We start from the raw sequence: 144179 nt of genomic DNA on the forward strand, positions 1-144179 counted from the left end.
TCGAGAGAGAGCACGAGCATCATATGAATAGCAATAGAGGATTCAAGAGATCACCTCTCCAATGCAAGTAGAGATTAGCCATGGCAAGACTAACTCTAAACCTACTCTAATCACTAATCAATCAACTCCTACACACATCAAGTCCACCTAAGTCCAACTTGCCATAGACTAGATGTAACATTTAATGATCTATAAAGCTTGTAAATAGCGGAAAATAACTTAACATAGTGAGCATTTCATTAAGAGCAAGTTCCTAATGAGCATAAAAGAGTGTTTGGTTGGAGATAACAACATTAGCATAACACCTGATTAGTTTGTCATAACAATACTTGAAGAAGGACAGAAATAGAACAATTGACAACTATTGAGGACTAGATTTACATGGGCCGGTCCCCCCTCCATTAGGCATTTGTATTATAGATTCTCCCATTAAGAGATACTTTGTACAATACAATTTTTTGTGTTCCTTGGTAAAAACTCATTGGTGCTATGAAGATGGAACCTTCATGCACCAAACTTACACGTGATAACACATAACATCAATTCCTCGTTGGTCTCAAACCCAAGACCTCACACACCTTTGAAGATGGTGAGAGCTAGCGGGGTATGAGAGTAGATCTAGAGGAAGAAGGAGTATTCTTACGAGAAAGAAGTATTTCCTCACTTAATTACTCTTGTAGCTTAGCTTAGCTTAGTAATTAGGTAATAGAGGAGAGAAGCATGGCATTGAAGCTTGTCTCTTGGTTGTATTTGCATTCCATATCCAAGAGTTGTTGGTGTAGGCCTCTATTCTCAAATCTTGGAGAAGAAGATGAGCTTTCCATTAAAGCTTGGAAAAGGAGATGACTTTCTTGCTCTACCCATGAGTTGTGTGAATGTGTGTGGAATTATGCCTTTACAAATCAGCCCCCTCTCTCATCTTGGTTGACCCCTCTTGCAATTTACTCATGTTGGCTTCCTATTGGCCCTTGAAAAGCTTAGCCAATAGCATTTGAGCAAGCTTTTTACTCATGTTGGCTTCCTATTGGCCGGTGAAAAGATTAGCCAATAGCATTTGAGAGGCCCAATCAAGAGCCTTGTGACAAGTGTCCACCCCTTTCCTCTTTTGTAAAAGCTCAGATAATTAATTTAATTATCTAAATTGTTATTGGACCTTTTAGTCTTCTGGCCAATAGGAATTAAGCAAATTTGTGGGCTGTTTATTTCTCATTGGACCTTTTGATTGTCCAATAGTCTTTTTGGAAAATTAATTCTCATTGGTTCTTTTATCAAGCATTTCTAAAATAAGAAATTGAATTTACACTAGCTCAATCCTCATTGGTCCACCTCTTTGTCCATCCAATAGGATTCAGACAAGAATTGGGGGTTTCTTTGCATGCCTGACATGTGTCCTATTTACTTTGTGGAAAGGGTAAGCTTAGGTGTATAGTGTGTGTGTGTGTGTGTGTGTGTGTGTGTGTGTGTGTGTGTGTGTCTCCAGTCACTTCACAAGCTCTGTCATCTTCCCAGCTTGCCCTCTAATTTGTCCTCTAGCTGTTTGGACTTTTGTACACACACAAAGCATCCAATTCCATTAACATTTGACCATTGGACTTACACTTTGAAATTTTGGAACTTAACCTTTTGGAAGTCTTAATGGGCTGAACCCTAAGGTCTTTGGAGCACAATTCATTGCACATTGCACATTGCACATTGCTCTTCTACAGATGGTACCCCTTTGGATCCCTATTGTGGGCCCCCTACTGTGACCAGTCTGCTAGCCTTACTAATAATTTAGCCTTTTCTCCCCTAGTACTTCCCCATATTAAATGATCAATTTAACATGAGAAAATCATTTAGAAGAATTAGATATTTGTTATTATGACACTAGAATACCCAAGCACACTAACGATAAGCGCACACTTATTACCACTTGTCAATCACGACACTTCATCAATAGCTACGCACACGAGGTGAATGGTGCTAGAGCTTCATAAAACCTATCTACACACAAGCAAACAACAGGGCACACACACTAATTACAATATTAAGACCAGCTTGATCAACCTAATTAGTGATGCTAAATATCACAAATCGAATGCTTATGGAAGAATAGGAGTGGTTAATAGCAAGAAGTACATACATCTCTCAAATTTAGAATAATGAAAGTGTAATACTTCTTCATGACAAGATGAAATGTAGAGAAGAAGTAGACTAATGAGAAAATAGGAATTAGATTAATCAAGAAGAGCTTATTCTAATTACAATGGTTAGCACTAGCCTCTTAAGCATAAACATTAAGCTCAAGGCTAGGCGAGTGAACACTCAAGAGAGAGGGAGCTCTCAAAAGTGGATCCTCAAGAGTGGATACTCAAAAATGAAGCCTCCTTGCATAAAGGCTTCCTTCTAAGGGCTTTCACCACAATCCCTTCTACTATGGGTTTAAGCTTGAGCCCTCAAACTACCATATAGAACATTGGAACTCCAAGTGAGCCCAAGACTTATACAAAGTGTGTTGGAAATATTATGCACAACCACAAAATATCTCCCGCTTGATGCATGTTTGGTGTAGCCTGTGTTAGCCGTTGTTAACATCTTACAAGGAATGAAGTATGCTTGTTTGGAAAAACGGTCAATGATAGTCCAAATTATATCATGCTTGTGAACAGTGAGTGAAAATCCAGTGACAAAATCCATTGAAATATGTTTCCAAGGTTTTTCAAGAATAGGGAGAGGGTGTAAAAGTCCCAATTTCTTACATGTTACAGCTTTGACCTTTTGAAAAATTAAACAAGTTGAAACATACTATTTAACATCAGTTTTCATAGTAGGCCAAAAGAAATCACAACATAAGTTTTGAAAAGTAGGAGCAAATCCTCTATGTCCATCATAAAGTGGTTTGTGCAACTCTTCAATGATCAATGTACAAAAAGGTTTAGTTACACACAGTTTTTGTTTGAAATAAAGAAAGTTTTCTTGAAGAGTGTATTCCAAAAATGTGTGCACAAAGTTCTCAATCATATGCAACCATGTGGTTTTGAAATCATCATCTTGTGCATAAGTGTCAGGCATTAAATCAAATGAAGTACCCGTAATGGTTGATCGATTATTAAGAGAGGGTCTTCAACTCAAAGCATCAGCTACAACATTCTCTTTACCAGGTTGGTATTGAATGTTGGATTGAAAACTTTGAATGAAGGCAGTCCACTTAATATTTCTATCATCTATTAAGGGTTGAGACAGTAAATACTTGATACTTTGTTGATCAATTTTGATGATCAAATCAGCACCAATTAAATAGCGTTTCCAAATTTCCAAAGCATGTACAATAGCAATCAACTCTTTGTCATATGTACTGAATTTTTCTTCAGATGGTTTAAACTTACGACTTTCAAATGCGAGTGGGTGGTTATCTTGCATAAGGACTGCACCGATACCTTTTCCACTAGCATCAGTAACAACGACAAAGACTGGTCTATCAAATCAAGCAATTGCAGTACTAGTGCATTTGTCAAAGCATTCTTGAGTGCATTAAAGGAACTTTTTTGCAAATCAATCCATACATAAGAAGAATTTTTCTTTAATAGGAGAGTGAGGTAATGAGATTTGTAAGCAAAGTTACGTACAAACTTCCTGTAATAACTGCATTAACCAATAAAAGAACGACGTTCATGCAAATTTTTGGGTCTAGGCCATGATTGAATGGCTTCAATTTTCTTAGGGTCTACATGGATTTCCTTGCCCGATAATGTGTCCCAAATATTCAATTTTAGATTGGAAAAATGAACCCTTTTTGGGATTCAAATACAAGTGGTTGTGTGCAAGCAGTGCAAATACACGTATTAAATGCTCTTTGTGTTCTTGTTATGATTTACTGAATACAATCACAAAATCTTGATGGTTAATGAAAATTATGTTCATCATGCGTGTGAATGTGGCTGGTGCATTTGTCAAATCAAATGGCATGACAAGAAATTCATCGTGTCCCGTTTGTGTTCTGAAAGCAGTTTTGTAGACATCTTGATCAAACATTTTGACTTGGTGATACCTTGGTTTGAGATTAGTTTTGCTAAAGATGTTTTCCCCTTTTAGTTTGTCTAATAGATCATCCACACTAGGAATAAGAAACTTATTCTTGATGGTGATCTTGTTTAAAGCCCTGTAGTCAATACACACACGAAAAGTCCAATTTTTCTTCTTAACAAGAAGTATTGGAGCTTTGTATGGTGAAATCCTAGGTATGATAAGTCCTCGATCAAGCAAGTCAGTGATTTGAGTTTGTATCTCCCTATGCGCAGTTGAATTTACACGTTAAGGTGCTCTACAAGGAGGTTCATTACCCGGTATAATATCTATTTTGTGGTCTTCTGGGTGTGAAGGTGGTATTCCAGGTGGTAGATCATGCATGAAACAATTCTGAAATTGTGAGAGAAAATCATCTTGTGAAGAGTTATGTGAGGTTTCGATTTCAACCAAAATTTGATTTACTAACACTAGATATGTTTTCCCTTGTTTTCAAATGGCTCTTTTGGCTTGAGTGTGAGAAAGGAGTGGAAATTTTTGGTGTGCTAGTGTTGCTTGGATGGGAAAAAAATCTTATGATGAGTGAGAGACATGGTACGTGTTTTATAATTAATCAATGAATCAAATTCATGACAAAATGGAATTCCCAAGATCATATCAAAACCATGTAATGATGCTACCAAAAATGTACGTGCTTGTGTAAATTCACCAATGCAAACTTCAACATTGACTTGGGTTTTTCAATTAAAATGTTGATTATTAAAATCATTTTTGACTTTGTGAGGTGAAGAAATTTCAGAGAGAGATAGTTGTTGTGCCAACCATGCAGAAATAAAATGATGACTACTACCATCATCTAAAAGAATGGTGACACTTTCACCCTTGACTCTGCCTTGCACTTTAAACAAAGTGTGAGGAGATATAGGAGTACCTGAAGATGGGTTGTCATCGTGATCATACTCAGGATCATATTCCACTTCATTGTCGTCGAGATTAGCATCTTCAATGAGGTTAACAGTAGCACCATTGGGGCGATTGTTGTTGAAGGGTTTTTGGCTTGGATTTTGATTGACTCCATTGGATTGTCCATTGCTTTTAGCAAGACCTTTTGGGCACTTATTTGCATAGTGACCATATTGAAAACATTTGAAACACTTCACCTTTTTATTACCATTAGAGTTTTGAGCAGGACATTGGTTGAAAGAAGTTTGGTTGCCTCATTGATGTGTGTTTTTGTTGTTTTTGCTATGAGGTTTGAGAATTTGTAGCAGAGTTGTGAAATCCGCGTCTCTTGAAAAGGGTACGGCTTTGATGTTTGTTCGTGTCAAAGTTAGGAGAGAAAGAAGCTCTCTTGTTCCGGTTAGTATTAGCAGTTTGTTCGATGTAAGAGGGTTGTCCACCTTTCTTCTTCTCCGTATTAAGGGACATATTAATAGCTTTTAATAGTGAATCCGGTTCAAACATATCTACCTCAGCACCAATTTGTAGTGCTAAGCCAGAGATATATTTACGCTTTAATTTTCAACTGACATGTGCAATATCTTGCAAATGAATTAAATAGTTCCAAAAATCATCATTATAGCCTTGGACATCTTCATTTTGACACAGTCGAATTAAATCCCACTGGCATCGTGCTTTAGATTTATACTGTGTGGGAAAAAATTGAGGTAAAAATTTCTTTTTGAATGCATGTCAGGTATTTGGTGGCGTTCCACCACAATGCAGCGCTACTGTTGAGATGATTTGATGTACATTTTACCATTTCACGTTCCGAAAAGTCTTCATCATGAAAATAGTCATCTAATTGACTAATCCATGCTAGAACCATGCTAGCATCTTTAGTGCCATCAAAATCCTTGAAAGTGAAGGTTTTTATGCTAATTTTGTTTTGCTTGGGTGTCGATGTAGATTCTATATGTGCAAAATGCACTAATTTATCTTCAAGCTCTTGCCTTCGCATGCGTTCATACGTGAGAGATTGTTGCAGATTGGCAAGCTGCTCAACAATTGTGAGTGCTTGTGGAAGGTGTGCCATGATTGCTTGCTTTTTTTTTCTTAATGTGTGTTTTGAAATTTAAAATGGCTATATGGAGATTTTTACAGATGCAATATGCAAAATAAGTGAGAGAGACTAAAAGAAATGACAGGAATAAAATGTACTTAGCTTAAGATTGTGTATGCGCCCAGTCTAGAATGGCGATGTGCAAGGAAATTGCCAAAAAATTGAGCGGTCATCAGATGGTTGGTCTCTGAGTCGGTCGAGTTCACGGCGTCCAATCTCCCATATCCCAAAAATAATAGCAATACAATCGGCAATTTATGTTACCGTTCACCGCAAAATTGAATTGGCAGGAATGGTGGTAGTTGCCAATGGCGTAGCTCGAGCAAACTTGGACAAACGAGGTTGTAAGAGCTCCAATGAGAATGATATATATTTTATTATTATTATTATTATTTGTGCTTTTGTGGTGTAGTAGTTAGCACTTTGGACTTTGAATACAATGATCTGGGTTCGGATCCTAGTGAGACCTTCCTGTTGGAGTGGGTAAGGAAGTTGTTCCAAGACTAATCTTGCCAAGGTGAGAGTTCGAACCCTTATCCTTCTTTAAGGCCCGGAAGGGATTCCTTTGAAATGGTATGGAGGTTAAAGGGTGGCCGAAGGTTGAGGCTAAGGAGCCACAAGGAATAACCCAGCCAGTTTGATTTTCTCTCCTACGAGAACTACTAGTGTTCGACTCGCACAAGGGGCTTTAGGAGAGAAAGGTGTGAATGGTTGTTAATAGGTTTTTGGTTTTAACCATTGGACAATGGGCGACCGGCCATTATTCTTTTTTTTTAAGCCTCACCTTTTAAATCGAAAGGTATGAAAGCAAGGCATGCAGCGAACAGGGACGACAAAGACAGCACCGAGCACGATTCTGGGGAGGTGGTAGCCACTGTGAAGGTTCTCAGCATGCATGCCTGAAGGCAAACTCACTCCCAATGCCACGGCGACCACTATGATGCTGGTTTTGCTTGTTTTTGCAGTGGTCGATAGTGAAGCTTTTTTTTTGACAGGGGTTTGCTCCCACGCCCACTCAAATAGAGGTACTTTTCAAGGGCTTAGAGCGTGTGTGTGTAGGCGGGTCTTCTCACGGTCATGGAGATCCAACAGTCGCAATTTTGATTAGCCCTTGGGTCGATTTCCTCTTCAAGACTCTTTCCTTGGAATCCAATGTCGGTGCCGGATCATAAAATTCCTCAAAAGCTCTTCAATCATCGCCTTCTTCTTGATTCCTCACCTGCATGTCTTCAAATCCACCTTCTTCTTGATTCCTCACCCGCGTGTCTTCACAAATCCACCTTCTTCTTGACTCCTCGCCCGCATGTCTTCACAAATCCGCCAGATTCAGCAGTTATCTCCAAGTGAATATTGCATATACCCGATTATGTTGCCGATAAGCAAAAAATTGTGGAATAAGTTTGTCAATTAGTCTGCCAACTCGAGGATCCTCTTCAAATTGAAAATTCCGTGTCGATAACTCAAACCAAATCGGTGATACCACTATTGGGAGAAAGGAGGGAGACCGGTTGCTTAGAACACTTCAACACTTGCTCACATACATCACCATCAACCTGTCAACCTCTTTCCCCAATTTCCAAGCACACACGGACACAACTAGACTATGACACACACACACAAACCATAGAATTGACAGAGACAAGTTGTAAGAGGATGTAAGAACATGGAAGAGAAGATGTAGAGTTAATTAAGGAGTACACAACGAACATAGAATAGCTTAAGAGAGGGGAGATGGAAATTTGAGAGCATTTAAACAAGAAAGGCCTAAAATCATAGCCCCAAACTCCACAGCACCTCTCTTGTGGAGTTGGTATTTTATATTTTATTTTATTATTGGTGCCAAAATTGGAGGCCCCTCTTTTACACTTTAGTTCCACTTTAGTTATGAGTGGTACACACTAGTTATTGCATGACCCTCTTAGGGTGGGTTCTCTTTGTCCTATTTACAAAGGACGAATAATGGTTTATTTCTAAAATATTGTGCTAGGATAAAATGATTGAGAGAATTATTATTTTCCAGTGCCTCCTCGTCAACTCCCAGAGTTCTAATCTACAAACCATCATGCACTCATTGTTAGTAAAATTCAAATAGATATCACATAATTAACCATTAAGCCAACTATCCCAATTGCAGTTAACCACATGCAACAAGAGGGTACTCAGTCTCGTAATAGTTCTTTGAGAGAATTTATCTATGAAGCGTCCATAGTATGCACACATATCAATAAAGCTTCTGAGCTCATATAGATTCCTTGGATCATGCCATGCTTTTATAACCTCCAACTTTGATGGATCCATACGGATACCATCTTGAGAGATAATATGACCTAAGTATTGAATCTCTTGAAGGAAAAAATTGATCTTCTCTTGATTGATAAAAAGCTTGTTCTCCCTCAAAGCTTGAAAAATTACCTGTCTGGAGATGTTGCTTGTGCTCCTCCAAGGACTTGGTGTAGATGATGATATCATCAAAGAACACTCTGGTGAATTTGCGGTACAGTCTAAAGATTTTCTCCATTAAACGATTGAACATGGCTGGAGCATTTGTCAAACCAAAAGGCATGACACAATATTCATAAAGACCAAACATTGTACGAAATGCAGTCTTTATGATATCCTCATTCACTATCCTTATTTGATGATATTTACTTTTAAGGTCAATCCTACTGAAGTAGTAGCTTAGATCTTTGACCCGTGGTACGAGAAATCTGTTTTTGATAGTGAGATGGTTTGGTGCTCGATAGTCCACACATGCGATATGTACCATCCTTCTTTTTGCACTAAAGGACTAGAGAACAAAAAGAAGAGGATCTAGGCCTCACCATCCCTTTGTCTACCAGTTCATGCACTTGCCTCATAATCTCCTCTTGTTGAGCTTGAGAAACTCTATAAGGAGGCTTGTTAGGCGGTGAGCTTCTTGGTAGGACCTCAATTCAATGGTGATCATCCCCTCGGCTTGGAGGCAAGTCCATAGGAATATCATCGATAAAAACATCTTGGAATCCATTTAGAAAAGTAGACAAGTCTAACTCTTCTTAATTCATACCATTTTCATTTGATAAAACGTTAGCGTCATTAGTGGATTCTTTGACATAAATCATGTACGCAGAAACTGAGCTTTTCATTGACTTATCAAAAGCATGTGAATTTACAAGTGGTATAGTACGACCAAACTTATTAGCATCTATATACATGCTCTTTTCCATGTTGGTGAAGTAGATTCTCCTTTCAGGGAACTTTATATTGATAGCCATGCGGTTGAACCATGGTACCCCTAGGATAGCATCCTCATGGTGGAGAGGAGGGATGAAAACTTCTTCTTTGTCGATGTAGCTTTGGACATGTAGCCTCAACTTCCCAATCAAGGGGGTACTTGGAGGCTTTTTATCCCTTGAAAGCTCCATCGGTAGTTATAGTATCTTCCATCTCGAAAGCTTGAATGCCCAACTTAATGGCCAACTTCGTTGATATGAAGTTGTGAGTAGAGCAAGGGTCAAACAAGATGAAGGCATCATGCTCCCTTACCTTTCCACAAGCATAGGAGAGAGGTGATCCTTTGCAATGAGCATCCTGTTTTGGATTTTAGATCGTTGAAGCTCTAGGAGTCTCATGGCGGGCATTTCTTTTGGGGCAAGAACGGTAGCCATGTCCTTGCTCCCCATATTTGAAGCATTTGTGGTCCTTACAAAAAGCTTCTAGCTCTTCAGGAGAGAGTTTATTTTTACCTTTGTAAACTCCCTTCTCCTTGGACCGATTGTTGTTGGAATTGCCTTGGAAAGAATTTTGGGCATTGCTTTTCCCCTTTGCATCAATTTTGTCTTTGCTTTCCATGGGCTTAGCATTCCTTCTATCCCCTTGTTGAAAATTGATGCGCGAAGCAACCATAGTGTGGTGGATTACTTTGGCAATAGAACTAGGCCATTGAGAGTTGACATACTCGGCCATTTCTTTAGGTAATCCCACATAGAATTGTTGCTTCTGCTCAATGAATTCTATCTTTTGAAAGACAATAGCCTTGAGATTAAATTCCAAAACTTGTCCACATATTTGTGGATAGACTCGTTGGAGAGCAGCTTCAAACTCTGCCATTCGGTAAGCACTTTGTCCTTTGCATCGCTTGCAAGGAATTTCTTCATGATGGAAACTTGTAGAGTTTTTCGTGTCTTTGGGACTTTGCCGTTTCCACAAACGCTAGCCCACCATTGACGAGTAGATTTCTGGAAGTGCATAGCTACATGGCGTAGCTTGGAGGACTCCGTGAAGCCCTCGTCTCCAAAGGCCGCATCAAATTATTGGATGAAGGTCAATACTTTTTCGGTGGCACCAAAGGTTCCATCATAGGTAAGAAAAGAGATACTCTTTCCTCCATCTTTGAACTTCTTGAGCTTTTGGGACCTTCACCATGCAGGGTAATATTTGCGATGTCCTCTCCTCTTGTATTCTCTAGGAGAATAACTATTGCTTTTGTCGGAAGAGAAGGAAGGTAAAGAAGAAGGGGAAGAGGGTGACCTATTTCTTTCCTTTTTCTTCCTTTGTTTCCTCTCTTCCCCTTCAGAGTAACGAGGAGAAGGAGTATGGGTTGAACGTTTCTCTTGGGAGGAGTTAGAGACCGTCTAGACCACTGTCTCCGTGGAGCCACATCTTCAAAGGAACTTAGGGATTCGCTTCTTTCTCGTTCTTTGGATTCCTCCTCTCTTATGGGAGAGAGTCTTCTTTTGGGAGTCTCATCAAGAGGCCTCCTAAGCTCTCTCTCCTCTTAGAGAGGAAGGGAAATCCCATAAGCACGGAGTTGTTGGGTAGCTTCAGCTTGCAAATCAGGGTTGCTTGTAGCTGGATGCAACCTAGTAACAAGATAATTAACAAACATGGGAGCATTATCATGAGCACCTCCATGTGCAAAATCAAAGTTATCAATGTTCATTCTACTCTCTTGGTTATTGTCAGCCATGTTAATTAAACTTATGTATATAATTACTTTGTGCTTTGGTACGCTCAAAAACCTTAGTTGATACTCATCTTTACCTTTGAAACTTAGTTCTCAAGCAGTCACACCATTGGTTTAGAGTCTGTTGATTGCAAAGACTAGTGGAGAGGGTCTTAACATTTCTCAGTTGATTATGGTTCTTGTTGAGCTTGCTCGTAGCTCAATAATAGTTAAGTCAAAGGCAAGCCTCGAGAGACTCTATTATTAAGACTATAATTCCCAACGGTGTACCTCAGCTAAGTCCTTCTCGACCAAGATAATAGATCCTTGTCCCACTTACCCTATTACAATGAACATGTCCAACCTTTCATGGACAACTTAAGGACCTCTCTTCTTAAGTAAGAAAAGAGAAACCAATAGCTCTGATACCAATGTAATGGAAATGGCCTATGAACTTTGAGAATAGTGGAGTTAAGAGAATTAGAGAGAGCATTTTTGTGAGACTACTTGGAGAACATAGAGGGTGAACTTAATTAGCGGTAGCAACATAACCATAGTACTTAATTAACTTGGCATGAACAATACTTTTACAAGAGAGAGAGAGTTTAGAGAACTTGACAACATTTGAGGACCGAATCTATGTGGAACCCATCCCCCCTCCAATAGACTTTTGTATTATAGATTCTCCCATAAAGAGACTTGGTACAATACAATCTTTGTGTTCCTTGTGACCTTGGTGATGCTATGAAGATGGAAAGTTTCATGCATCACGAGCATAACATAAACTTTGTAAAAGCATTAACCATCCCCGGCCTCACTCTCAAGGCCTCAAACACTTCAAAGGTGAAGAGAGCTAGCGAGGAATGAGGGTAAGGAAGAGGAAGAAGAAGCATTCAATAGGATAAAGAAATAGTTCCTCACTTATCATCACTCTTCTTGCTTAGCATATAATAATAGCATAGTAATGAAGATGAAGAAGATGACAAGCTTAAGCATTGAAGCATGGCTCTTGGTTGGATTTGCATTCCATAGCCAAGAGTGTTGGTGTAGGCTCTCAACTTCTCAACAAGCTTGGAGAAAGAGATGGAGCTCTTGCACTTTGCACTTCACACAATGAGAGAGAGAGAGAGAGAGAGAGAGAGAGAGAGTATAAGGATGCCCAAAGCCGCCCCCCCCCCCCCCTCTCATGCTCGGTCAACCTCTCTCTCTCTCTCTCTCTCTCTCTCTCTCTCTCTCTCTCTCTCTCTCTCTCTCTCGTATTATTTAATTAAATCATTTGGACAAGTATCCTATTTTCCCTCTTTGAGAGAAAGAGATTAACTATCCAATACAATTCGAGCACATCATGAAGGCAAAATGGGGAGGATCTTGACATGTGTCTTTTATGCTTCTTAAGAGATCATGTTTGAATTGAACACTTCAAGCACCTTAGTCATTTAAGCATGACAAGCACCTCAAGCTTGGGCAAGGTTCCCACAAACACCTTAAGCACCTTAGTCAGCAAGCATGACAATCACCTCAAGCTTGGGTAGGGTTCCCACCTCAAGGTCAGCCCCAGCTTGCTTAAGGTCCTAGGTCTAAGGACTTTTAACACTAACATTTGGAGGTCTTTAATGAAGCTAACCCTAAGGTATTTAAGCTCCATTAGGTAGCATTGCTCTTTGACAGACCAGCTCTCATTTGGACCCTTTTACCTTGGCCCCGTGGTGTTGAGATAGATCCATAAGCACATGTCTATATCCTAACCCTTATTCCCGTTTATTCTCCCACATTAAATGATCAGTTCAATATGAGAAAATCATTTGGGTTGGTTAGATATTAGTTTTTATGAAATTGGAAATTGATGGTAGCTCATGTGTATCATGGGTTAAGAAAAATAGCAGATAGACAAGAAAGAAAAGGGGTTGTGTTGAGGTTGAAGATAGAGGGAAAAAGTGGAGTTCTAGAGGAGGGGTGATAAGAGTTTGGCAAGGCACAGAGAGAGAGAGAGAGAGAGAGAGAGAGAGAGAGAGAGAGAGAGAGAGAGAGAGAGAGAGTTTCAACTGCTCCTTATGAGGGTTCAGACCAAAAAATTGTCAAAATAAGGGAAGGGGGAAAAAAATGAGTGATTGGCATTGAGGGTAGGTGTGTGTGTGTGTGTGTGTGTGTGTGTGTGTGTGTGTGTGTGTGTGTGTGTGTGTGTGTGTGTGTGTGTGTGTGTGTGTGTGTGTGTGTGTGTGTGTGTGGAGAACAAGGAAGGGAGGGAGAGAGAGAGATAGTGCTGAAGATTTCATTCGTGTGGCACCTTGCATGGCGGCTACTTGAGATTATTATTATTAAACTACTACTAGCTAATGCTTTTACAAGTATTCCCACTCCTCACACACATGTACACGCCATGACCAGAATCAGGGATTTGAGATAGTGTGTGTAGTTTGGGGGTTGGCTACATGGTGGTGCCCATTGGGATCCATGTGTGGCCCCTCAACTAAGGGCAGTTAGTCAGGGGGGGTGACTATAAAGCAATATGGTAATGGCAGAGGCAACCACTCAACAAATGTGAGGTGTGCTATCAACGTGCACGTTTGCAGACGCTGGCAAAACTACTCATGGCCATGGATTTATTTATCATTATTAGTTACTTTTTACTTATTGGCTTTTTGTGGGCCTTTCCCATGTGCCACCTCAATTGTTGATGCTTTGCGGTTCATTGATTTTTGCCAGATGTACTTGGGTGTTAGGCCAGAGTGGTTGATTAAATGAACAGGACACATAATAGTGAGTTGGGAAAGCTATGCATGGTCCAAGAGTCCGCATAAGCAGATGGCATTGTGGTCGTAAGTGTTGGCTCTACTGTTGCTCCTCTTTAGGTGCTCTAGGTTTGATAGAGTTGGTGATGGCATGCTCTATGAGTTACTAATGGTCGTTTGTATGCTTCAAAATTTTGAGGCTCAGTTACATTGAGTTGAAGTAGAACCATCTAAACAGGGAAGGCCTCTTGATTCGTTTTCTATTGTATTATTTAAGTTTGGTTACATATCCTCCTCCCTTTGCGTGTATATTGTAAACACGGTGTAGCCTCACCGAGCTGCTTCCCAGAACAAGATAGATAAATGAAATAATATGTAATGGAAATGGCCTATGAACGTTGAGAGTTGCAAAATTAGAAAATTAGATGAAGCACTTTTGTGCGATTACTTTGTGAGCATAGCGGGTGTACTTAATTGATGGTAGCAACATAAACATGGTACTTAGTTAAGTTGGCATGAACAATACTTTTGCAAGATAGAGAGTTTAGAGAACACGAGAATAGTTGAGAACCGGATTCATATGGAGCCGGTCCCCCCTCCAATAGGCATTTGTATTATAGTTTCTCCCATCAAGAGAGACTTGACACGTTACAATCTTTGTATTCCTTGTGACCTAGGTGATGCAATGAAGATGGAAAGCTTCATGCATCACAAGCATAACATAAACTTTGTAGAAAGCATTAACTATCCCAAGCCTTAGTCCCAAGGCCTCAAACACCTTCGAAGGTGGAAAGAGCTAGCGGGGAATAGGGTAGGCAAGAGGAAGAAGAAACATTCCATAGGAGAAAGAAATAGTTTCTCACTTATCATCACTCTTCTTGCTAGCATACATAATAGCATAGTAATGAATATGGAGAAGATGGCAAGATTAAGCATTGAAGAATGGCTCTTGGTTGTATTTGCATTCCATAGCCAAGAGTGTTGGTGTAGGCTCTCACTTCTCACAAGCTTGGAGAAGGAGGTGGAGCTCCTCAACTTTCACAAAGTGAGAATGAATCCACAAAAATGAGTGTGTGTGTGTGTGTGTGTGTGTGTGTGTGTGTGTGTGTGTGTGTGTGTGTGTGTGTGTCCCCCCAGCACCCCCCTTGCTTGCTTGGGGCGAGTTGTAGCTTTTACACATGTTTCAAGCTCATTGGACCCCTCTCCCCCCTAGACAATCACATGCAGCATGCATTCAAGTACATGGGTAGTCTTTGGACAAGTGTCCTCCTTACCCCTTAGAGAGAGAGAGAGCTTGAAAATATCTAGATATTTGTTGGATGGAACTAGAAGCTCATTGGACCCCTCTTTAGCTCAACCAATAGCATTCAAGCACACCATGTGGTTAAGCATAGGGAGACTTTGACATGTGTCCCATGTGGCCTTTGAGAAAAGAGGTGCCCTTTGGGTGAGTGGAAGGTTAAGTCAAAGATTCCCCTAACTTTGGGACTTTCATGCATAGGAAGCTTCTCAAGCACCTTCCTCATTAAGTTTGTAGGGTCTCTTTTTGACTCAAGCACCTTACCCCTCAAGCATGGGAAGCTTCTCAAGCACCTTCCTCATTAAGTATGACAAGCACCTCAAGTACCTTAGTCATCAAACATGACAAGCACCTCAAGCACCTTAGTCATCAAGCATGCACCTTATCAAGCATGACAAGAACCTCAAGCACCTTAGTCATCAAGCACGACAAAGCACCTCAAGCTTAGGCCAGGTTCCAACCTCAAGCTTAGGTCGGGTTTCCACCTCAAGCTCAGTCCTAGCTTGCCTAAGGTCAAAGGACTTTTAACACTGACCATTGGAGGCCTTTAATAAATCTAACCCTAAGGTATTTTAAGATCCATTAGATGCACCTTGCTCTTTGATAGGCTACCTCCTTTTGGACCCCTATTGAGATGTAACCATCTCTCTTGTTGGTCCCCTGCTGAGGTAAGTCTAGAAGCACTTATTGCACATTGCTCTTTGATAGACCGTCTCCTTTTGGACCCCTATTGAGATGCAACCATCTCTCCTTTTGGTCCTGTGTTGAGAATCCCAATGTAATGGAAATGGCCTATGAACTTTGAGAGTAACGGAATTAGGAAATTAGGTGAAGCACTTTTGTGAGATTACTTTGTGAGCATAGCGGGTGAACTTAATTGATGGTAGCAACATAAAAATGGTACTTAGTTAACGTGGCATGAACAATACTTTTGCAAGAGAGAGACTTTAGAGAATGTGACAATAGTTGAGAACCGAATTCATACGGAGCCAGTCCCCCCTCCAATAGGCATTCGTATTATAGTTTCTCCCATCCAGAGAGACTTGGTACAATACAATCTTTGTGTTCCTTGTGACCTAGGTGATGCAATGAAGATGGAAAGCTTCATGCATCACAAGCATAACATAAACTTTGTAGAAAGCATTAACTATCCCAAGCCTCAATCCCAAGGCCTCAAACACCTTCGAAGGTGGAGAGACCTAGCGGGGAATGAGGATAGGGAAGAGCAGGAAGAAACATTCCATAGGAGAAAGATCACTCTTCTTGCTAGCATATATAATAGCATAGTAATGAATATGAAGAAGATGGCAAGCTTAAGCATTGAAGCATGGCTCTTGGTTGGATTTGCATTCCATAGCCAAGAGTGTTGGTGTAGGCTCTCACTTCTCACAAGCTTGGAGAAGGAGGTGGAGTTCCTCAACTTTCACCAAGTGAGAATGAATCCACAAAATGAGTGTGTGTGTGTGTGTGTGTGTGTGTGTGTGTGTGTGTGTGTGTGTGTGTGTGTGTGTGTGTGTGGTGTATACCCCCCCAGCACCCCCCTTGCTTGCTTGGGGCGAGTTTTAGCTTTTACACATGTTTCAAGCTCATTGGACCCCTCTCCCCCCTAGCCAATCACATGCAACATGCATTCAAGTACATGGGTAGTCTTTGGACAAGTATCCTCCTTACCCCTTAAAGAGAGAGATCTTGAAAATATCTAGATATTTGTTGGATGGAACTAGAAGCTCATTGGACCCGTCTTTAGCCCAACCAATAGCATTCAAGCACACCATGTGGTTAAGCATATGGAGAGTCTGACATGTATCCCATGTGCCTTTTGAGAAAAGGGGTGCCCTTTGGGTAAGTGGAAGGTTAAGTCAAAGATTCCCCTAACTTTGGGACTTTCATGCATAGGAAGCTTCTCAAGCACCTTCCTCATTAAGTTTGTAGGGTCTCTTTTTGACTCAAGCACCTTACCCCCCCATGCATGGGAAGCTTCTCAAGCACCTTCTTCATTAAGTTTGTAGGGTCTCTTTTTGACTCAAACACCTTACCCCCTATGCATGGGAAGCTTCTCAAGCACCTTCCTCATTAAGTATGACAAACACCTCAAGTACCTTAGTCAACAAGCATGACAAGCACCTTTGTCATCAAGCACGCACCTTACTCATCAAGCATGACAAGCATCTCAAGCACCTTAGTCATCAAGCAGGACAAGCACCTCAAGCACCTTAGTCATCAAGCACGACAAGCACCTCAAGCTTAGGTCGGGTTTCCACCTCAAGCTCAGCCCTATCTTTGACTAAGGTCAAAGGACTTTTAATACTAACCATTGGAGGTCTTTAATGAAGCTAACCCTAAGGTCTTTTGAGCTCCATTAGATGCACATTGCTCTTTGATAGACTACCTCCTTTTGGACCCCTATTGAGATGTAACCATCTCTCCTCTTGGTCCCCCACTGAGGTAAGTCTAGAAGCACTTATTACACATTGCTCTTTGATAGACCATCTCCTTTTGGACCCCTATTGAGATGCAACCATCTTTCCTTTTGGTCCCGGGTTGAGATAGGTCCAGAAGCACATGTCTCTGTTCTAACTCTTGTTCCCGTTTATTCTCCCACATTAAATGATCATTTTAATATGAGAAAATCATTTGGTAAAGTTAGATATTATATTTTATGACATTACCTGTCATAAAATCTAATATCTAACCAACCCAAATGATTTTCTCATATTAAATTGATCACTTAATGTGGGAGAATAAATGGGAACAAGTGTTAAGATATAGATATGTGCTTATAGATCTATCTCAACACGGGGCCAATAGTAAAGGGGCCCAAATGGGAGATGGTCTATCAAGAGCAAGGCTAACCAATGGAGCATAAGACCTTAGGGTTAGCTTCATTGAAGACCTCCAATAATGTGTGTAAAAGTCCTTTGACCTTAGGTAAGCTAGGGCTGAGCTTGAGGTGGGAACCCGGCCCAAGCTCAAGGTGCTTGTCATGCTTGAGGTGCTTGATTAAGATGCTTGAGGTGCTTGACTGGCTCCATGCTTGAGGTGCTTGACTTGGTGCATGATTAAGGTGCTTGAAGTGCCTTGAGAAGCTTGCCTGAGATGCTTGTGGGAACACCCCTACTTCAAGTGCTTAGTCATGCTTGATGACTAAGGGGCTTGCTCATCCAAAGTCAAAAATATCCCTACAAGGAGGGGGGCGAGCCTACAAGGGGGGGGGGGGGGATGAGAGAGAACACACACACACACACACACACACACACACACACACACAAGGGAAGCCCCAGCTTGAAGAGGCAGCAAGGACACTTGTCAAGTTCCTTCCCATGTTGCCCTCATGGTGTGCCTGAAGCCTATTGGTTGGCCACCCAAGGGGTCCAATGATAATTTAGGATATTTAATTAATTGATTTTGCATTTATCAAGTCCTCTCTCTCAAAGGGGAAAGGGGGACACTTGTCCCAAGGCTACCCATGTTGCTTGTAATGGCTCCTGCTTGTGATTGGCTAGGCCTGGAGGGGTCCAATGAGCTTCAAGCATGAGCTACAAGGGGGGGTCGACCCAAGCAAGCTAGGGGGGTGCTTAGGGGGTATACTCACCCACACACACTCACAAACACTCTCATTGTGTACTATGCAAAGTGCAAGAACTCCCTCTCCTTCTCGAAGCAAGTAGAGGTTGAGAGCCTACACCAACACTCTTGGCTATGGAGTGCAAATCCATCCAAGAGCCATGCTTCAATGCTTGAGCTTGCCATCTATTTCTTCTTCATTACTATGCTATTATGTATGCTAGCACAAGAGTTATGATAAGTGAGGAACTAGCTCTTTCTCGTATGAAATGTTTCTTCTTCCTCTTCCCTACCCTCATTCCCTGCTAGCTCTCTCCACCTTCGAAGGTGTTTGAGGTCTTGGGACTGAGGCTTGGTATAGTTAAAGCTTTCTTCAAGTTTAGGTTATGCTATGATGGTGATGCATGAAGCTTTCCATCTTCATTGCGTCACCTAGGTCACAAGGAACACAAAGAATGTATTGTAACAAGTCTCCCTTTATGGGAGAAATCATAATACAAATGCCTATTCGAGGGGGGACCGGCTCCACATAAATCCGGTCCTCAACTGTTGTCATGTTCTCTAAATTCTCTCTCTTGCAAAAGTATTGTCTATGCCAAGTTAACTAATTGCTATAATTATGTTGCTATCTTCAATTATGTCTACCCGCTATGCTCACAAAATCATTTCTTGAAAGTACTCTCATTAAATTCCGCTACTCTCAAATTGAATAGGCAAATTCCATTACATTACCTCTCTCTTGAAATCATAGTCGTCCTCGACTATGAGGTAGAGAAGATAAAGCCTAATCATTAGTCCATGTTTTTTAGCGGGTAGAGGATCCCTTTTTACCCTGCGACATCATTCCGAGATGGATGACTAGTCTATTTGGTGCTTGGTAGACGTAGCTGCCCCGCAAGCATGTCTGCTGTTTAGTCTATATCATACTTCTAAAGTAGAGTGACAAGTTCTACTTGGTGTTTGGGAGATGTCGTCACCACAAACATGATTAAGCATGCATACTATTTAAATTTGTGCACAATAAAAAGAGAACTAGTCTTATAAGACAAAAATATTTTTCATTTAAAATGCATTTTCATTTGCTTACTCTATTGTAGCATTGCAAGCATTGAAAAGGTTCATATTATCCTGAAGCTAGGTTCCTTGCAGTCATCTAGCTAGCATATTTAAAAGGATAATCGTTAACTTAATAAGATATGGTGAGATAATCTTATTGTTTCTTAATACCTTGTCTTCATGTCATAGGATGGACTCAAATTGAAGTACTTCTTCTTGATCTTCGATTTTGGGAGGGTCTAGAACTATTGCTTCTTTTAACGACGCTTCTTTGTAAGGCTTACGTAGACTCTTATGAAAAACATGGTGCATGAGCCAATGGTTGCGAAACTTGAATTGATAAGCCATCTCATTGATTGGCTTAAGAATTTAAAAAGAAACATAGTATCTTTTTGTTAGTTTAGCATAATACTCTTGGTGGCCCATAGGATTATTGCCCGTAGTATGCCTCAGACGAGCCTTGAGAAACTTTAGCAAGACCCAATCATTTTCCTTAAAGGCTAAGGCTCTTTTGTGCTTATTAGCAGCGGCCCTTTTTGCCTTTTTTGTGAGATGGATATAACCCCTTTAATATTTGGAAAAGATTCTTGTGATTCTCGGCTATATTCATCAATAGGCAAAGATCTTCCCATGTACTTTAAGTAGTAAGGGACTTTTGGATCTTCTTGCTTTAACCTCGAAAGGTGCTTTCCCCATAGAAGTATGTACAATGCCATTGTACGCATACTCTACAAGAGGTAGGTACTTCTATCATTGAGAATGTTGATCTACATCCATGACATAGGCTTTTAGTAGATTCAAGAATCATTAGATTAGTTATTTCACTTTGGTCATCCGTTTGTGGACGCCGAAAGAGAAATTTAATCTACTTCCTAGATTCTCAAAGAGATCCTTCTAAAAATTATTGGTCATTCTAGGATTTTTGTCCAACACTGTTGGAAAGCCATGATACTTGAAAATTTGATATCTAAAGAGGGTTGCCATTTCATGTGCCTTAACAGTCTTTTTGACAGGCATAGAGTGTGTCTTCTTATTAAGCATGTCGACTGAAACAATCCAAGTTGCTTCCCTCGATCAAATTTCAACTACCACGTATTTTGAAACATGCTCTTGTATGTTTACTTTTCATGGTAGACCAACAGAAATACATTTCTACTCCTTGAAGAGTAGATTATGGATTCTCTCTTTGCCCCGTATAAGGAGAAGTATGGGATTCATACATGACTTTCGTATTGTATGGGTGAGTAACACATAGCCTATTGTCGTTTGGAAGATAACCATCCTTCAAGGTGAATGGTTCTTTTTTCTTCCCTAATGCAAAGGCTGTAATTACATACTTAAAGTCTCGGTCAGTAGCATACTCATCTATCGTAAAAGATAGATCATTGTGAGTTGCTATAGACACCACATTTACCCTTGGTCGTTGTGAAAGTGCATCGACCACTTGATTGTGCTTGCCAACAATGTGAGCAATATGAAATTTAAATTGCAAAAGAAAATTTTCCCACCTCATTTGTTTGTCGAAGAGCTTGGTTTGCGTCATGAAGTTCTTGAGGCTTTGTGATCCATGAATGGAGTCCCCAAGAGATAGTGTTTCCACGTGTTTAGGGCATATAGAATAGCTAGTAGCTCTTTTTCATATTGCCCAATACTCACTTATCGAAGTTGAGTCTTTGACTCTCATATGCTATGGCATGCTCTTCTTGAAGCAAAATAGCTCCAAGGCAATTACCACAAGCATCACATTGGATCTCAAATGGTTTTGAGAGATCTAGTAATGTGAGCACATATTGAGAGATAAGATTCTCCTTAAGTTTCTCTAAAAGCTTCTTGCACTTTTACAGTCCATGAATACTTTGTTAAGTCATGTAATGGGCTTGCTATTAGCGAGATTTTTTTTAAAAATTGAAGCATGTATAATATGCACACATACCTATGAAGCTTTGTACCTCCTATAGATTCCTTGGATTAGGCCATCCTTTTACTATCTCTCTCTAGCTTTGTTGGATCCATAAGGGTGCCATCTTTAGAGATAATGTGACCTAAATATTGAATCTCTTATAGGAAAAATTCACTTTTCTTTTGATTAATGAAAAGCTTATTCTCTCTCACAACTTGAAAGATTACCTGGAGGTGTTGCTTGTACTCCTCAAGAGAATTTGAATGGCCTGAGGATTTTTGTCTACCATGAGTTTGAATGCGTCTCGAGCATTTTGCTCAGGCCAAAACTTGTAAATTATCAAATAGATCTTCTACCCGCGGCATGGGAAATCTATTTTTGATAGTAATCTTATTTAGTGCTCTATAGTCGACATACATGTGATATGTGTCATCCTTCTTTTGCACTAAAAGAAATGGTGAACAAAATGAAGAGGAGCTAGACCTCACCATCCCTTTTTCCACCAATTCATGCACTTGCCTCATGATCTCCTCTTGTTGAGCTTGTGAAACTCGATAAGGAGGCTTGTTAGGCAGTGAGCTTCCTGGTAGGAGCTCAATTGCATGGTCATCATCCCTCATTTTAGAGGTAGCTCACTAGGTATGTCATCAATGAACCTAGGGATCCATTTAGGAAATTAGACAACTCTAATTCCTATTGATATGGTGTTCCTCGAGTCATTAGTATCTATGTACATGCTCTTTTCCTTGTAGGTGAACTAGATTCTCCTTTCAAGGAACTTCATGTTGGAAGCCATGCGGTTAAACCATGGTGTCCCAACGATAAAATTCTAATGTTTGAGAGGGGAGATGAAGAAATCCTTTTTGTCCACATAGCTTTGGACATGAAGCCTTAATTTTCCAATTAAAGGAGTAACTGAGACGTCTTGTCCCTTGATAGCTTCATTGGCTTTCAATGCATCTCCCATCTCCTGGGCTTGTATGCCTAGCTTAGTGGTCAATTCCGTGGATATGAAGTTGTGAGTTGAACCAGGGTCAAACAAAATAAAGGCATCATGCTCTTGTATCTTCCCCCAAGCATAGGAAAGGAAAAATCCTTGGCAATGCGCATCCTCTTTTGGAGCTTCAAACATAGAGGCTCTAGGAGTCTCATTGCAGGCAATTCTCTTGGGGCAAGGACGATAACCATGGCCTTGCTCCCCGCACTTAAAACATTTGTAGTCCTTATGAAAAGCTTCTAGCTCTTTAGGAGAGAGTTTATATTTACCTTTGTAAAGTCCCAAGCTTCTAGCTCTTTAGGAGAGAGTTTATGTTTACCTTTTTAAAGTCCCTTCTCCTTGGTTCGATTGTTGTTGTAATTGTTGGAATAGCCTTGGTAAGAATTTTGGGCATTGGTTTTCCTCTTGTCATCAATTTTGTCTTTATTTTCCATGGGCTTGACATTCCATCTAGCCCCTTGTTGGAAATTGATGCGTGAAGCAATCAGGGTGTGGTGGATTACTTTGGTGATAGAACCAGGTCATTGAGAGTTGACATACTCGGCCATCTCTTTGGGTAATCTCACACAGGATTGTTGCTTTCGCTCGGCGAAGTCTATCTTTTGAAAGACAATAGCCTTGAGATATAAATCCCAAAACTTGTCCACATATTTGTGGATAGACTTATGAGAGAGAAGCTTCTAACACTGCCATTCGGTAAGCACTTTGTCCTTTGCATCACTTGCAAGGAATTGCTTCATGATGGAAACTTGTAGAGTTTTCCATATCTTTGGGGCTTCATCGTTGTCACGAAGGCTAGCCCACCATTGACGAGCCAATTTTTTGGAAGTGCATAGCTACATGGCATAGCTTGGAGGACTCCGTGAAGCCCTCGTCTTCAAAGGCCGCATCAAATTGCTGGATGAAGGCCAATACATTGTCGGTAGCACCAAAGTGCCATCATAGGTAAGGAAAGAGATACTCTTTCCTCCCTCTTTGACCTTCTTGAGCTTTTGGGACCTTCGCCATGGAGAGTAAGATTTTTGATGTCCTCCCCTCTTGTATTCTCTAGGAGAATAACCATAGATTTCATTGGTAGAGGAGGAAGGTGAAGAAGAAGGAGAAGAGGGTGACCTATTTCTTGCCCTTTTCTTCCTTTTTTTACTCTCTTCCTTTTTGAAGTGACGAGGAGAAGGACTATGGGTTAACCGTTTCCTCTTGAGAGGAGATGGTGATCGTTTAGTCCGCCTTCTTCATGGAGCCACATCTTCGAAGGAATTTAGGGAGTTATTACTTTCTTGATCTTTGGATTCCTCCTCTCGTATGGGAGAGAGTTTTCTTTTAGGGGTCTCATCAAGAGGCCTCCTAAGCTCTCTCTCCTCTTGGAGAGGAAAGGAAATCCCATAAGCACGAAGTTGTTGAGTAACTTTGGCTTGCAAAGCGGGGTTGCCCATAGCTTGTTGCAACCTAGTAACAAGATAATTAACAAACATGGGGGCATCATCATTAGCACCTTCATGTGCAAAATCAAAGTTATCAATGTTCATTTTACTCTCTTGGTTATTGTCAGCCATGTTAATTAAACTTATGTGTTTACTTAGTGTATGTTTTGGCAATTCAAAACCTTAGTTGCTACTCCTCTTAGCCTTTGAAAATAGGCACTTAAGTATCTACACCCACGGCTTGGATTGGTTAATTATAGAGAGTAGTGGACTGAGTCTAACATAGTGAAGTTGCCGATGGATAGCTCCTTTCGGACTTCTTATGGCTCAATAATGGTAAAGATGTAGGCAAGTCTAAAAAGACTCCATTATTAAGAATAAAGCTCCCGAGGTGTGCACATAGTGGGCTCAACAAAACCGATAATAGATCCACAGTCCCACTTACCCTAATATAATTAACAAAATCAACCATTAATAGGCTACTTAAGGACCTCTCTTCTTAAGCAAGAAAAGAGAAACCAAATGCTCTGATACCAATGTAACGGAAATGGCCTATGAACTTTGAGAGTAGTGGAATTAGAAAATTAGATGAAGCACTTTTGTGAGATTACTTTGTGAGCATAGCGGGTGAACTTAATTGATGGTAGCAACATAAACATGGTACTTAGTGAAGTTGGCATGAACAATACTTTTGCAAGAGAGAGAGTTTAAAGAACATGATCATAGTTGAGGACCAGATTCATACGGAGTCGGTCCCCCCTCCAATAGGCATTTGTATTATAGTTTCTCCCATCAAGAGAGACTTGACACGTTACAATCTTTGTATTCCTTGTGACCTAGGTGATGCAATGAAGATGGAAAGCTTCATGCATCACAAGCATAACATAAACTTTTAGAAAGCATTAACTATCCCAAGCCTTAGTCCCAAGGCCTCAAACACCTTTGAAGGTGGCAAGAGCTAGCGGGGAATGAGGGTAGGGAAGAGGAAGAAGAAACATTCCATAGGAGAAAGAAATTGTTCCGCACTTATCATCACTCTTCTTGCTAGCATACATAATAGCATAGTAATGAAGATGGAGAAGATGGCAAGCTTAAGCATTGAAGCATGGCTCTTGGTTGGATTTGCATTCCATAGCCAAGAGCGTTGGTGTAGACTCTCACTTCTCACAAGCTTGGAGAAGGAGGTGGAGTTCCTCAACTTTCACCAAGTGAGAATGAATCCACAAAATGTGTGTGTGTGTGTGTGTGTGTGTGTGTATCCCCCCAGCACCCCCCTTGCTTGCTTGGGGCAAGTTGTAGCTTTTACACATGTTTCAAGCTCATTGGACCCCTCTCCCCCTAGCCAATCACATTCAGCATGCATTCAAGTACATGATTAGTCTTTGGACAAGTGTCCTCCTTACCCCTTAGAGAGAGAGAGAGCTCGAAAATATCTAGATATTTGTTGGATGAAACTAGAAGTTCATTGGACCCCTCTTTAGCTCAACCAATAGCATTCAAGCACACCATGTATTTAAGCATAGGGAGAGTCTGACATGTGTCCCATGTGCCCTTTGAGAAAAGGGGTGCCCTTTGGGTGAGTGGAAGGTTAAGTCAAAGATTCCCCTAACTTTAGGACTTTCATGCATAGGAAGCTTCTCAAGCACCTTCCTCATTAAGTTTGTAGGGTCTCTTTTTGACTCAAGCACCTTACCCCCCAAGCATGGGAAGCTTCTCAAGCACCTTCCTCATTAAGTTTGTAGGGTCTCTTTTTGACTCAAGCACCTTACCCCCCAAGCATCGGAAGCTTCTCAAGCACCTTCCTCCTTAAGTATGACAAGCACCTCAAGTACCTTAGTCATCAAGCATGACAAGCACCTCAAGCACCTTAGTCATCAAGCACGCACCTTTTAACACTAACCATTGGAGGTCTTTAATGAAGCTAACCCTAAGGTCTTTTAAGCTCCATTAGATGCACTTTGCTCTTTGATAGACTACCTCCTTTTGGACCCCTATTGAGATGTAACCATCTCTCCTCTTGGTCCCTTGCTGAGGTAAGTCTAGAAGCACTTATTGCACATTGCTCTTTGATAGACCATCTCCTTTTGGACCCCTATTGAGATGCAACCATCTCTCCTGTTGCTCCCGTGTTGAGATAGCTCTAGAAGCACATGTCTCTATTCTAACTCTTGTTCCCGTTTATTCCCCCATATTAAATGATCAGTTTAATATGAGAAAATCATTTGGTAAAGTTAGATATTATATTTTATGACATAATAATAATAATATAAAAAAATTTGCTTGTTCTTCTCCTTCTTCTAGCATGTTTTATTAAAATTCAAACTATCATACGAGCGATCACCCATGCATGTATGTGATACTAGCATATATACAATTTATATCAGTTTGATCTCATGTTGATTTGCCTACATACTTAGATTACTCTTGCTTGCTCTCCTATTTCCTATTATCACAAAGTAAACAAATTGCAAGACTTAGCTTTGATTGTGATGATGTTGAAAGCCGTCAACTCAGAGCATAGCCTTGAACTTCATGATAGGAAAAAGTTTTCCTCATTGATTAAGCCAATAATGTCCACCTCCATCTCATGGATGGAACATCTCCCAAGAGCATACACTTGGCTCTGATACCACAACTACAATCGGGAGCCCAGAGGGCCTGCAAATATACAATAATAGCATACCACTAATGACAAAATCAACAGATTTTCATACCTTCAAATGACAAAATCAAGAGATTTGCATACCACCTGTCAGCTATAATAAATAAATATTTTCCTATTTCCACTACGTGGCTACTTTGCACACTACATGCATAAGCTCATTTGTTATTTAGAGGTCTGAGAAGAGATGCTTCATCATGGTAGTTTGCGCTCTTTAGAAGGACATAAGTTTCACTGCAAAGGTATATAGAGTATATGCGGCTCAATGCCACACCCACAATTCTATGACATGGGGTGCCTGATCTTAGAAATTGGTATAAAGAGACACAAAGAGCAATATCATAGATGGCTCACTAATGCCACACCCGCAATTCCGTGACATGAGGTGCTTAAGCTCAGACGTTGATATAAAGAGACACAAAGAGCATAGGCGGCTCACTAATGCCACACCCATAGTTCTATGACATGGGGTGCCTAAGCTCAAATGTTGATACAAAGGGACACAAAGAGCAATAACAAGTTCTCAAGAAGATATGCTAGTAGAAGTGTAAGTGTCACCCATGGTTGTCAGGGACTTACAAAACACTAAGAAAGACAAGCTACCAACCTAAAAAGATCATGTGACCCACATAACCTCCTTACATGCCATACTACCCAAGGGATGATCAAGAGGACGTGACAGAGCAACAATACCCACAAAGGCAACCTCCTCCAACTAAAAAAATGAAAGAAGACACTTCCAAGTAACACACATGCATTCTTTGATCTCTTCGTGTATGTCCTAAGCATAGCCTATAAGCCTTGTTAGGCTTCTATTTGCTACTAGCGAACAACCATCAAGCCTCTAATTGAAGCCTAGAAGATACCCTCTCCCCTCTTATTCTTGCAAAAATCTTCTTGCGACTCTGTAGTAAAATCCCTGTATAAGAAATTCGGATGGATTTACTACCTCAATTCCACCTCTTGTACTCATCTACTAGTGAATGACCACTTTTCATGTATAAAGTCCATGATCGAGTATGAACCCTAGTGGGGGGTTTATGTATGTATGAAAGTGAAAATTTCATTAGTCTTTTCAAGGTGCAAACTTTGAGGAAAGAGGAGAACATTTGAGGTGGAGCTTAAGTTTCTCTATGCACGCACGCTAAGAGCTTCTTTGCACTCATGCCTCCTCCAAGATTTTTGGCTTTCTAAAGAAACCCTTAGTGTTGTGTTGGGTTAGGGAGACTTTTCAGTGCATGATGGAGACTTACCTTTTATTTCACATATGACATGTCTTTACTTTTCTTGCATTCTATTGTTTTAGAATGCTAAAATAAAGCTTCACCTTGCATAATTTTAGTAAATTTTACACACACACACACACACACACACACACACGTGTTTTTGTTTGCATTCTATTGTTTTAGAATGCTAAAGTGAAGCTTCACCTTGCATAATTCTAATAAATTCTATATACACACATGTATTAATTAGTTCTTTTTATTTCACCTTTCATTTCACAACTTCACATGGTTTTACATTTCTTGCAGTCAGTGTTAACGTTCGAGAAAGTCTCTTTCATTAAGTGGCTGCTGGTTGAATTTTCTCCTTACAAAGAAGAAGACCGAAAATACTATCAATTTTTTTGAAATTTGTAGAATTTTTGGACGACTTTCTCACATATTTCATCAATTTTTCTTCCGTTTACCATGGTTTGCAACTAGCTAGTCTCGATTTTCAATCTGCTCAAGACTAAGCTGAGGCAATCCTTTCCCAAACACTGATACCAGTTTAATTTAACTTAACAATTTTATCACTTTCTTATTGTTTTTGAAAGCCGTCGTGACTCTTTCACTTGTTATGCTTGTAAGGTGGTGGCTTCTAAATACAAAGGTATTTATTTCTCTTTTCCTTATTTTCTCAATCTTCTCTCATGAAGAGTTCATGCTTGGTGCTTCAATAATTTGCTTAAGTTTTGTAGATAGACTGAGCAATCTTTGTGCTCAATGTTTAAGTTGCCTTAATGATTTTCTCATCTACATATTGTCAGTTTAATTCTTAAGTGTGTAGAGTGCATCTCTTGGCTTGAGTTGGTGCTATAGCACCTTGCCGAAGTTGGGATTGAAGCTACCTTGGATTTTTCAATCCAAGGATTTGTGTGATACCAATGAGAGCTATGCTACTTGTGTGGCAACACCCCTCAGAGAGAGAGAGAGAGAGAGAGAGAGAGAGAGAGAGAGAGAGAGAGCACCTTTGGAAGATCTCGTTCATATTGACCATATTATCATAATCACAATAAGAGAAGAATCCCAAATCTTGAGAAGATTTTCCAAGCGATTTGATATCGAGCAAAACAATGCAAGGTGAACTATCAAAAGAAATAAACCAATAAAGGCATCTATATTTGATTTAAGCACCACAACACTAGATCCAACCTTGATTACATTGGGGTTGACTCTAGGGTCATCGTGCGTTCAAGAGGTATTTTTAAAAAACCTTAACACACGCTCTCTCTTCACCCTTTTTTGTTCATAAACCTATAACTTTTTTCAAAAGTATTATTTTTAAATACCTCAAGTAAGTGGAATTTTGTAACTCTTTGAAATTCAAAAAACGATCCTCTTAACTCACATGGTACACTACACATATTGAGGAGAATGCCCCCGGAGTAAGTGTTGTGAAAAACTTTGGACACTATATTTCTACCATTCTCTTTGGACACTATATTTCTGCCATTCTTGAGCTCAAATATTGCTTCATCAAAATTAATGATTGTGTAAGCATAGTGGATACCACTCTCCTATTACTACCTTCTTCTTCACATGACCTCACAAAGGTTGCTATTAACTAGGGTATTTCCACAATGGACGCCCAATATCGAACTCAGTTGTGCTACATTGTAAAATGTCCCCATTCCCCTTCCTTCTCTAAGAACTTGACCACCAAGTTTTGGATGGCCCTCAACCTCTGCCCATATGCAAAGAGCACACTGGACTTAGTACCTATGTTTGCGATAGGTTGCTACCTGATATTTGTGATTAAATAGTAGCATATTATACAAACTCTAATCTCAAGCTTGCTACCATGTGGTATCTACCAGGTCAGAAAATAGGTAGCCAGTGTACCACCCATTTATAGTTTTACCCAGTAAGATTCAAAAAACCTCTCTTATGAGCCTCTATGAGCATCGCTGGAAAAACAATTTGGCTTGAAATTTCTTGCTCGGTGTTTGGTAGGAATCCAATAAGACAAGGATGCCTATTATGACATTGTTGCATTCTTTTTTAAAGCTCATCTTTACCCTCTTGAGTATATTAACTAAGAGATTTTACAAACTATGCACCCAGATTTCACGCTTATCAGCTAACCGGACGTCATGTAGAGGTTAAATATTGACACAAAAAAGGGGGTCACCCATGTCTCGATGGCCTCAAACCCTCTCCCAAAAGTGAATGCAACATCCATTCAATTTGAACCCTAGGTCCATCAAAACAATTCAAAACTTCAACCAATGGGACAACCGTGAAAAGGGCACACAACAATTTTATTAACGTGCTAGTGGATAGTGTTTTGATGTGTGAGCACCCTAAGGAGTGAGTCACAATACCACAAAAACAACCAACCCACAAAACCGCCTCCAAGACTAGCACTATAGATGTAGGGTGATTCCTCTTGATATTCAAATGTCATGGGCTTCCCTCCCCTTTAAGTGCCATGGGGTGCAAAGCATGGGATCCATGGCCCGTATTCAAATGGGTGCCACCAACGAATCTCGATCGTCGATCTGCCCAAACTAAGCTCGAGACGAGATTAGTTTTGGTAGATTGATGCACTTTATGCAAATCAAAAAAGGGGAAAAGTTTGTTGAAGTGGGAGAAGGGCTCATGCGCGCGATCAAGGAGAGGGAGGGGGATTGTCTGCAGTAGAACAAGTTCATGAGGATGAGAGAGTGGGAGAGTGGAAGGAGCTCTTCAATCATGGTGCGTACGCAATTGGCAAATGGTAGCTCAATAAGGAGAAGGCCAACGAGAGGAACACAAGTAGTAGATATTCCAGGAGCAAAGAGGCCTTCAAATATGATGGAGATGCAAGAGGATGAGGAGGTTCCTTCATCATTGCATGCAACCTCATGTGTGTGTGTGTGTGTGTGTGTGTGTGTGTGTGTGTGTGTGTGTGAGAGAGAGAGAGAGAGAGAGAGAGAGAGAGAGAGAGAGAGAGAGAGAGAGAGAGCAACCTCACATGTGTGTGTGTGTGTGTGTTTGTGTGAGAGAGAGTGAGATTTTGGGAGAGGTTAGTTTTTAAAGTTACTGTTTAAATAATTGATGGAAGCTTTGTAAAAGAAACTCATATGGTTCTATATGATGTAGGCCCTCAACAACCAAATGGTCATGATTGTGGATGGTATGTCATGACTTATATGAGAAAGATGATTGATGAAGGATTGGTTGGTTGCCCACCACGAGCTTGGGTAAGCTTATTATCTTTATGAGATATATGTGCATTTTTGGGAAGTGGACAACTTCTAACTACAAAATTTGTGTCATTGAAAGATGTCTAAGAAGTGGTTTACATATGATGATGTGAAGGATTTGAAAATCTTCCTTCATGAATGGGTGACATCTACAATTTATGTTGTGTCGATAGAAACAAATTAGCCGTGTGGTTTTCACATAAATCTCAAAGTAGTTTTGGACGTTTGACGCCAATGCGATTATGCTTTTCAAAACTGTGGTGTGCTTTTATGGATTTTGGAACAGAGTGTAGTTGTGGTTATGGTTGTCTAGTCGTGGTTTCGATTACAGTTATGTTTATGGTTTTTGTAATTGAGATGTGTTTTCTTTGTAGGTTTTTGGAAAACGTTTATTGTATGGTCATGGTTATGCAAAAATGCATCCATGGTCATGGTTGTGGTATTTCAGAAATAATTGTCATATAGCTATTGTTATGCAAAAATGCGGTCATGGTTACGCTTTCACATTTTCACAAGACGCAGTTATGGTTTTTGTAAACGTGTTGTGCTCTTAGGTTTTTTGGAAAATGGATCGTTGTATGGTTATTATTTGAAGCCAATGCAATCATGATTTTTGGAACATGGTGATGTCTTTCATTTTCGTAAATGTGGTTTGCTTCTATGGTTTTTTGAAAAATGATTATTGTATTGTTATGCTTATGTAAAAATGCACTTGTGGCCAATGCGATTGTGGTATGGTTATTGTTATGTGGAGACTTGGTCATGGTTATGATTTCTAGTTTGCAAAAATGCGGTTATACTTACAATTTTTATAAATGCAGCGTGCTCTTAGGTTCTTCGAAAAATGGATCATTGTGTGGCTATGTTTTGAAACAAAACATGATTAAGGTTTTGGTTTTTGTCGCGGCTGTTGTCTTTATTCGTAAATGAGGTGGACTTTTGAAAGGCTTGATTGGTGGACTCTTGAGTTAGATATTGCAATCAAAAATATGAGACATAGACATATGTCTTTGTTGAGTGCACTCGTAGTAACCATGCCTTGTACTCGATCATTATGCTCTTTAGTTGCTCCTCCACATTAGCTATGGTTGTAGTGAGAGTAATCGAGGGCTCCTTTTTGAGATCCATATTATGATGCCATGATTGTGGAAGAACATGGCCCGCATGTATTGGCAAAGTCTCTAATGTAAGTTATTGGAATACCATGCTTTTGAATACCAATGTACCATTTCGACTTCACCTCATCTATTCTGTCATTGACACCATGATGTGTGTTGAGATCTGTACCGAAATTAGCTCCTTGATCGATGCAATCCATAGATTCGGTTTTGCCTTGAGAACAAGGCAAAGACTGTTGTCTTCTTTCTTTCCAATCCTCAAGTCATCTTTCAATCTTTGCCACCTCTTCAAACCCACCAATTGGCCACATCTTTTGAGACATCCCAATGTTACTTCTACATCTTGTTGCAAAGATTTTATCGAAGTAGAAATAGACGAGTGATACATACAAAAATGGATCAATAATCATTTGTGAACTAATTGATCACCAGCTTCTCCACTTAGAAAAAGGTGAGGATCATAGGAGTGCAACTGCTCATCACTTGACGTTTTAATGGAGCCATCACTAGAATAGGAGAACAAATGGTCGCTAGCTTCTCCCGTATAAGGGGTTCCATTGTTATGGTAGATCAAAGCACAAGAATACCTAATGATGGTAGCCACAAAGCCTTTGCATCTCAGCTCATTTGTGCACTCAAACATGAGCCCATGTCCAACAAGAACTGAAAGCTCTTCACTCATCCCACCACTGTAAAATCTAATCTTGTGATCTCGAGATTAGTTAGTAGTCTCAACATCCCGAGATTACTTGGGAAGTTGGTGCTATCACATTTATGATGGCATTAAATTCAAATATGTAACTGAATGTGAAGCTTCTATACAGCTGCAACCCCCGTACAAATTAATCTAAGGATTTTCACAGATCAACGATCTAGATCCAATGACGACCCCAATTCAAACATGGGCCGCGTGGCGGGCCGGGGGTACAACCCTCCAGACTATCTCGCACGGGCAGCTTCAAATGGGATCTACGGTTGAGGTGATTCGGACCGTAAGATGCACATTTGTAAATTCGGGACATTTGATAAATTCGGGGAGAAAAGTAATTCGGGTAGGCTTGTAAATTTGGGGCAGTCCACACCCCACGTCTTGAACCCGCGACCTTCCCACAACGAGCCATGTGCACTAACCACTACGCTCACATGGTTCGTTGAAATATAGGAGATTCGAGTATCTCATATTGTAAATGTGGGCCGATTAGTAAATTCGGATAGATTAGTAAATTTGGGGCGATTGTCAAATCTGACGATCCATGATAGGCGTGCCCCGCATTTTCCTCCTCTATGGACCACCATTGATCCCATTTGACCATGCCCGTGTGATATAGTGATGAGGGTGTACAACCATTGCTGCTTCCAATAGGCTGTGGGCCAGTAGTCACTTTTGAAGTTTGAACACTTGTTGAGTATGTACGTGACGCCTGTAGCAGTGTAGGAGAGAAGGGCACGTGCGCGAGTTTCAGAGTTTTGCGAGATCAACAAGTCTGCTGCACAAGGAAACGAGACAGGAAAATGTTGCAATTGAGGCTGAGCCAGCAGACCTGCGGGAGGCCATCACCATCGCTGTACCCTTCTGGAATCTCCTCTGCGTATATTCCATGCAGTAGAAAGAGCAGTTGTTGCCCTCCTTCCTGGCATTTTTTTACTGATTCTGCGCAGCTTCGAACCCTCCTACCCCTTTCACGTGGTCCTGTTCTTTCATGCACCTCGACCCGCATTGCTTCTGCAGAAACCCGCACCGTTGGTGAAGAGGAGATCAGGCGGTCTCAGGTATGCATGCATCCTATTCCTTTAGTCTGTGATAACGGTAAGTTAATGCAACAGCAGAAATATATTCGCTCCTAGGATTTCAGTGGGACCATCATGCGAGATTAATGAAGTTTTTGATTTGAAGATTTTATCTTTGGAAATGAAAACGAAATGGAATGGAAGGGATATGAATTTGCGATCTTCCAATGAAATAGAATCATGTAAGTTATTGAATATTCTTGTAGAACAACATGGGCTTTGACAATTGATATCAGAGCCACATGAGCTTATCACCGCTTTGTGCCTAAATGGGTATGATGTAGTTGAGGTGCATGCATAGCGCAGTATGGATGTGTGAAGCAGGCATATCTTAAGTCACCAACAACATTTTAAAGAGAGAGCCACAAGATTGTAGGTCTTTTATGGATGTAGTCTCCTTGTGCGAAAGCTCTTTCATTCCAAAACATCAAGACGGGTGCGTTTAATCATGGGGAGAAAGTGAAGACTAGTTAGTCCTATAATTCCAACTCATGCGCTCATTTTTGTCAATCGTTTTATGATCCCCACACTTGGACACTAGACTCAAGGCATCTCTATCCATCTATGTTAGAGTTATGGCTAGTTGGTCTTGGTTTCTCCCAGGGACAAGTGACAGGAAGTGGGGGCTGTTTTGTGGCTGTGTCCGGCCATAGTGAGGTAGTTTTTTGATGTCGGGATTTTCCAGCCATGTTCAGCTCGTGGTTTTGGCTTGGTTCCATGGCCATGTAGCCTCCTATAGGCTTGGGATATTTTATCCCAACCTCTCCTATTTTTTCCCTTAAGCCCTATGGACATCTGGTGTTCTTTCCCTTGAATTTCAATTTTCCTCTTATTTTCTTCATTTTCTAGGTCGTGGGGTGTAGAGGAGTGGGTCAGACACCTTCATGGAGACCCTATATAGGGAAGCGGGGTACCTCTGAGTTACACAACAGATGAGCCGAGTAGGGAGGCGCCCTATTGGGGCAACTCCTCAGGTGTAGATCAGGCTAGGGTTGGCAGGCAGTGTAGGACCTCTTCCTAGTGTTTTTACTCGGCTTCTTTGGCATTTTTCTGATAAGCCCTAGGGTTTTTGTTGGACAGCAGTGCCAGTATGAGGAGACCCTCTTATGGTGCAGTTCCCTCCTTAGGGCAGCCTTACACAGGCTTTGTGATAATGCAGTGGTAGAGTTTCTCATCCGAGATCTAGATCCAGATCCAGATCTCGCCAAGAGGGTATGCACCATATCTATGCTCTCAGAGTGTTATAAAGTGTTATCCATGTGGAGACCGTGTCAGTGGTCTCGTGTGTAGGAGCACATGGCAATAGAAGTCACAGTTGTGTGCACCTTAGGTCTATCCATTGAGGCGTGTCAATTCTATGCCGGACCACCCTTGGTCATTTGTTTTGGGAGTTTGTTATCAACATGGAGAGCCTTACAGCTGCCTTATTCATGCATGTGGCATTGCAAGTATTCTCTAGTGTCAGAGGAAGTCGAGCCAGATCGGATCCTGAATTTGGGCCACTTGTCAAGTCACTGACAACTTTATAAGTTGGTAGGGGCTATGAAATTAAACCAAAATGGGCAAATTGCACACATGGGAGTAGGAGAGCAACCTGCAAGTCAACACACACTCCAGAAGCTCTTCCCAAGAAAGAGTGGAGGCTCATTATGAACTACAGAGTGTGTGAGTAGTGGGCACAAGTGATCACAACTTTAATGGAAAGCTTGGCAGCTAGAGTGCTACCAAGCAGATAGCGACACCCTATAGGGCCCAAAGATTGGTGTCTCTTTCGGTATTTCTTTATTATTATAAAACTTGGGAGAAAACCTGCAAGTTCCTACGAGCTGTCGTGCTTTTACTGGGCTGAAAATGGCCTATTCTAGCCCAATTTGGGCAACATAACCGCAGTAGAAGGCTTCACAAACAAAAATCCCCATGCCAAAGGTAGACTTTCCCGGCGCATATGGACACTTTCCCAACCCTGGCGAGAATCTGCAACGCACTGAATTCTCTGTTTTCTGCCCTGAAAATGCACTAGATCACCCGTACAGTGATCCCAACGCTTCCCCGAAGCTCCTGGGGGTATTAGGGATCAATTAGGGTCAAAACCCTAAACCTGCAGAAATACACAGCAGGCTGTATTTTTCTGTTTTGGGCTCCATTTCGCGTGCCGGTCATATCCGTAGCAAGCCCTCGAGCTCCCGCATGTGTAGGGCTACTTGCCCTTTGAATCGGATGAGATTTCCCGTGTGAAATCTCTCTGAATTCACTTGTACCTGCAGGAGATTCGAAACTAGCTAATCTAGTACCTGTGCAAGAGGATCTTGCCTCGGCAATCGCGCATGAACACACAACTGTACATACAGATGAAAAGCCCTTGAGTGGGGCATCACGTTTATGTATTCGAAGGGGGAGAGGTGTGCACGAGAGCGGAATCATCGTGCTACATAAGATAAGGGAGAATGCAAGCTTTTCGTTAAAGCTGTGATCACCTGCACCCACTACTCACACACATAGTAGTTCACTTATGAGCCAAAATCAGCCCTTCTCTCAAACTGAGCGCCCCCTCTTCATGCGGGACTGGGAAATTGCATCTACAACTGCCAATTGTCCACTTTGCCTCTTTTGAGTTAATTCCTAGTACTCAAGTGTAGCGAGGGGCCTAAATGACTTTGAACATATGTGGCACTAGACCTGCCGTGGGTTTAGGCTTCTTGCCTTTCCTGTCCTCGTTGTCCTCTGAGTCAGCTGGCCTCCTCCTTTGGGGATAATCTGCAACAAAATGGCCAAGGCTGTTCGCATATAAAGCATTTGTTCTCAGCCATTAAAGCCTTGTTCTCCTAAAAGGCTTCCTTTCCTTTTTCTTGGCCTGACCTTCAGACGTCTCGGCTAAGTCCTTGCCTTTGTTTGCCTTTCTGACCCCTGGGACGCTTCAGGAGTCACTTTCACAATGGGCTTCCTTGCTGAATTTTTCTTTTGCTGACCCCCTTTCACGTTGCCTTGAAACCCACTGTCCTCTCCCTTCAACACGGCAAGACCAGTGTTGGCAACTTCCATAAGCTGAGTGAGGGTAGCCACTTTGTTCGTTGTACAGTAATCTTGACGCCCTCTAGGCAACCCACAACAATACTTTTCAATCTGCTCTGTCAGTGGCAGAAACCTGTAGGAGGTTACTGAGAGCAACGCTTTACAAAACCTCTGATTGTACTCCCGTAGGCTCTTGCAAGTAGCCGCAGTGAGTTGGTGCCAATCCGTCATGACATCTGCTTCAAATCATTTGATAGCCACACAGATGCAAACATTTGCTTGAAGTATACCCATGTGGCAGGTGCGTGTCCTTCATAGTAACACGGAACGGGGGTAAATCGTACCGAAACGGCGTTCTGGCCGGTTCAGTGCGTCGAAACGATGCCGGGAACGGAAAAGTGTTCCGGATCTGGAACGTAACAAGGGAACGGGCAGCCAGAATGGGCGGAACGGCCGGAACGGCATCCGGAACGGCCTGGCGGAACAGGCAGCAAAATTGACAAAAAAAAGAGAGGGACAAAGAGAGAGTGAGAGAGGTGGCAGTTTGGGGGAGATTTCAAGCCTCTCAAGACTAACACAAGGGAGGGGCGTTCTTTCTTTAAAAGCTATCAATATGGCTCAAGTGGAACGGGCAATCATCAATATAGCTCAAGCCTCAAGGCTCATGCGCCATCAATATGGCACAACTTACAAGCTTCATTGGGGGGGGGGGGGGGAAGGTGGGTATCCTTCCCATCCTCTCCTAGATAATCCAAACCCTCAAGCTCTCAAGAGTCAAAAACAGGTCCCCCCCCATGGCATATTTTAGGTTCACCGTTCCGGCCCCTGTTCCCCTTCCGCTGCCCCCCCCCCCCCCCCCCCCCCCCCAAAATTTCGGGAACAGGGGCCTTGCATCAACAGTGTCGTCCACCATGTAAGCGCATTGCCTTTCAAGAAAGTGGCAGCTTTCCTGACCTTAGAGACCTCTGTAAAATTCCGCGCTGCATAAGCTTTATCAAACTGTGAAAGTAAGAGCCTTTGCCTTATCCTCAAAGCTGTTGAAAGTATCAAACTTTACAGTTGCACCACCTTCTTTGTATGCTTTTGGCTTTTCCAATGCTCCTAAATTGTCATAGGGAATTGTTTGCAACATGGGCGGCCCTTGGCCATTGACATTTTGCGTCATTGGTGTCATATGTGGCTGTTGGTTGAAAAAAATAGCCATGCCAAAATTGCCTTGTGGCACCCCAAACTAGCCTTGGTTGCATGCCAATATTACCATACATGGGTTTGGTAGCATGTCCTGCATACCCCCAAACATTGTTCTTGGTAAATATGAAACTAGGTGCATAACCATCCATGCTCTGAAACACCGATTGTTACTAAATTGGCTTTATCTGACATAAAAATAATTCTAAATGAATTATTGGATTCATAAGTGAGAGGGTTTTCTCGCTTGGAACACCAGGAAAAATAATCCTTAATGAATTATTGGAAATTTAAGTGAGAGGGTCTTTCTCAATGGAGACATCCGAGTACAGAGGATTCCTAGTGCGTCATTCATAGTAATGACGGGAGCAATGTGAAGGGAAATATCTGTAAGTCCATCAGGTGTAACTATGTCAGACTTTGTAAATAATTAATTTATTTACGAGAAAAGTATTATCTAATTAGTTGTGTGCACATCAGAATAGATCTAGCAGTTTCTGGGGCCTCAGGTGCGCCCAAGTTTGGGCCAGAGTACCTCAGGGAGATCCTAGCAGAAAAATACCCTGAAGCCCTAGTGATTGGGAAATCGGGTCTTCAATGAAGGGATAGATAGTAGCCTCAGATTTCAGGCTCAGAAAATTACGCGCGCTAGTGCAAGCATAGGAATGAGATTGGGTCCTTAGAATAATAACCCTAAGGCCTGAATCATTTTACGGCCTTAGGATAAGTCAGTTAATGTATTTTTAAATTGTCTATGCCTGACCAAATAACCGGACAAGTGCGAATAGGTAATGCCAGAGCAGTGTCGGTACGGCATTGCGTTGGGGAGCAGCTAACAATTTCATTAGTAGCATCTGTGTGTGCAATTGTGAGTTAATTTGCACATTTCATTAATAGCCTAGGGATTTTTAAAAGTGAAAGTTGAAGGGTTTTTAAAGTTGTTAAGTAAGTGTGCCAAGTGGCACACCTACCAATGCAAACTCTCTCTCTCTCACTCTCACCCTCTCTCTCTTCCTAGCTCCCCCTCTCCCTGATGGCTGTTTAGGAGCCCCCCCCTCCCCCATTTTCAGTGTTGGCAGTGCTCCTACCCCCCCTATTGTGAGTATGCTCTACGCATTGCAGCCCTCCATGGAAGCTTGAGAGCAGCCCCTTGCGACATATGTGGTGGCCTCGTGCTCCCATTGTCTAGAACAAGGGTTCTCATAGCCATAGCCAGCTTTTGGTGAAGTTTCATTGTTAGGTGCAACGGAATGATTGTTGCGTTTTGCTCAAGATGAGTGCTCCGAATTGTGCTCAAGGTTCCTTTTAGTTCTTATGGAAGGGAGAGCCTTCCGTTCTTAATGGAAAGTGCTATGATCACGAACAAAGTGAATGGACAATGTGCGTGCAAGTGTATGAGACTGAGAGATAGAGAGAGAAGAGAGATACGACACCAGAGACGTTGTAAAACCCTCCTCCGAAGGCCCCCCTCTCATCGGCGAGTGGTCTACTTTTTGATTGCACAAAGTGGTACAATGCGTATGCAATGGACTGATGCAACTTGGACTATGCCGATGACGACGACGGTGATGACGATGACGACTTGATGGCTGAAATATGAGATCTTCTAACTGCTGAATTTCGGGACTGTTTCGGTGGCTGAAAATGACTGTTTTGGCTGCGTTTTTATGGCTGAAATTGAGGGAACTTCTGCAACCAACTTGGGGCTGATCTGCTTCTGTCACTTAGGGCTGAAAACGCTGTGGTTCCGATGCGGGTTGGGCTGAAAACCAAAAATGCTGAGGCACTCTTGCTGCTAGCCAAAACACTAGGCTGATCTGGGCCGGAAAGTCAAAAACGCTGACGGGGCTGATTTGGGAAAACGCTAGCAAACTCGAACTTGATGGCGATGATGGGGATCTGTAGTCGCTAGGCAATGCTGGGAGGCTGGCGATCAAGTACTGTTGGAAAACGCAAGGTCTTGGAGGGTAGGCGAGGATGGGTAAATCCAAAAACGCCATAGTGCTGAGGGGGTACTACTGAGAAGTTGCCTGTTGAGCGGGAAGCTCTTGCTGCCTCTTCTGCCAGAAAGTGCTAACTTGGGTTTGCTTATATATTAACTTAGCAAAATTGCCCTACCTACTTTTGTTGGAAAGTCACTTAAAAATAATAAGTGAAAATAACCAAAAATAGGGAAAATAGGCTAAATGCACTGGAAAATTCCCCTGACTGAATCTGATGGATTCTGAAGGGAATACTGATGATCATGCTGTGTGCAACAAGAGGATATGTATCTACACTAAGTGATTGAGCATGCAGGTTTACGAATAGACTCACAAAAATGCCAGATCACTGCTAATGTAGACTTGACTGGACTGACTGAACCCTACTGTGGTGTAGCTTGTTCACGAACACATAGGGTTGGGATGTGTCACGTGACATCCCCTCCTTTTCAAAGTGAGGTACTGGTACCGAACTGTATGGCGTCGAGGGAGATCGCCAACAACATTCGGAATCCTGGAAGGGACTCTTGGGCGGACCACTCTGATGTGTGGGTCGTGCGGTACTTGAACTTCATAAAGGTCTGCAACGCTTGCTTCTTTGGCTGCGCCGAAAGCGACACAAAATCTTTTGAATCTCCTTCCTTGCGTCAACTTCGTCTAGAGTCCTGCTTCTTCCGTCTTCAAGAATCTCCATGGCTGAAAATTCCTGAAACCATCTCCAACACAAAACCGTGAACATACCCATTCCATGTAAAGTGAAGGAAAAAAATCTTGTCTTCTCTAAAGACTGTGTATGCAATGTCGATGAACATAGAGACGGAATGACAACCCGTTCATCAAACACATGAAAACAATGAGATCGAATCGTGTCATTCTGATCTAAATCAATCAACTGTGGCAATTCACAACGGAAATGCCCATGCTTTGTGCTCATACTTTCATGTGCTCGTTTGGAAACTGTGTCATGCCAAGGAAGAGACATGGAATGTGACTTCCTTACATACATACTTTTTAGCTTTTCACGAAAAATCCGCATACATTCGTGCTCATCCATGAGAGAAACGTGCTCAACATACAGTATGTCATGCCTAGGAAAAGGGATCACATAACGATGTTGACTAAAATACAGGAAACCGTCACGAATGAAACACTCGAACAATGCGTGCGTATCAATCATGCGAACACATAATACTTCCTGTAAGGGTTCTTTGGACCTAGGCTCGAGAGCCAAGATCGGTTCTTCCTGAATGATCGAATCGTCCTGTGGGGGTTCTTTGGACCTCGACTCGAAAGCCAAGATCGGTTCTTCGTGATTGATCGAATCTACAACGAGGTTAGCTTCGCTAGAAAAAGCATCCACTAACACATCATCTGAAACCGGCCTGTTCAATCCAAAAAGGGCGGTAGACTTTACTTCAAACCTTGATTTAGCTTTCACCCATTATTAGCCGTCTATTCTACCTGTACTTTCAAGACACAACACGGGGGAAAGGGATACAGGCTGCTAGAATGCACGTATGAAAAGACCGACATGAGATTGGCCCCTAACTGAGGCGCCCCTTTCGGTATTTCTTTATTGTTTAAAAGAGGGAATAAACGTCGTGGTTCCCTCCAAGCTGCCCCGCACAAGCTTGGCTGAATTTCAACTGTTCCGGCCCGATTTCGGCAGCATAACTGTACTAGGACCCTTCACAGTCAGTATTCCCACGCATTGAATGACTTTCCGGATGCATACGGGCACTTTGCAAAACCTGGCGAGAATCTGCAGCATGCTGAATTCTCTGTTTTTAGCCCCGAAAATGTGCCAGATCACCTGTACAGCGCTCCCCTTGCGTCCCCGAACCTCTTGGGGGTATTAGGCACCGTTTAGGGCCAAAACCCTAAACCTGCAAAAATACACAGCAAGCTGTAATTTACTGTTTCGGGCTCCGTTTCGCGTGCTGGTCGCATCCGAAGCAAGTCCTCGAGCTCTCGCACCTGTAGGGCTACTTGCCCTTTGAATCGGACCAGATTTCTGGTAACCTCTCCGAATTCACCTGTACCTGCGGGGGATTAGCCGCTAGCTAATCCAGTACCTGTGCAAGAGGCTCTTGCCTCGGCAATCGCGCATGAACCCACACAATTGTACATTGGTCAATTGAAAAGCCCACTAGTGGGGCATAACATACTGCTTGTAGGGGAGAGAGAGGGCAGTGCGTAGCATGCAGGGCATCACTCCTGGCACCGCACTGTACATAAGAGGGAAAGCAAGCACTCCATAGCTCAATCTGTGACAAAACTGAAAATGAGCCTCTCCTAGCTTAAAATTCAGCGCCACCTTCTCTTGCATGAGGAAAGTGCACCAGAATGTGCCACTTGGCGCATTTACAAGCATTTTCCCATTTCGGGGTTGCCGCCTAAAAATCTCCCAACCGGTTGCCGAGTTGACTTCACGGCAGAGTAAGAAAATGTTCTCCTTGTCATTCCGGAGGTAATGATGCGAACACATTTTCAGTTTCCAAAATAGCAGTTCCCTAAATTTTAGGAGATGCTGCCATTGTATCTTTCTAGGTCATTTGACCCCCTTTGTACACTGCAGCCACACCCAGAACTGAAATGTAGCCTCTGTAGCAAAGGATTCCACTTTGGCTAGTCAATGACCCCACCTTGGCTAACCATAGTCTTTGTCCAACCTTAGTGCTCTCTTGCCCTCAGGCCTGGACTCCCTCTGGATAGTTCCACACTAGCTATGCAATGCAGGGCAGTTAGATTTCCCGAGGGGTGTTTCAAAAAAGTGAAAGTAAATAAATAATAAGAAAGAAATCAACAAAAAGGATAGATAGTAGTCACACGCTGGTGACATACCCCCCTCTTGAAATCTCAAACGTCCTCGTTTGCATCTATGTCGTACATGCTCACAGTCAACACTGATGTATTCAACACCTGTCGACACATATACGACACATACATGCTCATTGTCAATTCTCGTGTATTCAACACCTCGTCGACACATGTATTGCCTGTGTGTGAACCATGTCCCAATGACATAGTGGGAGCTTCGCACTCTGCCATTGCTTTGAGTCACTAACTTTCCAATGACAAAATGGTAGCCATGCATTTTGCCACTGTCTTATAGTACACATTGGGCCCAGTAATACTCTCGAGCATACCCAAACCGACAGTTCAAGAATGCAGTTACACATGTATCTTTAATAGAAGCGATTACTGTATCCTTGACAAACTGACAAGAAACACTCACTTCTATAGCACTAACCATACTTTTGGACATTCCATAAGAGCAATTGCCAAATTGACAATCTGTACAGTTGTAACATTCATGTAACAGGTATTTCATTTGAGCTCACTTTAAATACCATGTATATCATTTGTTTCAGAAGCCATTGTAACACTGACAATCCATGTAGCTTTGAAAGTCAAGGGGTCAAGGTAGGTTGCAAATCGAAGGCTTCAAGGTAAAGTGATAACACAGTGGGTGACTCTGTAAGTTCACCTTCTTCTATCCACCTAGCATCCATTGGTGGATAGTTTCTGAACTTTACCAAGTAACGCCTAGCAACCTTGCCTTTCACTTTTCTTTCCTTATGTGCCAAAATCTGTTCCAACTTCCGGGACCAAGATCTCGTCAAGTTCCTCGAGTTCTGGCTGATCTTCAGCTGGCATATCCTATGGCACCTCACCCACATATGGTCTGAGAAGACTCACATGAAACGCATTGTGAATCTTTCAACTGTCAGGCAATTTTAGCCTATATGCAACATCACTGATTATGTCGCACACTTGAAAAGGCCCATAGTAATGCATGCTGAGCTTTGGAAACAGTCTTTCCTTGCCCTTCATCTTCGTTAACCTTGCCTTTTCAAAGCGTAAAAGCACCCAATCACCAAGTGAATATACCACTTCACAACGGTGACGATCAGCTCCTTTCTTTTGCTTTGCCTGAGTCTTTTCTAAAGCCACTTTGACCTTCTTGTACATTTCATCCATGTCCTGAACATACCTATCTGCTTCAAATATCTTGTCCTTTGTATGCAGTATGGGAGGAACTTTCTTGCCACCTTCAACTATCTCAAAAGGTGCCTTGCCAGTTGATGAATGCACTGTATTATTGTATGCATACTCCACCAATGGCAAATACTGCTCCCACTTTCCTTTATGCTCTGACACGTAGCACTTCAGCAGATCTAGGACAATAGAATTTGCCTCTTATGACTGCCCATCTGTTTGAGGATGAAATGACGAAGAGAATTTGAGCGTTGTGTCCATATTCTCAAACAAGTCTCTCCAGAACAAACTTGTCATGCGTGGATCACGGTCGCTAACAATCGACTGTGGCATGCCATGATACTTGAAAATATTGCTCATAAAGAAATCGTCTTCCTGACAGGAATAAAATGAGCCTGCTTGCTGAATCTGCAAATGATGGTCCAAATACCATCGTTTCCTGTCTGTGTTCTCGGAAGATCAAAGATAAAATCCAGAACAATACTTTCCCATGGTTTATCTGGAATAGGTAGTGGTTGCAATAACCCTGGTGCCTTTTGCCTGTCAAACTTGACGTTCTGGCAAATTAGGCATTCTCGCACAAAGGCATCCACATCTCTTGTCAATGTAGGCCAATAGAAGAATGTCTCAACCGCTTTAACTGTAGCATCGATGCCACGATGCCCTGCATACGGTGGGACATGAGTCTGTTCTATAACTTTGCGTCGCAATGGCTTTGTGACACATAATCTGCCATGCATCATCATGAACCCATCTTTGAGAAGATAGTGTTCATGACGTTGTCCATCTATTAGTTGCTCGAAGACCCTTGCAAAATCTTTATCATTTGCATATTGTTCTCTCATATCATCAAGTTCATGATGATAAGGAATTGACATAGCTGAAATTTGTGGCTTCCTTGACAAGGCATCAGCCACAACGTTCTTCTTGCCTTCCACATGCACAATCTGAAAGTGGAACATGGACAAGATATTTGCCCATCGCATATGCTTCTCAGATAACTTTGCCTGTGTCAAGAAGTATCGCAAGGTCTGATGGTCCGTTTGGACAACAAAGTCTGCACCTAGCAGGTAGTGTTTCCAACTTAAGAGCGCATGAATAACAACCAGTAACTCTTTCTCATAGACCTGCATGGTCACCTCTGGCCCTTGCAAAATTGTGCTCTCATAGGCTACTACCCTGCCATCTTGCATTAGCACTGCACCAATGCTACTACCACAGGCGTCACACTGGACCACAAATGACTTCCTAAGATGTGGCAACACAATAACTGGATCTGAAGTCATCTTTTCCTTTAAGAGATTAAAAGCTGAAATCTCTTTTTGTGTCCATCTAAAGGTGACTTCCTTCTTTTGAAGAGCATGTAAAGGTGAAGCAATCTCAGCAAAATTTCGGATAAACCTTCTGTAATAGGAGCATAGTCCCAAGAAACTTCGGACATGGTGCACCGTCTTCAAATCTGGCCATTGACTTGATCGCTTCAACTTTTGCAGGATCCATTCTGACTTAATCCTTTGATACAATGTGTCCCAGAAAGTGGATCTCTTCCAGAAAAAATTCACTTTTCTATGCATTGATGAGCAACCTATGACTGCGTAGCTCTTCGAACACAATGGCCAAGTGATGCCTATGCTCCTCTTCATTCTTTGAGTAGACTATCATGTTATCAAAGAATGTACCAACAAATTGTTGGTGTGGACGGAAAATTCTGTCCATCATCCTATTGAACGTAGCAGGAGCATTTGTGAGACCAAAGGGCATCACTAAAAATTCATAAAGGCCAAACGTCGTTCTAAAAGCAGTCTTGTGCACATCCTCTGATTTAATGCGGATCTAATGGTACCCACTCTATAGATCTATCCTGCTAAACATAGCTGCTCCTTCTAATTTGTCCAGAATATCATCGATTCTAGGTATAGGGAACCTATTCTTGATGGTATTCTTGTTCAGTGCACGGTAGTCGATGCACATACGCCATGAGCCATCCTTTTTCTGCACCAACAACACTGGAGAACAGAATAGGGATGAACTGGGCTGAATCAGCCCCTTTTCTAACAGCTCCTGTACTTGGCCCATTATCTCTTTTTGCTGAGCCGCACTAACCTTGTTCGGAGGCTTATTTGGTGGGCTATTGCCTGGCACCAAATCTATCGCATGGTCCTCGGGTCTCTCTGGCGGTAATTGAGACGGTAATGAATCGGAAAAACAGTCACTCTATTGTTGTAAAAACATTGACCTTTCTTTATCTAGCACAGATAAATTTGATTCATCACAATCTGACACTTCACGTGCAAAAACCAAGTACGCAGAAAGATGTTTTTTCATTACAAAAGTAATAGCAGAAGCTGATACAGTGGGAATAGACTCCCCTTTAAGCTTTACATCCAGAATGTGAGTCTTTTCCCTGCTCTGTACAGTGATCTTTTTGTTGTAGGCATCCATGATTCCATGTACACGAAACAACCAAGGAATACCTAACAACACATCACATCCGTCCAATGGCATGATGTAAAATTCTTTAGCATCTACATAGGACTGGATATGTAGACGGAACTTTCCAATGATGGGTGTCACAGCCTCTGTATGGCCAGGACATGCCAAACCTGCCTCTGCTGTATACCCCATCTCTTCAGGTCTGATTTCCAACTTTGAAGCCAATTCTGGGGAAATAAAGTTGGCTTTGGCACTGTTTGATCCCTGACCTTTCCCCATGCTCTGCAAAGCTCACTTGCATTTGAATTTGGCTTGTCGCCCACCGTATCTGGCACTAGACCAGCCTTGGGCTTCTTCCCTTTCCTGTCCTCCTTGTCTTCGGAATTAGCTGGCCTTTTCTTTGTAGGACGGTTGTAAGCAATTTGGCCAGGCTGCTCACAGATAAAGCATTTGTTCTCTGACCTTAGGACCTTCTTTTGCTGTTCCGACTTGCGAGGAAAATGTCTTTTCCATTTCTTCGCTGGTCCCTTTTCTGATTCAGCCGTAGCTTTGTCTTTCCCTGCGTTGGCTGGCTCTTGAGTCACTTTCGGAGCCTCCTTGGGAACATACTTCTTCGCTGAATTTTTCTTGGCCCATCCTTCCTTGACGCCAGTATTGAATTCACAATCTTCTCCCTTGAGCAAACCATTGCCAGTGTTTGCTACCTCGATGAGCTGCGTCAAAGTAGTGACTTTGGTCTTCGTGCAGTACCTTCTCAATCCTTTGGGTAGGCCACAACAGTATTTTTCAATTTGTTCTGTCAATGGCACAAACCTATAGGAAGTTACTGGAAGTAGAGCTTTGCAAAAGTTCCGATTGTAATCATCCAGATTCTTGCAAGTGGCAGCATTAAGCTGGTGCCATTCGGTCATGACATCTGCTTCAAAGTCATCAAATAACCATGCTGCTGCAAAAATCTGCTTGAAGTAAATTCATGTGGACGGAGCTTGCCCTTGAAGCAATGAAGTTGTCCACCATTGTCCCGCATTCCCTATCAAGAAAGTGGCTGCCTTGCGAACCTTTGAAGCCTCTGTAAAGTTTCCCCTGCATAGGCCTCGTCAAACTGCTGGAGGAATGAGAGCCTTCTTCCTGTCATCAAACCCTGTAAAGGTCGTGAAAGTCGCACCTTTGCCACCTTCTTTGTACGGAGTTGGCCTCTCCAGCGGCGTCAAATCGTCATATGGAAGTGACTGAAACATGGGAACACTGTTAGGGTTCATTTGTGTTCCCTGACTGCAATTATGTTGACCTGGAAATGCCATATTTGGCTGCTGATTTGTAATTCCAGCCATACCAAAATTTCCCTGTGGCATCTAAAATTGGCCCTGAGTGCTTTGAAACGCTGGTAGCATGCCCATGACACTTTACATGGGGTTAGGCATCATCATTTGAGCACCTCCGAACACTGTTCCTGGCGTGTAAAACTGATTTCCAGGTGCATGACCAGCCATGCTTTGGAATACCGATCCACCTCCAAAATAGCCAGGGTGTACTGAAGGTGGTGAAAAGACTTGTTGCATAGCCTGTAGGTTGCTTCCCTGTCCATCATAACCAGCTATAGGCTGTTGAAAAGTGGCTGGCTGAACTCGTATAGCTTGAAAGACTGGCATCTCAGCCACTTGTTCTTGCACCTTAGGCACAGGTTGTGGAGACTGTATGTTCTCCGTAAAGTGTACAGGTGTTTCCATTGACTTTGCAGTATGAATCACGTGTGCTCGAGCCTTAAGAGTCTTTTGAATATGATCCAGTGACCCAACTTGCTGAGACGGAAGAGAAGGTTGCAGAAAAGCTAAAAACCTCGGGTTCTGCATTACTTGTGTGAACATAGCCACAACAATAGCCAACTAGGTCCTGAATATATCATCATCCGTCTGTGGTGGTCTTGAAGACTCACCCACTTCATGTGTCTGTTGACCTTGCGAAGAGGAAACCTCTTCAGTCACATCATCTAGTTTGTCAGCCATAATTGCAATTTCCTGTGTCTGGTCGATGATCCTCTGTGTCTTCAAGCCCAACCTGCTGACCAAGGCTCACTTCTATGGGAAAAAGTGATTTAATCCCGTCGATGGAACCATGAAACCGGCTTGTTCAATCCAAAAAGGACGGTAGACTTTACTTCAAACCTTGATTTAGCTTTCACCCATTATTAGTCGTGTATTCTACTTGTACTTTAAAGACACAACACGGGGGAAAGGGATACACGCTGTTAGAATGCATGTGTATGAGAAGACCGACACGAGATTGGCCCCTAACTTAGGTGACCCTTTCGGTATTTCTTTATTGTTTAAAGGAGGGAATAAACGCTATGGTTCCCTACAAGCTGCCCCGCACAAGCTTGGCTGAATTTCAACTGTTCTGGCCCGATTTCGGCAGCATAACTGTACTAGGACCCTTCACAGTCAGTATTCCCACGCATTGAATGACTTTCCCGACGCATACGGGCACTTTGCAAAACCTGGTGAGAATCTACAGCATGCTGAATTCTCTGTTTTTAGCCCCGAAAATGCGCCAGTCACCTAGACAACGGTCCCCTCGCGTCCCCGAACCTCCTGGGGGTATTAGGGACCATTTAGGGCCAAAACCCTAAACCTGCAAAAATACACAGCAGGCTGTAATTTACTGTTTCGGGCTCTGTTTCGCGTGCCGGTCGCATCCGTAGCAAGTCCTCAAGCTCCCGCACCTGTAGGGCTACTTGCCCTTTCAATCGGACGAGATTTCTGGTGTGAAACCTCTCCGAATTCACCTGTACCTGCGGGGGATTAACCGCTAGCTAATCCAGTACCTTTGCAAGAGGCTCTTGCCTCGGCAATCGCGCATGAACCCACACAACTGTACATTGGTTAATTGAAAAGCCCACTAGAGGGGCGTAACATACTGCCATAGAGGAGAGAGAGGGCAGTGCGTAGCGTGCAGGGCATCACTCGTGGCACTGTACTGTACATAAGAGGGAAGCAAGCACTCCATAGCTCTTAACCTATGACAAAATCTGAAAATGAGCCTCTCCTAGCTTAAAATTCAGCGCCACCTCCTCTTGCATGAGGAAAGTGCACCTGAATGTGCCACTTGGCGCATTTACAAGCATTTTCCCGTTTCGGGGTTGCCGCCTAAAAATCTTGCAACCGGTTGCCCAGTTGACTTTACGGCAGAGTAACAAAATGTTTTCCTTGTCATTCCGGAGGTAATGACGCAAACACATTTTGAGGTCCCAAAATAGCAGTTCCCTAAATTTTAGGAGATGCTGCCATTGTATCTTTCTAGGTCATCTGACCCCCTTTGTACACTGCAGCCACACCCAAAACTGAAATGTAGCCTCTGTAGCAATGGATTCCACTTTGGCTAGTCAATGACCCCACTTTGGCTAACCATAGTCTTTGTCCAACCTTAGTGCTCTCTTGCCCTCAGGCTTGGACTCCCTCTGGACAGTTCCACACTAGCTATGCAATGCAGGGCAGTTAGATTTCCCGAGGGGTGTTTCCAAAAAGTGAAAGTAAATAAATAATAAGAAAGAAATCAACAAAAAGGATAGATAGTAGTCACACGCTGGTTACATCATCCTTGTGAACAATCACATCTTCGTCATGCAACTCATCATGCTTGTGAGAAATTACATCTTGATCATGCAAATCATCATGCTTGTGAGTGTCATTCAAATCATCATGCTTATCATTGTCAATCAAATCATCATCATGCTTCTCACAATCATCCAAAACATCATTGGTAGGTGCAACGGAATGAATGTTGTATTTTCTCAAGATTAGTGATCTTTATTGCTCAAGGTTCCTTTTAGTTCTTAAGGAAAGAGAGCTTTCCGTCTTATGGAGAGTGCTATGATCATGAACAAAGTGAGTGGATATTGTGCGTGTAAGTGAATGAGACTGAGAGAAGGAGAGAGAAGAGATACGACACCCGAGAGGTTGTAAAACCCTCCTCCGAAGGCCCCACTCTCGTCGGCGAGAGTGGTCTACTTTGATTGCACAAAGGTGTACAATGCGAATGCAATGGACTGATGCAATGTGACTATGCCGATGACGACGACGGTGGTGACGACGACGACGACTTGATGGCTGAAATCTGTGATCTTCTAATCGCTGAATTCGGGGACTGTTTCAGTGGCTCAAAATGACTGTTTTGGCTGTGTTTTTATGGCTGAAAATTGGGGGAGCATCTGCAACCAACCTGGGGCTGATCTGCTGCTATTCCATAGGCTGAAAATCTGCGTTTCTGACTGCTGCAGATCTGCCTTTTAGGGCTGATAACTGAGGTTCTTCATGGCTGAAAACTGATGATCTTTACGGGGCTGAATCTGCTACTTCTTGTGGTCTGAATCTGCTACTTTTTCTATTGCTGAAATCCAAAACGCTAGAGACTGAGGTTGACCAAAAACGCTAGCTGATCTTGCATTTCCAAAAACGCTGGGCATGTGAAAAACGCCAGGCATGTGATGGTCTTTCCTGCGACGATTTGATGCAAAAACGCCAAGGGCTTGGCTTTCCGACGATGAATGCTGTTGAAAGCGCTAGGGATAGGAATCTGCTTCTTGGAGAAAACGCCAAGGCTTGGGATCTTGCTTGGAGGGAATCCACCAAGGTTCTCCTGAGAAGTTGCCTGTTGAGCAAGGTGCTCCTGCTGCCTCTTCTGCCAGAAAGTGTGAACTTTGGTTTGTTATATTAACTTAGCAAAATTGCCCTACCTACTTTTGTTGGAAAGTCACTTAAAAATAATAATTGAAAATAACCAATAAATAGGAAAATAGGCTAAATGCACTGGAAAATTCCCCTAACTGATGCTAATGGATTCTGATGGGAATTTGAATGATCATGCTGTGTGCAACCGGAGGATATGCATCTATGCTAAGTGACTGGGCATGCACCGTCTACGAATAGACTCGCAAAAGTGCCAGATCACTGCTAATCTAAACTTGACTGATCTGACGGGAACCTTGCTATGGTGAAACCGGCCTGTTAACTTCAAAAAGGGCAGTAGACTCTACTTCAAACCTTGATTTAGCTTTCACCCATTATTAGTCGTCTATTCTACCTCTACATTCAAGACACAATAAAGGGGAAAGGGATACAAGATGCTAGATTGCACCTGTATGAGTAGACCGACACGAGATTGGCCCCTAACTTAGGCGCCCCTTTCGGTATTTCTTTATTGTTTATAAGAGGGAATAAACGCTGTGGTTCCCTACAAGCTGCCCCGCACAAGCTTGGCTGAATTTCAACTATTCCGGCCCGATTTCGGTAGCATAACTGTACTAGGACCCTTCACAGTCAGTATTCCCACGCATTGAATGACTTTCCCGACGCATACAAGCACATTGCAAGACCTGGCGAGAATCTGCAGCACGCTGTTTTCAGCCCCGAAAATGCGCCAGATCACCTGTACAGCGCTCCCCTCGCGTCCCCGAACCTCTTGGGGGTATTAGGGACCGTTTAGGGGCAGAACCCTAAACCTGCAAAAATACACAGCAGGCTGTAATTTACTGTTTCGGGCTCCGTTTCGCGTGCCGGTCGCATCCGTAGCAATTCCTCGAGCTCCCGCACCTGTAGGGCTACTTGCCCTTTGAATCGGACGAGATTTCTGGCGTGAAACCTCTCCGAATTCACCTGTACCTGCGGGGGATTAGCCGCTAGCTAATCCTGTACCTATGCAAGAGGCTCTTGCCTCGGCAATCGCGCATGAACCCACACAACTGTACATTGGTCAATTGAAAAGCCCACTAGAGGGGCATAACATACTGCCATAGAGGAGTGAGAGGGTAGTACGTAGCGTGCAGGGCATCTCTCCTGGCACCGCACTGTACATAGGAGGGAAAGGAAGCACTCCATAGCTCTTAACGTGTGACAAAATCTGAAAATGAGCCTCTCCCAGCTTAAAATTCAGCGCCACCTTCTCTTGCATGAGGAAAGTGCACCAGAATGTGCCACTTGGCGCATTTACAAGCATTTTCCCATTTTGGGGTTGCCGCCTCAAAATATCCCAACCGGTTGCCCAGTTGACTTCACGGCAGAGCAAGAAAATGTTCTGCTTGTCATTCCGGAGGTAATGACACAAACACATTTTCAGGTCCCAAAATAGCAGTTCCCTAAATTTTAGGAGATGTTGCCATTGTATCTTTCTAGGTCATCTGACCCCCTTTACCCAAAATTGAAATGTAACCTCTGTAGCAAGGGATTCCACTTTGGCTAGTCAATGACCCCACTTTGGCTAACCATAGTCCTTGTCCAACCTTAGTGCTCTCTTGCCCTCAGGCATGGACTCCCTCTGGACAGTTCCACACTAGCTATGCAATGCAGGGCAGTTAGATTTCCCGAGGGGTGTTTCCAAAAAGTGAAAGTAAATAAATAATAAGAAAGAAATCAACAAAAAGGATAGATAGTAGTCACACGCTGGTGACATACCCCCCTCTTGAAATCTCAAACGTCCTTGTTTGCATCTATGTCGTACATGCTCATAGTCAACACTGATGTATTCAACACCTCTCGATACATGTACGACACATACATGCTCATTGTCAATTCTCGTGTATTCAACACCTCGTCGACACATGTATTGCCTGTGTGTGAACCATGTCCCAATGACATAGTGGGAGCTTCGCACTCTGCCATTGCTTTGAGTCACTAACTTTCCAATGACAAAATGGTAGCCATGCATTTTGCCACTGTCTTATAGTACACATTGGGCTCAGTAACACTCTCGAGCATACCCAAACCGACAGTTCAAGAATGCAGTTACACATGTACCCTTTAATAGAAGCGATTACTGTATCCTTGACAAACTGACAAGAAACACTCACTTCTATAGCACTAACCATACTTTTGGACATTCCATAAGAGCAATTGCCAAATTGACAATCTGTACAGTTGTAACATTCATGTAACAGGTATTTCATTTGAGCTCACTTTAAATACCATGTATATCATTTGTTTCAGAAGCCATTGTAACACTGACAATCCATGTAGCTTTGAAAGTCAAGGGGTCAAGGTAGGTTGCAAATCGAAGGCTTCAAGGTAAAGTGATAACACAGTGGGTGACTCTGTAAGTTCACCTTCTTCCATCCACCTAGCATCCATTGGTGGATAGTTTCTGAACTTTACCAAGTAACGCCTAGCAACCTTGCCTTTCACTTTTCTTTCCTTATGTGCCAAAATCTGTTCCAACTTCCGGGACCAAGATCTCGTCAAGTTCCTCGAGTTCTGGCTGATCTTCAGCTCGCATATCCTTTGGCACCTCACCCACATATGGTCTGAGAAGACTCACATGAAACGCATTGTGAATCTTTCAACTGTCAGGCAATTTTAGCCTATATGCAACATCACTGATTATGTCGCACACTTGAAAAGGCCCATAGTAATGCATGCTGAGCTTTGGAAACAGTCTTTCCTTGCCCTTCATCTTCGTTAACCTTGCCTTTTCAAAGCGTAAAAGCACCCAATCACCAAGTGAATATACCACTTCACGACGGTGACGATCAGCTCCTTTCTTTTGCTTTGCCTGAGTCTTTTCTAAAGCCACTTTGACCTTCTTGTACATTTCATCCATGTCCTGAACATACCTATCTGCTTCAAATATCTTGTCCTTTGTATGCAGTATGGGAGGAACTTTCTTGCCACCTTCAACTATCTCAAAAGTTGCCTTGCCAATTGATGAATGCACTGTATTATTGTATGCATACTCCACCAATGGCAAATATTGCTCCCACTTTCCTTTATGCTCTGACACGTAGCACTTCAGCAGATCTAGGACAATAGAATTTGCCTCTTATGATTGCCCATCTGTTTGAGGATGAAATGACGAAGAGAATTTGAGCGTTGTGTCCATATTCTCAAACAAGTCTCTCCAGAACAAACTTGTCATGCGTGGATCACGGTCGCTAACAATCGACTGTGGCATGCCATGATACTTGAAAATATTGCTCATAAAGAAATCGTCTTCCTGACAGGAATAAAATGAGCCTGCTTGCTGAATCTGCAAATGATGGTCCAAATACCATCGTTTCCTGTCTGCGTTCTCGGAAGATCAAAGATAAAATCCAGAACAATACTTTCCCATGGTTTATCTGGAATAGGTAGTGGTTGCAATAACCCTGGTGCCTTTTGCCTGTCAAACTTGACGTTCTGGCAAATTAGGCATTCTCGCACAAAGGCATCCACATCTCTTGTCAATGTAGGCCAATAGAAGAATGTCTCAACCGCTTTAACTGTAGCATCGATGCCACGATGCCCTGCATACGGTGGGACATGAGTCTGTTCTATAACTTTGCGTCGCAATGGCTTTGTGACACACAATCTGCCATGCATCATCATGAACCCATCTTTGAGAAGATAGTGTTCATGACGTTGTCCATCTATTAGTTGCTCGAAGACCCTTGCAAAATCTTTATCATTTGCATATTGTTCTCTCATATCATCAAGTTCATGATGATAAGGAATTGACATAGCTGAAATTTGTGGCTTCCTTGACAAGGCATCAGCCACAACGTTCTTCTTGCCTTCCACATGCACAATCTGAAAGTGGAACATGGACAAGATATTTGCCCATCGCATATGCTTCTCAGATAACTTTGCCTGTGTCAAGAAGTATCGCAAGGTCTGATGGTCCGTTTGGACAACAAAGTCTGCACCTAGCAGGTAGTGTTTCCAACTTAAGAGCGCATGAATAACAACCAGTAACTCTTTCTCATAGACCTGCATGGTCATCTCTGGCCCTTGCAAAATTGTGCTCTCATAGGCTACTACCCTGCCATCTTGCATTAGCACTGCACCAATGCTACTACCACAGGCGTCACACTGGACCACAAATGACTTCCTAAGATGTGGCAACACAATGACTGGATCTGAAGTCATCTTTTCCTTTAAGAGATTAAAAGTTGAAATCTCTTTTTGTGTCCATCTAAAGGTGACTTCCTTCTTTTGAAGAGCATGTAAAGGTGAAGCAATCTCAGCAAAATTTCGGATAAACCTTCTGTAATAGGAGCATAGTCCCAAGAAACTTCGGACATGGTGCACCGTCTTCAAATCTGGCCATTGACTTGATCGCTTCAACTTTTACAGGATCCATTCTGACTTAATCCTTTGAGACAATGTGTCCCAGAAAGTGGATCTCTTCTAGAAAAAATTCACTTTTCTATGCATTGATGAGCAACCTATGACTGCGTAGCTCTTCGAACACAATGGCCAAGTGATGCCTATGCTCCTCTTCATTCTTTGAGTAGACTATCATGTCATCAAAGAATGTACCAACAAACTGCTGGTGTGGACGGAAAATTCTGTCCATCATCCTATTGAACGTAGCAGGAGCATTTGTGAGACCAAAGGGCATCACTAAAAATTCATAAAGGCCAAACGTCGTTCTAAAAGCAGTCTTGTGCACATCCTCTGATCTAATGCGGATCTAATGGTACCCACTCTATAGATCTATCCTGCTAAACATAGCTGCTCCTTCTAATTTGTCCAAAATATCATCGATTCTAGGTATAGGGAACCTATTCTTGATGGTATTCTTGTTCAGTGCACGGTAGTCGATGCACATACGCCATGAGCCATCCTTTTTCTGCACCAACAACACTGGAGAACAGAATGGGGATGAACTGGGCTGAATCAGCCCCTTTTCTAACAGCTCCTGTACTTGGCCCATTATCTCTTTTTGCTGAGGCGCACTAACCCTGTTCGGAGGCTTATTTGGTGGGCTATTGCCTGGCACCAAATCTATCCCATGGTCCTCGAGTCTCTTTGGCGGTAATTGAGACGGTAATGAATCGGAAAAACAGTCACTCTACTGTTGTAAAAACATTGACCTTTCTTTATCTAGCACAGATAAATTTGATTCATCACAATCTGACACTTCACGTGCAAAAACCAAGTACGCAGAAAGATGTTTTTTCATTACAAAAGTAATAGCAGAAGCTGATACAGTGGGAATAGACTCCCCTTTAATCTTTACATCCAGAATGTGAGTCTTTTCCCTGCTCTGTACAGTGATCTTTTTGTTGTAGGCATCCATGATTCCATGTACACGAAACAACCAAGGAATACCTAACAACACATCACATCCGTCCAATGGCATGATGTAAAATTCTTTAGCATCTACATAGGACTGGATATGTAGACGGAACTTTCCAATGATGGGTGTCACAGCCTCTGTATGGTCAGGACATGCCAAACCTGCCTCTGCTGTATACCCCATCTCTTCAGGTCTGATTTCCAACTTTGAAGCCAATTCTGGGGAAATAAAGTTGGCTTTGGCACTTGGATCAAAGAAGATAAGCACTGTTTGATCCCTGACCTTTCCCCATGCTCTGCAAAGCTCACTTGCATCTGAATTTGGCTTGTCGCCCACCATATTTGGCACTAGACCAGCCTTGGGCTTCTTCCCTTTCCTGTCCTCCTTGTCTTCGGAATTAGCTGGCCTTTTCTTTGTAGGACGGTTGTAAGCAATTTGGCCAGGCTGCTCACAGATAAAGCATTTGTTCTCTGACCTTAGGACCTTCTTTTGCTGTTCCGACTTGCGAGGAAAATGTCTTTTCCATTTCTTCGCTGGTCCCTTTTCTGATTCAGCCGTAGCTTTGTCTTTCCCTGCGTTGGCTGGCTCCTGAGTCACTTTCGGAGCCTCCTTGGGAACATACTTCTTCGCTGAATTTTTCTTGGCCCATCCTTCCTTGACGCCAGTATTGAATTCACAATCTTCTCCCTTGAGCAAACCATTGCCAGTGTTTGCTACCTCGATGAGCTGCGTCAAAGTAGTGACTTTGGTCTTCGTGCAGTACTTTCTCAATCCTTTGGGTAGGCCACAACAATATTTTTCAATCTGTTTTGTCAATGGCACAAACCTATAGGAAGTTACTGGAATTAGAGCTTTCCAAAACTTCCGATTATAGTCATCCAGATTTCTGCAAGTGGCAGCATTAAGCTGGTGCCATTCTGTCATGACATCTACTTCAAAGTCATCAGATAACCATGCTGCTGCAAAAATCTGCTTGAAGTAAATCCATTTGGACGGAGCTTCCCCTTGAAGCAATAAAGTTGTCCACCATTGTCCCGCATTCCCTGTCAAAAAAGTGGCTGCCTTGCGGACCTTTGAAGCCTCTGTAAAGTTTCCCTCTGCATAGGCCTTGTCAAACTGCTGGAGGTATGAGAGAGCCTTCTTCCTGTCATCAAACCTTGTAAAGGTCGTGAATGTCACACCTTTGCCACCTTCTTTGTATGGAGTTGGCCTGTCCAACGGCGTCAAATGGTCATATGGAAGTGACTGAAACATGGGAACACTGTTAGGGTTCATTTGTGTTCCCTGACCGCTATTAAGTTGACCTGGAAATGCCATATTTGGCTGCTGATTTGTAATTCCAGCCATACCAAAATTTCCCTGTGGCATCTAAAATTGGCCCTGAGTGCTCTGAAACGCTGGTAGCATGCCCGATACACCATACATGGTGTTAGGCATCATCGTTTGAGCACCCCCAAACACTGTTCCTGGCGTGTAAAACCGATTTCCAGGTGCATGACCAGCCATGCTTTGGAATACCGATCCACCTCCAAAATAGCCAGGGTGTACTGAAGGTGGTGGGAAGACTTGTTGCATAGCCGTTAGGTTGGTTCCCTACCCATTAGAACCAGCTATAGGCTGCTAAAAAGTGGCTGGCTGAACTGGTATAGCTTGAAAGACTGGCATCTCAGCCACTTGTTCTTGCACCTTAGGCACAGGTTGTGGAGACTGCATGTTCTCTGCAAGTGTACAGGGGTTTCCATTAACTGTGCAGTATGAATCACCTGTGCTCGAGCCTTAACAGTCTTTTGAATATGATCCAGTGACCCAACTTGCTGAGACGGAAGAGGAGGTTGCAGAAAGGCTAAAAACCTCGGGTTCTGCATTACTTGTGTGAACATAGCCACAACAGTAGCCAACTGGGTCCTGAATATATCATCATCCGTTTGTGGTGGTCTTGAAGACTCACTCACTTTATGTGTCTGTTGACCTTGTGAAGAGGAAACCTCTTCAGTCACATCATCTGGTCTGTCAGCCATAATTGCAATTTCCTGTGTCTGGTCCATGATCCCCTGTGTCTTCAAGCCCAACCTGACCAAGGCTCACTTCTATGGGAAAAAGTGATTTAATCCCGTCGATGGAACCATGAAACCGGCCTGTTAACTTCAAAAAGGGCGGTAGACTCTACTTCAAACCTTGATTTAGCTTTCACCCATTATTAGTCGTCTATTCTACCTGTACTTTCAAGACACAACAAAGGGGAAAGGTGCTAGATTGCACCTGTATGAGTAGACCGACACTAGATTGGCCCCTAACTTAGGCGGCCCTTTCGGTATTTCTTTATTGTTTAAAAGAGAGAATAAACGTTGTGGTTCCCTACAAGCTGGCCTGCACAAGCCTGGCTGAATTTCAACTGTTCCGGCCCGATTTCGGCAGCATAACTGTACTAGGACCCTTCACAGTCAGTATTCCCACGCATTGAATGACTTTCCCGACGCATACAGGCACTTTGCAAGACCTGGCGAGAATCTGCAGCATGCTGAATTCTCTGTTTTCAGCCCCGAAAATGCGGCAGATCACCTGTACAACGGTCCCCTCGTGTCCGCGAACCTCCTGGGGGTATTAGGGACCGTTTAGGGGCAAAACCCTAAACCTGCAAAAATACACAGCAGGCTGTAATTTACTGTTTCGGGCTTCGTTTCGCGTGCTGGTCGCATCCGTAGCAAGTCCTCGAGCTCCCGCACTTGTAGGGCTACTTGCCCTTTGAATCGGACGAGATTTCTGGCATGACACCTCTCCGAATTCACCTGTACCTGTGGGGGATTAGCCGCTAGCTAATCCAGTACCTTTACAAGAGGCTCTTGCCTCGGCAATCGCGCATGAACCCACACAACTGTACATTGGTTAATTGAAAAGCCCACTAGAGGGGCGTAACATACTGCCATAGAGGAGAGAGAGGGCAGTGCGTAGCGTGCAGGGCATCACTCGTGGCACTGTACTGTACATAAGAGGGAAAGCAAGCACTCCATAGCTCTTAACCTATGACAAAATCTGAAAATGAGCCTCTCCTAGCTTAAAATTCAGCGCCACCTCCTCTTGCATGAGGAAAGTGCACCTGAATGTGCCACTTGGCGCATTTACAAGCATTTTCCCGTTTCGGGGTTGCCGCCTAAAAATCTTGCAACCGGTTGCCCAGTTGACTTTACGGCAGAGTAACAAAATGTTTTCCTTGTCATTCCGGAGGTAATGACGCAAACACATTTTGAGGTCCCAAAATAGCAGTTCCCTAAATTTTAGGAGATGCTGCCATTGTATCTTTCTAGGTCATCTGACCCCCTTTGTACACTGCAGCCACACCCAAAATTGAAATGTAGCCTCTGTAGCAAAGGATTCCACTTTGGCTAGTCAATGACCCCACTTTGGCTAACCATAGTCCTTGTCCAACCTTAGTGCTCTCTTGCTCTCAGGCGTGGACTCCCTCTAGACAGTTCCACACTAGCTATGCAATGCAGGGCAGTTAGATTTCCTGAGGGGTATTTCCAAAAAGTGAAAGTAAATAAATAATAAGAAAGAAATCAACAAAAAGGATAGATAGTAGTCACACGTTGGTGACATATGGTGGAGCTTGTCCACGGACACATAGGGTTGGCATGTGTCACGTGACATCCCCTCCTTTTCAAAGTGAGGTACTGGTACTGAATTGTATGGCGTCGAGGGAGATCGCCAACAGCATCCGGAAATCTGGAAGGGACTCTTCGTCGGCCCACTCTGATGTGTGGGTCGTGCGGTACTTAAACTTCATAAAGGTCTGCAACGCTTGCTTCTTTGGGCCGCGCCGAAAGCGACACAAAGTCTTCATAATCTCCTTTCTTGCGTCAACTTCGGCTAGAGTCCTACTTCTTTCGTCTTCAAGAATCTCCATGGCTGAAAATTCCTGAAACCATCTTCAACACAAAACCATGAACATACCCATTCCATGTAAAGTGAAGGAAAAAAATCTTGCCTTCGCTACAGACTGTGTATGTAATGTAGATGAACATAGAGACGGAGTGACAACCCGTTCATCAAACACATGCAAACAATGAGATCGAATCTTTTCTGTTTGATCAAAATCAATCAACTGTGGCAAATCACAATGGAAATGCCCATGCTTGGTGCTCATACTATCATGTGCTCTTTCGGAAATTGTGTCGTGCCAAGGAAGAGACATGGAATGTGACTTCCTTACATACAAACTTTTCAACTTTTCACGAAAAATCCGCATACATTCGTGCTCATCCATGAGAGAAACGTGCTCAACATACAATATGTCATGCCTAGGAAAAGGGATCACATAACAATGCTGACTAAAATACAGGAAACCTTCATGAATGAAACACTCGAACAATGCGTGCGTATCAATCATGCGAACACATAATACTTCCTGTGATGGTTCTTTGGACCAAGGCTCGAGAGCCAAGATCGCTTCTTCGAGATCTATCGAATCGTCGTGTGGGGGATCTGTGGACCTCGACTCGAAAGCCAAGATCAATTCTTGGTGATTGATCGAATCTACAACGAGGTTAGCTTCGCTAGGAACAACATCAACTAACACATCATCAATCACATCATCTTCGTGCAAGTCATCATGCTCGTGAGAAATCACACCTTGATCATGCAAATCATCATGCTTGTGAGAAATCACATCTTGATCATGCAAATCATCATGCTTGTCATTGTCATCCAAATCATTATGCAAATCATTGGCATCCAAATCATCATGCTTATGATTGTCATTCAAATCATCATGCTTAGCAATATCATTCAAATCATCATCATGCTTCAAACAATCATGCAAATCTTGTGTATCCTGCTTTGGAGAAGAAGAGACTGAGACAGTCTCCTTTCCGTGATTCTTTGCAAAGTTCGCTTGTACTTGAGAAAAAAGTCGCAAGAACTCGTTGTTTTGTCGGTCGCTCTGTTCTTGTAGTGCTTTGGTCTCACGCGCTATGGCTGCCATTCTGTCTTGGTACTTACGCTCGATGGCTGCCGTATCTTCTTCGTAGGCTTTTCTTTCTGCTTCTCTTTCTTGGTCCAACTCCTCCATAGGAGTTAGTGCAATCTTTGTCGTAGATGGAAAAGGGGGAGGGTCGGGAAAACCTCCTGGTGGGGAAAATTCTTCTTCGCCTCTCTTGTGCTCATCACCTCCAAGCGAAGTATCCATTCCGCTTCGAGTGATGACCATTCTGCAATGGTGGGTTCTTGTGGGTTCTTGTGTTCTGAAGTCCACGAGGGACTTGGGTTCTTGGGGGTCTTGAGTTCTTAAGTTCACGAGGATCTTGGGTTCTTGAGGGTCTTGGGGTTCTTGAAGTCCTTGACTCGTTAGAATCTTGGGTTCGTGAGGTTCTTGAGGTTTTCTTTCGCTTGCAAATCGCGTTGGAGAAGGATCTTCTCTTCACCCGAGTTCTACCCTTTTCTGCGGGCGCACCCCTTATTTCTAGGGATCCCAATCCATCACACACTGAGTTCATACTGAACATAGTGGTTCAATCATTTAGTTCTAGCTGTGTGGCGACAGTTTCATTGAATCATTCGTAATTCAAAATTCATGATTTATCAGGTTCATTCGGGAGCTATCACTGCTTCAAAATCATCATCATCTCATTCTTAATCCTGTTATCTGCTCACAGATAGTAGGTTCTTTCATAAAACATTAGTTTCATATATCAAAGTTAACTTTAATTAGTCCTAATTCATTCATTCATAAAGTAAAATAATGCTAGTTCATCCATAATTTTCTATCTAATATCTGTTCTGGAATGAGTATCTCCTCACCCCGTTCTAGTTTCAATCTGTCAACCATTTTCATTCTTGTGCATTCTTGGAACACCGTGCAAAAATATGTCCTTGTTCTCCACATTCAAAACACTTTCCCACTTTAAAATATTCGTCTCTCTGTTCTTCTGGCAGTGGAGATGAGGTATCTCTCTGTTGTCTTCTTTTGTTATGACTTGTTGAAGGTTCATCTGGTGGGTAAGTCAAGTTACCCGAATGTATGGCAAATCCCCGCTTTGCATGTCCCATCAACAATTGTATGGACTTAAACTTCTTTTCAAGACAGTGGTCTCGAATCTCTCTTTAGGAAGTCCACATCAAAAGCGCTCAATTTGCTCTTTGAAACTGATCTTCTTAAAGCATGAAGCAAGTAGGAATACTTCCCAAAATCTTTCACAGTAAGTATCCAAAGGTTCTGTTTTGACCATCCGAATTCGTATTCTTGTGTGAGCCATGAAGAAATAAAGAGTTCCTTAAATTTTAGCCACTTTGTCGGTGCTTCTTTTCTTAACAAAAGAGTGGACCACCATGTCTGTGCATTGCCTTTCAAAAAGGGATGCTGCCCGTCTAATCTTGTATAGCGGCCTCCAGAAAATGCTATGTCAAACTGTTCGATAAAGGCTAAAGCCTCGGAAGCATCTCGAAACCCTGAAAAATATTCACCATGTCTGTGCATTGCCTTTCAAAAAGAGATGCTGCCCGTCTAATCTTGGAGTGCTCTGTATAGCGGCCTCCAAAAAATGCTATGTCAAACTGTTGGATAAAGGCTAAAGCCTCAGGAGCATCTCGAAACCTTGAAAAATATTCAAATTTTATTGCCTATCCACCCTCTTTGAATTCCTTGGCCTTTTTGCCCTTGTCGTCAAGGAAATCATACTGATTGGCTGTCACAAACTGCTTACGTGTCAAAGCCGTGAAGAAGAGAGCCAACTTGCAGATGCCGGCCGACGGGCCTAAACCCTAAGAACAACAATTAACAGAAGAAGAAGTCCTACCAACTTATGGGGACCCCGTCCGATGGGGCCCCAATAGACATAAAGGATTAAAATAAAGCAGGACCCACACACACAGAGAAAGACTTGCACCAATACTGATGACGTGGCAACTGTACGGTCAAAACCCAAAAATTGCGTTGACAAGATGACGTGGTAGGCTGTACGGATTTCCATGTTTTGCGTTGGCTGATGCCGTGGCAGCTGTACGGATTTCCGTTAGTTACACTGGCAGCTTTTTGGCATTGCTTTTGGACCAGATGCTTTTGAGTTTGAAGGCTTTTCGTTGTAAACTGCTTTTGGGGCTTAGGGCCTTTAAATATGTGCTAAGGGCTCATTCTCTGGCATGCTTCCTGGAGAAGATGCAGAGTCTCGAGTACCGGCTTGTACTGTGCTGATGCAATATAAAGAAATACGGAAAGGGGTGCCAAGGTTTGGGGCCAATACTCTCTGGGGGGGAATTCTGCCTCTCCGTGTCGCGTGCCATCTCTCTTTCAGTTCAGCTGTTATTGAAGTGCTAAAAGTATGTTCTATTCTATTGGCACGTGGTTCCCGTCTTGTGACAATGGTATCAGAGCATCAGGCGTGTGCTTTTCCGAAAGCATACCAGTCCTACAATAGAGCAGACACAGCTATTGGAATTTTATATGAAGAGCCTTCGTGCTCCGACCCCGGACTTATTAGCCACTTCCACCCTTCATCGCGCATCGGGTGCGCTCCCGTCTTCATCGCTCTGTCTTGCAGGGCATGAGCCATCAAGAACCCAAGACTTGGAATTCATGGATTCAACAGAATATTTGCAGTTTCTGCTCAACGAACTCCACGACATTCTTTCGCGGCATCCTCAGCAGAATCTTTCGATGCAGCAAAGTTTTCAACAATTTTTGAACTACATGGTACCCCCTCTGATGCCTCAGGTTGTACCTCCTCCGACATCAGGAAGTACGAGAGCTTCCAACTGGCAAACTTCTCACCGTCTTTTCCGATTGGGAGAGTTTTTAGGAATATGGTGCAGCCATCTGACCCTGATCCAATGCAACTGCCTTTGCCACCGCCATTGCCCCCACCTATACCACAACCACCGCCACCAGGCTACAATGGTTGGAGCCCATATGGATACCCTTATTATCCATGTCACCAGCATGTGACTACTATCTATCCTTTTTGTTGATTTCTTTCTTATTATTTATTTATTTTCACTTTTTGGAAACACTCCTCTAGAAATCTAACTGCCCTGCATTTCATAGCCAGTGTGGAATTGTTCAGAGGGAGTCTAGGCCTGAGGGCAAGAGAGCACTAAGGTTGGACAAGGACTATGGTTAGCCAAAGTGGGGTCATTGACTAGCCAAAGTGGAATCCTTTGCTACAGAGGCTACATTTCAGTTCTTGGTGTGGCTGCAGTGTACAAAGAGGGTCAGATGACCTAGAAAGATACAATGGCAGCATCTCCTAAAATTTAGGGAACTGCTATTTTGGACCTAAAAATGTGTTCGCGTCATTACCTCCGGAATGACAAGGGGAACATTTTATTACTCTGCCGCGAAGTCAACTGGGCAACCGGTCGGGAGATTTTTAGGTGGCAACCCCGAAACGGGAAATGGCCTGTAAATGCTCCAAGTGGCACATTTCTGTGCACTTTCCTCATGCATGAAGAAGTGGCGCTGAATTTAGAGAGGGAAGGCTCATTTTTCAGCTCCTCTCACAGGTTGAGAGCTATGGAGTGCTTCCTTTCCCTCTTATGTACAGTGCGGTGCCAGGAGTGATGCCCTGCACGCTACGCATTGCTCTCTCTCTCTCTCTCTCTCTCTCTCTCTCTCTCTCTCTCCCCCCTATGAGCAGTATGTTATGCCCCACTAGTGGGCTTTTCATTTGACCAATGTACAGTTATGTGGATTCATGCGCGATTGCCGAGGCAAGAGCCTCTTGCACAGGTACTGGATTAGCTAGCGGCTACTCCCCTGCAGGTATAGGTGAATTTGAAGAGGTTTCACGTCAGAAATCTCGTCCGATTCAAAGGGCAAGTAGCCCTACAGGTGAGGGAGCTGGAGGGCTCGCTACGGATGCGACCGGCACGCGAAACGGAGCCCAAAACAGTGAATTACAGCCTGCTGTGTATTTTTGCAGGTTTACGGTTTCGGCCCTAGACGGACCCTAAAAAACCCAAGTGGTTCGGGGACGCGAGGGGACAGCTGTACAGGTGATCTGGCGCATTTTCGGGGCAGAAAACAGAGAATTCAGCATGCTGCATATTCTCGCCAGGTTTTGCAAAGTGTCCGTATGCGTCGGGAAAATCATCTAATGCGTGGGGATACTGACCGTGAAGGATCCTAGTATAATTATGCTGCCGAAATTGGGCCAGAACAGAAGAATATCAGCCCAGATTGTGCGGGGCAGCTTGTAGGGAACCACAACTTTTATTCCCTCTTTTAAAGAATAAAGAAATACCGAAAGGGGCGCTTATTTAGGGGCCAATTTGGTGTCGGTTTTCTCATATAGGTGCAATCTAGCCACCTGTATCCCTTTCCCCTTTGTTGTGTCTTGAAAGTACAGGTAAAGTGGGCGACAAATTAAATGGGTGAAAGAAAATAAAGTTTAAATCTAAGGTCTACCGCCCTTTTTGGATTAAACAAGCCGGTTTCATGGTTCCATCGCCGGGATTAAATCACTTTTTCGCATAGAAGTGAGCCTGGGTCAGTTTGGGCTTGAAGACACAAGGGATCATAGACCAGACACAGGGCATTGCAATTATGGCTGACAGACCACATGATGTGACTGAAGAGGTTTCCTCTTCACAGGGTCAACAGACACATGAAGTGGGTGAGTCTTCAAGACCACCACAGACGGATGATGATATATTCAGGACCCAGTTGGCTACTGCTGTGGCTATGTTCACACAGGTAATGCAGAACCGGAGGTTTTTAGTTTTTCTGCAACCTCCTCTTCCGTCTCAGCAAGTCGGGTCACTGGATCATATTCAAAAGCCTGTTAAGGCTCAAGCACAGGTGATTCATGCTACAGAATCAATGGAAACACCTGTACACTTGACGGAGACCATGTTGTCTCCAAAACCTGTGCCTAAGGTGAAAGAACAGGTGGCTGAAACGCCAGTCTTTCAAGCTGTACCAGTTAAGCCAGCCACCTTTCAGCAGCCTATAGCTGGTTCTAATGGGCAGGGAAGCAACCTACAGGCTACGCAACAAGTCTTCCCACCACCTTCAGTACACCCTGTCTATTTTGGACGTGGATCAGTATTCCAGAGCATGGCTGGTCATGCACCTGGAAATCAGTTTTACACGCCAGGAACAGTGTTCAGGGGTGCTTAAACGATGATGCCTAGCCCCATGTATGGTGTCATGGGCATGCAACCAAGGTTTCAAAGCACTCAGGGCCAATTTGGGATGCCACAAGCAAATTTTGGTATGGCTGAAATTACAAATCAACAACCAAATATGGCATCTCTAGGTCAACTTAATAGCGGCCAAGGAACACAAATGAATCCTAACATTGTTCCCATGTTTCAGTCACTTCCGTATGACAACTTAATGCCGCTGGAGAAGCCAATTCCGTACAAAGAAGGTGGCAAAGGTGTGACATTCACGACCTGTACAGGGTTTGATGACACGAAGAAGGCTCTCTCATTCCTCCAGCAATTTGACAAGGCCTATGCAGGAGGAAACTTTACAGAGGCTTCAAAGGTCCGCAAGGCAGCCACTTTCTTGACAGGGAATGCGGAACAATGGTGGACAACTTTATTGCTTCAGTGGCAAGCTCCGTCCACATGGATTTACTTCAAGCAGATTTTTGCATCAACATGGTTATCTGATGACTTTGAAGCAGACGTCATGACAGAATGGCACCAGCTTAATGCTGCTACTTGCAAGAATCTGGATGACTTCAATCGGAAGTTTTGGAAAGCTCTACTTCCAGTAACATCCTATAGGTTTGTGCCATTGACAGAACAGATTGAAAAATATTGTTGTGGCCTACCCAAAGGATTGAGAAAGTATTGCACGAAGATCAAAGTCACTACTTTGACGTAGCTCATCGAGGTAGCAAACACTGGCAATGGTTTGCTCAAGGGAGAATATTGTGAATTCAATACTGGCGTCAAGGAAGGATCACCCAAGAAAAATTCAGCGAAGAAGTACGTTCTCAATGAGGTTCCTAGAGCGACTCAGGAGCCAGCCAAAGCATGGAAAGGCAAAGCCACGGCTGAACCAGCAAAGAAATGGAAAAGACCTTTTCCTCGCAAGTCGGAAGAGCAAAGGAAGGTCCTAAGGTCAGAGAACAAATGCTTTATTTGTGAGCAGCCTGGCCACATTGCTCAGAATTGTCCTCAAAAGAAAAGGCCAGCTGATTCTGAAGACAAGGAGGACAGGAAAGGAAAGAGGCCCATGGCTGGTCTAGTGTCAGATATGGTGGGCGACATGCCAAATTCAGATGCGAGCTTTGCAGAGTATGGGGAAGGTCAGGGATCAAACGGTGCTTATCTTCTTTGATCCAGGAGCCAAAGCCAACTTCATTTCCCCAGAATTGGCTTCAAAGTTGGGAATCAGACTTGAAGAGATGGGGTATATAGCAGAGGCAGGTTTGGCATGTCCTGGCGATACATAGGCTGTGACACCCATCGTCGGAAAGTTGCGCCTACATATCCAGTCCTATGTAGATGCTGAGGAATTTTACATCATGCCACTGGATGGATGTGATGTGTTGTTAGGCATTCCTTGGTTGTTTCGTGTACAGGGAATCATGGATGCCTACAACAAAAAGATCACTGTACAGAGCAGGAAAAAGACTCACATTCTGGATGTAAAGCTTAAAGGGAAGTCTATTCCGACTGTATCAGCTTCTGCTATTACTTCTGTAATGAAAAAGCATCTTTCTGCGTACTTGATTTTTGCAAATGAAGTGTCAGATTGTGATGGATCAAATATATCTGTGTTAGATAAAGAAAGGTCAATGTTTTTACAGCAGTATAGCGACTGTTTTTCCGATTCATTACCGTCTCAATTACCGCCAGAGAGACTCGAGGACCATGCGATAGATTTGATGCCAGGCAGTAGCCCACCAAATAGGCCTCCGTACAGGGTTAGTGCGGCTCAGCAGAAAAAGATAATGAGCCAAGTACAGGAGCTGTTAGAAAAGGGGCTGATTCAGCCCAGTTCTCCATTTTGTTCTCCAGTGTTGTTGGTGCAGAAAAAGGATGGCTCATGGCGTATGTGCATCGACTACCGTGCACTGAACAAGAATACCATCAAGAATAGGTTCCCTATACCTAGAATTATGATATTCTGGACAAATTAGATGGAGCAGCTATGTTTAGCAGGATAGATCTAAAGAGTGGGTACCATCAGATCCGCATTAGATCAGAGGATGTGCACAAGACTGCTTTTAGAACGACGTTTGGCCTTTACGAATTTTTAGTGATGCCCTTTGGTCTCACAAATGCTCCTGCTATGTTCAATAGGATGATGGACAAAATTTTCCGTCCACACCCACAGTTTGTTGGTACATTCTTTGACGACATGATAGTCCACTCAAAGAATGAAGAGGAGCATAGGCATCACTTTGCCATTGTGTTCAAAGAGCTACGCAGCCATAGGTTGCTCATGAATGCAAAGAAAAGTGAATTTTTTCTGGAAGAGATTCACTTTCTGGGACACATTGTCTCAAAGGATGGTGTCAGAATGGATCCTGCTAAAGTTGAAGCGATCAAGTCATGGCCAGATTTGAAGACGGTGCATGATGTCCGAAGCTTCTTGGGACTATGCTCCTATTACAGAAGGTTTATCCGAAATTTCGCTGAGATTGCTTCACCTTTACATGCTCTTCAGAAGAAGGCATTCACCTTCAGATGGACACAAAAAGAGATTTCAGCTTTTAATCTCTTAAAGGAAAAGATGACTTCAGATCCAGTCATTGTGTTGCCAGATCTTAGGAAGTCATTTGTGGTCCAGTGTGATGCCTGCGGTAGTAGCATTGGTGCAGTGATAGTGCAGGATGGCAGGGTAGTAGCCTATGAGAGTAGAATCTTGCAAGGGCCAGAAAAGACTATGCAAGTCTATGAAAAAGAATTGCAGGCCGTGATTCATGCGCTCTTATGTTGGAAACACTACGTGCTAGGTGCAGATTTCGTTGTCCAAATGGATCATCTAACCTTGCGATACTTCTTGACACAGGCAAAGCTATCTGAGAAGCATATGCGATGGGCAAATTTCTTGTCCATGTTCCATTTTCGGATTGTACATGTGGAAGGCAATAAGAACGTTGGGGACTGATGCCTTGTCAAGGAAGCCACAAATTTCAGCTGTGTCAATTCCTTATCATCATGAGCTGGATGATATGAGGGAACAATATGCTAATGATGAAGATTTTGCAAAAAGGCAAGGTTAAAGAAGATGAAGGGCAAAGAAAGACTGTTTCCAAAGCTTAGCATGCGTTACTATGGGCCTTTTCAAGTATGCGACATAATCAGTGCTGTTGCATATAGGCTGAAATTGCCTGAGAGTTGGAAGATTCACAATGCGTTTCTTGTGAGTCTTCTCAGACCCTATGTGGGTGATGTGCCAGAAGATATGCCAGTTGAAGATCAGCCGGAAGTCGAGGAACTTGACGAGATCTTGGTCCCGGAACAGATTTTGGCACATAAGGAAAGAAAAGTGAAAGGCAAGGTTGCTAGGCGTTACTTGGTGAAGTTCAGAAACTATCCACCAATGGATGCGAAGTGGATGGAAGAAGGTGAACTTGCAGAGTCACCAACTGTGTTATCACTTTACCTTGAAGCCTTCGATTTGCAACCTACCTTGACCCCTTGAGTTTCAGAGCTACATGGATTGTCAGTGTGACAATGGCTTTTGAAAGAAATGATGTACATGTGATTTAAAGTGAGCTCAAATGAAGTAGATGTTACATGAATGTTAGAGCTGTACAGATTGTTAGTTTGGCAATTGCTCTTACGGAATGTCCAAAAGTTTGGTTAGTGCTATAGAAGTGAGTATTTCTTGTCAGTTTGTCAAGGATACAGTAATTGCTTCTATTAAAGAGTACATATGTAATCGCATTCTTAACTTGTCGGTTTGGGTATGCTCAAAAGTGTTACTGGATCCAACATGTACTAAAAGACAGTGGCTGTCACGAGGACGTGGCAGTTATTAACCATGTCACAAAGATGTGGCAACTGCTAACCTTGGTTGTTGGTTTCTTTCCAATGGGGTTTATTTTATTTTGTTTGAGACCCTCTTTTAGAAGTAGCAAACGGTCGGACATTGCATGGCCAAACGGTAGTTTCATCCGCAGATGGGTAGTGGTCAGCACTGGAATTCGTATGGTAAGAGGATGTCTAGGCTCAGAGCAAGATCATATAGGCCCCCCCGTGGCACTAAGCAAGTTGGTGGATACTAGGAAATGAACTCAATAAAGGCATAAAGTCAAGGAGGGATCACCAACAAAAAGTATGCGACAGTTGGGCCACATTGCACTTTTGGATGCGGTCCCAATGAGGATAGATGGTCAGAAGACCAGTGGGACCCCAACGGAAGCATCTCCTAAAATTTAGGGAACTGCTATTTTGGGCCGAGAAATGTGTTCGCGTCATTACCTCTGGTATGACTAGGGGAACATTTTACAACTCTGCCGCGAAGTCAACTGGGCAACCCGTCAGGATATTTTTAAGCGGCGAAACCGAAACGGGAAAATGCTTGTAAATGCGCCAAGTGGCACATTTCTGTGCACTTTCCAATGCAAGTAAAAATGGGCGCTGAATTTTAAGCTGAGAGGAGCCTCATTCACTCTCTGTCATAGGTTAAGAGCTATGGAGTGCTTCCTTTCCCTCTTATGTACAGTGCGGTGCCAGGAGTGATGCCCTGCACGCTACGCACTGCCCTCTCTCTCCCCTACGAGCAGTATGTTATGCCCCACTAGTGGGCTTTTCATTTGACCAATGTACAGTTATGTGGGTTCATGCGCGATTGTCGAGGCAAGAGCCTCTTGCAGAGGTACTGGATTAGCTAGCGGCTAATCCCCCGCAGGTACAGGTGAATTCGGAGAGGTTTCATGCCAGAAATCTCGTCCGATTCAAAGGGCAAGTAGCCCTATAGGTGCGGGAGCTCGAGGTCTTGCTACAGATGCGACCGGCACGCGAAACGGAGCCCAAAACAGGGAATTACAGCCTGCTGTGTATTTTTGCAGGTTTAGGGTTTCGGCCCTAAACGGACCCTAATACCCCCAGGAGGGTCGGGGACGCAAGGGGACCGCTGTACAGGTGAACTGGCCCATTTTCGGGGCAGAAAACAGAGAATTCAGCGTGCTGCAGATTCTCGCCAGGTTTTGCAAATTGTCCGTATGCGTCGGGAAAGTCACCTATTGCGTGGGGATACTGACTGTGAAGCGTCCTAGTTCAGTTATGTTGCCGAAATCGGGCCAGAACAGGTGTTTCTTAGCTTAGATTGTGCGGGGCAGCTTGTGGGAGATCACAGGTTTTATTCCCTTTGATAAAGAATAAAGAAATACCGAAAGGGGCGCCAATTTTGGGGCCTACAGGTTGTCGGTGTTTGCTCGGAGCATTTTAGCTTCCGAGCCGTGTGTGTGATTAAGTGTTAATTCCCGTTACAAGTCTCCTTTGCAAAGTGCTCTGTGTGTGTGTGTCTAAAGTAAAGAATTTCGGGTGAAAGCCAACGCCTACCGCCCCACGGGCCGGTTTCATGGTTCCATTGCCGGGACATCAATCACTTTTTCCTTAAAGAGTGAGCCTGGATTGTTTTGGGATAAAGACACAGAGTGCAGGAACGCGGAGATTACACTATGGCCGACAAGGGGAAGGGAATTATGGAAGAGGGTTCCTCTTCAAGGGACAGGTAGGAGATTCCTATGGTTTTTGAGATTGGCGAGAGCTCACGGCCGCGTCAGTTTGTACTTCCTATCAACGTGAATGTCCCTCCAATAGTACAGGGCTTTATGACTGGGCAACTTGAGGATGATGCGTTCAAGACTCAGTTAGTTGCCGCGGTGAATGTCTTTTCGCAGCTGGTGCAGAATTCGAGGTTTATGGAATTCTTGCAAGCGCCATCAGTGCAACAACAAAATAGGCCACTTACGCCGTGTACAGAGCTTGTTGATGCTCAAGCCCAAGTACTTTATGTGGCGCAGGAGGAAAGGGAACACTCGCATGTTGCGGAGTCGGGGGCTCCAAAGCAGGTTCCTTCCGTGCTTGAACAGGTGGCTAGAACGCCTATTCCACAGGTTATGCCAGTTCAGCCCGCCACCTATCAGAGCCAGCATGCTGTCTTGAATGGACAGGGAGCTGGATACTAGGCTATGCATTCACTTTTTCCACCACCCACGGTACATCCTGGGTATTTCGGGGGTGGATCAGCGTTCCAAAGTATGGCTGGTTATGCGCTTGGAAGTCAGCCGTACATGCTAGGAACAGTGTTCGGGGGTATGCAAGGCATCATGCCAAACCCCATGTATGGTAGTATTGGCATGCAGCAAGGTTTCCACTGCAACCAGGGCCAGTTTGGGGTGCCACAGGGTCATTTTTGCATGGCTGTTTTTTCTGGACAGCAGCCAGATATCGCACCTCTGACGCAAAATGTGAATGGCCAACACGTGCCGATCATGCCTACTAAAGTGCCCATGTTGCAGACCATTCCGTATGACAACTTGGGGGCACTAGAGAAGCCGAAGGCTTACAAAGAAGGTGGTGCAGCGGTAAAGTTTAGTACCTTCAGTGGTTTCGAGGATAAGACAAAGCCCCTCACTTTCCTTGAGCAGTTTGATACAGCTTATGCGGGAGGGAATTTTACAGAGGCCTTGAAGGTCAGGAAAGCTGCCACTTTCTTAAAGGACAATGCGCTTACATGGTGGACGACATTGTTAATGCAAGGACAGGCACCCGCCACTTGGGTTTACTTCAAGCAAATGTTTGCATCTGCTTGGCTGTCAAATGAATTTGAAGCCGACGTCATGACAGATTGGCACCAGCTTACTTCAGCTTCGTGCAAGAGCTTGCTGGAGTACAATAGGAGGTTTTGTAAAGCGTTACTCTCAGTGACCTCCTACAGATTTGTGCCATTGATAGAGTAGATAGAGAAGTACTGTTGTGGGCTGCCTAAAGGGCTTCGCGATTACTGTACAAAGAACAGAGTGGCTACCCTTACTCAGCTTATGGAAGTTGCGAACACTGGTCTTGCCTTGTTGAAAGGAGAGGACAGTGGATTTCCGAGCAGTGACAAAGGAGGGCAGCAAAAGAAAAATTCAGCGAAGAAGCCCTTTGTGAAAACGGCTCTTGATGCGTCACAGGGGTCAGAAAAGGCCACCAAAGACAAGGATTCAGTCGGGACTTCTGGAGCGCAGACAAAGAAACAGAAAAGAAAGCCTTTTGTGCGCAAGTCGCTCGAGGAAAAGAAGGTCCTAATGGCTGAGAACAAATGCTTTATATGCGAGCAGCCTGGTCACTTTTCTATCAATTGTCCACAAAGGGAAAGGCCACGTGACTCAGAGGATAAAGAAGACCAGAAAGGCAAGAAGCCAAAACCCACGGCAGGTTTAGTGCCAGACATGGTGGGTGACAGGCCCAACACAGATGCCAGTGAGTTATGCAGGGCATGGGGTAAAGTTAGGGATCAGACGGCACTCATCTTCTTTGATCCAAGTGCCAAAGCCAACTTTATCTCACGAGAGTTAGCTATGAAACTGGGCATCAGAGCTAAAGAGATGGGGTACACAGCAGAGGCAGGGTTGGCATGTCCTGACCACTCAGAGTGTGTTACTCCCATCATTGGAAAACTGCGTCTGCATATTCAGTCGTATGTGGACACTGAAGAGTTTTACATCATGCCGCTAGAAGGTTGTGACGCCTTGTTGGGGGTCCCGTGGATGTTCCGAGTGCATGGAGTCTTGGATGCCTACAACAAAAAGATCACTGTACAACATAGGGGCAAAACTCACATCTTGGATGTAAAGCTTAAAGGAGAGTCGGTCCCTATTGTATCTACTTTTGTAATAAAGAATCATCTTTCTGTGTACTTGATTTTTGCACGTAATGTCTCAGATAGTGATCAGTCAAATTTATCTGTGTTAGATAAAGAAAGGTCAGCATTTTTGCAAAAGTTTAGTGACTGTTTTTCTGATTCATTACCGTCGCAATTGCCGCCAGAAAGACCTGAGGACCATCGGATAGATTTGGTGCCAGGGTGTAGCCCACCAAATAGACCTCCCTACAGGGTTAGTGCGGCGCAGCAGAAAGAGATTATGGGCCAGGTTGAGGAGTTATTAGAGAAGGGGCTGATTCAGCCTAGTTCTTCACCCTTTTGCTCCCCAGTGCTCCTAGTGCAGAAGAAGGATGGCTCATGGCCCATGTGTATTGATTACCGTGTGTTGAATAAGAATACCATCAAGAATAGGTTCCCTATTCCTAGAATTGATGATATTCTTGATCGTTTAGAGGGTGCTGCAATTTTCAGCAGGATAGACTTTAAGAGTGGGTACCATCAGATTCGTATAAGGCCAGAGGATGTGCACAAGACTGCGTTTAGAACGACATTTGGTCTTTGTGAGTTTCTAGTGATGCTGTTTGGGCTAACAAATGCTCCTGCCACGTTCAACAGAATGATGGACCTGATTTTCCGCTCGCATCAACAGTTTGTTGGAACGTTCTTCGATGACATGATAGTGTATTCGAAGAATGAAGAGGAGCATAGGCGTCACTTGACCATTGTGTTCGAAGAGCTGCGCAGTCACAGGTTACTTGTCAATCCTAAGAAAAGTGAATTCTTCCTCGAAGAGATCCACTTTCTGGGCCACATAGTCTCAAAGGATGGTGTTAGAATGGATCCCGCAAAGGTCGAAGCTATCAAGACATGGCCAGACTTGAAGACTGTGCACGATGTCAGAAGCTTCTTGGGATTGTGTTCCTACTATAGAAGGTTTATCAGAAATTTTGCAGAGATAGCATCGCCTCTTCACGCTTTGCAAAAGAAAGAGGTCACGTTCAGATGGACCCAAAAAGAGATTTCAGCTTTTAGTCTCTTAAAGGAAAAGTTGACTTCAGATCCAGTTATTGTTTTGCTAGATCTCAGGAAGTCATCTGTGGTCCAGTGTGACGCGTGTGGCAGTAGCATCGGAGCAGTGCTAATGCAAGATGGGCGGGTAGTAGCTTATGAAAGCCGAATTTTGCAAGGGCCAGAGAGGACTATGCAAGTCTATGAGAAAGAGCCCTTAGCCGTGATTCATGCGCTTTCTAGCTGGAAGCACTACCTCTTAGGTGCTGATTTTGTTGTCCAAACAGATCACCAGACCTTGCGATACTTCTTGACACAGTCAAAGTTATCTGAAAAGCATATGCGATGGGCAAACATTCTTTCCATGTTCCACTTCCAGATTATGCATGTGGAAGGCAAGAAGAATGTTGTGGCTGATGCGTTATCAAGAAAGCCACAAATTTCAGTTGTGTCAATTCCTTATCATCGTGAGCTAGATGACATGAAGGAACAGTATATTGCTGATGAAGATTTTGCAAGGATCTTTGAACAGTTACAAGAGGGGCAACATCGTGAGCACTACCTCCTCAGAGATGGTTTTATGATGATGCATGGCAGACTTTGTGTCACTAGGCCATTGCGACATAAGGTCATGGAAGAGAGTCATGTCCCACCGTATGCAGGGCATCGTGGCATTGATGCGACAGTTAAAGCGGTAGAGACATTCTTCTATTGGCCTACCTTGAGGAGAGATGTGGATGCCTATGTGCGAGCATGCATAGTTTGCCAAAAGGTCAAGTTTGACAGGCAAAAGGCACCAGGGTTGTTACAACCACTGCCGATTCCGGATAAGCCATGGGAAAGCATTGCTATGGACTTTATCTTTGATCTTCCAAGGACGCCAACAGGGAATGATGGTATATGGACCATTATCTGCAGGTTCAACAAGCAGGCCCATTTTATCCCTGTCAGGAAGAAGATAAAATCTGATCAGATGGCACGCTTGTTCATGTACAATGTGTTTAAGTACCATGGAATGCCACAATCGATTATCAGTGATCGTGATCCTCGCATAACCAGTTTGTTCTGGAGAGGATTGTTTGAGAACATGGGTACTACGCTCAAGTTCTCGTCTTCGTTTCATCCACAAACTGATGGACAATCAGAAGAGGCTAATTCTACTGTCTTAGATCTGCTGAAATGCTATGTGTCAGATAATAAGGGCAAGTGGGAATAGTATTTGCCTATGCTTGAGTATGCGTACAATAATACGGTGCATTCGTCTACTGGCAAAGCACCTTTTTAGATTGTTGAAGGTGGCAAATAGGTTCCTCCCATTTTGCATACAAAGGACAAGATCTTTGAGGCAAATCGATATGTTGAGAACATGGATGAGATGTATAAGAAGATTAAAGTTGCCTTGGAGAAGACTCAGGCAAAACAGAAAAAGGCTGCTGATCGTCACCGTCGTGAATTGCTACTATCACCTGGTGATTGGGTTCTGTTAAGGTTCGAAAAGGCAAGGTTAAAGAAGATGAAGGGCAAGGAACGGCTGTTTCCTAAGCTCAGCATGCGTTACTATGGGCCTTTTCAAGTCCTTGACAAGATCAGTGATGTGGCTTACAGGCTGAAATTGCTTGAGGCATGGAAGATTCATAATGCGTTTCACGTGAGTCTTCTAAGACCCTTCGTGGGTGATGTGCCTGAAGATATGCCAGATGAGGATCAGCCAGAAGTTGAGGAACTTGATGAGATCCTGGTATCTGAGCAAGTTTTGGCACATAAGGATAGAAAAGTGATAATGATAGAGCTAGTACATCAAATGTACATATGAATTCAATGTAATAGATGGAAATGACAAAAGTATGAAGGCCTCATTAAGTCATTTGTATCTATGTATGTTATGACCTTTCTTGCGGATGCATGCGATGATAAAAGAGTGTTGATAGCACAAGATCATCAGTGGCGTGTATTTATGGTATGCAATCGAGGACGTTTGCGATTTCAAGAATGGGGTATTTCACGAGGACGTGGCAGTTATTAACCATGTCACAAAGATGTGGCAACTGCTAACCTTGGTTGTTGGTTTCTTTCCAATGGGGTTTATTTTATTTTGTTTGAGACCCTCTTTTAGAAGTAGCAAACGGTCGGACATTGCATGGCCAAACGGTAGTTTCATCCGCAGATGGGTAGTGGTCAGCACTGGAATTCGTATGGTAAGAGGATGTCTAGGCTCGGAGCAAGATCATATAGGTCCCCCCGTGGCACTAAGCAAGTTGGTGGATACTAGGAAGTGAACTCAATAAAGGCATAAAGTCAAGGAGGGATCACCAACAAAAAGTATCCGACAGTTGGGCCACATTGCACTTTTGGATGTGGTCCCAATGAGGATAGATGGTCAGAAGACCAATGGGAGCCCAACGGAAGCATTGTGGGGGAGCAGGAGAGAGAGCCCACTTGCTGTTCTATGCAATGAGAGTGAAGGAGAAGGGGAGAGTGGCGTAGAAGAGGCTTGCGCAGGAAAAACGTGAGAGAGAGAGAGAGCTCGTTGGAAATTGGGAAAAGCCACGCTATGTTTTATTTGGGCTTCACCTTTGAGTATATGAGTAAGTGACTAGGGGGCCATTCACACTTGGGCCCCCTCACTTATAAGTCCTTTTAACTTATAAGTTATAAGTACAAGGCACTTAGGCCTTTATTCCCTAACAACCTCCCACCTAAAGGCAATGTACCTTGGGAGATCAAAGAATCAGCTAACTATGATACAACAGCTGATCATGCACTTACTCATCCAACACCCATCATCTGACGGCAATATGCAAACCGCTCTGCTGGAAGACTCTTGGTCAAAAGATCTGCAGGATTGTCATCTGTGTGCACCTTGACAAGTGTAATGCTCTTGTCATCAAGCACACTCCTGATAAAATGATACTTCACCTCTATGTGCTTTGTCTTGGCATGAAAAACAGGATTCCTTGCAAGCATAATAGCACTCTGACTATCACAGTGTAGCATAGGAACCGGTGACTTGATGCCAAGCTCTTCTACCAAACGCATGAGCCACAAAGCTTCTTTGCATGCCTCAGTGGCAGCCACATACTCAGCCTCAGTGGTAGACAAAGCAACACATTTTTGCAGTCTAGAAATCCAAGAAACTGCACCTCCTGTGAATGTAAACACATATCCAGAGGTAGACTTCCTGCAATCTGGATGTCCAGCAAAATCTGCATCTGTAAAGCCATGCACAGATGTCTCACTCTTCCCAAAACAAATGCACAAGTCTTTAGTGCCTTTCAAGTATCTCAAGATACACTTCACTGCTTCCCAATGCTTTTTGCCAGGATTGCTCATGTACGTGCTTACCACTCCCACCGCAAATGCAATGTCCGGACGTGTAGCAACCATAGCATACATCAAACTGCCAACGGCTGATGCATAAGGAACCTTGGCCATTTCAGCCCGCATATCATCTGTGTTTGGGCAGTCATGTGCAGTCAGTTTTACATATGGAGGCAGCGGAGTACCAAGTGCCTTTCCCCCATCCATATGAAAACGATGCAGCACCTTATTAACATAATCTCGTTGAGATAGATACAGACGCCTGTTAGGTCTATCTCGAGAGATACGCATGCCCAAAATATGATTAGCATTACCAAGATCCTTCATGTCAAAGCGATTCTTTAAGCTTTGCTGTAGTGCATCCAACTCCGTGACATTGTTACCCGCAATAAGCATGTCATCAACATACAAAATCAGCAATAGAAGAGATCCATCACTTGCCGTTTTGATATACAAACAGTGATCAGAATTACTTCTTTTGTATCCTTGAGACCTCATGAATGTATCAAACTTGTGATACCATGCACGGGGAGACTGTTTCAAACCATACAAGCTCTTCAAGAGTTTACATACTTTCTTCTCTTGCCCCTTTGACACAAAACCTTCTGGCTGCATCATATAGATAATCTCAAGCAAATCGCCATGCAAAAACGCTGTTTTGACATCCATTTGCTTTAACTCCATATCTTCAGAAGCAACCAGGCCTAAAACAAGACGTAATGTGGCAAGCTTTACAACAGGAGAAAAAATCTCATCAAAATCCACACCATGCTTTTGCTTGTACCCTTTAGCAACCAAACGTGCTTTGTACTTAGAAGAAGCATCAGATGTGACCTTGGTCTTGTAAACCCATTTACATGGCAGAGCCTTATGCCCTTTAGGCAAATCAACCAAGTCCCATGTATGGTTTTTCTCCAAAGACTGCATTTCCGAAACCATTGCTTTGAACCATTTCTTACTGTCTTCCCGTTGCATAGCCTCTTTATAGCAAGATGGCTCACCACAATCAGTAAGCATGACATAGTCCAAAGACGGTTCATATCTATCGGGGGGCCTTGTCACCCGAGTAGACCTACGCACCCAATGATCCATAACAGGTGGATTTTCAGCCTGTAAACCATCAAAAACAGCAGGCTGTTCAGCCGGTTGCATCGCAACAACGGGCGGTCTAGGAGCATCAACCTGTTCCTCTACCTGTGGTGCATCAATGGCAACTTGTTGGGGCTGATTTTCAGCAGCTAATGGCTGATTTTCAGCACCATTTTCAGCATGTAAAGGCTGCTGAACATTGGGCCTTCTTGGCTGTCCATATGTAACATCTTCACGAAAAACAACCCGGCGCACTTCCTCGACCTTTGTGGGCTGTTTGTGCATGCAATCCTCATTGAAGATGACATCATTGCTGCGTATGATTTTCCGTAATGCGGGATCCCATAATCTATACCCCATTTCACCATCCTCACCATATCCTAGGAAAATGCATTTATGAGACTTTGGTTCTAGTTTGGTGCGCAGTTCACTCCGGATGTGAACATAGGCCTCACAACCAAACACTTTTAAATGTGCATATGAGGGTGGCTTGCCAGACCACACCTCCTCAGGCACCTTTCCACCCAAAGCCTTGCTAGGTGAGCGATTAATCAAGTGAATAGCTGTTTGTACAGCTTCTGCCCAAAAACCATGAGGTAATGCAGCATGTGACAGCATACTCCGAACTTTCTCTTGGATAGTCCGGTTCAACCTCTCTGCAACTCCATTCTGAGAGGGATTAAAAGGAGCCGTGAGCTCTCTTTTAATACCTTTAGTAGCACAAAAGTCAATAAATGCTTTTGATACATACTCCCCCCCATTGTCTGAGCGCAAAGACCTAAGCTTCTTGTCAGTTTGATTCTCAACAAACGCAAGAAACTTCTTGAAAGTATCCAAAACATCACTTTTAGCACGTATTGGATACACCCACACCTTATGTGTAGCATCATCGAGAAACGAGACAAAATATTTCTTTCCCCCTAAGGACAACTGTGGCATTTCACATACATCGGAATGCACTAAGTCTAACCTGTCAGACTTCAAAGAGAGAGACCTTTTGTGCGGTGTTTGACTGTGCTTACCATAAATACAGTGCTCACAATGAGAAAAATCAGCATACCTCAAACACGGCAAATAACCACAACGAGACAGAGTTTCCATTCCTCTTTTACTCATGTGTCCCAACCGGCCATGCCACAAAGAAACACTTGGCTGCTCGGTTACGGCGACAACATGGTCACGCACACTAGATACATGCAAAGGATACAAAGTGTCCGATTTACAACCCTTGGCTACAATCCGGGCCCCTTTACAAATTTTCCACTTGCTATCACCAAAAGTGGTGTGATAGCGTGCATCATCTAGCTGCCCTGTACTAATCAAACTCTTCTTGAGTTGTGGCACATGACGCACTTTGTGCAAAACAAAAGTCATACCATCAGCAAAGGAAAACTGGACACTGCCAATACCTGCAATGTCACATGCATAGTTGTCTCCCAAATAAACAGTGCCCTGCACCTCACCTGAGTACTGTGTAAACCAATCCCTATGAGGTGTTACATGAAAGGAGGCACCTGAATCAAGAATCCAAGTATGCATGTCCACATCAGAACCCATAGCAAGGGTATGTGCCTCCACAGAAGAGGCATTGAGTACATCAGTGCTGCTGTCACTGTCACAACTACTAGCAACATTGATTTCCTCAATCAAAACAGTGCTCTTCTTGGCATTTCCCTTGTCCTTTGCATCAGTTTCAGCACCCTTGTTCTTCTCTTTCTTCCACTCATAGCATTCCCGTTTATAATGCCCTTTCTTTCCACAATGATGACACACAACATCTTTCCTACGAGATTTGCTGCGTGCCCTGTCCTTACTGTCAGATTTCTCCCTCTGTTGAGACCTGCCTCTCAAGTGCAATGCATTAGAAGACCCACCTGTGGTGTTCTTCCTGTTCATCTCTTCCATCAAGAGAGAACTCTCTACATCTGCATACTTAAGTGACGCACTTGAGTTACTAAGAGCTGTCCGGAATACATCCCAACTCTCGGGCAATGTGCATAGCAGAAAAGTAGCTTTGAACTCCTCATCAATCGTGAATTTCAGCTCTGTCAGTTGGCTGAAAATAGAATTGAATTCATTGAGGTGCACCGACATGTGCGTGCCCTCCTTCATGCGGAGATCCATAAGCTTCTTAAGCCAATACACTTTACTGGCAGCACTCGGCTGTGCATACAACTCGTCTAAACGCTTCCACATGCCCCATGCTGTCTGCTCATTCTCTACATTGAAGAGTAAATTGTCAGACACCGAAAGCATGATCGTGGAGCGAGCCAACTCGTCCACTTCTTCCCATTCTTCAATCTCCATATCAACCGGTTTCACACCCTGTAACTTAATAGGTTTCGCCTGTTTCTTCTGCAACATCACATTATAACATTGCTTCTTTCATATAGCAAAGTTATGGGCACCTTCAAGCTTGCGAATGTGCAACAAATTGCCACTTTCACTGCTAGAAGCCATTCTGAGTGATTGCAAACACTGAAACCCTGTTTTGCCGACCTAAACACGCCCAAATGTGCGCAATCGGGCAAAAAACAGCTTGCTGTTACAGAAAAACAGCGAGCAAATTTCATGCGAAATCACCCTAAAACAGCTTACATTCACTGCCAAACCCTTACCAAAGGTTTCCACAAGGTGTATACATCATTTGCTTGCTGAAATTCCCTGTTTTAGGGCAAAAAACAGACCTGTAAACACCTGTTTTGCTGAATTTTCAGAACCTCGTTGGTGGAAACACCTGTAAGATTGACTTGTGAGATTTGCCCTAATGAAATTGCATCAAATTGATCTCGAAATTGGTCAATTTCAGCAAAAATAGGCTGCTGTTCGCCAGTTTTTGAAACCCTAATTTTGGGGAAACTGTCACCGGAGGTTGATTCTACACGGTGAGAGGATTCCTTCGCGACAGAGTTGATCGAAAACAGTTGAATATCCTTCCCGCAGCGAGCAAAAACAGAATTCTGATCTGTGTTGCGAAGATGGCTCTCTTGGAAACCCTAAAGCTCTGATACCATGTGTGGGGAGCAGGAGAGAGAGCCCACTTGCTGTTCTATGCAATGAGAGTGAAGGAGAAGGGGAGAGTGGCGTAGAAGAGGCTTGCGCAGGAAAAACGTGAGAGAGAGAGAGAGCTCGTTGGAAATTGGGAAAAGCCACGCTATGTTTTATTTGGGCTTCACCTTTGAGTATATGAGTAAGTGACTATGGGGCCATTCACACTTGGGCCCCCTCACTTATAAGTCCTTTTAACTTATAAGTTATAAGTACAAGGCACTTAGGCCTTTATTCCCTAACAAGCATCTCCTAAAATTTAGGGAACTGCTATTTTGGGCCGAGAAATGTGTTCGCGTCATTACCTCCGGTATGACTAGGGGAACATTTTACAACTCTGTCGCGAAGTCAACTGGGCAACCCGTCAGGATATTTTTAAGTGGCGAACCCGAAACGGGAAAATGCTTGTAAATGCGCCAAGTGGCACATTTCTGTGCACTTTCCAATGCAAGGAAAAATGGGCGCTGAATTTTAAGCTGAGAGGAGTCTCATTCACTCTCTGTCACAGGTTAAGAGCTATGGAGTGCTTCCTTTCCCTCTTATGTACAGTGCGGTGCCAGGAGTGATGCCCTGCATGCTACGCACTGCCCTCTCTCTCCCCTACAAGCAGTATGTTATGCCCCACTAGTGGGCTTTTCATTTGACCAATGTACAATTATGTGGGTTCATGCGCGATTGCCGAGGCAAGAGCCTCTTGCACAGGTACTGGATTAGCTACCGGCTAATCCCCCGCAGGTACAAGTGAATTCGGAGAGGTTTCACGCTCCCGATTCAAAGGGCAAGTAGCCCTACAAGTGCGGGAGCTCGAGGTCTTGCTACAAATGCGACCGGCACGCGAAACGGAGCCTAAAACAGGGAATTGCAGCCTGCTGTGCATTTTTGCGGGTTTAGGGTTTTGGCCCTAAACGGACCCTAATACCCCCAGGAGGTTCGGGGACGCAAGGGGACCGCTGTACAGGTGAACTGGCGCATTTTCGGGGCAGAAAACAGAGAATTCAGCGTGCTGCAGATTCTCGCCAGGTTTTGCAAAGTGTCTGTATGCGTCGGGAAAGTCATCTATTGCGTGGGGATACTGACTGTGAAGCGTCCTAGTACAGTTATGCTGCCGAAATCGGTCCAGAACAGGTGTTTCTTAGCCTAGATTGTGCGGGGCAGCTTGTGGGAGATCACAGGTTTTATTCCCTTTGATAAAGAATAAAGAAATACCGAAAGGGGCGCCAATCTTGGGGCCTACAGGTTGTCGGTGTCTGCTCGGAGCATTCTAGCTTCGGAGCCGTGTGTGTGATTAAGTGTTAATTCCCGTTACAGGTCTCCTTTGCAAAGTGCTCTGTGTGTGTGTCTAAAGTAAAGAATTTCGGGTGAAAGCCAACGCCTACCGCCCCACGGGCCGGTTTCATTGGCAAAACGCGTAGCTACCATTTTGTCATTGGAAAGTTATTGACTCAAGCAATGGTAGAGTGCGAAGCTACCACTATGTCATTGGGATAGGGTTCACACGCAGGCAATACATGTGTCAACGAGGTGTTGAATATACCAGGGTTGACAATGAGCATGTATGTGTCGTACATGTGTCGACAGGTGTGCGCACACCCGAGTGTTGACTGTGAGCATGTACGACATAGATGCAAACGAGGACGTTTGAGATTTCAAGAGGGGGGTATGTCACCAGCATGTGACTACTATCTATCCTTTTTGTTGATTTTTTTCTTATTATTTATTTATTTTCACTTTTTGAAAACACTCCTCTGGAAATCTAACTGCCTTGCATTGCATAGCCAGTGTGGAACTATTCAGAGGGAGTCCAGGCCTGAGGGCAAGAGAGCACTAAGGTTGGACAAGGACTATGGTTAGCCGAAGTGGAGTCATTGACTAGCCAAAGTGGAATCCTTTGCTACAGAGGCTACATTTCAGTTCTTGGTGTGGCTGCAGTGTACAAAGAGGGTCAGATGACCTAGAAAGATAGAATGGCAGCATCTCCTAAAAGTTAGGGAACTACTATTTTGGACCTAAAAATGTGTTCGCGTCATTACCTCCGGAATGACAAGGGGAACATTTTATTACTCTGCCGCGAAGTCAACTGGGCAATCGGTCGGGAGATTTTTAGGCGGCAACCCCGAAATGGAAAATGGCCTGTAAACACGCGAAGTGGCACATTTCTGTGCACTTTCCTCATGCATGAAGAAGTGGCGCTGAATTTAGAGAGGGAAGGCTGATTTTTCAGCTCCTGTCACACATGTTGAGAGCTATGGAGTGCTTCCTTTCCCTCTTATGTACAGTGCGGTGCCAGGAGTGATGCCCTGCATGCTACGCATTGCTCTCTCTCTCTCTCTCCCCTATGAGCAGTATGTTATGCCCCACTAGTGGGCTTTTCATTTGACCAATGTACAGTTATGTGGGTTCATGCGCGATTGCCGAGGCAAGAGCCTCTTGCACAGGTACTGGATTAGCTAGCGGTTAATCCCCTACAGGTATAGGTGAATTCGGAGAGGTTTCACGTTAGAAATCTCGTCCGATTCAAAGGGCAAGTAGCCCTACAGGTGCGGGAGCTTGACGGCTCGCTACGGATGCGACCGGCACGGGAAACGGAGCCCGAGACAGTGAATTACAGCCTGCTGTGTATTTTTGCAGGTTTACGGTTTCGGCCCTAAACGGACCCTAATACCCCTAGGTGGTTCGGGGACGCGAGGGGACCGCTGTACAGGTGATCTGGCGCATTTTCAGGGCAGAAAACAGAGAATTCAGCGTGCTGCAGATTCTCGCCAGGTTTTGCAAAGTGTCCGTATGCATCGGGAAAGTCATCTAATGCGTGGGGATACTGACCGTGAAGGGTCCTAGTACAGTTATGTTGCCGAAATTGGGCCAAAACAGAAGAAATTCAGCCCAGATTGTGCGGAGCAGCTTGTAGGGAACCACAGCTTTTATTCCCTCTTTTAAAGATTAAAGAAATACCAAAAGGGGCGCCTATTTAGGGGCCAATCTGGTGTCGGTTTTCCCATATAGGTGCAATCTAGCCACCTGTATCCCTTTCCCCTTTGTTGTGTCTTGAAAGTACAGGTAAAGTGGGCGACAAATCAAATGGGTGAAAGCAAATAAAGTTTAAATCCAAGGTCTACTACCCTTTTTGGATTAAACAGTCCGGTTTCAATCTATACCCGGGATATACGCCTAACCAACCCAAAAATTTCAAAGATGGCGGCACGACAGCCAAATGGTTCAGTTTTTCCAGGGTGAAAGATCGCAAGAAAGCATTGCAGTTCCTACAGCAATTCGACAACATCTATGCTTTAGGGAACTATACAGAAGAATCCAAGATTTCTCGAGCAGCGGGATTTCTTAAAGATAATGCTATGCAATGGTGGAGTTCAATCGCTACACAACCGCATGCTCCAAGGACCTGGCAAGCTTTCAAGACAGTTTTTGCACGTAGTTACATGACTTCTATGTTTGAAGTCCAGATTTTGGCAGAGTGGGGCAACTTGAAAATGCTTGCCACTGAAACCATGGACGAATATAACCAAAGGTTTCTCGATATGTACCTTCCGGTATCCTTCTTTAGATCTGTTCTCTTGGAGGCCCAACGCGAGCGATACACCATTGGACTACCAACACCATTGCAGGAATATTGTCTATCCAAGCAAGTTTCACCATGCAAGAACTTATGGACCATGCCACGGTTGGCTACAAACTGATGAAGGGAAAGCTAGAGTTTACCACAGAAGAATCTCCGGCCACTAATCACAACTCTCGGCAACAACGAACAAATTCTCGAGAGTCTCGTGAAAATCAACCGCAAAGGCCTCGTTTGACGCCTCAACAAAGAGAGACCTTACAACAAGAAGACCGATGCTTTGGATGCTTTCAAACAGGGCATAATCATTCTAATTGTCCCAAACGCACTGATAGACCAGAGGAGCCGATGCCCGTAACAGTCGACAGAACCCCAACCCCACCTCCTGCTAAGAGAGCTAGACCCGCTATTGGACTAGTTCCTGATATTTATGGCATACGCCTTGAGAGTACAAATGAATTGTGTCGAGCATATGGCAAAGTCAATGGCTTCAAAGCCCTTATTTTCTTTGACCCCAGAGCTACAAAGAACTTCATCCATCCAGAATTCTTAAACCAGACGCACTTTGATTATGATGCAGAGGGTGGAGAAATTGAAGCTGAGCTAGCCACGGGGCAAACTCAGAAAGTGGTTCCGCTCATTGATGCTCTTCCAGTGACTATTCAAGATTATCATGGAAAAGCTGATTTTCACATCATGAAGTTGGGCAATTGCAACGTTCTCTTGGGCATGCCTTGGCACGACAAGAATGCTACGACTCTCCAAGTTCGGAAACGAACCATCACCGTGATGCAGAAGGACAAGCCAGTCGTCTCAAAGTTTGGTTGTCCGAACAAAACCTCGAATGAACTCTCTCTACTTGTTTTTCTTTATAGCTAGAAAGTATTGTTTGAAAATTTGTTTGAAATGGACGGTATCTGTTTTGAACTTGTTTTGGTGCCGACTTGAAATATTTGACTCTGGTTTTAATATTGGTTTCAATGATTGGTGATTTTACTCCCGGGTGGAGTAGTGAGAAATGATGATTGAAAAGTGTTGTTGTGACTCCCGGCACGGACCTGGATGGTTATGCGTACGGAGTATTAAGAAGTCTGAGCAGTGGTTACTCTCAGCACCTCCAAACGACGCAGACTGTGGTCTGGGGGGCGTTTGGTTGTAAAAGGCCTCTATATCTCCCGGCCCGGACCTTTTTAGGTTATGCGGGAGGAGTGATGAGGGAGTTGTTGAATATCTCCCGGCCCGGACCCTGTTAGGTTATGCGGGAGGAGTGTTCATCGGCGGCTTTATGTTTCTATGTTTTGTAACATGCATATGTGAGCATTTGTGTTGCATTGTGATGTGCCAACCATTGAATATTCCTAATTGGATGAGATTGCCTTGGCATGTAATTTTAGTGCATCAAGACACCCGTGGAAGATCAGTACGGTCTGGGTGTGCTTGTCACCAGCGTGTGACTACTATCTATCCTTTTTGTTGATTTCTTTCTTATTATCTATTTACTTTCACTTTTTGGAAACACCCCTCGGGAAATCTTACTGCCCTGCATTGCATAGCTAGTGTGGAACTGTCCAGAGGGAGTCCAGGCCTGAGGGCAAGAGAGCACTAAGGTTGGACAAGGACTATGGTTAGCCAAAGTGGGGTCATTGACTAGCCAAAGTGGAATCCTTTGCTACAGAGGCTACATTTCAGTTCTGGATGTGGCCGCAGTGTACAAAGAGGGTCGTATGACCTAGAAAGATACAATGGCAGTATCTCATAAAATTTAGGGAACTGCTATTTTGGGACCTGAAAATGTGTTTGCGTCATTACCTCCGGAATGACAAGGAGAACATTTTCTTACTCTGCCGTGAAGTCAACTGGGCAACCGGTTGGGAGATTTTTAGGCGGCAACCCCGAAACGGGAAAATGCTTATAAATGTGCCAAGTGGCACCTTCTGGTGCACTTTCCTCATGCAAGAGAAGGGGGCGCTGATTTTAGAGAGGAGAAGGGCTCATTTTCAGCCCGTCACAGGTTAAGAGCTATGGAGTGCTTGCTTTCCCTCCTATGTACAGTGCGGTGCCAGGAGTGATGCCCTGCACGCTATGCACTGCTCTCTCTTTCCCCTTTGGCAGTATGTTATGCCCCACTAGTGGGCTCTTCATTTGACCAATGTACAGTTGTGTGGGTTCATGCGCGATTGATGAGGCAAGAGCCTCTCGCACAGGTACTGGATTAGCTAGCGGCTAATTCCCCGCAGGTACAGGTGGTTCGGAGAGGTTTCACGCTCGAAATCTTGTCCGATTCAAAGGGCAAGTAGCCCTACAGGTGCGGGAGCTCGAGGACTTGCTACGGATGCGACCGGCACGCGAAACAGAGCCTGAAACAGTAAATTACAGCCTGCTGTGTATTTTTGCAGGTTTAGGGTTTTGGCCCTAAACGGACCCTAATACCCCCAGGAGGTTCGGGGACGCGAGGGGACCGCTGTACAGGTGATCTGGCGCATTTTCGGGGCTGAAAACAGAGAATTCAGCGTGCTGCAGATTCTCGCCAGGTTTTGCAAAGTGCCCGTATGCGTCGGGAAAGTCAGTCAATGAGTGGGAATACTGACTGTGAAGTGTCCTAGTAAAGTTATGTTGCCGAAATCAGGTTGGAACATTGGAAATTCAGCCGAGTTTGTGTGGGGCAGCTTGTAGGGAACCACAGCGTTTATTCCCTCTTTTGAACAATAAAGAAATACCTAAAGGGACGCCTAAGTTAGGGGCCAATCTAGTGTCGGTCTTCTCATACAGGTGCATTCTAGCATCTGTATCCCATTCCCCTCTCTTGTGTCACTATAGCGCAGGCATAATAGACGACTAATAATGGGTGAAAGCTAAATCAAGGTTTGAAGTAAAGTCTACCGCCCTTTTTGGATTGAACAGGCCGGTTTCAGTGATGGCTAATTTTACTACGCCGGAATATCAAGAGTTCCGATCTGGACGGAAGGAGAAGCTAACTCCTTAACAAAAAGAGCAAATTGATTGTCCCTCGGAATGACCCTCTGAAATTTTTGAGCTAACTTGAGTTGTTTTGCAGATATGTTGTAATCGCGGACGATTACTCTCTTTCAAGAAGGGGAGATGTCACAAATTGTTGACGTGTCAAAGCCTTAAAGAAGAGAGCCAACTTGCATATGTCGGCCGAGGGGCCTAAACCCTAAGAAGAACAAGTAACAGAAGAAGAAGTGCTACCAACTTATGAGGACCCCGTCCGATGGAGCCCCAAGAGATATAAAGAATTAAAATAAAGTAGGACCCACACACACAGAGAAAGATTCGCGTCAATATTGATGACGTGGCAACTGTACGATCAAAACCCAAAAATTGCGCTGACATGATGACGTGGCAAGCTGTACGGATTTCCGCGTTTTGCATTGGCTGATGACGTGGCAACTGTATGGATTTCCGTAAGTTACGCTTGCCTTTTGAGTTTGAAGGCTTTTCACTGTAAATTGCTTTTGGGGCCTAGGGCCTTTAAATATGAGCTAAGGGCTCATTCTCTGGCATGCTTCCTGGAGAAGGTGCAGAGTCTAAAGTACTGGCTGTATTGTGTTGATGCAATATAAAGAAATACCGAAAGGGGCTCCAAGGTTTGGGGCCAATACTCTCTGGGGTGGAATTCCGCCACTCCGTGTCGCGTGTCGTCTCTCTCTTTTAGTTCAGTTGTTATTGAAGTGCTAAAAGTATGTTTTATTCTATTGGCACGTGGTTCCCATCTTGGACTTTGCTGTAAAAGTGCTTCCTTTTTTAATAAAACGAATGGTCCTTTCGTCTGTCATGTGACACATCCAACCCTATGTGTCCGTGGACAAGCTACAATATGACCAGGGTTCAATTTAGTCAAGTCAGTCTAGAATAGGAAGTGATTTGGCACTTTTGTGAGTCTGTTCGCAGACCGTGCATGTCCAGGCGCTTAGATTAAATGCATATCCTCTGGTTGCACACAGCATGATCATTAGATTACAGTCAGAACCCATCAGGAGCATTTTTACAATGCATAGACCTATTTTCCCTATTTTTGACATTTTTCACTTATTATTTTTAAGTGACTTTTGTTGGAAAGTATGTAGGGTAACTTTGCTAAGTTGTATAAATAGAAACCTAGCGCTAGCACTTTCTGGCAGAAGAGGCAGTAGGAACTCACTTCAACAGGCACCTTCTCAGCAAGGACCCCCCAGTAGGCCTAGCGTTTTTGCATTATAAGCAAAGACCTGGCCTTTTTTGGATCAAGACCAGCCTTGGCGTTTTTGCATTGCAGAGCAGCCCCTTGACCACAAGACATAGCAGATCAGCCCTAGCGATAGCAGATTTCCCCAGCGACAGCAGGTCAGCCCTAGCGTTAGCAGTTTCCTCATCAAAGACTGATTTCAGCCCCTAGTGTTTTTGGTTTGCAGATCAACCTCAGCGTTTTTGCAGATCTTCGCGACGGAATCAGCCCTAGACTCAGCGTTTTCAGTTTTCAGCAGTTAGTTTCCACAGTCAAACCCCCAAACCTCGCAGATCTCACCTTCCCGCAGCAGATCCTCGCCGCACGGTTAGATCCCACGAAGTTTGTAGATTCAGCCCGGAAAACGCAGATTTCAGCATCTGCGTTTTCAGTGTGTCGTCGTTGCATCGTCGTCATCACTGTCGTCACTGACATAGAGTCAGAATTCAGCAGATAAAGATTTGCAGATTTCAGTCCTCAGCGTTTTCAGATTTCAGCCCGTCTCGTCGTCGTCCTCGTCGTCGTCGACATCGTTGGCAAGTTCAAAGCATTGTAGAGATTTGTGCAATCAATAGTAGACCGCTCTCGCCATAGAGAGTGGGGCCTTCGGAGGAGGGTTTGACAACATTCTGGTGTCGTATTCTTCTCTCTCTATCTCTCAGTCTCATGCACCTTCATTCACAGTGTTCACCACTTTGTGTCTATTGCACTCTCTAACTAAAGGAACGGAAGGCTCTCCCTTTCGTAAGTAAAAGGAAACCTTGAGCACAGTTCGGAGCACCCATCTTGAGCAAAGTTCAAGATTCACTTCTGCTGCACCTTACATTGGTATCAGAGCTTTGGCAGTGTTCTGTATCACTCAAGGAAAGAACCACAAGAATTTTTTTTGCTTGTTGCGGTCGCACGTAACCCAAGTCATCTTGGGCATGTTGATTCGTAATCGTGTTTTTGACGAGTGACAGGAAACCCAAGAAAGAATGGCTTGTCCAGCCTCCCCTTGTGCCTCTTTTCACTCATTGAGAGCGGACCGTGCACTGAACGGCCGGCCAATCGACGTGAGGTGGGAAAAAGCAACCTTGGTGTGAGCGCAAGGCCGCCAAGGGGTGCACTCGCGGAAAAGAGCAGAGCTCAGGTGAAGAGAAGATCCTTCTCTAACAGAGATTGCAAGCGAAGGAAGAACCTCAAGAACTCAAGAAAAGAACCAAGAACCCCAAGAACCCAAGTTCCTCGTGAACTTAAGAACCCAAGAATCCCAAAAACCCAAGTTCCTTGTGAACTTAAAACCCAAGACCACAAGAACCCACAAGAACCCAAGACTTCAATGGATGGTCATCACTCGAAGCGGAGTGGATACTTCGCTTGGAGGTGATGAGCATGAGAGAGGCGAAGAAGAATTTTCCCCACCAGGAGGTTTTTCCGACCCTCCCCCTTCCCCATCTACGCCAAGGATTGCACTAACTCCCATGGAGGCTTTCGACAAGAGGATGATGGACAGGAAGTTAGAAAGCGACGAAATAATGACAACCATAGATCGTAAGTACCAAGAAAGAATGGCAGTCATAGCGCGTGAGAGCGAGCAAGCGCGCTCGGAAGCCAAAGCAAGAGAAGCAAAATTTGATTGCGATATTAAAGCAAGACCAGCAGAATTTGATCGCGAGAACAAAGCAAGAATGCAAGAGATGTTGCGACTCTTTTCTCAAGTGCAGACACAGATGCAAGAGATTCGGTAAAAGGAGACTCTCTCAGTCTCTTCTTCTCCAAAGCATGACACATAGGATTTGCATGATGATAAGCATGAAGAATTGCATGACAATGACAAGCATGATGATTTGGATGACAATGACAAGCATGATGATTTGCATGACCAAGATGTGATTTCTCACGAACATGATGGTTTGTATGACCACGATGTGATTGTTCACAAGAATGATGGGGTAGTTGATACCGTTTCTAGTGAAGCTAACCTCATTGCAGATTCGATCAACCACGAAGAACCGATCTTGGCTCTCGAGTCAAGGTTCAAAGAACCCCCTCAGGAAGAACCAGTCTTGGCTCTCGATCCTAGGTCCCAAGAACCCCCTCAGGAAGAACCGAGCTTGGCTTTCGAGTCTAGGTCCAAGGAACCCTCACAAGAAGTATTATGTGTTCGCATGATTAGTCAGCACGCATTGATCGAGTGTTTTATTCGTGATCGTTTCCTGTATTTGAGTCAGCGTCTTTATGTGATCCCTTTTCATAGGCATGCCATATTGTACGTTGAGCACGATTCGCTCATGAATGAGCACGGATGTATGCGGATTTCTCATGAAAAGTTGAAAAGTATGCATTCAAGGAATTTACATTCCATGTCTCTTCCTTGGCATGACACAGTATCCGAAAGAGCACAAGAAAGATTGAACATCAAGCATCGGCATTTCCATTGTGTTTTGCCACAGTTGATTGATTTGGATCAAAAACACAAGATTCGATCTCATTGTTTGCGTGTGTGGTGAATGGGTTGGCACTCCGTCTATTTGTTCATCTACATTGCATGCACAGTCTTTAGAGAAGACGAGATTTTCTCCACTCACTTTACATGGAATGGGTATGTTCATGTTTTTGTGTTGGAAGTGGTTTCAGGAATTTTCAGCCTCAGAGATTCTTGAAGAAGGTAGACGCATGACTCTAGACGAAGTTGAAGCATTGAAGGAGCCACATAAGACTTTGTGTCGATTTCGGCGCGGCTTAGAGAAGCAAGCGTTGCAGACCTTTCTGAAGTTTAAGGATCGCACGACCCACACACCAGAGTGGGCCAGCGAAGAGTCCTTTCTAGGATTCCAGATGCTATTGGCAATCTCCATCGACGCCATACAGTTCGGTACCGGCACCTCACTTTGAAAAGGAGGGGATGTAACGTGACACATCCAACCCTATGTGTCCGTGGACAAGGTACAGCATGACCAAGGTTCAATTCAGTAGATTCAGTCTAGAATAAGAAGTGATCTGGCACTTTTGTGAGTCTGTTCGCAGACAGCGCATGTCTAGGCGCTTAGATTAGATGCATATCCTCTAGTTGCACACAGCATGATAATCAGATTACAGTCAGAACCCATCAAGAGCATTTTACAGTGCATAGACCTATTTTCCCTATTTTTGACATTTTTCACTTATTGTTTTTAAGTGACTTTTGTTGGAAAGTAGGTAGGGCAACTTTGCTAAGTTGTATAAATAGAAACCTAGCGCTAGCACTTTTTGGCAAAAGAGGCAGCAGGAACTTGGTTCAACAGGCACCTTCTCAGTAGGACCCCGAGTAGGCCTAGCGTTTTTGCATCAGAAGCAAAGACCTGGCGTTTTTTGGATCAAGACCAGCCTTGGGGTTTTTGCTTTGCAGAGTAGCCTCGGCGACCACAAGACACAACAGATGTAAGGTGCAGCGGAATGAATGTTGCGCTTTGCTCAAGATGAGTGCTCCGAACTGTGGTCAAGGTTCCTTTTGTCCTTATGGAAGGTAGAGCCTTCCGTTCTTAATGAGAGAGTGCTATGATCACAAACAAAGTGAATGGACACTGCGCGTGCAAGCGTATGAGATTGAGAGATAGAGAGAGAAGAGAGATACGACACCAGAGACGTTGTAAAACCCTCCTCCGAAGGCCCCACTCTCGTCGGCGAGAGTAGTCTACTTATGATTGCACAAACTGGTACAAACTGAATGCATGTGATTGATGCAAGTCTAGGCTATGTCGGCGATGACGACGGTGATGACGAGACCGACCTAAGGGCTGAAATCTGCAATCTTGTATCTGCTGTCCAAAAATGCTATGGACTGAAATCTGCGGCTAGTCCAAAAACACTGATTTTGGGACTTGTTTCTGAGGGTCTTTGTCACTGAAAATCTGCAGGTTTAGGGCTGAAAACTGAGGTTCTTAAGGCTGAAAACTGATGGCCTTTCCGGGCTGAATCTGCTACTTCTTTTAGGGCTGAATCTGCAAGTACTTCATTGCTGAAAAACGCTACAGGCTGAGGTCATAATTGTTGCAAATCTGCAATCGCTGGGACATGCCAAAACGCTAGAATGATGTGTTTCCAAAAACGCTAGGGAAGGTCTTCAAAAACGTTGGCTGATGGGGGTACTGTGGCGATGGTCTTCTTGCTGAAAACGCCAATGGCTTGGAGCGACGGCGAAGATGATCCAAAACGCTAGGGATGCTTGTGGAAAGAAAACGCTAGGCTAGGGGGATGGTTCTTCTTTGCTTAGAGGGAATCCACCAAGTTCTTGTTGAGGAGTTGCCTGCTGAGCTTGGCTCCTGTTGCCTCTTCTACCAAATAGTACTAGCTCTAGTTTGCGTATATACAAACTTAGCAAAATTGCCCTACCTACTTTTCAACAAAAGTCACTTAAAAATATCAAGTGAAAAATGTCAAAAATAGGTAAAATAGGCTAAATGCACTGGAAAATTCCCCTGATGGAATCTGATGGATTATGATGGGAATGCTTATGATCATGCTGTGTGCAACCACATATCCTCTACACTAAGTGATTGGGCATGCACGGTCTACGAATAGACTCACAAAAGTGCCAGATCACTTCTAATCTAGACTGACTAGACTGATTGAACCCTGATCATGCTGTAGCTTGTCCACGGACACATAGGGTTCGATGTGTCACATGACAGCAGATCAGCCTTAGCGATAGCAGATTCCCCAGCGACAATAGATCAGCCCTAGTGTTAGCAGTTTTCTCAGCAAAGACAGATTTCAGCCCCTAGCGTTTTTGGTTTGCAGATCAACCTCAGCGTTTTTGCAGATCTTCGCGTAAGCTGGGGTGGAATTCCACCGCTCCATGTCGCGTGTGCTCTCTCTCTTTTAGTTCAGTTGTTATTGAATTGCTAAAAGTTTCTTCAGTTTGTTCTTTTCTACTGGCACATGGTGCGCGTCTCGTGACAATGGTATCAAAGCATACCGGCCCTACCAAAGAGCAGACTGGCACTTACTGGAATTCTATGTGAAGAATCTTCGTGTCCCGATGTCACCAACGTGTGACTACTATCTATCCTTTTTGTTGATTTCTTTCTTATTATTTATTTACTTTCACTTTTTGGAAACACCCCTCGGGAAATCTAACTGCCTTGCATTGCATAGCTAGTGTGGAACTGTCCAGAGGGAGTCCAGGCCTGAGGGCAAGAGAGCACTAAGGTTAGATAAGAACTATGGTTAGCCAAAGTGGGGTCATTGACTAGCCAAAGTGGAATCCTTTGCTACAGAGGCTACATTTCAGTTCTGGGTGTGGCTGCAGTGTACAAAGGGGGTCAGATGACCTAGAAAGATACACTGGCATCATCTCCTAAAATTTAGGGAATTGCTATTTTGGGACCTGAAAATGTGTTTGCGTCATTACCTTTGGAATGACAAGGAGAACATTTTCTTACTCTGCCGTGAAGTCAACTGGGCAACCGGTTGGGAGATTTTTAGGCGGCAACCCCGAAACGGGAAACTGCTTGTAAATGCGCCAAGTGGCACATTCTGGTGCACTTTCCTCATGCAGGAGAAGGTGGCGCTGAATTTTAAGCTGGGAGAGGTTCATTTTCAGATTTGGTCACAGGTTAAGAGCTATGGAGTGCTTCCTTTCCCTCCTATGTACAGTGCGGTGCCAAGAGTGATGCCCTGCACGCTACGCACTGCCCTCTCTCTACCCTATGGCAGTATGTTATGCCCCACTAGTGGGATTTTCAATTGACCAATGTACAGTTGTGTGGGTTCATGCGCGATTGCCGAGGCAAGAGCCTCTTGCATAGGTACTGGATTAGCTAGCGGCTAATCCCCCGCAGGTACAGGTGAATTTGGAGAGGTTTCACGCCAGAAATCTCGTCCGATTCAAAGGGCAAGTAGCCCTACAGGTGCGGGAGCTCGAGGACTTGCTACGGATGCGACCGGCACGCGAAACGGAACCCGAAACAGTAAATTACAGCCTGCTGTGTATTTTTGCAGGTTTAGGGTTTTGGCCCTAAACGATCCCTAATACCCCCGGGAGGTTCGGGGACGCGAGGGGATGGCTGTACAGGTGATCTGGCGCATTTTCGGGGCTGAAAACAGAGAATTCAGCGTGCTGTAGATTCTCGCCAGGTTTTGCAAAGTGCCCGTATGCATCGGGAAAATCATTCAATGCGTGGGAATACTGACTGTGAAGGATCCTAGTACAGTTATGCTACCGAAATCGGGCCGGAACAGTTGGAATTCAGCCAAGTTTGTGCGGGGCAGCTCGTAGGGAACCACAACGTTTATTCCCTCTTTTAAACAATAAAGAAATACTGAAAGGGGCCCCTAAGTTAGGGGCCAATCTGGTGTCGGTCTACTCATACAGGTGCAATCTAGCAGCCTGTATCCCTCTCCCCTTTGTTGTGTCGTAAAGTACAGGTAAAGTGGGCGACAAATTAAATGGGTGAAAGCAAATAAGGTTTAAGTCTAAAGTCTACCGCCCTTTTTGGATTGAACAGGCCGGTTTCATGGTTCCATCCCCGGGATTAAATCACTTTTTCCCATAGAAGTGAGCCTTGGTCAGTTTGGGCTTGAAGACACAAGGGATCATAGACCAGACACAAGGAATTGCAATTATGGCTGACAGACCAGATGATGTGACTGAAGAGGTTTCCTCTTCACAAGGTCAAGAGACACATGAAGTGGGTGAGTCTTCAAGACCACCACAGACGGATGATGATATATTCAGGACCCAGTTGGCTACTGTTGTGGCTTTGTTCACACAAGTAATGCAGAACCTGAGGTTTTTGGCCTTTCTGCAACCTCCTCTTCCGTCTCAGCAAGTTGGGTCACTGGATCATATTCAAAAGCCTGTTAAGGCTCGAGCACAGCTGATTCATACTGCAGAGTCAATGGAAACAGCTGTACACTTGACGGAGAACATGCAGTCTCCACAACCTCTGCCTAAGGTGCAAGAACAGGTGGCTGAGATGCCAGTCTTTCAAGCTGTACCAGTTCAGCCAGCCACCTTTCAACAGCCTATAGCTGGTTCTAATGGGCAGAGAAGCAACCTACAGGCTATGCAACAGGTCTTCCCACCACCTTCAGTACACCTTGGCTATTTTGGAGGTGGATCCGTATTCGAGAGCATGGCTGGTCATGCACCTGGAAATCAGTTTTACACGCCAGGAACAGTGTTCGGGGGTGCTCAAACGATGATGCCTAACCCCATGTGTGGTGTCACGGGCATGCTACCAGGGTTTCAAAGCACTCAGGGCCAATTTGGGATGCCACAGGCAAATTTTGGTATGGCTGGAATTACAAATCAGCAGCCAAATATGGCATTTCCAGGTCAACTTAATTGCGGTCAAGGAACACAAATGAACCCTAATAGTGTTCCCATGTTTCACTCACTTCCATATGACAATTTAACGCCGCTGGAGAGGCCAACTCCGTACAAAGAAGGTGGCAAAGGTGTGACTTTCACGACCTTTACAGGGTTTGATGACAGGAAGAAGGCTCTCTCATTCCTCCAGCAGTTTGACAAGGCCTCTGCAGCGGGAAACTTTACAGAGGCTTCAAAGGTCCGCAAGGCAGCCACTTTCTTGACAGGGAATGCGGGACAATGGTGGACAACTTTATTGCTTCAAGGGCAAGCTCCGTCCACATGAATTTACTTCAAGCAGATTTTTGCAGCAACATGGTTATTTGATGACTCAGATGTCATGACAGAATAGCACCAGCTTAATGCTGCTACTTGCAAGAATCTGGATGACTACAATCGGATGTTTGCAAAGCTCTAGTTCCAGTCAGAGTTACCGGGGAACGGCATTTTAGGGCCTTGGAACGCCGGAACGGCGTTCCGGCCGGCTGGAGGTTTTTGGAACGCGTCGGAACGGAACGGTGTTCCGGCTGAAAGCTGTCACCGGAACGGACTGGAACGGGCCGGAACAGAAGGAACGGCCCCAACGGCAGTTTTTGAAATTTAAAAAAATGACTGTTGGGCAGCCAACGGCCATTTTCAGCAGTGAAAAAAGTATATAATGCCCCCCTCCTCCCCCATTCTTCACACACTCATCAAGCCTCAAGGCCCATTCTCCCTTGCTTGAGCCTTGCTCTCAACTCTCAAGCCAAGCTCATTCTCCCTAGCTTGCTCTCAACTCTCAAGCCTTGCTCTCAACTCTCCAGTAACTTCCTATAGGTTTGTGCCATTGACAGAACAGATTGAAAAATACTGTTGTGGCCTACCCAAAGGATTGAGAAAGTACTGCACGAAGACCAAAGTCACTACTTTGACGCAGCTCATTGAGGTAGCAAACACTGGCAATGGTTTGCTCAAGGGAGAAGATTGTGAATTTAACACTGGCGTCAAGGCAGGACCAGGCAAGAAAAATTCAGCCAAGAAGCACGTTCCCAATGAGGCTCCTAAAGGGACTCAGGAGTCAGCCAACGCAGGGAAAGATAAAGCTACGGCTGAATCAGAAAAGGGACCAGCAAAGAAATGGAAAGACGTTTTCCTCGCAAGTCAGAAGAGCAAAAGAAGGTCCTGAGGACAGAGAACAAATGCTTTATATGTGAGCAGCCTGGCCACATTGCTTACAACTGTCCTACAAAGAAAAGGCCAGCTGATTCTGAAGACAAGGAGGACAGGAAAGGAAAGAAGTCCATGGCTGGTCTAGTGCTAGATATGATGGGCGACGAGCCAAATTCAGATGCAAGTGAGCTTTGCAGAGCATGGGGAAAGGTCAGGGATCAAACAGTGCTTATCTTCTTTGATCCAGGTGCCAAAGCCAACTTCATTTCCCCAGAATTGGCTTCAAAGTTGGGAATCAGACCTGAAGAGATGGGGTATGTAGCAGAGGCAGGTTTGGCATGTCCTGGCCATACAGAGGCTGTGACAATCATCATCGGAAAGTTGCGCCTACATATCCAGTCCTATGTAGACGCTGAAGAATTTTACATCATGCCACTAAACGGATGTGATATCATCATGCCACTGGACGGATGTGATATGTTGTTAGGTATTCCTTGGTTGTTTCGTGTACAGGGAATCATGGATGCCTACAACAAAAAGATCACTGTACAGAGCAGGGGTAAGACTCACATTCTGGATGTAAAGCTTAAAGGGGAGTCTATTCCCATTGTATCAGCTTCTGCTATTACTTCTGTAATAAAAAAGCATCTTTCTGCGTACTTGGTTTTTGCACGTGAAGTGTCAGATTGTGATGAATCAAATTTATCTGTGCTAGATAAAGAAAGGTCAATGTTTTTACAACAGTATAGTGACTGTTTTTCCGATTCATTACCGTCTCAATTACCGCCAGAGAGACCCGAGGACCATGCGATAGATTTGGTGCCAGGAAATAGCCCACCAAATAAGGCTCCGTACAGGGTTAGTGCGGCTCAGCAGAAAGAGATAATGGGCCAAGTACAGGAGCTGTTAGAAAAGGGGCTGATTCAGCCCAGTTCATCTCCGTTCTGTTCTCCAATGTTGTTGGTGCAGAAAAAGGATGGCTCATGGCGTATGTGCATCGACTACCGTGCACTGAACAAGAATACCATCAAGAATAGGTTCCCTATACCTAGAATTGATGATATTCTGGACAAATTAGGAGCAGCAGCTATGTTTAGCAGGATAGATATAAAGAGTGGGTACCATCAGATCCGCATTAGATCAGAGGATGTGCACAACACTGCTTTTAGAACAACGTTTGGCCTTTACGAAGTTTTAGTGATGCCCTTTGGTCTCACAAATGCTACTGCTACGTTCAATCGGATGATGGACAGAATTTTCCATCCACACCAGCAGTTTGTTGGTACATTCTTTGATGACATGATAGTCTACTCAAAGAATGAAGAGGAGCATAGGCATCACTTGGCCATTGTGTTCAAAGAGCTACGTAGTCATAGGTTGCTCATCAATGCAAAGAAAAGTGAGTTTTTTTTGGAAGAGATTCACTTTCTGGGACACATTATCTCAAAGGATGGTGTCAGAATGGATCCTGCAAAAGTTGAAGCGATGAAGTCATGGCCAGATTTGAAGACGGTGCACGATGTCCGAAGTTTCTTGGGACTATGCTCCTATTACAGAAGGTTTATCCGAAATTTTGCTGAGATTGCTTCACCTTTACATGCTCTTCAAAAGAAGGAAGTCACCTTTAGATGCACACAGAAAGAGATTTCAACTTTTAATCTCTTAAAGGAAAAGATGACTTCAGATCCAGTCATTGTGTTGCCAGATCTTAGGAAGTCATTTGTGGTCCAGTGTGACGCCTGTGGTAGTAGCATTGGTGCAGTGCTAATGCAAGATGGCAGGGTAGTAGCCTATGAGAGTAGAATCTTGCAAGGGCCAGAAAAGACTATGCAAGTATATGAAAAAGAACTGCAGGCCGTGATTCATGTTCTCTTAAGTTGGAAACACTACTTGCTAGGTGCAGACTTTGTTGTCCAAACGGACCATCAGACCTTGCGATACTTCTTGACACAGGCAAAGTTATCTGAGAAGCATATGCGATGGGCAAATATCTTGTCCATGTTCCACTTTCAGATTGTGCATGTGGAAGGCAAGAAGAACGTTGTGGCTGATGCCTTGTCAAGGAAGCCACAAATTTCAGCTATGTCAATTCCTTATCATCATGAACTTGATGATATGATAGAACAATATGCAAATGATAAAGATTTTGCAAGGGTCTTCGAGCAACTAATAGATGGACAACGTCATGAACACTATCTTCTCAAAGATGGGTTCATGATGATGCATGGCAGATTGTGTGTCACAAAGCCATTGCGACGCAAAGTTATAGAACAGACTCATGTCCCACCGTATGCAGGGCTACGTGGCATCGATGCTACAGTTAAAGCGGTTGAGACATTCTTCTATTGGCCTACATTGACAAGAGATGTGGATGCCTTTGTGCGAGAATGCCTAATTTGCCAGAACGTCAAGTTTGACAGGCAAAAGGCACCAGGGTTATTGCAACCACTACCTATTCCAGATAAACCATGGGAAAGTATTGCTATGGATTTTATCTTTGATCTTCCGAGAACGCAGACAGGAAACGATGGTATTTGGACCATCATTTGCAGGTTCAGCAAGCAGGCTCATTTTATTCCTGTCAGGAAGAAGATAAAGCCAGATCAGATGGCACGCTTCTTTATGAGCAATATTTTCAAGTATCATGGCATGCCACAGTCGATTGTTAGCGACCGTGATCCACGCATGACAAGTTTGTTCTGGAGAGACTTGTTTGAGAATATGGACACAACGCTCAAATTCTCTTCGTCATTTCATCCTCAAACAGATGGGCAGTCATAAGAGGCAAATTCTATTGTCCTAGATCTGCTGAAGTGCTACGTGTCAGAGCATAAAGGAAAGTGGGAGCAGTATTTGCCATTGGTGGAGTATGCATACAATAATACAGTGCATTCATCAACTGGCAAGGCACCTTTTGAGATAGTTGAAGGTGACAAGAAAGTTCCTCCCATACTGCATACAAAGGACAAGATATTTGAAGTAGATAGGTATGTTCAGGACATGGATGAAATGTACAAGAAGGTCAAAGTGGCTTTAGAAAAGACTCAGGCAAAGCAAAAGAAAGGAGCTGATCGTCACCGTCGTGAAGTGGTATATTCACTTGGTGATTGGGTGCTTTTACGCTTTGAAAAGGCAAGGTTAACGAAGATGAAGGGCAAGGAAAGACTGTTTCCAAAGCTCAGCGTTCGTTACTATGGGCCTTTTCAAGTGTGCGACATAATCAGTGATGTTGCATATAGGCTGAAATTGCCTGAGAGTTGGAAGATTCACAATGCGTTTCACGTGAGTCTTCTCAGACCATATGTGGGTGAGGTGCCAAAGGATATGCCAGCTGAAGATCAGCCGGAAGTCGAGAAACTTGACGAGATCTTTGTTCCGGAACAGATTTTGGCACATAAAGAAAGAAAGTGAAAGGCAAGGTTGCTAGGCGTTACTTGGTGAAGTTCAGAAACTATCCACCAATGGATGCTAAGTGGATGGAAGAAGGTGAACTTGCAGAGTCACCGACTGTGTTATCACTTTACCTTGAAGCCTTCGATTTGCAACCTACCTTGACCCCTTGAGTTTCAAAGCTACATGGATTGTCAGTGTGACAATGGCTTCTGAAACAAATGATGTACATGGTATTTAAAGTGAGCTCAAATGAAATACCTGTTACATGAATGTTAGAGCTGTACAGATTGTTAGTGACTCAAAGCAATGGCAGAGTGCGAAGCTACCACTATGTCATTGGGACAAGGTTCACACGCAGGCAATACATGTGTCGACAAGGTGATGAATACATGAGGGTTGACAATGAGCATGTATGTGTCGTATATGTGTCGACAGGTGTTGAATACATCAGTGTTGACTATGAGCATGTACGACATAGATGCAAACGAGGACGTTTGAGATTTCAAGAGGGGGGTATGTTACCAGCGTGTGACTACTATCTATCCTTTTTGTTGATTTCTTTCTTATTATTTATTTACTTTCACTTTTTGGAAACACCCCTCGGGAAATCTAACTGCCCTGCATTGCATAGCTAGTGTGGAACTGTCCAGAGGGAGTCCAGGCTTGAGGGCAAGAGAGCACTAAGGTTGGACAAGGACTATGGTTAGCCAAAGTGAGGTCATTGACTAGTCAAAGTGGAATCCTTTGCTATAGAGGCTACATTTCAGTTTTGGGTGTGGCTGCAATGTACAAAGGGGGTCAGATGACCTAGAAAGATACAATGGCAGCATCTCCTAAAATTTAGGGAACTGCTATTTTGGGACTTGAAAATGTGTTTGCGTCATTACCTCCGGAATGACAAGGAGAACATTTTCTTACTCTGCCATGAAGTCAACTGGGCAACCGGTTGGGAGATTTTTAGGCGGCAACCCCGAAACGGGAAACTGCTTGTAAATGCGCCAAGTGGCACATTCTGGTGCACTTTCCTCATGCAGGAGAAGGTGGTGCTGAATTTTAAGCTGGGAGGCTCATTTTCAGATTTGGTCACAGGTTAAGAGCTATGGAGTGCTTCCATTCCCTCCTATGTACAGTGCGGTGCCAGGAGTGATGCCCTACACGCTACGCACTGCCCTCTCTCTCCCCTATGGCAGTATGTTATGCCCCACTAGTGGGATTTTCAATTGACCAATGTACAATTGTGTGGGTTCATGCGCGATTCCCGAGGCAAGAGCCTCTTGCACAGGTAATGGATTAGCTAGCGGCTAATCCCCCGCAGATATAGGTGAATTCGGAGAGGTTTCACGCTAGAAATCTCGTCTGATTCAAAGGGCAAGTAGTCCTACAGGTGCGGGAGCTCGAGGACTTGCTACGGATGCGACCGGCACGCGAAACGGAGCCCGAAACAGTAAATTACATCCTGCTGTGTATTTTTGCAGGTTTAGGGTTTTGGCCCTAAACGATCCCTAATACCCTCGGGAGGTTCAGGGACGCTATGGGACCGCTGTACAGGTGATGTGGCGCATTTTCGGGGCTGAAAACAGAGAATTCAGCGTGCTGTAGATTCTGGCCAGGTTTTGCAAAGTGCCCGTATGCATCGGGAAAATCATTCAATGCGTGGGAATACTGAATGTGAAGGATCCTAGTACAGTTATGTTGCCGAAATCGGGCCGGAACAGTTGGAATTCAGCCAAGTTTGTGCGGGGCAGCTCGTAGGGAACCACAACGTTTATTCCCTCTTATAAACAATAAAGAAATACCGAAAGGGGCGCCTACGTTAGGGGCCAATCTGGTGTCGGTCTACTCATACAGGTGCAATCTAGCAGCCTCTATCCCTCTCCCCTTTGTTGTGTCTTGAAAGTACAGGTAAAGTGGGCGACAAATTAAATGGGTGAAAGCAAATAAGGTTTAAGTCTAAAGTCTATCGCCCTTTTTGGATTCAACAGGCCGGTTTCACCCGACCTTGAACTTTTTAGCCACTTTCACCCTTACTTCATGGCGCATCGGGTGCGCTCTCGTCTTCACCGCTCTGTCTTAGAAGGCATAAGCCACAAGGAACCCAAGACATGGCGTTCATGGATTTAGCAGAATACTTGCAGTTTCTCCTCGACGAGCCTCGCGACATTCTTTCGTGGGATCCTCAACAGAATCTTGTGATGCTACAAAGTTTTCAACAGTTTTTTAATTACATGTTACCCCCTTTGATGCCCTAGGTGGTACCTCCTGCTCCGGCACCAGAAAGTACGAGAGCGTCCAACCGGCAACCTTCCCAGTCGTCTGTTCCGATCGGGGGAGTCTTCAGGAATATGGTACAGCCATGTGACCTTGATCCTGTGCAATCGCCTTTGCCGCCGCCGTTGCCCCCACCTCCCCCCCCACCACCTCCACCAGGCTACAATGGTTGACGCCCATATGTATACCCTTATTATCCGTACCCGGGATACGCGCCCAACCAACCGAAAGATTTCAAGGATGGCGGCACGACAGTCAAATTTTTCACTTTTTCCAGGGTGAGATCGGAAGAAAGCATTGAGTTCCTACAACAATTTGACAACATCTATGCTCTTGGGCTAACCCTCAAGGCTCAAGCTCTCTCTCTGTTGGTCTCAACTTTCAAGAGGTGAAGCCTCTCTCTCAAGCTCTCACGGAATCAAGCCTCTCTCTCTCTCTCTCTCTCTCTCTCTCTCTCAAACCCTCAAAGATCAAGCTCTCTATCATTCACGGTGGATAATTCATGGCCTCTTCTTCTCGTACAACCCCCTCTGTTCATGCGGGCAACACTCAAAAGGCGAAGGGATGGTCGTGGTGGGATGAAGTGACCTCGGAGGGCACCTTGTCAACGGCGGGAGGTTCTTGTGCATGGGCATGCAAGCTATGCTCTTACACGCGGAAAGGGGGGCATGACAAAGTGAGGGCACACTTTCTTGGAGTGCCGGGACATGAGGTGAAATTTTGCACCAACGTAACCATCGAGAAGAGGAAGGAGCTCAAGGAAAAGGATCGCGGGTTCTTCTCATTGTGGCATGCAAGATTTGGCCACTTGAACTACGGACAGCAGGGAGTCTCTTGTGGAGGGATTGCTCATTGTTGCATTCAGTCTGGTGTTTGCAACGCTTGTTAGTTGGGCAAGCAACACAAAGAGGTCTTTCCGAAGCAGGCCTAGAATCGAGCTTTGAAGCCCCTTGCGCTCATTCATGTGGGCCGGGTGATTAGAGGAGTGACGCTTTCTTCTATATTTCAAGCAGGAAGCTGCTCAGCCGTCGCTGATCTCTGGACTCCATCAGCTCTGAGAGTGTGGGTGCATCATGGTAAATCTCTAGGGTTAGTACAACCTTTCTAGGTCAGTCATGAGAAACCTTCCATAAATTCAGTACAGGTTAGCCAAAGACAAAGAAACAAATGAGTATCAAATGTACCGATTGACGCAGGGTCCAGAGTCATTTCACTACCCTCTTCTCAGGAGCTAGGCGTTCATGCAGACATGCTTCATTATCCTTTGCCTTGTTAGGCCGAAGGAAGTTTCTTGAATTTTTCTTGTATCTACTGCTGTAAGTAGCCCAAAGTGTCTGCAAAATCTTCATCCTCGGCACACATATCTCTGGTAAAATTAGAGTAGTGTGTGATATTCCAAAGTTTGGGGAAACACTATTATCTCTTCCTTCACGTTTCAAAAATTCTAGTGTAACTGAGATGGCAAATTGGCCCATTTCATCTGCATGGGCGACAATATGCTGTGTGCAGAAGAAGTATCTAAAGGTTTGATTTTGTTTTGACATAACACTAGTCCCCAGAAAGTAATGCTTCTTGGCATGGACAAGCAACTCCATTAATAATTTGTCTAAGTCTTTTTGGCATTTGCAAGACACTGGTCTTTGAACTTGCATTAAAACAGGCCTGCTATGAAAATTGCATCACAATGCTCCACAAAATCCCTTGGAATTGCTGCTTGCATCGGCTCTTTGGAAGTGGGATGTTTTTTTTCTCCCCTCTTCAAGATGCTTCTCTGCTTGCAAAATCATGTATAGGGTGGGCCATGTGTGCGAGGAGGGTTGAGTGTACTCTAAGCCATTGCAACAAGGAACTGTTCACCTGCTAGTCAACCATAAAAGTTAGAGGAGATGATGAAAATGTTGTGGCCAGCTCACGATCGTTGTGGTTAAAAATTAAGCAAAAGTGGTCAGGATGAGATCCATTTAGAGTAGTCTCTTGACATTTGAGCTAGCTTTAAAGTGCAGACTTGTCGACTCATATTGTTGTTGATTGTGTCTTGATGCTGTTGCCAATGGGTAGTGCATAACATGCCCAAAGTTTTGTCTGAGCTTGGCTCGAACTTAATCTTGATTGGCATGCTTTATGTGCTACTGGGGTCTACATTATTATTTGATCAAGGGGCTTTTAAGCCTCACCATTGTATTCATACTTGGCTTTTTGTAGGTCTCAAAGCGTTTGGAGACTGTTGGACGCCACATGAAACGTGTGGGCACGCTTAGTTTCTGGGGTCAACTCGTTTGTACAGTTGTTTCTGCCGTGATACTAGCATTTTCAGTGGTGATTAGTGGAACACCTACTGCTCAAGCAACCTTCTATTTGACAGCCGGAGGCATAACAGCAGCCTTTATCTCTGTGTTCTGGGCATATGGCTACATTCGTTTGTCGAATAAATTGCGCTCTACTGTACACGCGCTAAGCAAGGTGTGTATATGTTCTGCTATGTTTTACAGAGACCCGAAAGTAATGTTTATGACGACAAAATGGCTGAATTTTCTGGGCTGTACATGTGGGCAACAGGCTCCTCCGCGTGCAGATGTGGTGAATCAACTGAAGAATGGTGTTATTATCAATTTTTTGGGGATGGGCCTGACATTATTAGGCATGGAGGCTACTGTGGGTGCGCTTGTGGCGAAGTCTCTTCTATCCACAGCGGGTCCTACTTTCCAAGGAATGCCTGCTGGCTATAGCCCTGTATTGGCATTGGACGTTTTCTTGGTCCAGGTTGGTTTGCTTGTTTTTGCCTGACCATTTGCCATAGAGAACAGATGTACCAATTGTTGTTGTTTTCTTGACAGGCGTCAGCAAATACAGTGGTGTCACACTTCTTGGGTCTGGTCTCTTCCTTGGAACTGCTTCGGGCTGTAAATAAGTCGCCACCTCCCGAGAGTGTGCTAAAGCCTGCCTAACAGCTTCTCGCCATCATGGGCAACCTGTCAAGTTTTCTTTGTAAGTAGAATCATGTAAGTTGTTTATCTTCTGTGCGTTCAAGAGCATGCAATGGAAATGAGTTGCGTTCGCCAGAGTGACAAGACAGCAACCGCTCAGAGTCATACGAGAGCATTCAGGATAACCTTTACTCCTTTCTCAAGTTCGAATTTGCTGCAGTAAAAAATCCATTTTGTTGTCAAATAGCTGGTCTTCATATGACTACAGAGTTTTGCAGGTGTGGATGTCCCATTTTGAGAAGTTTTGCTTTGAAATGTAATCATGTAAGAGTGTTTCTCGGCTCCAGTTTTCTATGCTTTGACATTACCGAGGCATTCTGATGTTTTTAAACTTTTGAGGTTGGAGCAATGTGTCAAATTGGAAAATGATGATGTTGCGTTCAAATTAATAGCAAGTTCTTACTGTCTGAACACGTATCACGAATTGAATACATTTGTTGCAGCATAGACTAGGAATGGAGGGCAAGGAGATGCAAGCATTATCTTGATCCATTTTATATCAATGATGATGTGCACATATTCGCCTCGTAGACCTCTCTCTCTCTCTCTCTCTCTCTCTCTCTCTCTCTCTCACACACACACACACACACACACACACACACACACACACACACACACACACACGCACGCATGCACGCACGCACATGCGCATGCGTGCACGCGCGCGCACACACACACACACACACACACACACACACACACACACACACACACACACACACACACACACACACACACACACACACACACACACACACACACACACACACACACACACACACACACACCATTCTCCATTAACATATCAACCGCGCTTTACTAGTCTCAGCTAAATAGGATCGCCTTGTGATACCTTCTCCACATTGCACCTTTCAGTTTAACCTTCCCTTTTGCCGATGAAGTCCTTGTGACAAGAGCTTTGCCACGATGAAGCTTGGGGATGCTCCATCCTTTGGTGGCTTCTGACTCTGATCGAGTGTAAGGTTAAAGCACTTTTGTTTCCTAATGCTACGAAAACGAAAACTGGCAGTTCCTCATTACTCGAATTTCCAAATATGGGAATCTTGTAAGTTTTATGCAAGAGAATTGATTATATTAGAGATTATGCCATCACAACTTTGTGAAGAATACATCTGATTGTATGTAGGAGGTAATTGGCTTTTCAAGCAAATAATGAATATGTAGAAGGTCTTGACCTGTATTCTTTAGATAAAAAGAAAACAACCTTAGCTCTGATCATAAGTTTGATGAAAACTAAAAACTTCTCATGTTTTGGCTCTAAAAGATAGATGTAAAGTTTTCCTTTTTTGTACTTGGACGTGGCATCAAGTTCTGGCTCTTGCTCTGAATGTGTAGTCTTGATAAGGCTGAATGGTAGTTGTATTTTTCCATCTTTAATGTTCTCATTCTCTCTCAATGGTGCTTTCTAGGGTCATGTAGTCTCAAGTGGCTTCTTGCCTTGCCTTGTGAGCGCCACGTTTCCAAGTTATGGGGTAGGGAATGGTCTCCTACTGACCATTCCCATTAATCTCCGCCGGTCGCCCTGATTATAGGAATGGTCAGTAGGCGACCATTCCCGGCCTTCAAGCGTCGGGGGGAGGGGGGCCAGCAGTGACGTACTGTGTTGATCAGTGAGCAGTGTACAGCCCTGGCATCCGGCGCAAATTTGCCTCAAGAACCCACTGAGTCTTGATTGTGCACCATCCTTCCGATTTTGCAGTCCCTGAGTGCTCTTGAATTGCGGATCAGTCATGCAATGATTGGCAATCATAATGGGCAATGATTGGAGGAGACAATCCCTTGGAACTGGTGACAGTGAGTAAATTGAGGGGATTATGAGCGCTGATGTGTCGGCAGCTGAGCGCATTCCCTTTGTTGAATTGGACTGACCTGATTAGTGGAATGGCGAGAGCTTCCCGCGTGCTGACTTGTCAGACATCTGACGGACGACTCGTCAGATTCCACAATTTGCAGACGTCCTCATTGGATGGCTGTGATCTTCAACCCCCCGACCCCCGACCTTGAAGGTAAAGGGAACAGATTGAATTGTTGCTCATCATAAAGGAATCATTTGGCCTTTAAGGTTATTATTATCATCAAGAAAACTTGATGTTCTTCATGTATTAAAGAGCTCCTAAGGTATTTAAATATGATGTTTGTAATGTATTATGTTCTCAAAAAGAGCTATTAAAATGTTTAAATATGCGATTTGAAGCGTTAAGCAGTAAACACAAGCACTAGCACAAATATGTTTGCCACCAAAAACCCCCTTCTTATGAACCAAGTTCAAAACCAATTAATATGGCAATATATTTTATGACCAATGCTACAATCATATCATTCGATAGGTATATATCCTCTTTGTCTCACGTATATCCAATGTGCTAGGTTTTCAAGGAAGCAAATTTTATCAGGACATGTAGAGGGAAAGACGAGCCCACAATAGTAGGTACGCTTTCTATAGAATGGTTATGCCAAGCCTAAATTTTGATAAATAGCCTTAATGTAATATTGCCACATGAACATTCTACGGACACACATACTTGCATCATCACCTCCAAAGGAATCTTGAAAACAAAATTTAGGCTTCCAGTCAGGCATTCCTCTCTAGATGATGAATTTATCACTCTAGTATGTCGGACCCATTTTGGAAAAAATAAATCAAAGGCGGACGCATGCTAAAAAAAGGTTAGAACTTGATGCCACTTCCGAGCACAAAAAAGGATGAACATTGTAGCAACACTTCCCAAAAGGTCTCAATTTTGCGTGGGAGAGATCTCTGCACTCTTACCGTTGCACTAACAATCTCACCCATTGCACTTAGATACCTTCTCAGCGTCCACATAAATATAAAAGATTAATCCTTCGTAGCTCCCCAATATGCTCACTCCTCTCCACCTACCCGACACCTTCCTCATCTGCTCTCCGCCTCGCCTCTGCTTATATCTCGCGTGATATCTTTGCCTGTGCTCGCATTAACTCAGATTCTCAGTTTTTTTGAATTCTTTCCAGCTAGTACACCCTACTTGACATCCGGAGTTTAAAAAAGTCAAGTTTTCGTCAAACATCTAAATTGCAAAAGTGAAGGGCGATAGGGTAAAAGGGTTGGTCACCAAAGGTAGATGAGTCCACCCCCAAAAGAGACAAAAATTGGGAATCTGCTTAGAATCTTGCATAGGTATCCTTGTGTGCTAAACAATATGCTATATTGGAATTCGAGTGTCTCTAATCTTTAAAAAGCTCTCAAAATTAACTTTTCCAAATATATCACTCTAATTGTATGCAAATTACTGTGTTTTTTCTACTTGTCAATTTGCTACCTATAATGTTGGTCTTTGTGAAATTGTAGGAGCAAGCCAATATAATCAAGGAAGTGAGGTTGTTCTATTGGTTCTTTTGCGAGCACCATTTATTGCACATTTTTTTTCATCTAGGATAAATTATGCAAATCTTGGTTTGCATCTCACCTCTTGTAGGGTTATCTCTCTCTCTCTCTCTTTAAGGTCTCTTGAGATAGTTTCCTACGATGTTAAAACTCTCTTCTTCTTCTTCTTCTTCTTCTTCTTCTTCTCTCTCTCTCTCTCTCTCTCTCTCTCTCTCTCTCTCTCTCTCTCTCTCTCTCGCGCGCGCGCGCGCGCGCGCACACACACACACACACACACACACACACACACACACACACACACACACACACACACACAGAGAGTTAACAACAGGTTAACAAAGAGGCTTTACTTTGAGCTCATTAATTGTAACCTAATTCATTTTTTTGTTTTAAACCAGTTATGTCTAAAGTACTTTCAATTATTTTTATGGAATTATAAAGTCGATAGTTGGGGCTATGAGCTTCCAGCTTGTAACTACCCATAGGTTATCTCTCCTTTCACATTGTACGTTCTAAGCGTTGTGTACTCTTCCTCTTCCTTCTCGTGGTCATATCTCCCTCACGGATTGTCTGTTTGCAGTGCGGTTTGTTTCAACGTGTTTACCCAGGTGAAATCTCTATGCGATATTGTAATTTTCTCGAGATGATTCCATGAGATTGTTGTTGCTAGCCCTCTTCCTAATCGGTTCATAACTGAAGATTGAAACATCAAAACTGTGTTTTGATTATATGAGAGATATTACGGCAACATTGTTAAGTTACTGAGTGCATTCTAAACCGAAATAGATTAAGTCAAATTAGATCTATAGATATATATATATATATATTGCAAGTAGCCGAAGTGGATTTGAGACCTTAGACATGTGTTGAAACTCTATCTATTCGACCTATGAGTTTGGTGATGATTGGAACTTGTTTGCTTGGTGAATCATCAAGATTTTCTTGCTGATGTGACCATTGGTGTTTGCTGTCTGATATACAATTGAGTGTTGCATTAAGTAGATAGAAATTGAGTGTGTTCTCTAATAGATTGACAATCTCTTGTAGCCTCCATGCACTAATCATATTGACTTCGTCCCATGGTACGATATTTATGTACGTGATCCTGGCTATCTCCACAATAAGATAAAGTGAGGCTTGACAATCTCCGAACTTACAGTTGGCGCCGCTGCCGAGGAAGAGGTGACCTAAACCAGAGAAAATCTCATGCTTGGATATCATTTTCCATCACTTCTTCTAAGTTTACTTAGAGAAAAACATCATATTTTAGAAACCTCATAGTTGAGGAGTACCGTCTTCACCTGTATAGAGGTGTCTTGGAGGTTGTTGTACTTGTCGATGACCTTTAAGTATAGATTAAGTTGTTTTTGAGTGATTGATGAGTTAGACTATGTCAGAGTTTGAAAGTTGACACTCATTTCATTAAAAAATTAAGAAAAACCAGTGTTTGTGGACACTTTTCACTACCTTCTTGCTCTTTTGATTAAGAGTAGGTTAAGTAAACAAATCGATAGATTTTTGACTTCTCTCATCTTTGGAATTTTCATTAGTGAGTTGTTCCATGAAATTTAAGAGTTTTCAGGTTCTGAACTACTAAGGTAATCTTGAAAGCCCATCAAACAACAACTTGGATCAACAATTGGTCTTGGGAGAGCTGTGGAAACAATGGTAAGGTAAAACCTGCTTTGAAGAAAAAATTTAAAGTTTGGCTAAAAAAGAGATTATTATCTCTTCTGTGATCCATGCATGCAAATTTGATTTTTTCAAGCAAAAAGTGCTTGCAATCCACTTTATAAGACTTGAATGGTAGCAAAATCTCAAAAAAGTGCAAGTTCAGGCCTGTAGATAATAATCGCTTTTTTTAAATTGGACTATTAGTTCAGGAATATCTTGTCAGGGTGAAGTGTAAACACTTTTGTGAATGCTCTAAGAGTTTTGATCTCAATCATATACAAAATTTCAAGCCAAATCTACTCCCACCTCTGATCAACAAGGAAGTGAAGATAAATATACCAAAACTCTTTCAAATTAGGTGAGACCTCTTACAAGTCTTAAAACACTTTGCACTAACTGTGAGAGTCACCAAAAGGTAAAAAATTTGCAAATTTGGATCCCAGGTAATGCACTTATTATCTTTTGACCTAGAGATGTAAAGTTTCATCATTTGGCTATCCCACATGCTAGAACAATGTGCATTGAGCCATTGATTCAAGTTTGAAGTCATTTGGATTTGTAAAGTGTTATACTCAATTTTATTATGAAGTCCTTGCAGATACAAAAAACTAGAAAACTAATCCAAACCTCATGAAACTTGCCAAGTGATTTGTTATAGTGTGTATATCTAGTATAAGTGTAGAAAGTAGACAAAATTCTTCATTCTAAGATGAAAGATTATAAAAGTGCTTATTATCTCCTGCCTTGAAGATTTAACTTTTTTTAATTTTCTTGAAGGAATTTGATCTATGATAGGAATAGAGTGCATGTGTCAAATTTCAAGTAATTTGGAAAAGTTTTGAAAACTGAGAAATTCAACTTAAATTGCATCAGAATCTGCCAAACACTAAAATTATCGAGAAATTGTGTAAAACATGCCAAAATTTGTCAAAAACTAATTCAAAGCTCTTTGAACACACCCTTAACCAATGGAATCATAAAAAATCATCAAGTTTTGAAGACTGGGTAATCCACTTAAATTGCATTAGAATCTACCAAACACTAAGTTGATCCTTCGGCTACTTTTACAAATTTAAGACTAAATTTTTTGACTAGGCATCATTGTATATACTTGCAGTTAATAAATTGACTTGGAGCTAATGGGTTGTGTGGGATTTGTTGAGATCAAGCTTGAGATAAGAGTCAGTTTGAAATTTCTATAACTGAACTGGATTGGTAATGAACTGAAAGGCCATGTATGTAGTTTCATTGAGCATTATTGGTATATATATACCTTAGATAAGGCCATGTACAAGCAAATCATGGTTTTAATCAAGAAACTGAGAGCAGAGTTTCCACTGAAGAGAGTGTTAGCCAAGGGGGACCTTTAGAAACCATAGTTGAAGAAGTGCCATTACTTGCTCCGATTCTACTTTAGAGATGTCTTCCTTTTTCACTCATTCCGGTGTCGAGATCTCTCAATGGTTTAAGCACATATTGACCTTTTACAAGACCAACAAGCATGGGGCTCATATTTATTTCGGTTCTAATGAAGAATATGTGGTTAGAGTTGATGACAATAGTGTTGAGTTTGAAGAGGAGGTTAGAGTCAACATGCAGAAAACTGTCTACATGGACCAAAATGGAGTGCAATATTTAAAGATTGTGAATTCTGTCATTGTGGAAAAATGGGGACTGAAAGTCGATACACTGATTCCAGACATGACCACCAAAGAGAGACAACTTGTGCTAGAATTGGAAGGTTATGTTCAGATTCACATCAAATATCTAAAGCGTATACCGATTGATAAGCTAAGACTAGGAGTCTATTATTGAGAGGATAATAATGTGACATATTTGTTGTGGATAGCTCATGCAAAACCAAGGCATTTAATATCAATGAAGATCATGCATATTTTCAAGATCAGGGAGAAAGTTGTACCAAACCTTGCCACACACCTCTTTAAGAAATGTTTTAACGATAACTTTGTTATGATGACCCCGAGAGAGGTTGAACCAACCAAATATCATGGCTACTTGATTAGGAAATGATCATGGAAATGGGGCCTGGATCGGATAGAATTTTTGGACCAACACATAGATCATTTAGCAGTATGGCCAATCAATGGGGTAATGAAGCCCATGGGACCCACCTCAATGATGAGAATCGGGTGAGAGGAGTGGAAAACATTGCAAATATAGGAATATTGGGTGACACTAGAGCCAGAAGAGGGCCAAACAAGTCATCACTATTAAGAAATTGATTTGAAGGTTTAGATGGAGGACTACCGACTAGGAGAGCGAGTGATGAGCATAATCGAAGAGTCAAATCAACTGATTTTCAAAAATGGGTCAAGAAAACAATGGATCTAAAGGTTCATATGATCACTTAGTAAGCTTCAGGTAAGTGCAAATAGCAAAAATAATTTTTGACTTTCATACTCGATTCAAGGGATTTGAAATAACCCTAGAAGATATGTCTTTGTCTTGCTTCCAAACCGTACCTCCTGGATCCATTCCGGACTTACCAACATTGGCTAAAAGAGTTGCTCAAAAATGGGATTGAAGCATAGCACGATAGCACATATCTATACCTTTAAGCAAAAGACAAGAAGTGTCTATGAGAGATTGTGTGAGTAGAATGATGCAATATATTGAAAAATTTCCAGAGTTGGAACTTTCAATAGAAGAGAGGCTTGTCTTACTTTGCTTGAAGGTCTACTCAACAAGGAGTTGCGTGCTATACTTTATAGCAAGAAACACGCTACCTTGGAAGCATGCATATTGGATGCGATAGACTTGGGGGATAACTGCAAGATTTTTAGAGAAGAGAGCACTCTAAAGGATACATAACTACATTTACTGTGCTAGCACAAGTAGGACCCACTATGGCATCTCCTTCAAATGCCATAGAGGATGCACTCAAATGAATGAATGACATGTTGAGAAACATGCAAAGGATGCAAGTGAGAGGGCGAGGACAAGGTCCACCACAAGGGAAACCCATGGGACCAACAAGGCCATCTAAGTGGTGTTCTATCAAAAAAAAATGAACAAGCCATGAGACCATCGAGTGTATTACCAATTGAAGTACAAATATCCAATACGTGCCTATTAGACCGCATGGAAAATATATGTGTATGTATCCACCTAACATGGGGTAATTGCAATATCCAGTCATGGCTATGGAAAAACCACAATCCATTTTGGGCCAACAACCACCACTACCAGGAAACAATACAATACCAGCAGTGAAGTATATTTATCTTGAAGGACAAGTGGAGGAGCAGACCATAATACCAATTATGTCGTACAATGAAGCTAGTTTATCAATTGTGGTAGCAGAAGAAGAATGGCACAATCAATCACAAACTATCATGGTGGAACTAGTATAGCATGCGGTTCCAAAGGTAGCACATGTCTACTTCATTTGTAAACCAAAAGACCAGATCACCCATGATGAAATAGATTCCAAAATCGCAAATAAAAAATATCCACAACCATGGATTACATGATCATTAAAAAAATGATTGTCCCAAATATGGTAAGAATGCTAAGCCAATTGAGGCTTATTTCATGCAATGTGATAAAAAAGGGGGACATTATCTAAAGAATTGTCCTGCGAACCCATCAAATAAAGAAAAAGGGGCAATCAATATAGTAAATGTTAGTCATGCTACTTATCTCCTCTCAGTGAACCTATAATTTCGGTTAAAGTAGTGACAAGGGTACAAGACAATAAGAATAAGCCAAACACTGTTAGTCATATTGAAAGTCGTAAAATTTCCTGAAATGGCGGTGGTAATGTGTGTGCTAGTCTCCACCCAACCGTGCTATCTTATAACCTCTCCGTAGCGTACACACTGTCCGGACGTGCCGATGGCCTTGCCCGTAGGACCCATGTCCTTACATTACCCCCCCCCCCCCCCCCCCCCCCCCCTTGGAGAATCGTTTTCGTCCTGGAAAACGAACGTGAAAATGTTTCTTAAGTACAGAGACATTCTCCCATGTAGAACCTTCTTCAGGTCTATCTAGCCATTTTACCAACACTTGTCGTCTGGTGCGAAGCTCATGAGAATCCAAAGTCTTTTCGGGGTCATGAGGGATGCTTGGCGGTTCGATAAGGTCAACTAACACACCTATGTCAATGACATTATTATTTTGTCCTAGCTGTTTTTGTAAATGGCTAACATGAAAAACAGGATGAACTCGTCAGAGCTCTGGAAGACCTAACTTATAGGCCACTTGATCTATACATTTGAGAATGGTAAACGGTCCACAATAGCGTGGTAAAAGTTTAGCAACTTTTCCCGTCTTCAGACTTTTTGAATGCTCCGGAACTTTGAGGAAAACCTTGTCTCCTTCTTTGAAAGTAGCAAGACGACAATGCTCATCCGCGTACTTCTTATATTGATCTTGAGCTTGCTTAACATTTTTTCGAGCAACTCAAAGCATGTCAAAATGGTCTTGGAGAAAATCCTTCGCTTGTTGTATCTTCTCCTTAGCCAACCCCACCGTAACGGGTGATCTAGGTTGAAATCCATACAAAAGCATAAATGGAGTAAACCCTGTAGTCACATGCTTTGAACTATTATAAGCAAATTCCAATATAGGTAAGCAGTCTTCCCAATTGGTTTGCTTCTTGCTAACATTAGGAGAAATATGAACCTTGCATGGGCCTTGTAAGGAATCCTAATTTTTAGGGATTAAGGCTAATGTTGTGTGGGGTTTAGGGGGCAAGGGCATTGAAGAAGGTAGTTTTGAGTAGGCTTTTTTAGCCTTTTTTTTAGACAAATGTAGGATGTAGACCTAAAGGGTTACTTTCTCTCTCTAGCTTTTTTTAAAGTGAAGGAAGCATAGGGGTGTGTCCACATCAACAAAAACGTGGGTCACAAAGAGACAAAATTTGACTTAAAAATAAATAAATCATTTTTACTTGTTTCTAACTTGAAACTCCCTCCCAACATATATACATATCCAAAAATCATTTTTTGACCCATTTTTTAACCCACAAGTTTAGAAAGTCCATTTTTTCAAAACTCTTTTCCCCCAAAAAGTAATAAACATTTTGTTCTCTCCTCCTTCTCCCTCCTCTCTCTCTCTCTCTCTCTCTCCCTCTCCTCTCCCTCCCTGCCCCTACCTTCCTCCTCCTCCCCAATCTCTCCCTCCCCCCCCTCTCTCCTTCTCTCCTTCCATCTTCCTCAACCTCTCTACCCTTCCCCCTCTATCTTTTCATCATTTGCTTCCTCACGCAACAACTTCCATGGTGCTCATGGACATCACAAATGGTTTGCTTCCACTACCACGTACTCCGCACACCAAAAGAATACATATTCGCTTACCCACGGCATTTGCACCGAAAACCACTAGTGAAGGTGATCAAAGGTCATCACAGGAACGTCGCACCTCTTGTGAGACCAATGTTGACATTTGGGTGGATGGCCATTTGTACCCTTACGATCCTATAAGCCACTTCCATCCACCGTTTAATAGCCTTTCCACATTTCTTCAATTTCTTGGGAGGGGAGAAGCAGGTTTGTTAGGCTATTGCAAGCGGTTGTGTATGGGTGCAGGTGCTTCTTTGCATATGTGGATGCACGAATGTCAAGCTCTTCACCTCAAGACGACGGCATTACAAGAGAGTGTTGCCTCTTCGGAGAGGGTAGTTAACACTCTTGAACAACAAATGCAAGAAAAGGAGTCCCACATCCAGAAGCTTACCAACACCATCACATACTTGAAAGAAACACCCCTTGGTGCAAGGGAACGTAAACACACGTATTCATCCATTGAAACTCTTGCACATTCGGGAGGAGCACGCAAACAATGAGTTACAGCCACAAGGTGATTTGGTCTTTACTTGCATGATGCATTCTTACTTCACACTATTTTCTAACATTTATGTTTATTTGTTGCTAGAAACTTCATCCAGGAGGCATGCGATGGAACAAGCCAAGATGATCGAGTCAACCTTCTCACTAGTTGTCTCAATACCCAGGATGTGATTTCTATCTTACAATCACCTGGAGGTAAGCACATCAAGGATGCAGTCACCAAGGACCTTATGAGTAATCAAGAAATGTGGTTAGTGATGATGACATTCAACAAGCTTGTGATAAGGCTGGAATCAGCAACAAAGCCTATCAGGCTATTTTACAACTCCTAAAGGATGCCCTCAAAGAACATGGCATTGTGGAAAACCTATTTCCCGTTCCTCACAAGGTCAAGCTCGCAAAGAAGTCCACAAACGAAGATGTGTTCTCCCGCATTGGGACATACCTACACATTGAGGACACAATGCCAACTTCCCTTTATGCTTCATGCGCAACAAAGGCAAGGGGAAAAGGTAAGAAACAATCCATAAGACCTTCGGAGAAGGGCTTTCCTTACACAATGTGGAACAATATTTTCGTGGATCTTAGAAGGCTTCAAGAAGCCATGCTTAGATTTTACGAGTTACCTGAAGAAGGTGACACACTTTACTTTTTTCTTTGGTATTATTCTTATCATAGACTCTGAAGTTTAAGGTCTTAGCACTATTAATTTTGTAGTGCTTGGCATAAAAGTCGCTTTTGTGCTGAAACTCGATGAGTATTAAATAGTGAAAGGCCGAAGGTTAGAGAGGCTAAGTGTCACTCTAATGAACGAGGCCCTTCTGCAAACCAAACGAAGGGATTCAGTCGAGCCATCTCCCACCCCATCTTTTAGCGTGCAATCAGAGAAAGACATTTGGTGGTTGGGTGCTATTGAGGTGCCCAAAGAGACCAATGGAGTACTTTCATGGATTTTTGAGAGAACTCCATGGATCACAGAAGTAATACACTCCCAAATTGCAAGTCAGAAGTTGGAGATTGAGGGTTTTGGTAGTTATGATGTGGAGTGGCACTTAGGTGGGGATTTGAAGACCATAAAGTGTTTGCTTGGCTGCAAGCAAGGGGCTTCTTCTCTCATGCCTTGTCCATTTTGCACTTGAGGGTACAAACCTAATGGAAAAAAATCACATAAGAGCACTGCAAAGGCCGGATCCATGCTTGCATGGCAAGGGCATGGAGAACAAGGGTTAGATTGTCGTGATGTCGGAGATGAAGGTAGAGAATGGGAAGCGTCTATTCTGAGATGTCCCATGCTCAATGCCCCAGACCGTGATCAAAAGGACCACGCTTGGAATCCAATCTTTCGATTTTCTCTATCGAATGTACATTTTTGTACATTACACGCATTCGTGCGCATTTTTGATAGGCTATTGAAGCTCCACATTGACTATGCTTTCACGATGAAACTGTTGGAAAAGTCCCAGGAAGCGATCGAAAGAGTGGAGGTACTCTTGAATTCCATTGGCTGTCACGGTGGAAATGTGTCTATCATTGCTGCAAAGAACACAGGGGAGGCCCATGAAATTGCTCAACAAGTGTCAATGAGTGGACAAAAAGCTAGACACTTTTTGAAGAAAGTTTCCCAAGAAAAGCCAAGTCGATATGATGCTCAAAACAGCTCCAACCAGCAGGCAGGTAACCTTTGGGAGCTTTGGAAGGAGTTATGCAAAGCTACTACCGACAATGATTCAAATGGCGAGCTTGCAAACAAGCGCAAGCAAGTTTGGGCACATTTTGATAAAATGGTCAAGCTTATGGGCCTTACCAGCACAACAGAAGAACAACGCCAATCATTTCAAGAAGCCTTGGCGGATTTTACCAAGGTCTTCACCCTTTGTTGGGGTGAAAATAACATCACACATTACATGGTACGTCATTTTACATGGTGTATTCATTACAAGGGATTGTTTTAATTTAATAATGTGGATCGTTTACTCATGTAAACAGTATATCTTTTTTGCGCATGGTGCATTTTTTATGCACAAGTATGGATCGCTTGAAATTTTTAGCACTCAAGGCATGGAGAAGTCCCATTATCGAGCAAGGGGAGTGTACTTCAAAAATACTCGACATGGTGGTGGAATGGTGCAATCCAATTATTTGGAGGAGATGTTCAATTGGTTTTTTCGCACAACATTTGCTCGTAAGCTCACAATGGAGCGTGCGCGACAATCCAAGATTTCTATTGAAGTGCGGAAATGGAGTCGTCAAGAGCATAGCAACAGGTGGCAAATGTCGCAAGGTCTCACCAAGCATGCTGCATGGCGGTGATGCAGAGTGCGACAAGGATCAAAGTGGATACTGCGCGAGTCACTAAACGTGAATGCAGGGTCCAACTCTTAGCGACATGTTTATTTAAAAAATAATACTTTTTTAAAAAAAATTAGTGTGAACAGGGCCCTTACAAATATTGCATGCTCTCATAAACCACTCATTTCTTAAGAACATGTGAGCTCTTACCAACGAAATGGCGCGCACCAAAAAAACTGCGAAAGAGTATCTGCCTGCCAACAAAAACACCCTCCAAGGATATGAGAAGCCGTCATGGCTTAAAGGCACAAGAAAACGGCCACGAACGCCTGGCCGTTCCAGGAACTTATCTGGTAGTGGGCATGGTGGTAGGGCACGAGAGTCATCGAGGACTGTTGAATCTCCACCTCCTCAAGATATAACACCTAGAAGGAGAATGAAGCAACATGCCCAATGCTGGAGAGAGGAAGAGGGCCAACAAACAACAGAGTCCGATAGGGAGCAGCCGTCGTGCCACCAATCACAAGTAGGACCATCCAGGACTCGGGTGGTCCATACAGAAACTGAATCAGAGAGTGAGCCACCATGGCTGCGAGAAAAAATACCGCGCACACGCCGGGTGGCCGTTGGGGGAAAGACATTGCCTGGAGGCCAGGGAGCTCTCCCCACACAACAAGATCGGCAGCCAAGAGAAGAGGAAGAATCAGAAGAGGCTGCAGAACCAGTCCCTAAGCATGTAAACAGGCGCAAGTCTAAGTTTTTCAAGAAGCCTAAACGCCGCCCGCCAGGAAATGTGCAAGTGCCCCCAAGACAACCGCAGCGGCGCCAAAAAATAGCAAGGGAATTTGCAGAAATCCGCCACTACTAGAAGACGACGGAGCTTTTGATTCGATGCGCCCCCTTTGCTCGCACTGTGAAGGAGGTGCTTCAAAGCTATGGAAATCAATATAGAATGCAAGAAATAGCGCTAGAGGCTATTCAAGAAGCTGCAGAGGCCCACATCATTTCGGTGTGGGAAGATACCAACCTATGCGCCATACATGCAAAGCGAGTGACAATAAAACCAAAAGATATGCAGCTTGCACGTCGATTGCGACGAGACTTCGAGCATTAGCCGAAGTTACCCCTCTTTTTGTATTGCACACCCTTATCTTTGTAATGATTTGACTTTCCAATGACAATATGATCAATAGTTGTGTCTACTATCTTTGTAATGAAATGACTTTGTAATTTCAAGTTATGTATGTAATTTCAATCAATTTCAGTAAATTTGTGCTTTTTAAGTACCCTTGGGGGTAGATAAGCCTATAAGGGGCAATAAAAAGCCTGGCCACAAGGGGGCGCAAATGGCCCATCCATCAGTTTTGGATGGGCCATTTGCGCGCCCTTGTGGCCAGGCTTTTTTTTGCCCCTTGTAGGCTTATCTACCCCCAAGGGTACTTAAAAAGCACAACTTTACTAAAATCTATTGGCTTTGCAACATTATTTTACATGGATCCTTGTGGACACCCTTTTTTGGCCATTTCAAGCTTTGAATTCCCTATAGGATATCAAAAAAAAATAACATATTGTGAAACCAAGTGTCTATGCAACATTAATTTGGATTTTTCAAATGTCCAATGTAATTGGACTTTTTGGTGCAGGGGTGTACTAGGTAGAGCTAAAGTAGGTGATAGTGTGCTGGAAACTTCATTTCATAATTGATTTCACCTTTTTTAGTGTCCTTGAGTGTGAACATATGTTCGAATTGCCATAGAAAGGGTGCATCTAAATTAATGATGCAAAACCAATTCATTTCAATAAATTTGTGCTTTGTAAGTATCCTAGGGGGTAGATAAGCCTAAAAGGGGCAAAATAAAGCCTGGCCACAAGGGCGCGCAAATGGCCCATCCAAAACTGATGGATGGGCCATTTGCGCGCCCTTGTGGCCAGGCTTTTTTTGGCCCTTGGTAGGCTTATCTACCCCCTAGGGAACATAAAATACCTAAATTTACTGAAATTGACTGAAACTACATACAGAACTTGAAATTACAAAGTCACTTATCAAAACAATTTTCATATCACCAATTGAAACAATTTTCAAGATTGACAAATCACATACAAAAGAATTTGCAAGATAGAGAGACAATTTCAAATATTTTTTATTACTTCCAAAACGGTGATTTTACATCATGTATCTGAGGAGTTCATAATTTTTTCCTGGCGTCTATTTTGCGCGTAAGGCAACTCCCCAGTCAAGAGGGAGTGCGCTATGGCCTTTGGGTCAGTTGAGCCAATGGAAGCATGTATCCCTATCTGGGCAAGCACTTTACCACGAAAGCCAGTGCCAAACGCTGTGCATACAAGGGATCTACGCACTAGGAACACTTGATGCGCAGTTTGAGCAATGGTGCTCAAACACAAAAACTTGCTCAAAGCTTTTAACGACCAAGTCATAAAATGGGCTTGGGGAGTAAATTCATTATGGATAATGGCCACATCGCCAGGGGGGAGTTGTCCTAGGTAATGCGCAAGGGAATCTTGAGGTCCAAAGCCCGTCCGCTTGCCACCCGTCCTTGTAGCAAAATCATCAACCTCCACGACATCCTGTCATAAACCGATGAAGGTTGAGAAAAAAGACAATGAAGGATAAAATAGTAACATGAAATTTAGGATAGCATTTACCTCCTGCTCCTTGTCGTCCTCCTCCCTGTTGCCCTTTGCATCCAAGTCAATGCTCCCATGCACCACAGATACGACCTTTGGATCATCAGATGGGAGGTTGCATAATGGCATAGGCATCCTAGCAGCCTCCACCTTGGCTTGCGTGACTTGGAATTCTTCATCAGCCACGTGCAACTGCTCTGTTGCAAGGACCTCTGCACATACAACTGCAATAGTGTCAGCAACAGAGTCCCCATCTGGCAAGAGCTTGCTTTCTAGGTTATTTGGCGTATTGTCTAAGGGACATTTGGTGCTGTTGCAAAGCACGCTCAAGCATTCATCCATGCGCAGGCCAAATGCTTTCTCCAAATCATGCAGGAACACATACTCCTCCCCATCCACTAACACTGAGGAGAAGCGGATTTCTACCTCTGGGATAGCCACATCCGTCAGTGGTAGTGGCACTGGAGTGTCACTAGGGCCAGCCGCAACTATGGATTTCTCAACCAGTTCCTCAAGACCCCTAGGGTACTCGAGCCGGTGTGCCTTTCCTTCCGCTGCAGGGTTCATGGGGATAACCTGCTGCTCCTTGGTGTCTTTGATAAAGGACCCAACCTGAAGGTGTGGTAAGCGAAGCTCCTCCAAATCAGGTTCCTTGCTCACCAAGAAGATAAATGTTGAGAGCCGAGAAAGGTACTCCACCCCCAACTTGCACTTCTTGACCGCTGACACCCCTGGGGCTTGCTCGTCCAAGTAATGGCCTGCATCGGTTGCAATTTATTGGAATCGTTGCAACCACTTGGAGAATGGACGATCACCTTTGTGTATATAGCGCAAAAGATCGCAAGGCACCCAGATCCCTACATGTGGGGGGATAGATACAGAATATTTTATGATGTGTTCCTCCATGAACGCAAAAATCTCGGCAAATGCATCCATGTGAAGGGCAACTGTGGCATCAAGGTCAGGGAGACGAGTAAAAAAGGTGTGGAGGTCCAACTTCCCTTTGTATTTGGTGTCCTCGAGGAAGAGGATGAAGCGTGAAAAAGGGGTGGATGAAGCGTGACAAAGGGGTGGATGTGGATGCAGAGGCTGTGGAAGCATCCATGTCTAGCCTGGGGTGTAGACAGAGAGTGGAGGAGCTTAAGAGTTGCAAAAGTGAAAATAGTGAATGAGTTAGGTGGCCCCCCTTTTATAATGGACCCTTTTTTTAAGACATAAAAAAAAGGCACTTTCACCAAAAAAATGATTTCTCATCCCAATGCAAAAAATTATATTCAAAGGCATGATTTGTCGAAGAAAATCATGTTGATTACAGCGGGGATCAGTTTGAAAATTGCAAGAGTTACAAAGTTATAAGATCGATAGCATAGTTCCATCCATCCCCTAGTCCTCCTCGACCTTCAGTTTGTCTTCCATTCTCTTCCCAATCTGCGGACATTCATTACAATAAGCATCCAATGATCGACAAACCATGATGTATTGAAAATGTGGTGGAAGGATTCTCACCTTGTGACCTTGTAAACGAAATTGTGCTTGTCGAAGGGCCTCAAAACCCATAATAACCAAATGTTCTCGAACATTACTGAGAGTCCAATGCTTGTTCACTTGGACTGCCTCCAAAGCATCGTTGGGCATCTTCACTGCAATGTCAAAGCTTGCAATAGCGCTGTCTACACTCTGTAAGGGAGTCCACACTCCAAGCTTGCACATCCAACGATCATAGTGAAATCGTATGTACAAGGAGGTGCGGGATTTCAAATAGCGCATTCCAATACCTAAAGCTCCAACCTTACAACGGTACCGGTCCGCGTTGTGCATGCCCTCCACAAAACCCCAATCCTCTTCTAAAAGCTTTCCTAATTCCTCGTAATGCACATCTTTACATACAAGCATTGTGGTAGTCTCCACAAATCCAAACTCTTTAAAAATGTGCACAAAACAATGAATAGGCAAACACCAACTCAAGCCCGCAGACCTAGAAGCTTTAGAGCATTTCAAAGAGTTTTGGACATCCATTATCATCTTTTTCTTGAAAGATGCTACCGACCACAATACTTAATAAGGAAGTTACTTTGATGGGTTCAAGCGTTCCAAACGCTTGTGTAAAAGTAGGGACAATATAGGAGTGAGAATAGAAGAAAATCCTTCTTTGAACCAGTTTGGTTGGGCAAAGATGTGGGAACATTATTGCTCCAATATCCGCATGTATAGCATTGAATGTGCCGGAGAGACTATGTAGTGGCTGCTCCTCCACCAACGTGGATGGAAATATGACTATAAATACATGACAAATCTTAAGTATGAATCCATAATAACATTACACTGTGATTTCACACCTAGCTTTGTATTCTCAAAACATGTACTTACAATGTGTTGGAAATCGAGGTGGTTGTTGCAAATGCATGGTTGACATTGAGAAAACATGTTGCACAATGGCTACGGTCCCCTTGTCTTTGCGGTTCTTGAAGCCAAGGAGCTTTCCTTTCCAATGAAGATCCATGTTTGCACGATTCCACACACGATGAGGGCCAATAGAAGATGGTTGCATGTATACCCAAGCACCTTTGGTGAACTCTTGTGGCACCCACTCATCATCTACACCTCTAGTGTTGTGGCATGCAAGTGCTGTGACCTCATCCTTTGGCCGCCTTTGCGAAGTAGAGTTGACCATGGTTGAGCAAAGAAAACTAGGAGGAGGAGAAGGACCTTGCTTGTTGCTACAATGTACAGAGGATAAAGTGATATGAGAAGGTGGATAACCCTTGTGGCAATGGGAGGAGAAGGTGGATAACCCTTGCTTGGTGTGGCAATGGGAGGAGAAGGTGGATAACCTTTGCTTGGTGTGGCAATGGAAGGTGGTAGGGGAGGAGAGAGGAGCTTCCTTGCTGCAGTAATGGAGATGGTGTAGAGAGAGAGAGTGTTCGAGTAGAGGATGAGTGTGATGGTTGCAACCAAGGAGGGGTTGAAAAAGAGGGGGTTCTAGAGAGAGAAAATCACTTTTTGCCTAAGAACTACTTTTTGGGGAGCTGTGAATAGCAAAAAAAGATTTTTCAAAAGTTTTTTAAAAATTTGAATTTTAGGGTTTTTGGATGTACGTTTTGACTTTTTGAGGTCAAAAAATGCTTTTTGGCCATAAAATAGTTTCAGGGGGCTTTTAAGAAGATGAAATTTGAGTTTTGAAAATTTTGAAAAATTTCAAATTTTTTGGATTTTTTCAAAACCGGATCAAAAAGGAGGGAAGTTGGAGGTTCCATATGGCCCACCCACCCCCCCCCTAACCCCCCCCCCCACCCACCCCACCCCACCTTCTCACTAGGTAAGAGCCCATTTAAGAAGTGTAAAACTGCTTTGTCCCCCTACATTTTTGAGGGCATAGAGTGTGTCCACCACCCTCTTCTCATTGGCTGGCCTCTAATTAACCTTAATCCCAAAGGGCCCCTAGAGGGTTCATATTTTTCCTAATGACGTACGCTTGTAGCATATCCTCTAGCACTTGATTAACCCTTTCTGTTTGACCATTCGATTCTGGATGATTAGCCGTACTTAGATTAAGTTTAGTTTTCAACTTTTGGAACACAACTCTCAAAAGTGATTATCGAACATTCGATCTCTGTCTCACTAATGATACTAGCTGGAAGACCGTAGAGTTTATATATATGCTCTACAAATAGCCGTGCTAATTCTAGTGTCTTAACCGTAGTCTTAGTGGAAATGAATCGACCTATCTTTGTGAGACGGTCTACAATTACCCAAATGGCATCATGGCCATGATTTGTAGTAGGTAGGCCTACTACAAAATCCATAGCGATACTCTCCCACTTACCTTGTGGAATCTCTAAAGGATGTAAAAGGCCACCTACCTTGAGGCGCTCTACCTTATTAACTTGGCACTGTTGGCAATTTAGTATGTACTCTTGAACATCATGATGTAAGCCCGGCCAATAAAATTGCCGTCCAACTAACGCATACGTCTTACGAATACCTGGATAACCAGCACTTGGAGTATCGTGACACTCAAATAAGATTTGGCGCTTAGTGTCTAAGTCCTTTGACACACATACTCTACCTTTGTGGAGTAAGCAACCATCATCAATGGAAAAATTCTTCCATCGCTTAAGCTCTTCCTGAGTAGGGGTGGAGCTCTGTGTGTTGGAGTTTTTATCTGCGCGTGCAAAGACATGTTGATCTGGCTGTTCAGAGACATGTGAGTGTGAGGGATCTCTTTTTAAAAATGCACTCCACACTTTAGCATATGATTGATCTTGTGCACACTTGCCACGTAATGACTCTAAAACTCCACTCTTTATTTCCATGAAAGCAAGTGAATTAATCTGAGGCATCCGACTTAGTGCATCCGCTACTACATTATATCACCTCTTGCGATATTGTAGCTTACAATCATAATCTTGAAGGATTTTGGCCCATCTAGCTTTACGATCCTTCAAGTCTGTTTGAGTAGTAAACCATTTGATACTCTCATGGTCAAAAACTACTTCAAACTCGGCACCATATAAATAGTGTCGTCACTTTCGTAAAGCGTGAATTATGGCATAGAGCTCTCTCTCATAGACATGATAATTCTGTTGAAATCTATCTAACTTTTTACTTTCAAAGGCTATAGGTCTTGCCTCCTAGAAAAGTACCCCACCAATTGATTTATCACTAGCATCAGTCTCTACCACAAACAAATTAAGTGGGTCGACAATTGCTAGGATGGGAGCAGTGGCTATAGCTACCTTGAGCTGTTCAAAACTGCGTTTTTGGGCTTCTTCCCAAGAAAAGGTCTTACCTTTTGCTTTAAGTTGATCCGTCATAGGAACAACAATTTTGGCATAATCACGGATATACTGTCGATAAAATCCAGCCATGCCTAAGAATATTTGAAGCTCCTCAACCGTGTTGGGATGTGGCCATCAAAGAATGACAACGACCTTGTTAGTGTCCATTTTGATGCCAGAATAAGAGATCACATGACTGAGATAATATATCTTTATTTTAAAGAAATCGCACTTGCTTTGCTTAACATACAACATTGTTAGCTCGTAGCTGTTCGAACACTAATCGTAAGTGTTCTATGTGTTCATCTTCAGTCTTACTGTAAATGAGAATGTCATCAAGGAAAACCACAATAAATTTTCCAAGATAGGGACATAAGACACTATCCATGAGTGTCATAAATGTAGCTGGAGCCTTGGTTAGGCCAAAAGGCATAACCAAAAATTCAAAATGTACGAATTGTGTTCTAAAGGCAGTTTTGGAGATATCTTGCAGTAGGATACGCACCTGGTGGTATCCCGAATGAAGATCTATCTTTGTATAGTATGTTGCCCCATGGAGTTGATCAAACAACTCATCCACTCGAGGAAGAGGATACTTGTTCTTGATGGTTATCGCATTTAATCCACGATAATCTATGCACATGCGCATAGTAGCATCTTTCTTTTTTACCAATAGAATTGGTGATGCCCAAGGCGAAGTACTAGGTCTAATGAAACCACGAGCAAGGTAGTCATCCAATTGACTCTCAACCTCCTTGGCTTCTTTAGCACTCATACAATAAGGTGGTTTACTCACCGGTTTAGTGCCTGGCAAGACATCTATGTCATGCTGCACATCACGTATAGGGGGTAAACCCGGTGGTAAATCACTTGAGAACACATCTATACTCCGTGAGTAAGTGAGTTAGCTTTTTCCGTGCAAAAGGAGAAAGTAAAATAGAGTTATGCTGGGATGGAGAATCTTGTAATTCGTGTGATGTTTGTTTTACAACAGTTGCACGTTGCTCTATAGAATTAAAATTGAGAGCACTTTGCTCGTTAGATTTGTTAACACGTTGTTTATCAGTAGAATTCATTGCACTTTGCATACCATTACTAGAATTCACCGCACTTTGCTCTTGAGAATTAACAAGACTTGGAGACAAGCAGTAGCACAAAAATACTTCATCTATTAAATATGCTTTCTGCAAAATAGAAAGCTTGGCTATACATATAAGAGGTGAAGATGGTATATTTTTCTCACCAAGCAAAAGCACATGTTTATCATTGGACATAAAGGATAAGGAGTTGTGTTCATAACTAGTGTGCAATGTGTTTCCTAAACCATGCAGCCACTCCCGTCCTAAAACTACATCACCACGGTCCATGTTCATAACTTGGAAGTCAAGGGTCATTGTATGATCTTGAACAATAAGCTCAACCCCTTGAACTACCGTGTCCCATACTTCTTTATCATTCCCAGACATCTGCTCGACCACATACTTGTGAGAGCAGGGAGTCTTTGTAAGCTTCAATTTCTTGACTAGCTTATAGTTCAAGAAGTTATGAGTTGCATCATCATCCACTAAAATACAAACACGTTGTCCGTTAATAGTGCCATGCATGCGAATCAAATCATGGGGGCCAAAGGTGGGCTGCCACGTTGAAGCAGACAGACACCACTTGTACTTTTCTTCCATATGAAGAACCTCTACAACACAATATTTAGGAGATGAATCTAATGTGAGGCGTTGCATCGTGTGCATGGCCTTTTTTTTAACTTGCAAAAGAGGACAATCTTTCTTGTTATGTTGGTCCGAAAGACATCTAAAACACAAATTGTGTTTCTTCACACGCTCAAAATCGACAGTGCTGAGAGTGGAGTATCTCGTGAGTGCTTAGGCTTCTTAGCCTCTTGTGGGTGTGGAGAGGTAGATTTTCTCTTATTCCTCTTGAAACGTGTGGGAGATCTACCTCGCCATTGGCTCTTAGCCACATTGCTCTTAGCAAAAGTATTCTTAGAGTAGGGAACACTTCCTTTCCCTCGCTTGGTCATCATCATATCTTTGGGCATGGCTGATGGCTTCTTCCAAAGTTTTTGGATGTTGGGTCTTGAAATGAAGACGATAGTCTTTGTCAAGACCCCCTATTAAAACCCCGTATCTTTTGGAATTCATCTAGACCTTCTAGTTTTAATATGATTTCTCAATACTTTGAAAGATACTATGTGAGAGAGAGGCCAGACATGTGGTATGCATCCCATGCTAACCAATTCTTATCTTCTTCATTGGAGTCCAAAAACTCTTTGGAGAAAGAAGCTTGAAACGCAGCTCAAGATGGAGGACGGACATCTATTGGAAATGTCATCCACCACTTATAGGCCTTGCCTTTAAGAGATAGACTTGTTTCCACAACCGTCTTTATATCCGGGGTGTGTCTCAACTTATGAATATCACTCCATTTGTGTAAGAACGTATTGACCGCATCCTTGTTGCGATCACGCTCTTCCTCGTGAAACTCATGAATGGTGATATTCTTAAGTAATGCATTGCTACCTTCTACATCTTCTGCAACACTTGTCTCTTGGACTCCTTGAGTTGTGCAAGCTTGGTTCCCTTGAACTGTGCCACTTGTGGCTCCTTGAGTCGTTTGTGAATTCATAAATTTCACAAGTAACTTTGTAAGATTGGTAACATTTGCATTAAGTGCAGAGAGGTTGCGTTCAAGTATGCTTTGGCGATTTTCCAAAGTCTTGAAAGCAACCATATCAACAAGGCCATGATCTTCTAGATCATCGTCATCATGCATATTAGTGTTAGCCGCACTCGTGATGCCTTGATATTGATCTACGTACTCAAAATCAAATGTGTGTGTAGGTGGGATATCCTTACTGGCCATGGTAAATACACACTAATGCAAAGAGAGAAAAAAAAACGTCAACTTGTACCTTGTGAAATTGAAGTCTTTGTGTTTTGTATGCTCCGCGATTTGCATTGCATGCAAACCTCGCCTTGCGAGAATTGGAGCGCTTCATGTGTCATTCGTCGTAAGAACACCTTGTTGGTTCTTCACAAAAACTCGTCGTTTTTGTGAAGGCTTTTCTTCACTTTGAAGCTACCTCCTTGAGGATTTTTTTTTTTTTTGGAGGAAAACTTGGCTTCCTCCAAGAAATGAAAAGGAAGGGTGAAGCTACTTCCTTGAAGTTTGAAGCTTTCGCTTTCCTTCTAGTTTTCCTTTCAACACAAGTATGCTATCTTTCCTAGTTATACACAACAAAGGTCAATAGCTTGATGGTAAAGTGTTGGCCTCTTACCCTCATTGGGTGGGTTCAACCCTCCTTCATGCAAGGGTTAAGGGGGCCTTTATACGCTCACAACCAACGGCACCAACCAAAGCCTTCGGAGCCTTGGTGTCGTCGATTTACCGATCGAGTTTGCCTTGATTGTGTAATGTGGAGGGCGTAGGTGGAGCGGCACGGTCGGCTGTCACTGTCTATCCACGTGCGTTGCGCACGAAAAGCTGTGCTCGTCTTCTTTTTGCTGCACAATGGAGATGTTGCTGTCTGCAAAACGTGGGAGAGAAGCACCGCGTCGCATGCGCATGCAACCCGCTTTTCCCCTTCTCCAAAAGTAGCTCGGATACCAGTGAAAGGGTGGTGGTAATGCATGTGCTAGTCTCCACCCAACCGTGCTATCTTATAGCCTCCCCCTAGCATACACACTGTCCGGCCGTGCCGATGGCCTTGCCCGTAGGACCTATGTCCTTACATTCCCTCAAAGATTCCAAAAAAGAGAGACGACATTGCTATGAGATTAGGAAACAAAAGCAATGAAAAGAAATTGAAGAGAAAGCTCAAAGGTTATTCTAGGAAAGAACAAAGTTAATTTTGATTGATTTCAAGGAACCAAAGTGAAAACCATGAGGCTCGGTACTAGTGGATAAAATCTATGAACCCATCAACGTAGCCTTGGAAGCTTTCCAAGCGGATTTGAAATCAAATTAATCAATGGAAACTAAATGAAAAAATTACCCAACTCCTTTCATGAAAGTAGTAAAGTAGGAAGCCTATCAGATTTTAGTGAGAATCATGCAAATGATGCTTGAGGAACAAAAACCACAAAATTGGAGACAACTGGACTCCAATGAAAGATGCAATAAAACCACAACCAATGGAGATAAAGGACACTAATGAATTGAGGGATTTATTAGTTAAAAATGAAGAACTTGAAATTATAGCACCTGATAGTGAAGATGGGGTAGAGAGAATCCCTTAGTGGAGGAAGATTGGCCTAATAACCTGTGGAAAAAGGTAAAAGAGATTAACGATGGAAGCGTGACTTTAAAATCAACTCCAATTGAAGAAGTGTGGCTAGACCATCCACCCATGAAATTGGACGGAAAATCTCTATATGGAGATTGGGGATCATAACAGTCAAGTTTCTTTAAAGCCCAAACATTCAAAACCCTACCCTCATACTTGGGAGATAATGAAGAAAAATCTATGGAATATAAGACCACAATTTTAAACCGAACAAAGCAAATTTTAGAGATGGAAAACATTCAATCGATCATGTCAACATCCATTCAGTGCACCATAACATTGGAGGAACGATCAAGAATCTGACCACACCTATGGAAAGATCTGCAGAATACTTTAGAAAAAAGTGGGAATCATAGGATTAACAAAGGAAAAATTTGAAGAGTTGCAATTAGAGAAATCTCGTGCAAACTTGTCAAATCCGTTCGAATGAGCTGGGGAACGAGGGAAACACAACACTTCTTGTGGAATATAACAATGTAAAAACCATGATTGCACTAAACAGTGGGGAAGGCATTGCTATATCCATCAAAGCAGTATGGAAAGAATGAGGTAGACAAGAAATTAGACAAACAAGAATGAAATTCTAATTGATAGATGGTCACATTGAACAACAAATGGGATTACTAAAAAATTCAATAGTCATTTCATGAGGAATTGATTACCAACACACATGTTTCATTGTGAATTTTGGAAAGAAACTCAATTAGGAAATAATTTCGAGACAACCTTTCATGAGACTAATAAAATTAATCCAAGATTGGGGAAACGATTACCTATATTTGAAACAACTAGGATCAATTACCAGAGTAAACTTAAAAGATATCTCTTATAAAGACATCTTGAAAACATTTATCCAAGATTTTGATTTTTAAAACATTAGCTGGAACTAAATCATCATCATGGTTGAACAAAGAATCTCCTATTTGGATGTGTGGGGTTTAACAAAATGATAGTTTAAGAAGAGAGGATTGTATCTTGGACCGAGAACTGAATGATGTTGAATACGTACCTAACTCAAATATTTGCTACCATTGATGTTTCTGCCAACGAGTCCATAGCCACCCTATTCTGTGAATAAAGAAGGCTACGACATTGTCCCAATCCAAATGGTAACTATTGCGCAATCAAATGATCAACAAGTTTTCTCGGATCATTATTATGATGCTACTGATGAATCGGAGGAGGAAACTCTTAAGACTCAGGATTTCGACTCAAAAAAAGAGCACATAAGAGCAAAACCTACTATTACAAAGAGGAGCGAAAAAATTCTTTGAATTTTTCAACCAGCATTGAATATGACAAGAGAGGTACAAAAAAAAAGAGAAAGATAATGAGAAGAAAAAAATTCGTTCAAAAAGTAAGAGCAAGACTAACTTTTTGATGATGATTGATGCGAAAGATTGTATCAAAGAAAAAATCACCGACATATCTCATCTGAATGAAGGAGAGAAATATGAAACAATAAATTGAAACAATTTTTTTTTTCAAAAAAACAACCATGCCAAAGAAAAAGAGCCTTTTATGACTAAAATGGAAAGAAGGACCAACTATCAAGAATTGAAATGAACCCTGAAAAAAGTTTGGACGAGCAAGATGGAATCATAAAGCAACAAATAGGGGGCTATAAGTATTCCATTGCCTCACAAGAAACCCACTCTGCAAGATCAAATAATCATTATAGAACATCCCATGTGATAGCCTAGGGAGCCAAGAAAATCTTACAAAAGACAAGAACATGCCAAAAAGATTGACCTAGCGGAACCCAAGGAGGAACTAGGACCTACATACATACGCATTGACCTATCTCAAGAGGAAGAGGAGTTCCTCATCAAAATCTTAAAAGAATTTGCATGGCCTTATACGGATCTCAAGGGAGTAGATCGTGACATATGTAAGCATATTACACCCATGTGAGATGATGATAAGCCAAGCAGACAAAGAACCTATATCCCTATACTTATAATTAGAACTTTGTGAAAAAGATCAAGGAAGAGATTGAAAAACTCAAAGAATCAAAATTCATCTATGAAATCGAGCACAATGATTGGGTGTCCGCAATTGTGGTGGTACCAAAGAAAAAGGATAAGCTAAGAGTGTGAGCTAATCTCAAAAAGATGAATGCGACAACTATAAGAGATAATTACCCTCTTCCTATCACTAATCAAGTTCTAGAAAGAGTGGTTGGAAAGGAGGCTTACAACTTCCTAGATGGATTCTCTGGCTACAACCAACTAGACATTGACCCAAAGGACCAACATAAAACAAATTTTTCCATGGAATGGGTTATATTTGCATATAGGGTCATGCCTTTTGGACTCATAAATGCTCAAACAACATTCCAAAGGCGGATGAGCCATGCTTTTGTGAAACTTTGTAGAGGTTTATATGGATGACCTATGCGTGCACCCATCCAAACAAGCAAACCATTTCAAGCACCTCAAGAGTGTCTTTTGAGACATGCCATCTATATAGGGTTTTTTTAAATCCTAAAAATTTGTATTTATGGCTAGGCAATGGAAAATTCTTGGACACATTGTTTCTAAGAATGGTATTGCTACTGATATGGAGAAAGTAGCAAGCAAAAATGCCTAGACCGACCAATGTCAGGGAAGCTCAAGATTTCATGGGGCATTGTGAATATTATCGAAGATTTATCTACATCATGTACGTTGTAATTTCCAAGCCTATCTATGGCCTGATCACTCAATTTGTCTAAATTGAAGAGTCTTAAAAGTTCAACCATGCTCTATCCTCAGTGCCAATCTTGAAAACTCCATATCGCAATAAAATCTTCCACGTACATGTTGATTCTTCAAATTTTGCTATTGGTAGCACATTAGCACGACTAGGAGAGAGAACAATATATTTTTTTAATCTCATATGGTAGCAACAATTGAACTCTACAGAAAAGAATTACACCACGACACAAAGAGAAGGACTTGGAATGGTTTATGTTGTTATGCATTACTTATTGAAAAATAAGTTTGTCTTCTTTGTAGATCACCAAGCACTACTCTATCTTATCAAAAAACCATGAAATACATAACAAATTGTGAGATGGTTCATCATCTTATTGGACTTTGACTTTATGGTGGTTGTGAAAAAGGGCACCACACATCAGAGAGTTGATCATTTATCCAAGATCACGTTTGGGGAATCCCCTAGGGAAGTTGATGATGATTTTCCATATGTATATATGTGCTCTATTGAGATGATACTGAGATGGTTAGAGAACCTAGTCACTTTGATGTGTAGCACAAGTAGATTCACAAATTCCACTTCCTATAATACCAAGGTTAATTGAGAAATCAACTATGTATCAATTACTACCAGGAAGGCTATACCAAAAAATAAAGATGGAATTCTACACTTGTGCATAAGCCAGAGAAACAGGTCAACTACCTAAATCAAGCTCATACAATAGTACTTGAATTCCATTATATGGTAATCCAAACCTTGAAAAGACTTACGTGCTTAGTTGTTTTACTAGCCAAACATGAAACGAGATGTTCATGCCTATGTAGGCTGTAGGATCAAGGTGGGTGCAAGAGAGATCCATTCAATGTGTGTGTGTGTTTGTGTGTGTGTGTACTTAAAGAGAGGGAGAGACTCAATGTTATTCAAAATGATAACTCTATTATGCTTGACCTTGAACATTTGAAATGAGTGAATACAATTGGCCTTTTGCTCGAAGCTATCTCCAACATGTATCAACTTTAAGAGGTGAAGGCAAAATGATATGCCACTGTCATGGTCCTCCATAAATTTTTGGTCCTCCATAAATTTTTGTTGCTCTTGAAATTTGCTCTTCCTTGTCTACCATTATCCGCTTTTATTGCATGGTGCCATTTTCCTCCCCTTGACGAGGATCATTTGTGTATTTTTCTTGAATAAAAATACAATGCCTAAAATGCCAAAATCTAAAACATGCCTAAGTCGCTTTCCCTTTAATCAAAACTTCCCAATTCCTAGTTTTTGATGAGCTTATGAGCTTCTTTAAGGATTACAAAAAAAACCCCACACCTAGTAGAAGATACACCCTTGGTAAGAGAGTTTGACTCTAAACACTTCACAAAATGTATGAACAAGCCCTTGCCTTCAAAGTGACATGTGAGTTTGATGAGTATTAAAAATAAATAATATAAAAGGAAATGGATCAAACTCTTTCAAATGGCTGGCTGGAGGAATCGCATGTGTGTGGTGTGATGCAAGATGCTCGCGAGGAGATGAATTCCACCAACCACCATGTCGAGACGATGCCGTTTTCAATTCCTCTTTGCCAAGAATGGAAAGCCACTGCTTTGAGCTTGGGGAATGTGCTACCAAAAGCTATGCAATGCTATGAATGTGATGGATCTGCAATTGTTGTATATGTTGGGGAGTTGTGTGCACTCTTGTAGCCGAGTTCTATAGTGGTGTTGACCAAGTGGTTGAGGCTAATGAAAACCACGAGCCACCAGTTTCTCCAAGCTTCAATCCCGATGAAAGATGCCTTTTGAGAGCTGATTTGCCTTGGACCTACCAAAAGCCAAAGTCTCTCAAGAGCTTTACAACTTGCAAGGTCGGACACAATCAAAGGTTTCTAAAACGGCCTAAATTTCCTCATAGATGCTAGTTTGCTACTGCTACTTCTCACTATGAACTCGAGATGATTCTACACACTCACACACATTAATGTAATGATAATTAATTTAAGCATTGAAGATCAAATCAAGTCTTCAATGAATGCTCTCAGCGAGCGAGTATATAGGTGAAAAATTGAGCATGGCCAGGCTTAACACAATGATCACACACTAACTAGGTGATCTTATTAAGCAAAACACACTAGACAAACGACTAAGAAATGCTCAACTCATGAGATTATTGAAGATTTTAAATGTAATTAACTAACACTAATTGAGACCTTAATCAACTACGACGGTAGTGGCTCAAGAGACCAACTTGAGATAACCAAAGCTTTGATACCACTTTTAGGATCAAGGTGGGTGCAAGAGAGATCCATTCATGGGGGGGGGGTGTACTTAAAGAGAGGGCGAGTCTCAATGTAATTCAAAATGATAACTCTATTATGCTTGAGCTTGAACAAGTGAAAATGAGTGTATACAATTGCCTCTTATATAGGTATACAATAGATGACCTCATGGGTGACTTCATCAGATAATACATCATCCAATGGGTCAACAATCCTAGGTGGAAAGTGTCCACATGCTACCAGTACATAAGATACACATGCCCAATGCCATGTAGGCATCCTAGTAGACTAGAGATGATTCACACAAAGCAGCATAAGCATAGGCCAAATCCCATAGATCCCAACATAGAAATTTCTCCCAATGCAAAGAGAGAGCAACCATACCACATGTTACTTTAATCTAGATATCTGTTACACCTAAGTGGAGAAAATATTTGGTGGAGTACTTGAAAAGCTGGAAATTTCTCAAAGATATGAGGAACGCCACCAAAGAGCAATCAAAACAGAGGCTTAAAACTACACCATGGTTGAAAAACAACTATACCAATGGGGAAAAGACCAATAGCTAAGACTATGTGCCAATGAAGAAAAAATACATTCCTGTCGTGTAATAGGTACACACGGGTCTAACAAGGGGTCATTTCTCTCATGAAACCATGGCTAGAGTAATTTTTATAGTTGATATATGGTGGACAACTTTGTTGTCCAATGCTAAAGAATTTGTAAGAAGATGTGATTCTTGCTAAAAAGCTAAAATTTTCACCAAAATGGATAGCATGCCATTACGACCAATGATGAGAGCAAGAGAATTTGCTAAGTGGGTTATTCACTTTGCTGGTCCTATACATGCATATACTTATAATACTTAGGCACAATATATCATTGTAGCCATAGATTATCTGACCAATTGGGTTGAAGCAAGAGCCACTAGGAAGAACAATGCACAAACTATGGCTGCATTCTTGTATAAATGTATATTCATGAGATACAAAATTTCTATTGAGCTCGTAAGAGTGATTGAGGAAAGCATTTACTCAATGAGGTGATAGAAAATTTGCTAAACAAGTTTATGGTTATTCATAACAAATTTGAACTGTATCATCCTCAAGCGAATGAACAAGTAGAGTATACAAACAAAATCCTTTGATCTATGCTTACAAAGGTTGTAAGATCGTGACATATTGTCTGGGAGATGAATCTTTATTTAGCTCTTTGGGCTTATAGGAGTTTTTACAAAACAATTTTGAATGTTACTACTTTAATTCTTGTCTATGAACTTGATGCAATAATGCTAATGGAGTTTTTACTTCCAACACTATGATTTGCACATGACTTAGAATGGACGGGTCATGATCTATTTGACAATTAGAAAATCTCAAATAATTAGATAGGGAAAGGCTGATTAGAAAATCTCAAATAATTAGATAGGGAAAGGCTGGTCGCCATTGCACACACCTACGCTCAAAGACAAAATAAAAATAGTTCTTTGACTCTCATTCGTTGACTAAAATTTTCAAACAAGAAGATCTCGTACTGGTCTATTCCCTGGAACACCACACCCCAAAATTCAATAAAAAGGGGCATGGTCTATGTGTGATTGTTTCACTAAGTGGGTCTATTAAGTGTGAGTGCGCAAATACGGTGTGTGGAGAGAGAGAGAGAGAGAGAGAGAGAGAGAGAGAGAGAGAGAGAGAGAGAGAGAGAGAGAGAGAGAGAGAGAGAGAGAGAGAGAGAGAGAGAGAGAGAGAGAGAGAGAGTACACAGGATGTAGGTGGAGCTCCCAAATCTCACTGTGCAAGCATAATGTGTGAATGAGTGAGAGATCCTTATTCTTTGAATGTATAAAGAATAAGGAGATAAATGTGGGTGGCCAGACACTGGCGGGCGGACACGAGCAAAGCACGGTGAGGCACACCACCTTTACTTAACATTCTCCCACTAAAGGCTGTGTGCCAATAAGTGGGGATAAGACTAGCCTACAACTAATATATACAAGTGGTGAGAGAAGACGGCTCTCAACCTATGCCCACTGGCTCACTTTGTAACCACTCTAGTGTAGATGCAACATGCATACCACTAGGGCTAGAGCTACGATGACACTCCTGATGTAGGTATCAAGTGACGACCTGCATGGCTCCACAATGCACAATGCCAGTGTTAGTCATCGCATGACTATCAACTCCCACTGCAAATGCACCAACCGCATAAGCAAGATCAGGTCTCGAGACCAAAAGGTCGGCCATGAGAGACCTGAAAACCGACGAAACATGCACTATGTGTGTCAACCTATCCCTGTCAACAAACTCAATGCCATATGCATCCTCATCAGAAACCACCTGACTATACATCACCATGTCAACATCGTCTAGCAAAGGCATATCTGCTGAGAATGAGTCCAAAACCAAAAAATCAGCACCACTGCAATCACACACAGCTGTCTGAAGGACACTGTCACCCTCAAACATATCAGATGTATCATAGAACAATGCATCGATCTCTGGCTCTAATGATGTCACCTCAACTGATGAGTGACCACATTGTGCATGCCCAAAGATACCAATGTCTACATGAACGTCACCACAAGACAAATGCACAACTTGCTCTCCATGCAGTACATCAGCAAAAGAGACACGCCTCGTCTCTTGATCTAAACATGATTGAAAATACACAGAGACTACACCGCATCGTGTGTCAGAAATATACGAAGGGTATACCGGACCACTCCTAGCACCTCTAGCTATCGCCAATGATCCCCTATGCATCTGGAAAGACTGCTCTCTAAGAAGCACACAATGTCCACTACTCTGCAACTCATGCACTAAAATGAGACTCTGGCTGAGTCCTGGTACATAGCATATATCTTGTAGCGTAAGCAATGCACTGCTAGGTAAAGACATGCATACATCTCCAGCACTCTCTATGTCATATGCTGAACCATCAGCAAACTGCACATAACCAAGTCTCCCACTACAGAGAAAGAGAAAAATAGATCAAAACTTGGTATCACGTGAAAAACTACATGCCCATCTAGTAGAAAACGCGTAGACAATGTGCTATCCTAAGACACAAAGTAGTCTGAAGGCAAGCTAGACTCAAAAGTGACATGCGTCACATGCATACTCTCTAACATCTGTCCTCATAGTAGCACCATGCATCTGCCTCTTCCACTACCTCATACGCCGGAATCAATGATGCCTAATATGCTCATTGTGGCTGCACTGCCAACATGTCAGTCGCGATCGTGAGCGAGAACCACCTCTAACCTGAAGCGTCTCCATATCCATGCCAAAACTACGACAAATAAAGTGGGAGATAACTCCACCACTACACAATGCTCAAAAGCATGAGCAATCGCATCAAAATCGATGCTCACATATGCATAGAACAACTCCACAATCTGCAAGCACAAACTGGGACAAACTGCTCAACCGAACATAAAGCGCAAAACTATATACGCAAGTAGAGAGCAAACTAGCTCAAAACGCGTGGCAAGAGAAACTGTCTGCAAAAATCTACAAAAACGTGTGAAACCTGTGACTAGCCTGTATTGTAGCCACATAAGCATACATAAATCCTTACTCCTGCGAGAGTGGGTACAAGAACACCAAACCGTGTCCAAATCGATAGAACCTATCAAAAGTGAGATTAAACACTCGATCATTGTCAAAGTGGAAATATATTGACCACTGTACCATCAGAGAGCAAACTACGAATACAGATAAGCCATGGCGAGAATCTGAGAAAAATCCGACAGAGTTTTCTCTAAAAACTAAGCAAAAACTCAACTATAATCTCACCAAATATGCATGACAATAGACACTATCTCAGTAGCAAAATCCACAAATCGTCTACATGCAATGCCAAAAGCTTGGCAAAGTGGATCCCTCATGACCGAGTAGCTCTATGGATGTGTACCTGCTCAAAAACACTGAAAACCTATAAACGTGCTACCTGCAAGCTTTGGCTAGCTTAAGCTGTATCCGCATAATACATGTATAGCATGAAACTGCACAAAACCGTGCTAAAAAAGCTCTCTGAAATGCCCTACATAGTCAAACAATGCGCATAAAACCGCATCCGATTGTGTAACGATCCGAAAGTCACATCCCAAAGCACCACTTGCATACGCAAGTGGTGTACGCAAAAACAAGGTGAATTCTCTCTCAAATAGTACCACAATGTGCCATACATATCGAAAGATGCAAACCGCATCACTCTCTACACTGTAGGAATCAAACTGCAAAACCATGATATGACGAGATTGTTGACAGGTTGCTGCAAAAAATTCAACACTCAAAATTTCAAAAATTTGATATGACGAGCGCATTTGGAACGTGCCAAAACCCCAACCTAGACTCCTCAATCATATCCATCCGACTCCGTGTGACGGAGATATGCAAAAAGCACTGTTTTGGGAGCCAAAAACAGCAAAAACAAGCTGCAACACTTCTTCGTTTTGCTCTTTCTTTGCAAATAATTCATCAATGGATTGCTACACAAGCTCTACACAAGTTGAATATACATGCTTAAACTGAAATCTGACACCGTCGAGCCGTATCCACCTCCGCCGAGCTCAAGCTGCCATAGCCGAGCTCTGTCGCTTTCATCTCGTCTGGAAGCCGTCACACGCGTCGCCAAAGCTCTGATACCAATTGTGAGTGCGCAAATGCGGTGCGAGTGTGGAGAGAGAGAGAGAGAGAGAGAGAGAGAGAGAGAGAGAGAGAGAGAGAGAGAGAGAGAGAGAGAACCTGTAAACCTGTAGATTCCATCTAATGAAGACGTTGATACTACCTACACTCCCTCACTTGCAAGTGTCATCGACTTGACTCCATCCTTGACACTCACCCCGTACTCCATCGGTCGTTGACATGCTTGGCCATTGTGCGATCCTCACTTGCCCTTGCATGCGTCATCTTTTCATTTTCTTTTACTTTTCCCATGAGAATCTTCACTGATTCTTGTTAATACTAAAATGACAAAACGTTGGGACCACCTACTCCCTCATCGATCAGGCAATTAGCAATGACATTTAATTTGGCCATTTGAAAATGCTTGTCTTATTTGGTATGCCATTGGCATACGACATATTCTAGTTTTGCATACCACTTTATAAGTAGTATATGTCATATGATGCTACCTTGTATAGATATCACTAATCACTTGTTATAATAATAATCCAAATTTTTTTAGTATTAGAAATGAGAGAGATCCATTTCCACAACCTTCCCCGGGGACCTTTTTTCTCACCCAATAAATGTGGAAGGGTGATGAAGTTCTTGCATAAATCATTCCTATACAATGTTGTCTAAACTTGCAAACTAGCACCAAGAGACGTGCTACCTAAATCAATGATTGAGTACTTTCAATCCCTACATGGCGATGCCCAAAGAAGTGAAATACATGAGAGAGTCCCATTTCTAGAATAAATTCATATGCGAAGTTGCCTAAACTAACCAATCAACATTACACTACCTAAGCTCATGAATCTATACATATTTGAAAAGTAGATTACATGAAGGGAGAAAATTTGTGCATTTGTGACCAGTGGACTAGGATGGCCACAAGCTACAATAAATCATTTTACTACTCTAAATTTTTTTTAGTACATCTACATAAGAAATTTACAGCCCGATTTTCACCAGGTGGGAGTTTGTTCTCCTACCCTTCCAAAGCCGGATTAGAGTGATGAATGCTTTTATGATCCCGTTTATTGCTTTCCTCAACCCCATGCTCAAGATGGCTAAGTGTAACTGGAAAGAATTCTTAAAACCAGTGAAAAGGTTTCTTTGGAAGAACAACATGAAAACCTCCCGACCATGGCAGTGGGCTAGATGTGAGGTAGTTTCTCGTCCGGTAGACCAAGGAGGGCTCGGCATTCTTAACCTTGTATCTCATGCTGAGGCCCTTTGTGCTAAATTTATGGTCTCATTGGTTAAACAGGACCAAGCTTGGGCTATCATGACCAAGGAAATGCTTGATGTAGCAAAACTGGGATAGAAAGGGGGAAAGTGGAAGGGGGTTGTGATGGACGACAAACTTCTCGCCCTGAAGTGGTCTTATCTTAGATCTAGTGGACTCTCAGGGGAGCTGATGAGGAAGTGCAAAAGTGTTGCTGAGGTTTTGGAATGGGGGGAAGTAACCAGATACTTTAAGAACTCCATATTGCACTGGTCCCCTTGGCTCTCTAAAATATTGGGGCCGCCGCAAAGCCCTTACTGGATAGAAATGGCCAGGAAGGTGAATAATATGGGGCTCGTTCGACTAGAGCAATTTTGGGATGGCAACAGGAAGTGCTGAAAAACTGCTAACTCTTTAGCCATCCAATTTCAACTGGATGGCCTTGAGATTTTACTAGTCTATAGGGTAATTAAAGAGCTTGGTAAGGTGGTGATGCCAATTTGTGAATCCAACTTTGAATGGGACGCTTGGAGATGGCCCGGGAGTAGCCTCTTTTGGAAACCACACTCTAAAGGCATCTACCATGCATTAATGCATGAGGCTAATTGGTGTAGCCCCCTCAACAAAT

General features: G+C 43.1%; 1 protein-coding gene across 1 annotated transcript; it reads left to right on the plus strand.

The window, feature by feature from the left end:
- Positions 1 to 33570: 33570 nt before the first annotated feature.
- On the plus strand, positions 33571 to 108181 carry LOC147447664 (protein TIC 21, chloroplastic-like). Its single transcript, XM_086524379.1, has 4 exons — positions 33571 to 33958; positions 107015 to 107272; positions 107369 to 107572; positions 107647 to 108181. The coding sequence occupies exons 1-4, from the start codon at positions 33701 to 33703 to the stop codon at positions 107755 to 107757; spliced, it is 831 nt and encodes a 276-aa protein (XP_086380505.1). The 5' UTR covers positions 33571 to 33700; the 3' UTR covers positions 107758 to 108181.
- The last annotated feature ends 35998 nt before the right edge of the window (positions 108182 to 144179 follow it).

Source organism: Adiantum capillus-veneris, chromosome 11, assembly GCF_014529385.1.
Source record: "Adiantum capillus-veneris isolate H3 chromosome 11, ASM1452938v2, whole genome shotgun sequence".
In the NCBI taxonomy this organism is placed as follows: Eukaryota; Viridiplantae; Streptophyta; class Polypodiopsida; order Polypodiales; family Pteridaceae; genus Adiantum; species Adiantum capillus-veneris.

Excerpts from the sequence above, each read along its gene's own strand:
- LOC147447664 (XM_086524379.1), top strand. The coding sequence starts at position 33,701 with ATGTTGCAATTGAGGCTGAGCCAGCAGACCTGCGGGAGGCCATCACCA. Across the intron at positions 33,959-107,014 it reads AGGAGATCAGGCGGTCTCAG|GTCTCAAAGCGTTTGGAGAC; the intron begins GTATGCATGCAT and ends GGCTTTTTGTAG. Across the intron at positions 107,573-107,646 it reads TGGACGTTTTCTTGGTCCAG|GCGTCAGCAAATACAGTGGT; the intron begins GTTGGTTTGCTT and ends TTTTCTTGACAG.